Here is a 141,908-nt window from a genome sequence, read left to right as displayed (position 1 = left end):
GAAAGAGAGGCAGAGACACAGGCAGAGGGAGAAGCAGGCTCCATGCAGGGAGCTCGACGTAGGACTCCATCCTGGGTCTCCAGTATCACACCCCAGGCTGCAGGCGGCACTAAACCGCTGTGCCACCAGGGCTGCCCGAATTTTGAGTTTCTTGTCTGCTTTGGAGGCCCCAAAGCCTGGTGCTCTGCCTTCCTCACCTCCTGACTCCGAGCAATAGTCTAGAGCTACCCAGTTTCCATATCTCTCACTGTCCCCCAATATCTAGTCTCTCCCTTCTTCCTTTTAGTAGCAGCCACCAGCGAGCATCAGCTGAAGATGCGACTCTCCAACTAGAGACTTCATTTCCCAGACTCCCTTGCAGCTGGGCGTGGTCCTCTAAGCCCCAACCAATGGGATGTGAGAGGAAGTGATGTGTGTCCTGAGAAGGGAGAGGCTTGCCCTCCCGTTTCCCCGCCCCTTCCGGGAATCTCCCAGGAGGACCGGCAGAGTCTCCTTCCGCCGGGCGGGTGAGGACTGCAGCCTGGGGGTGCGCTGTTGGACGCTGGAGCCATTAGCCACGTGGGCCTATTTATGTTAACTAAAATCAAATAAGATTAAAAACTGGGTTCCTCACTCACTCTGGCCACCTTCACGTGCTCAGCCGACACACATGGCCTGGGGCTACACTGAGCAAGCTCTCGTCATCACCAGAAGCTCCGCTGGACAGCACTGTCCTGGAGGATGCGGAGCCACAAGACAGAAGGAACCTGGGTCCTTGGACCACTTTGAGGAGCAGAGCACCCTGCAGCCTCCCTTCCCCAACTGCCATCACCTTGTATTTTTACAAGAAATAAACCATCTTTGTTTGCCAATGCGGCCAAACAAATATCCTAATAAATACTTTATTTAAAAAATCATTTAGGGGCACTTGGGTGGCTCAGTGGGCTAAGCCTCCAACTCTTGATTTCAGCTCAGGTCATGATCTCAGGCTTGTGGCATTAAGTCCTGAGTTGGGCTCCACGCTCAGTTGAGAGTCTGCCTGAGATTCTCTCTCCCCCCTACCCCCACCCCACCGCTTGTGCTCTCCCTTTCTCTCTCAGACAAGTAAATAAATAAATCTGTTTTTTTAATTAATTTATTTATTTTAGAGAGTGGGAGAGAAACGGAGAGAGAGCACAAGCAAGGAAGAGGGGCAGAGGGAGAAGCAGATTCCCCACTGAGCAGGGAGTCTGACTTTGGGCAGATCCCAGGTCTGTGGGATCCTGACCCCAGCTAAAGGCAGACACTCAAACGACTGAGCCACCCAGGCACCCCTAAATAAATATTTTTTTTAATCATTTAAGTTACCAGAGACAGCTTCTATTGTTTGCAACTAATAATGTTGACTGTTAGAAAAACAAGTAAAACAAGAAAGGAAGAAAGGGGAGTTGCTGTTGTGGTCTGGGGGAGCAGGGAGGGCTTTCTTGGGGGAAATGCTATTTATGCCAAGTCCACTGCTACTCGCTCTGTCCACAGCAATGAAACTGGGGCTAGCTTTTTGGGTCATACAGTGCCCAGGCCAAAGTGGAGTACACAGTGTGAGAAAGAATGGCCCTCCCCCCAGATGGACCTAGACTTATTCAGCCACAGAAAATGGCAGATCCCAGTTCTGAGGCAGAAAATGTGTAAGATGAGCCATGTTATACCCGTTAGCAAGGACTCTCCAAAGACCATGAGGGTACTGTCAAAAGGACTCCGGAGCCACCTGAAGTGCCCCCCTTGGACAAAGATGGGACAAGTAAGGCATTAATAATAAACCTAACTGCAATGGGCTTGAAATGCATCAATATGTTTACATCTATAAGTTCATAATGATACTAAAAGCAAACAAACCCAGGAAAATAATAGGAAACTAACTTGTTCTTTTGAAGACTCATAAATAAAAGTACAAACCCAGACTTTATGCTCCTTTTCTTCTATCAACTATACTCGGTAACCAAATGGTAGGTGAAGAGAACTTTCTCTTTGCTAGCAAAGGAAGAAGGAATGATAGTTTTTGCAGCCCCCTGTGAATTTATGGATCTAGGTATTGAGTATCAGTGGTCCCTAATATCATAAAGAGACGACCAGACATCATGTGTCTCCTGTTGGACGAATATACTACCACAGAGTAGCCTTGCCAAAAAGAAAAGAAAAAAGAAAAAAAGCTAAAACAAAACAAACAAAAACCCTAAATCTGATCAAACCTCTAGATCCAACTTCCAATTTATAGGACATTTAGAGTCCAGAGGAGGTTTGCAATACACACTTAGAAAATTCAGAGTATGGGAAACTCTTCTGAACAACATTCTAGTTTCCTCAACAAATCAACTTCAGGGAAAAACTTAAAAACAGACGAGGCCCTTTTGTATTGAAAAAGACTTAATCAACTAACCACAATTGTGCAGACCTTATTTAGATCCTGACTCTGACAACCTAGATTTTTTTAAGCATGACATTAATGAGATATTTGGAAATTCAGATAATGACCAGATATTTGATGATCTTAAGGAGTTACTATTCTTCTAGGTGTGATAATGGTATTATCAGAGGAATGATGTGATGTGCGGGATTTCCTTCAATATAATCTGGAAAGGACAGAACTATGCGGGAAGGTGGATGGAAGGAAATGGCCATGCACTGATAATTGTTGGGGTTCCTTGTACTCTTCTCTTTCTGCTTGGATATGAAAATTCCTGTTTGACATCTTCGTAAAGACCCCTTTGGTATCTTTATCTGTTTGAGATTTTTCTAAAAATATAAATATTCTTCAATAATTCACCACACATACAATCCCAAGGCACAAACTAAGATGATGGGCCTAAGGAAGAATTTGGTTTCGGCTGCCTTCTCCACCCCACCCACATCCACCTCCCTTTCCACCAGCCCACCCACCGGTCCCAAGCCCACAATCCCAAGCAATTTTATCTCAGGGACCCCAATAACCTTCCCTGCCACTGGGTCCCTTTGCTGTAGTGTAAGTAACTGCTTCATTGAAATACAGTTCACACATCATCCAATTCACCCATTTAAAATGTACAGCTCAGTGGATTTTGGTGTAGTCACAGAACTGTGCGACCATCACCACAGTCAATGTCAGCACATTGCCACTGGGTCCTTATCATGCTCACCTTCCAAAAGTTCTTAATACCTTCAAATCCTACACAGGAAGAAGTGGAGTCTTGTCCTTTCTCTCCCAGGAGAGAAGGAGGCATCTGCCTTTCTGCCAGTTTTCCTGCAATGATACAAGTCCCACGTATCATTTATATTACACACGCACAGACACACACACACACACACACACACACACAGAGTGCCGCCTCGCTGGCCACCCCACCACAGAACGATGGTCCTCCACCCATCGAGGAACCACTCAGTACGAGCAGAGGGCTCGACAGGAACCAGTAGGTCATCCAGAGGTGAAGAAGCAGGAGATGGAGAAATCCTGGCTGGGCGGAGGAGACTAGAGTGGGCTCCTCGCCAGGAGGGGCTGCAGGTGCCCCTGCCCACAGGGCTGGAGGCTGCTCCCCTCTGCCCTCCTCCCAGGCAGGAATGTCCTGTGCCCTCAGCACCCCTTGCCTGTCCTCCCATCTCACTCCTGAGGCCTGCAAATCATGCAGGCCACTAAGCCTGGGCAGTCACACCTTTCAAAGCAGTCGTTTCCTTTATTTGAGGGCAAGAGACATTTCCACTGCGGGCAGGCCATCCAGGAGCCCTTTCTCCTTCCTGTCCTTCCTTCCCAAGGAATCAATCTTCTTAAACTTTATCCTCCCAGAGACCATCTGGATGAAAACCATTCAGGAAACTCGGCTGGGTACTAAGCCTAGAGCTCTCATCCATCTTGCCCTGTCAGAGCCCAGCATCCTGGCCTTAAAGAATCCCTACAGCTGGGGCCACCCTGGGCCTCCTGCACTGGGGGAGCCTTGGAGTCTTCTCCAGCCCTTGCCCTATTGCTAGACCCTTGGTCTCACTCTATGTCTTCCAATTATAATATTCAGAGAAAGGGTGTGGTAGAGTGGGAAAATTCCAAATGGACCCAGGGCTGTAAGCTTTCTCTGCTGTGTGACCTTGGCCAAGCGACCTGACCTCTCCAAGCCTCAGTGTCCTCACCAGTAATGGTAAAAATCAAATCAGATAATGTCCTTTAAATTTATCCTCCTCCTCATTAATTCTGCTTGAGCCTGCTTGCTATTCCTTGGATTTGCCAACCATCCTCCCACCCCACGGCCTTTTCACTTGTTGTTCCCTGTACTTGAAAGCTCTTTCTCTGGAGAGCCATATGCGTGGCCCACTGCCTATAGGTCTCAGCTCGCAATGTTGCCTTGCCAGAGAGGACTTCCTTGACCATACTATCTAAAAGGGACAGTCCTCCCACCCACCATCTCCCTCCTTCTCTATCCTTTATCCTGCTTTAATTTTCTTCAAAGCCTGTAATACTACTTAAGGCATTAGAGAGTGAAGTGTTTATTTTTTTAATTTAAATTCAATTTCCCAACATATAGTATAACACCCAGTGCTTATCACATCACGTGGCCTCCTTAATGCTCATCGCCCAGTTAAAGACCCCTTTCCCCACTAATTAAGGCATTAAAGAGTAAAGTGTTTATTTTATTTATTTATTTTTATTTTTTTTAGTAAAGTGTTTATTGACTACCTATCCTCCTCACGAGAATATAAGTTCAGTGAAGACAAAGACCATGTATGTCTTGTTCCCTCAACAAAACTTAACCAATGGAAGGATAAATGGTGGGTTGCATGAACACATTGCACAGGAGCAGGACCACCATAGGGACTCAGTAAATAGGAGTTATTGTTACTAATTTGGAGGCACTGAGAGTGGCCCACAGGGGGCTGGATTTCTCAGAATGGGTGGGGCTACAGAGAAGAACCCAGAGAACTCCCTGGCCTGAGGAGGATCTTGGGCTCCACCCACAGCCAGCCCTTTCCCCAGTGTCCTCAGGCGCTTGGTCCCGGGCAGGTAGGGGATTTGGAATGTCCTGAGGCAGGACACCTGTCACCCACACCTTGATGGGTGCCCAGAAATGGGGTCAATAGGAGGCTCTTCGTCCCCATAGGGAACCCAAGCATCAGAAGGGACTGGTCACCAGGACCGCATTTGTGATTGACGCCCCCCACCACCACCACTGGCCAGGTAGGGAATCAGGCCAGGCCCAGTTAGAGGAACCAGAGAACATGGTCATGAATCTATCACCCTGAGATCTGAGGCTGGGCTCAGAGTTCTAGAGGAAAGAGCAAATCTGTGCAGAAGGCCCAGGTCCATCACTTTAACTGTGTGATTTCAGGCAAATCACTTAACCTCTCTGAGCCTCAGTCTCCCCCATCTGTCAGGTAGAAATAATAATATCCATCTTAAGATGCTGATAGAAGGATTGTTAAGAATAATATTAGCTAACACTTACTTTGCTCCGTGCCAGCGGTGTCACATTATCTCCTTTGATCCTCAAAACGTCCCTAATGTTAGACATCTGTATTCCTACTTTACAGAGGAAGAAACTGAGGTTCAGAGAGGGTACTGGCCAGCCCCAAACCACACAGCTAGGATGAATCAGGGCAGAGCTGGATTCAAGTGTGCTGGTTGTAAAGCCCTGAGTTCACCACCACCCACAGAAGGCACTTGAGCACCTGGCCAGGCACAAACAAATTCCCAGTCAAGGTGAACTTTCTGCTTCCCTGAGCTTCAGGTCTGGGGGCAGATGAGCCCCACTACAGGGGCTGAAGGGACAGGGAGCCAGATGGCCCTTACGTGGCCAGGTTGAGGCTGCAGCAACAGCCCCCACCCTGGCCCCGCCAAGCACTAGCAGCCTGGGCTGGCTTCAAGCTTCCAGCAGGTTGCAAGGAGCTCCTTCCCCAACACCTCGTCCCCCCAGGAATCAGGCTGGGCTCACCCCCCCCCCCACAGAGGAAGTTCAGCTAGGTCAGGCCTGCCCCTTTCCCACAGCCCCAGAGTGACCCTCCTCAGCTTTGACCCTCACCTCGGGGCTGAGAATCTCCCAAGGTCCCCCGCCCAGGGCCTGCGGGCTTATGCTGCCATTGGTCTCGCGCCTTCTATAGGGGACAACCTAATTCACGCGTGACCCACACCAATAAATCAGGGAGGGGGAGGGGGTTGGGGACATTCATAAATCCATATCAAACAGTCCCCAAATTATGACAGATGACATGGCAGTCATAAAATTGCACAAGCAAAACTCACCAAGTCATTAATTTCATGGCCGTAGAAAATAAACAGACACATTTTTTCGCGGCCCTAATAAATTTTTAAAAACTCAAAGAATGGTCCATCTGCTTCGAATAATTTTTAATTTCCTATTCTGTCTCATTCCCATTAGCTATTCCACTGAGATATTTGCTAAATTCTTTCATTTACCTCCTCCCATCTGTATTCAATTACCCTATTCCCAAATAGAGTGAGTTTTTGTTTCTCCTAAGCGCGGGACAAAATACCCCCGCCTGTACCTTAAAGCAAATGTTATGTGTGTTTTATTATCTGTTAGACCGTATGAGTCATTCTAACTCGATTGCCTGTGTGGAAAGGTTTGGAGAGCAATCTGATTTTGATGTTTTTTGGCTTGGGTGGAAAACACCTGCCCGATTCTCAAAGCTAATCTATTAACGTGGTAAATGCTGTAGCAGATGTTCCTGAGTGAGCGAGGGGCCGCGCTGGGCTGTGACCAGGCCCCGAGTGTCGGGCACACAGTGGAAATGCTCCGAGATCAGAGGCCAGAAACGTCACTGGGGGCCCGAGCTGTCACAGAGTCACCCTTCCTGGCTGCCCCCGGGCTCTGGCCCTCTGGCCACTCCTCGTGGCCTCCCCGGGCCCTCAGCAGCCACTCAAGATAGGACATTTCAGGGTCAGCTGGCTCGCTCCCCTGCCCTCCTGTTTTTTACATAAGGGACACTGAGGTCCAGAGAAGAGATGTGCCTTGCACCAAACCACACAGAATCCTGAAAAAAGACAACATCCCTTTAGGCTGACCCTAATATTCCGCAGACCCTGCAAGTGAGCTGAGACTCATTTCGTGGAGCTGAGATACTGACGGGAGGAGGATTCTGGGAGCACACCTACACCTTCCCACCCTGTGCCTTCCACCCAGGAAAACAAGATCACTGTGGGCCTTTTTAGTCTAAAACTTTTCTATTCTATCTTTCCTCATCCTGCAGGAGTTGGGCCAGGCCTGCAGGAAGTGGGGTGAGGGGCCAAGAGCAAGGCTTTGGCCTTGGATGGGTTGGTCTCAACCCTGTGTGTACATGGGAACTGCAGAGCCCAGGAACATGGATTTCCAGGCCAAGCTGCAGATCTGGTGAGGAATCGGGGTCTCCAAAGATGCACATTGGAGGATCTATGTAGCTGCACTGTGGGTGCCCACACCCCATCACCCCTCATTCAATCCATGCGTGTCAGTGACTGCCTACTATGGGTATGGGCAACACTGCCTGAGAGCTTGCTCTGGCCTGGAATCATGTTCAGTAGACTCTCAAGACAGCCCACAGGTGCCAGGAACCTGACGCCTCCAAGAATATCCCTAAAGTGATGATGAATGGGAGTTGGTGTGCAAATATCCCAGTTCCATCCCCTCTTGAAGGCGACAATTCTGAGATGTGTTCTATACCTGTGGTTCTCAACCAGGTATGATCTTGCCCCTGGGGGACACTGGCAATGTCTGGAGATATCTTGTTGAATGGTTGCTACCTGCATCTAGTTGGTAGAGGCCAGGAGGCCGCTAAACATCCTACAATGCATGGGACAGCGCCACCCCCCCACCAACCTCCAACCAATAATTATCCAGCCCAAAATATAGGTAGTGTGGAGGTTGAGAAACCCTAGTCTATATCCTCTCCCAGAGCTTCCCAATGGAACTAAGCCTCAGATGCCCACATCAATAACCTGCTCACTTAGGCCCATTCTCCCGGCTTTTTTCCCCTCCTTGGCCCACTTCCCCCGCTGTCTATCAGCACTTCCCAGGACCACCTCTCACATAACCACTTTCACTCAAATCTTCATCTCAAGGTCTGCTTCTTGGGGACCCAACCTAAGATCATCCATTACTACAGTCATAGCAACAACCTTGGAAGATTCTCAAAGATCTGGGTTCCTATTTCAGCCATCTATACTCTTACCATATATATTCAGTTCCAGTGACACACTGATGTGGTCACCTAAGGATACACGTATGAGGGCACACCAGATCATCCTGGCCAGGAGGCCTTTTGGTCCTATTCCAGTGGACCAGCTGATTGGAGCTGTGTTAACCCTGAAAAGTGACATTAGACTTGAGTACCAATTCAATATAATCACCTACCAGAATCTCAGCTGACTTTTTTATAGAAATGGATGAGGGGCACCTGGGTGGCTCACTTGGTTAGGCGCCAGACTCTTGATTTCAGCTCAGGTCTGCACTCAGTGGGGAGTCTGCTTCGGATTTTCTCTCTCTCCCTCTCCCTTTTCCCCTCCCCAGCTTAAATAAATAAATCTTTTTTTTAAAAAAGTGGATGAACTGATTCTAAAATTCATATGGAATTACAAGTGACCAGAACTAGCCAAAACAATATTGAAAAAGGAAAGAGTAGAAAGATTCATACTTCCTGATTTCAAAACTTGCCACAAAGCAACAGTAATCAAGATGGTAGAGTATTGATGCAAAGATAGATACGTAAATGGATAAAGTAAGATTGAGAGCATATAAACACCCATATACTGTGGTCAACTAACTTTTTTTTCTTAATGTAGCCTGTATGCCCTGTGTGGAGTCCAATGCAGGGCTTGAACTCACAACTTTGAGTTCAAGACCTGAGTGAGATCAAGAGTTAGACAATTAACTGACTGAGCCACCCAAGCATCCCTCAACTGACTGTCAATAAGGGTGTCAAGACCATTCAATGGAGAATCTTCAACAGGACGGCTGGATGTCCACTTGCAAAAGAATGAAGTTGACTCCTTACCTCATGGCTATACAAATATTAACTCAAGATGCATCAAAGACCTTCGGCCATCAGAAAGGATGAATACCCACCATTTACTTCGACATGGATGGAACTGGAGGGTGTTATGCTGAGTGAAATAAGTCAATCGGAGAAAGACAATCATCTTATGGTTTCACTCATATGTGGAAGATAAGAACTAGTGAAATTGACTATAAGGAAAAGGAGAGAAAGTGAGTAGGGAAAAATTAGAGAGGGAGACAAACTATGAGAGACTCCTGACTCGGGGAGATAAACAAAGGGTTGCAGAAGGGGAGGCAGCTGGGAGGATGGGGTAACTTGGTGACAGGCATTAAGGAGGCACATGATGGGATGAGCACTGGGTGTTATATGTTGGCAAATTGAATTTTTTAAAGATTTTATTTATTTATTCATGAGAGACACACACAGAGAGAGGCAGAGACATAGGCAGAGGAGCTTGATGTGGGACTTGATCTCAGGATCCCAGCATCATGCCCTGAACCAAAGGCAGGCGCTCAACTGCTGAACCACCCAGGTGTCCCAGGCAAATTGAATTTAAATAACATATATTTTTAAAAGATGGATCAAGGCAGCCTGGGTGGCCCACCGGTTTAGCGCCTGCTTCAGCCCAGGGCGTGATCCTGGAGACCCAAGATCGAGTCCCACGTCGGGCTCCCTGCATGGAGCCTGCTTCTCCCTCTGCCTGTGTCTCTGCCTTTCTCTCTCTCTGTGTGTGTGTGTTTCTCATGAATAAATAAATAAAATCTTGGGATCCCTGGGTGGCGCAGCGGTTTGGCGCCTGCCTTTGGCCCAGGGCACGATCCTGGAGACCCGGGATCGAGTCCACGTCGGGCTCCCTGCATGGAGCCTGCTTCTCTCTCTGCCTGTGTCTCTGCCCCTCTCTCTCTCTCTCTGTGCGACTATCATAAATAAATTTTAAAAAATTAAAAAAAATAAAATCTTTAAAAAAATAAAAGATGGATCAAAGACTTAAATGTAAGGGCTAAAACTATAAAACTCTTAGGAGAAAACATAGGAGTAAATCTCCATGATCTTGCATTTGGGAAAGTATTTTTAGATATGACCCCAAAAGTTTGAATAATAAAAGAAACAATAGTTAAACTGGACTTCATCAAAATTGAAATATTTGTGCTTCTAAGGACACCATCAATAAAGTGAAAAGACAACCGAGGGAGTAGGAGAAAATATTTGCAAACCATGTATCTGACAAGGAATTTGTATTATCAGGTTATCTATGAATTTAGAACTACTATTTTCTCCTGGTGAATTTTAATCTTACATATTTTTTTTCTCGAAAGATTTTATTTATTTATTATTTGAGAGAGAGAGAGAGAGTTGAGGGGGAAGGGCAGGAGAGGGAGAAACCCAAGCCGACTCCACGCTGAGCTCAGAGCTTGGGGTGGGGCTCCAGCCCATACCCCCAGATCATGACCTGAGATCACAAGCTGAGCCAAAACCAAGAGGGACACCTGACTGACCGAACTACCCATGCACCCCCATACTGACCTTTTATTATCACCATACCTTCTATAGCCTTTTTGCCTTAAATCTATTTTGTCTGATAGTAATATAACTACACCAATTTTCTTTTGGTTAGTATTTTTCTCATCTTCTTTCACCATTCTACTTATAATTTTTTAAAAATCTGTCCTCATGTTTTAGATGTATCTCATGTAAGCAGCATTTGGCTATTCTTTTTAAAATCCAATCTCACAGTCTATGCATTTTAACTGAAGAGTTCAGTCTATTTATATTTATAAAGATTCCATACCATTCCAAGTATATTTGGCTTTATATCTGTGATCTTATTTGGTATTTGTGGTTGTGGGTTTGTGTTTTTTTTTTTTTTTAAGATTTTATTTATTTATTTGACAGAGAGAGAACGAGAGAGCACAAGCAGGGGGAGCGGCAGAGAAACCTGATGGTGGGGCTCAATCCCAGGACCCCCAGGATCTCGACCTGAGCCAAAGGCAGACACTTAACCAACTTGAGCCACCCAGGTGACCTTGGTTTGTTGGGGTTTTTATGATTTGTCCTGCTTCCTAAGGGCTTCTTTTCATCCTCTTTGTTGCATTGTTTTGAATTAAAGTTTTTTACTCCATTTTTCCCCCTAGCTACTAGTGTGGAAGAGAGGCATTCTACTTTATTTTCAATATTTTTTTTTTAAGTAATCTCTCCCCCTAGTGTGGGACTTGAACTTACAACCCAGAGATCAAGAGTCGCTATTCACCAACTGAGCCAGCCAGCTGCCCCACTACTTATTTCTTTATTGGTGACTTGGCATTTTGAAATGATTACCTAACTTAATATAGTCTAAAGTGAATCAGTATCTTACCCTTCTCCTGAACAATGCAAAGTACTTTAAAAGCTTTAATCCCATTTATTTAAGGTCCAGGCTTTTAGTTCCATCTCCTGTTTAACCCCACAGAATAGGCATTGTTTTTTGGACAATCGGTGTGTTTGTTTAGATTTACCCACATTTTTATTATTTTCTCAATTCAAATCGCTTCTTGTATATCAGACCTACTTCCTGAGACCATTTTTCTTCTCAAGTTTGTCCTTTGATGGAGGGGAGGGGGAGTCTGTTGTTTATAAATTCTCTCCGTTTTAGTATGGATGAAATGTCTTTATTTCTGCCCTTATTCCTGTGTTTCGCATTTTTACTGAGATGATTCATGTACCATAACACTTGCCCTTTGAAAGTGTACGATTCAGTGGTTTTAGTATACTTAGTTTTACGAATATCCCATGATCTAATTCCAGAACATTTCATCACCCAAAACAGAAACCCCATACCCATTAGCTGTCACCACCTTCCCCCCACCCCAATGTCTGGCAGCCATGTATCTGTCTTGTTCTATGGATTTGCTTATTCTGCATGTTTCATATCAGTGAAATCATAGAATTTGTGGCCTTTTGTGGCTGGCTTCTTTTGCTTAGCCCAGTGTCTCCACGGTTCATCCTGCTTGTCACCTGCATCAGAACTTCATTCCTTTTTATGGCACTCTTACTATATGGATATACTATATTTGTTTATCCATTTCTAAACTGGTGGACATTTGGATTATTTCCACTTTTCCACGATTATGAATAATACTGCTACAAAAATTCATGTACAAGCTTTCGTGTGGACATATATTTTCAATTCTCTTGAGTATATACCCAAGATCTATACTTATTTTTTTCCCTTTTTTTTTTTTGAGAGGGAGAGTATGCAGGCAGGGGGAGGGGCAGGAGAGGTAGAAACTTAAGCAGGCTCCATGTCCAGTGTGGAGCCTGACTTGGGGCTCAATCTCATGACCTGAGCCAAAATCAAGAGTCAGATGCTTAACCGACTGAGTCACCCAGGCGACCCTTAATTTCTTAAAAGAAATTTGGTTGGTTACCTGCCTGGGTGGCTCAGTTGGATAAAAATCTGCCTTCAGTTCAGGTCATGATCCTGAGGTCCTGGGATTGAGCCCCATATCAGGCTCCCTGCTCAGTGGGAAGCCTGCTTCTTCCTCTCCTTCTGCCGCTCCCCCTGCTTGTCCTCTCTCGCTCCCTCTCGGTCAAATAAATAAAATCTTTTTTAAAAAAGAGAGAAATTATTTCAGTCTTATCAGGAATTGACGTATATCATCTTTGCTTGGTATGATTTTTTTTAAGCCCTTTAAATCCACTCCTCTTAAAAAAAATAAAAATTAAAAAAAATCCACTCCTCTTCTATCTTTCATTGTTACTATTGATACTATTGTGACTAATCAGCCATTAGTTTAATTTCTTCTAATTATGGAACAACAAAAATTTTTCTTGATGGTACTTTAAAGATCTTCCCCTTGTCTTTGGCATTCCTCAATTCAACTATGATGTATCTGTGTATGGATTTATTTTTATTTATCCTGTTTGGGATTTATCAGAATTCTCGTATTTGAGGACTCATTTTTTTTAATGTTTTTACAAATATTTTTCTTATTTCAATGAAGCTGGTACAGACATGACCATTTAAAACCCATATCCCCAAAAGTACAAATAAGAGAGCAGTGTTCTGTTGAATACATTTCCGCATGAATAACTTCGTTAAATGCTAATAACTTCATTTAATGCTAATGAAAATTAGAACTTTTCTGCATCTTCTGACAAGACTTTTCTTTCACCTTAAAATGCTTTCTCTTCAGTGAAACCATCTTTGGAGTTAGTCATTATTCTCACCATCTGTGTCATCTTGACTCCAGCCTGATATTTTTCTTCTTCTGGTCCAGATCCTCAAATTTTAAAAGTAGCTTCAGAGAATCCCTGGGTGGCTCAGCAGTTTAGCGCCTGCCTTTGGCCCAGGGCGTGATTCTGCAGTCCCGGGATCAAGTCCCACATCAAGCTCCCTGCATGGAGCCTGCTTCTCCCTCTGCCTGCGTCTCTGCCTCTCTCTCTGTGTGTCTTTCATGAATAATAATAATAAAAAAAAAGTAGCTTCAAATTAAGGAAAAGTCATTTTTCCACAATTCAGTTCTCTGAAAAACTTCCATCTCCCACTGAAAGTCATAGTCCAGGAATGAAGCAACCATGTGCCAGAACTTCAAGGCCGATGGGAGACTCATTATGAACACTTGCATTGTCAATCTTATTTATCACAAGCCTGAAAATGCAATCCTGAAAAAGGTGGCCTCTCTGTGCACACATGTAATTTTTTAAAAGGAGAGGGAGGGGCATCTGGGTGGCTCAGTGTCTGAGCATCTGCCTTTGGTTCAGGTCATGATCCCAGGGTCCCGGGATTGAGTCCCACATCGGGCTCTCCACAGGGAAACTGCTTCTCCCTCTGCCTATATCTCTGCCTCTTTCTCCATGTCTCTCATGAATAAATAAATAAAGCATTTTGAAATAAAATAAAATAAAAATAAAAAGGAGAGGGCAATATGAAGGGGGCTGAGGTTTGTTCATCAAAAATCAGCAAACTGAAAACAAATGATAATGAATAATGGGCATGGGAATTCAAATCACCAGATGTTTAAAGACATGGGGCGCCAGTTTTCAATTCCATATTGAATACCACATTACAGAAGAACTGTTTTTTAAAAATAAAAAAGAATTGAGAGTAAAGGGGAGGAAAAGGAATATCTAAATCATTAAAAGATCCCATTTGTTCCTGATAAGCTTCAATCATATTTTCTCTCCATTCCCAGTTTTTTGACAGCATGATTGTCAGCAATTCTCTGACCTTCAAAGAGAAACCTGCATGAATTCTCTGGAACTCCCTGTCTTTGACAGTACAATTCTTCAAGTTTCTGGGGTTGTGTTGTCATTTTCACCTGGAAGTAAATCTCACTGCTATCCTGTCCAACGACTTTGAGTTCTTGTCCCGCAGGTCCTCTGTGGAAGGTTTTGCCTCCTGGTCAGACAAGGTGACAGTGGCTTCACGCAGGGTCTCCACATGGCAGCAGGCTCAGGTTGGCAGAACCTTCCAACCTTGGTGGTTTACAGATGCCTCTCCTCCCCACAGTGCACCACGTGGCTCAAGGGATTTTCATGCCGCCTCACTTCCCAAGGATTCATGGTTTTTTAATTATCATGGAAAATTCTCAGCTACTACCTCTTTGAACATTGGTTCACTCCCGTGATTCCTAGAATTGCTTTCCAAAAAAGCTGACCAGACATATCTTAGAGCTTTTCATTCTGTCTTCCATGTCTCTTAACCTCTTTTCCATATTTTCCATTTTTCTTTCTGTGCTGAATGACGCATAGTGTTTTCAGATCTGTCCTCCAGTGTGCTAATTCCCTCTCCAGCTGTGTCTATTCTCTTTAACTGATCCATTGAGTTTTTCATTTCAAATGTGATACACGTGAACTTCTAGAACCTCTGCTTTTCAAACCTATCTGGTCGTTTTTAGAATCCCTTGCTTCTTTCTTATGCCACAGAAGCCCAGAGTGTGGAAGCTGTGAGCTGGCCAGTGAGGTAAGTCATAGGGGGCACAGCAGCCACAGCAACCACTTTTTCCCCTGGTCTCACATTTCCAATTTGTTCCTGGCCTCTCAAAACTCCTTTATTTCCTTACAGGCTCTTTTATTAACTGAAAAGAATTTCAAAAACATATTTCCCAGCATCATTAGATGTTTCGTAGCTGACATATCTGCAAAAGCCTTTAATCCTCATATAGATTTTAAATCCTTTTGTTCCTTTTCCAACACCCATGTTTTCAGAAAATAAGCACCTACTATGTGCCAAGAACTGTGCTGGGGATTCAGGGCAGAACAAGACAGAGACTGTCCCGGCCCTCAGAGTTGCTTATGGTCTATAGAGAAGCCAAACACCTAATCAGACATCTGCACCCACTGTTAATCAACATGCTCTGATGGGGGAGGCATTAGGCAAGAGGACCATGCTGAGATACACAGGAGCCAGAAATACTCTAATAATCAAGTTGATTCTTTTTAGATAAATACTCAACATTTATTTAAGGGACTAGTAATACCTTACAAAGCAAAACTCAAGCTCTTTTCCTGCATTAGAAGGCACTAGGCAAGCTGCCTATTATTAAAGACACACGTTATGAGAACATGCATCTTTTGGGGAGAGGATCTAGCTCTACCCCAACTCCAACCTACTTAGAAAATCAATTACTCCAACCACATACATCTTGGAAGGACGGTCTGGTAAATTCTTCCATTTCCTTACATTTCTTTTCTTTTTTTTTTTTTTTTCCTAATTTATTTGACAGAGAGAGCACGAGTAGGGACAGAGGCAGAGGGAGAAGCAGACTCCCTGCTGAACCCCAATGTGGGGCTCCATCCCAGGACCCCGGAATCATGACCTGAGCTAAAGGCAGACATTTGACTGACTGAACCCCTCTCCTTACATTTCTACTGATGTGTCTGCTGCTTCCTTAGCCATCCCTTAGTTCTGGTGTGCGGAGTAACTACAGCTGTATTACGGCACTCCAAACAGTAGCTTAAAACAGCCATGTGTTGTGGGTTGAATTATGTCCCCAACAAAGATATGTTGAAGTCCTAACCCTCGGTACTTTAAAACGCAAAGTACTTTCTCTTACTTGAAAAAGAGAATCACTGCTCATGCAATTAGTTAGGGTGAGGTTGTGCTGAGGGCAGGTGGGCCTCTAATCAAATATGAATATGTTTCTGGTTTGTTACCTAGCTTGTGGTCATTTGTCATCTAGGTAGCCCTAGGAAACTCATACATGATCATTTTTTCTGCTTATGAATCTGAAGGTTGCCTGGACTCCCGGCAGTTCCCACTGTGGGTCTGTCATGTGTTGGTGGCCAGGGTTGCGGTCATCTCAAAGGCTCCTTACCCACATGTCTGGCATCTGGGCTGGGAAGTCTCAAACAGCTGGCGCTGGACGTGTTGAGCCCCCTCGGGCACTTCTCTCCCCTGGCAGCCTTGGGGTAGATGGGTCCAAGCACAGTGCACTCCCTTTTCTCCACCAGGCCTCTGATCTCCAGCAGAGGCTGACCAAAGGTCTGTCCAAGCTCCCGTCACCCTCCTCTCCAGTCCTGCCTCCACCTTCAGAGCAGCAACCAAGACCATCAGACCGGCATACTCATTTGCTGAGCCTCTGCTACAGTTCGGTACTGCACCGTCTGTCCCTGCCAGCCTCCTTACGGGGGAGGTGTTCTGGTCTACTCTGTCCTAGGGTGAAGAAGATAATGCTGGAGGAGCAAGGAACACACAAGTCTGTGCCTGGGCTGAGATTCGCTGTCATGTTTGTCTGAACCTTTGTCTCTAAAACCTAGATCCTTGTCTTCTCCCTTCCTCCTACACTCCCCCTACTCTCCCTCGCCCTCTCCACCTATCTTTGTGTCTCTAGGCTCCTTCTCTCTGTTGCTGTAACCCCCCACAAGGGTCTAGGACTATTTAGAAGCCAGATTATCTCCAAAATGGGTTTGACCTTCTCTTTAGTTGTTGGTACCAGAATCTGGCCACGGTTGTTAGGGAAACTCCACGAAGGAATGACCAGCGGCTACCTGCTGCCTCCTTCTCTCCACCCCACAAGGGACCTTTCCCAGGTCTCTAAGCTGAGACCCAGGGTGGGATGGATGGGGGAGGGAATGACCAAAAACTGGAATGAGAAGGGGGGGGAATTATTCCCAGCAATCACACTACGATAAGACACATATGGCAGAGGAGACAGGAACTAAACCCTTATCAATAGTCAAAATTCCTCCAAACCTGAAAGTTCCAGCCCAAAAGAATGCTGCCACTTGCCAGCCATGTGACCTTCATTATGTCCCTTGACCTCGCTGAGCTAATAACAATCCCTAATTTAAAAGACTGTTATGATTTACGGTTGATTTGCTTGGAATGCTTTGGGCTGCAAATAACACAAAAGTCAACCAAGATTTCCTTGAGCAATAAAGATACTTAATTCTTTCACACACTGAGATTCTAGAGGTAGGTGTTTTTAGGATTTGTGCAATAATTCAGAATGCCATTGAAAACGAGTTTCTATATTTCTGTTCCCCATCCCTACTACCTTGCTGTTTACATCTCATACTGTTTCCCCATGGTTCAAAGACAGCTGCTGCAGCTCCAGACATCATGTACCACATTTAAAAGGCAGGGCTGAGGGATCCCTGGGTGGCGCAGCGGTTTGGCGCCTGCCTTTGGCCCAGGGCACGATCCTGGAGACCCGGGATCGAATCCCACGTCGGGCTCCCGGTGCATGGAGCCTGCTTCTCCCTCTGCCTGTGTCTCTGCCTCTCTCTCTCTCTCTGTGACTATCATAAATAAATAAAAATTAAAAAAAAAAAAAAGGCAGGGCTGAAAAAAAACAAAATATAAAATAAAATAAAAGGCAAGGTGGGGGGGGAGGAGAGGCTATGAATAACAAACACCCCTTCAGGCACTGGACTCTATCGCAGATGACCTAAGGAGCCCATCTTGAGATCTCAACTCTGACCTGCAGCATGATCTCCTAATGTGAAACTCCTGCTCATCTCAAGATGCTTTTGCATCTTAAAAGTTCAGAGAATAAGGGAAAGGAGGGAAACTGAGTGGGGAAAAATTAGAGAAGAAGACAAACCATGAGAGACTCCTAACTCTGGGAAACAAAGGGTTGCGGAAGAGGAGGAGGGTGGGGGGTTGGGGTGACTGGGTGATGGGCACTGCTGGGGGCACTTGATGGGATGATCACCGGATGTTATACTCTATGTTGGCAAATGGAATTTAAATAAAATATTTTTTTAAAATCCAGAGAAAAGGTGATGCTCCAATGGTAGGGCTCCACGCACATGTGGAGAGAGGTAGGGGCGGGGGATGGCTTCTCGACATCTTGGCTTATATCGCAGACCTCAGGCTGGAAGGGACCAGAGAGAACAAACATACTGAGGATGAGGAAACTGAGGCTCGGGCTGGAGGAGTGATTTCCTCGTCATCGTGGCACAGCAGGGCCAGGGTCAGCACCCAGAATTCCTGGCTCTGAGCCCCTCTCAGCACTGGGGGGGGGAGGGGACCTCAGCAGGGAGGGCTTGGACCAGGAAATGCAGGGTGTCTTAGTTTGGCTCCCCAGAAGCTGAGCCAGAATCAGGTATCCCGGTTTCCTGGGAGAGGCTCTGAGAAGGGGGGTGGGAGGACCGCTGGGAAGGGCCAAAGTCCAGCTGCAGCCTGGCCCTGAACCGCATCACAGCCTCCCCTTGCAGCGTCAGGTGGCCCCTGACACACACACACACACACACACACACACACACACACACACACACATGTTGCTTGCCCAACATCTCTGTGCTTCAGCTTTCTCATCTGTAAGATGGAGATAAAAATTATACCTCACCCCCCACAGGGTTCATCTGTGGACTAAGCAAACATGAAGTTGTGAGAAGTAGCTGGCACGCAGTTAAGTGCTGTGTAAGAATCAGCAGTACACATCTAGGGGGATTCCCTAAGTAGCTCAGGGACCTGGGCTCCCTAAACATCTCCCAAAGCTTCATCTCTGTTTGATTTTTTCCCCCCCAAGGTGACTGTGCTCTCAGGGCAGCAAAGCTAACAGTGTTCTGAGCATCAGCCATGACGGGGACAGCTTTGCCTCAAGGGAGAGGATCCCCATCTGAGCCAACAGAAGCGGGTGGCAGAGACTGGGCCCCCGTGTGGCCCTCGGAAGAGGGACTGCTGGCCAGGATGCAGATGAAGTCCGTAGGAAGAGAGACAGAGAACTAAAGCCACACTTACTGGCTCCGCAGCCTGCGCAAATGGGCCTCCTTGCTGGGCCTCTGGGGAGGGCATTCAATCAGGGGTCCCTGCTCCCGGGCCAGCAGGACGGGGCCCAGCACAAAATGCAAGCGAAATGCGTTGGGTCTGAGGCAGCAGGGAGCAGTGGGGACCAGGGCCAGGGCACGCAACCCTTGGGGGCAGGAGCGCAGGAGCCCGCCACAACCCCAAAATGCACCTGCTGTTGTCACATCCTCCTCCTCTTCGAAAGAAATGGAAATCAGATCTGAATTCTTTGTGAAGTTTCCTGACTGGTTAGTGTTGGCTCCATCCAAACAAACGAAACACTGATAAAGGCAGACAAACGATGTGCCGGGGCCCCTTCCGGGGCCAGAGGTGAAGGAGCACGGAGAGGTACCCTCGGGCCCCAGGCAGCATTTCCCGGGGTCAGAGGAGGATGGGCTTCTGCTGAGCACAGGGCAGCACGGAGAGGCGGGGCCTAGGAATCTGTCCTTCCGGGGTTCAGAGCAGCAGTGAGGGTGGGCAGAGGCAGAGGGTGGCCTACTGCCTCAAGAAACACTCTGACCATCCCCCCCAGAGCCTCATGTTCTTCCTCGAAGAAACAGAGTGGGGGATCCAGCCTCGGCCTGAGGCAACGACCCTGGCCCACAGGCCCTGGGGACACCCTGGGGCCCTTGGGGCCTGTGTGCAGCTGGGACTGCTGATCCTGATCTTGGGTCTGCCCACGCCCTTGGCCACGTGAGCTCACCGAGCTGCTCCACACAGGTGTAGATGGCCCGCACCTGCCCCGGGCTCTGGCCTGGCCGAGAGCTTTGCTGTGGACACTGGGACATCGGCAGACCTGACCCAGCCGGAGGCTCTAAAACTGCCTGTGGGGTCGGCCTCTTGCACCTGTGCCGTCCACCTGACGACAGCACCCCCAGGCAGCCGATGGCCTCAGAACCCACAACCTGAAGCAGAAGCACGGCAGCTGACCTGCTGACCCAGGAGAGAAAAGCGGATGGTTTTCTTGGAAGCCACTGACACTTGGGACGTTTACACAGCACTCCCGCGGCAGAAACCTGACTATTATGCCCGGAAGACACGGGCCTCCCCAGCCCCAGCCCCAGGTCACTGCACAAACCCCCCCAGCCTGTCTGATCATCATCCACTGTCCCAGAGGCTACTGTGCCCCTGCCCCTGAGGCCAACATAGAGACTCCCCCTGAAGTGGGCAGCCCCCCAGGTTGTAGGCGGCAAGACCTTGGATGAGTCACTTCCCCTAAGAATCATCTGTGGGGTGTGGGTGATCGTGCCCACTTCACCAGGGACTGGGAGGTCTCGAGGAGATGCCACAGGTCTGGGGGGGGGTTTGGAGGGGGCAGGGCTGGTATTTGTACTCACCATTGGGAGGGGAGGGGCTGGGCCTGCCACATGGGACGGGGCACCTCCTGCGAGAAAGCTCACCCCTGAGGAAAATCAGGCCTCACTTTTGGAGGGTGTAATTTTGAGTACAGCGGGGAGTCGGACGCTCCAGGCTGAAAAATAAAAAAGCCAACAGGGTCATCTCAGTACCAACTCTAAACCCCTCCTGGGGGTACAGCCCATGCTATTTGGACACCTGTGTTAGGAATGCTTTTGAACTTTATTATTTTTTTAAAAAAGATTTTATTTATTTATTCATGATAGACATAGAGAGAGAGGCAGAGACACAGGCAGAGGGAAAAGCAGGCTCCATGCCAGCAGCCCAACGTGGGACTTGATCCCGGGACTCTAGGATGATGCCCTGGGCCAAGGGCAGGCGCTGAACTGCTGAGCCACCTGGGGATCCCCTGCTTTTGAGCTTTAAATAAAATAAGATACAGCTGATCATGGCTTAAATACAAAGGGTTCCGGGATCCCTGGGTGGCGCAGCGGTTTGGCGCCTGCCTTTGGCCCAGGGTGCGATCCTGGAGACCCAGGATCGAGTCCCACGTCGGGCTCCCGGTGCATGGAGCCTGCTTCTCCCTCTGCCTGTGTCTCTGCCTCTCTCTCTCTCTCTCTCTCTCTCTGACTATCATGAATTAAAAAAAAAAAAAAAAAAATTTATAAAAAAAAAAAATACAAAGGGTTCCATTTTCTCTTGTAACAAGGAGTCTGGAGGGAAACAGCAGCCAGATAACATCTTCAAGGACCAGCATCCCATCTTTCCCCTTACCCTCTTTACTGTTTGTTTTCTAATGCTTAACATTTTTGCCTCATGACCACAAAAGGGCTGCGGTGGTTCCAAGCATTTCATCTTTACACAACCCTGTTGTTCAAAGTAAGAAGCAGCTAAACAAGAAAAGGGAGGGAAAAGTCCTGAGAGGCATCCCTTCATCGTGGGCCAGAAATGCGCCGCAGGCCATGGTGAGAAAGTGGGTGTCTTCAAAAAAGGACTGTGCTGGTCTTGACAGTCTGGGACTAACCACAGCTCATCCCGAAAGTTGGGCACATCACCTGAGCAACGTCGGGCTCCCGGTGGCAAGGCTGAGGGAGGCAGACGCGCTCGAGCGGACCATCACCAGGACTCTCCACCGCGGACCTGCTAAGCTGCTCTGTGACACCAGCGGGTTTCACTTTGTTGCAAACAACAGAATCCACTTTATTGCAGATGCCCAGTTCTGGGCCCTTGCCAGCCACACACCCCCAGGGCCAGAGAACTGGGTGGGGCTGCAGTCGTGAAACCACGGCCACCACCTTGGCCCATCTCTGGGCAGGGCCTCCACCCAACCGCCCAGGGAGCACCTGCTGGCCAGGCCACCAGTCTCCTTCCCGCAGCCTGCTCGCCCTGCCCCCGCCCCCATGCAGCATGGCCGAGCGGCGGAAGCGGGGTCCCCTGCTTGCAAGGGCATCTGGGAGGTGTGCGCGTTTGTCCTCTTTCAGGGAAGATCCCCCTGTGAAGGCCAGCGTCCTGCTGCGGAGAGGTAAGAGCGCCCAGGGGCTTCACAGAAGGCCGCGTGCAGGCCTCACCATTCGAAGGCTCCTGAGGATCAGCCCAGGTGTCCCACAGAAGCCACGGTGCCCCAGGGGTCACCATGACAGCACCCCCAGTCAGAAACAGGTGACCCCATGAGAGCCACACCTGGGTCATCGGGGCAATGGCAGCTCTGTAGCCTCTCAGCACAGAGGAGGCAGGCGGCGGCTCTCCAGCCTCCCCGGCTCATCCGAGGAGCCCGGAGCCCCGGACTCACAGTCTACGTGTGTCCATCGGGCAGCCTGAAACACCCCCCAGAGCCTGTGGAGCCAGGCCAGTACCCCCCACCCCGAAAGCATAGGTTAGCAGGTGCCATCCTCCCTCCGGGGGGCTTGGCGAACCTCCCCCGCATGCGCCAGACTGCAGGCCGCGAGTTTCCGCAGGGAGAGGCCTACAGAAGGCAGGACCTGGATTTGGGGTCAAAGGTGCCTCAGGCAGCAGCATCTGGGGGGCCAGGCCCACTGCGGGAGGGGAGGGGACGGAGGGCCCAAAGGCAGGAAGAGGATCCCTAGGGGGGCAGGGTGACGCGTCAGCGGGCCCCAACCGACGCCACTTCTGTGCCTTAACCTCCCTGCTCCAGGCTCCCAGTCAGAGGAAACAGCCATCCCTCGGGCCAGATCGCACAGAGATCCAAGACGTACTCAGTCTGGCTGACGCGGTCCTGAGAGAGAAAAAAGTCTAACCCAAATGTTTAAAATCGTGAGGTTTCACATTACCAGCCAGATTTCAACTTTTCTTGAACAATCAGAGGCTCTGGGCACACTGCACCCATCTTCCCATCTGGCAGCACGGGTACAGCCCAGCGGCTGCCGTGCCTCCCGCAGGGCCGTGAGCTTTGGGGGGCCACAGTCCCCACTGCCTCCTCCCGCCTCCCGTCAGATACCCGGGCTGACTGTCACCACTTCCAGGCTCTAATCCCCTAGGCCTGACCTGACTGCGTGACCCTACTCCTCTGCCCCCACCCGCACAGTCCTGGGGGCCGCTGGGGGGGAAGCCCAGCCTGCATGCTGTTAGCCGGAGGGAGAAGCAGAAGTTGGGGTCCCGGGATGGAAATTCAGGGGCCTAGGGGGCTCAGTGGTTGAGCGTCTGCCTTCAGCCCAGGGCGTGATCCTGGGGTCCTGGGATCGAGTCCCACATCAGGCTCCCTGCATGGAGCCTGCTTCTCCCTCTGCCTGTGTCTCTGCCTCTCTCTCTCTCTCTGTCTCATGAATAAATAAATAAATACTTCAAAAAATAAAAAGAGAAAAGAAATTCAGAGGCCTCTTCTAGACCTGTTTTTCCTGGGTGGCTGTTTCCAGCGGCCTGGTTTGGCAACTTAGTGGTCAGGGGTCACACACTCCCCCTCCCAGGTGTGGACCTAGAGGCTCCAAGGGGTACCCACTCTGGTCCTGAGCCTGAGGGTTCCTCGGTGCCTAGTGGGGCATTTGACCTACATGTGACCAAAAGGTCAACTGAGAGCCCGAGGTAGAGACGTTCCCCCCCAGCCCCTCAGCCCCTCGTGCCCCTGGGGGCAGCTGCCCACGTCCACGCGGCTCTGAGCGGAGGTCCAGCTGCCCCCCGGCCACCACCACAGGGGCCCCTCGGAGGAAAAGCCAAACCCACTGTGGTTTCAGGCCCCTGGGAAAGGCGCCGTAGGGCTCCGAAGCGATGCTTTCTCCCTTCTCGTGGGCTGAGACCGCCGAGCTGCAGTGCAAGAGACAAGAAATGAGTAGCAACCGGAGGAGGGAGGTGGAAAAATTAAATTTTGCGTGATCAGCAAGGTTTCAAACAATCGCTCGCCAACTGAAGTGGGTGCCACGTCTATAAGTCATTCTGTTTTATAGACCATTAGGATCTCCAGAGAGAACCTGCATGGAGACCACTGCTTTTTGTTGAAATTAAAATGTCAGAGAAAAAGAAATAGAACAAAACAGGGAATCTGCAATTAATTACCAGGCCATAAAAATTCAATAATCAGGAGGCTGAGCGGCCGTGGGCCCAGAGGTATCAGAGCCAGCGTAACAAGAATGGAATACATTAATCTTTTCAAATTAGTTTTTTAATCTGACGAGGATATATGGTGACATGCTTCCCCTCCCTGCCCCCACCCCCCCCCCCCCCCACTCCAGGGCTCAGCGCCTGAAGCCAGGCTGGGGGAGGGAGGCCGGGGTGTGAGCTGGGGGCCTGCCCAAATCCGGACCCCCACACTGGGGGAGAAAGTGCTGGTCTGCAGCCCAAGCTGGGGGGGGGAGGGGGGGCGCTGCTGGAGGGAGCCCCCCCCCCCCCCCCCCCCCCCCCGAGCGGCCAGGAGAGCACTGCTTGGAGTCTGGTCCCTGCTGGGCCCTGGAGCACGGAGTCAGCAAGAGAGGGGGCGCCCCTGGGCTCGGGTGGCCTCCTGTGGGCCATGGGAATGCTCTCCCAGCCTCGCAGGTGCGCTGCATGCAGCGGGCGCTGCCCAGAAGGCACCTGCGGCTGCTGCGAGGGCGGCTCAGCAGCTCCAACACGCTATTCCGAGCAATTATTTAGCACCTGCTGTATGCTGGGCGCTGGGAGAGGCTCGCGGCCTCAGCCCTTACTCTGGGGAATGAGACTCAGAGGTCAGAGAAACGCAGACTGGGCCACCAGGTGAGAGGGAGGCCACCGGGGCACCGTGGGTCTGACTCAGGCCCCCCGACCCCGCCCCGGGCTCCCAGGGACCCCACCGGCCCGGGCCTCCCCCAGCAGCCTCCGCTCCCGCAGGGCTCCTCCGCTCCGCGCCGCGGCCTCAGCCTCCGCCTCCCCGAACCTCCACCAACCGGCCTCCGCCGTGGCCTCCGGATGCAGCTTCCCGGGGACCCCGGGACCCCAGGCCGGTACAGAGGGCGCTCCGTCCGCGCTCCCCCGCACAACAGCCCCGCAAGCGGACCTCACCTCCCCTTCCATCACTTTCCTCCCCCAAATGTCTCTACTCCAACAGCTGCCATTTACTGAGCACCTACTGTGTGCCCAGCGGTGGGGTCTGGCGGCTCCTACTTTACACAAAGGAAACTGAGGCTGAGAATGATGGCCCCAGCAGCTCCCACCCATGTCTGCCCGGCACCCGGGGCAGGGTTCTAGGCACCTCGTCCCGAGCCCCATCCCCAAGACCTCCCAAGCCCCACCTCGGGTTTTGTCCCCAAACCACGTCCTTCACTCCTTCAACCGGACGGCCTTTGCTCCCGTCCCCCTAGAAGCCCCCCCTACTTCTCCGAGCCCCCGTCACTTCCATCACGGGCTGGCCCGGGAAGGCCGACCGCGGGGGCGGGCGGGGCAAGGCCCGACACCAGGGCCGGGCTGGCGCCGCTCCCCGGGCGGGTCCCGAGCGCGGCCACCGGATGGCGCCCGGGCTGCGCGAGCGCGGCCTGCGGGGAGGCTGTGCGGTCGCCAGGGGGCGCCCGAGACCGCAGCTCGGCGGCAGCGCCCGGACGGGGCGGGGCCTGGAGGGCAGGCGGGTCCCGGAGCGCGCCCGGGAGTCCCCGCCGGGTGGCCCGCGCGTCGCTGCCTCGCGGCCGCACCATGAGCCCGCCCGCGCCCCGGCTCTCCGTGCCGGCCGCGCTGGCCCTGGGCTCGGCCGCGCTGGGCGCCGCCTTCGCCGCCGGCCTCCTCCTGGGTGAGTAGGGCGGGGCCCGTGCCCCCCGCGGGGCCCCCGCAGGACCCCCGCAGGCGGGGCAGGTGCCGGAGCCGAGCCCCCCCCCCCGCGGCTCCAGGCCGGAGCTCGCGACCCAGGCGCTGACCCAGCCCCCCCCCCGCGGCAGGGAGGCGGGGCCACCCGTGGCGATCCCGGCGGGAGCGGCGCCTGCTGCCCCCCGAAGACAGCCCCCTGTGGCGGTACCTGCTGAGCCGCTCCATGCGGGAGCACCCGGCGCTGCGGAGCCTGCGGCTGGTCAGCGGGGCTGGGGCGGGTCGCACGCGGTCGGGTGACCTTGGCGGGGCCGCGGGGCCCGGGGCCGGGCGGGCTGGGCGTCCCCCGAGGTCCCGCCCCGAGGCCCCGCCCCCGGCGCGCACCTGGAGGGGTGGCGAGCCCGGGGAGGAGCCGGGTGGCGGGCGGCGCCGGCGCGACCCTGTCCCCGACCACCGCGACACAGCTGACCCTGGAGCAGCCGCAGGGAGACTCCATGATGACCTGTGAGCAGGCGCAGCTGCTGGCCAACCTGGCGCGCCTCATCAAGGCCAAGAAGGCGCTGGACCTGGGTAGGGCGCACGGCCGGACACCGGGCGGGGGCAGGTGGCCAGGGGGTCCCCGCCCCGGGCCTGAGCCCTCCGCGGCCCCGCCCCCGCCCCAGGCACGTTCACAGGCTACTCCGCCCTTGCGCTGGCCTTGGCGCTGCCCCCGGCCGGGCGCGTGGTGACCTGCGAGGTGAACCCGGGGCCCCCGGAGCTGGGGCGGCCGCTGTGGAGGCAGGTGAGGCGCCCTCGGCCCCTGGCGCCCGGCCACCCCCGCCCCCGGGGAAGGGGCCCGCCGGGCTGACCCCGCCCCTTCCGCAGGCCGAGGAGGAGCACAAGATCGAGCTCCGGCTGAAGCCTGCCCTGGAGACCCTGGGTGAGCATCGCGGCGCGCGGGGCCTGGCACCTCTGCTCCCGTGGGGCCGCCGGGCGGGCGTGGGGCAGTGGCGGGCCTGCTCGGGGCCTGCTCGGGGCCTGCTCCGGGCCTGCGGGCCGGCGGGCCTGGGCGGCGGCTTCTGAGGCCGCGGCGGCGGACTCAGCCGCACCTGCGCCCCCGCCCCCCGCCCCCCGCCAGACGAGCTCCTGGCCGCGGGCGAGGCCGGCACCTTCGACGTGGCCGTGGTGGACGCCGACAAGGAGAACTGCGCCGCCTACTACGAGCGCTGCCTGCAGCTGCTGCGCTCCGGAGGCGTCCTCGCCGTGCTCAGCGTAAGGGCGGCCCCGCCCCGCCCGCGCCCCGCCCCGCGCCCCGCCCCGCGCCCCGCCCCGCGCCCCGCCCCGCGCCCCGCCCCAGGCTGCGGAGCCCCGCCCAGGGCACGCGCCGAGGCCGCTCCCCCGCACGCCGCACCCCCCACGCCGGGCTTCCCCGCCGGGGCCCGCGGTCTCAGCTCTCGCCCCGCCTCTCGCTTAGCCACCTGCTCCCTCGGCCTTGACACCCCCGCCCCGTGCTGCCCCGCCCCTCCGCAGGTCCTGTGGCGCGGGGAGGTGTTACAGCCTCAACCGCGGGACGTCCAAGCCCGGTGTGTGCAAAACCTGAACGAGCGCATCCTGCGGGACGCCAGGGTCCACATCAGCCTCCTGCCTCTGGGCGACGGCCTCACCTTAGCCTTCAAGATCTAGAGAGTGGCCTCAACGGGACCCGGGAACCCCAGACCTCAACTGAGTTTTAAATTCGACAATAAAGTGGGGGCCTGGGACACGAACTTCTGAGCCTCCTTATGTGGCGCTAGAGTGCGGTAGGGAGGGAAGGCCCAACACTGGCAGCCTCTCCAGCGGAAGGGGGCCTGAAGTCACAGACGTCATCCCCTCCCTGGCACAGTCCTGAGGGCCACCTGGCACCAGGTCTATGGCCTGAGTAGGAGCCTCCAGCTGAGCGGCCACATACAGGGCCCCAGCTCCTCAGGTTTGCCTCCACTCGGTGGGAGCTGGGTGCTGGGCGGAGCCCGCCACCCCCTTGGTCTCCTTCCTGCTTTGCTTCCCAGGAGGGGCAAGGAAGCTCCTGTTTGGTACAGCTGGGACTGGCTGGGGGACCGTATCTGAGGTCTGAAAACAGGAAACAGGCCTTGCGGCAAACCAGGCTTGTCACTGAGCGTAGGCACAGGTCATGCCAGTTCTGTTTGCCCGTGTTTCACAGAACTGTCAGCTCAACCTCACCTCTGCACTGGAAGCTCTCTCTGCTCAGTGGACAACACTTCTGAGAACCAGGCCACTTGACTTAGACCTGAGGAGCTCAAGGTTGGAGCCTACTATTCCATCCTCCCCCTGAAGTCCTGGAGGAAGGTGAGGGACTGGGAGGGATCACTGACCAGAAAAGTGTGAAGCAGACAGCCCTTTGGGAAGGAGGCCATCAGTATGGTAGTTCTTAAAAAGTTCCCACAGAAAGGTGAATATAAAGTTAGGCTCTCCCACACCAACACATAGGAGCAGAGGAGGAGCAGGAGCCAGGTGCTTCACATCTCTTAGACCTCCCTAATCCCAATCCCACAGGAAGATCTTATCTCCACGCCACAGATAAAGACCAAGTGCAAATATTCCGTGTTCTTTCCACTAACTGCCTCAGGCAGAAACGGCATCAGCCCAGAATACAATTAGGTTTGGTTCTATAGGAGACTATCAGAAACAAGGAAACAGGAGCCACGGGGGCCCACAGTTGGCAACTTCCATGGTCCTACACCTCCTGGGAGGTACCTTGCATTTCATGCAACCCTCAGGGACCTGGTGTGTGAACCAACCCTCTCTCCTGCACATTCAAACAGATTAGGATGCACCTGGGTAAATCCATCCAGTTTACTCTTAAATATGCCTTTGACAAACTGGTAACTCATGTCCCATCCCAGTCCGGAGTACTGGACCAGGTAAACTCCAGCCACAGTTGGGGGAAGGCCACCTGTTGGCTCTGGGGCAGCAGGTCATCCAGGGGGCTTCAGGAGTCACCAGGCCTCTGACCAGTTCCTCCCCACCAAGCAGTTTCAGAGTTGTCCGCCAGTCTATTTCACACCTCTCGTGTATGCCAGAAGCAGATGTGCTTTCACACCTGTTTGACCTAGCAATAGGTCCCCAGTGTGGAAAGCTTGCTTGGGCTTCTAACCTCTCATCAGATTCTTTGTGACCTGGAAATTTTCAGTATGTATCATTTTTTTGGGGTAGTGAGTCTCAAAGTACTACACTTTCCTGTTTCTCTCAGGCTTCGAACGATACCTCAGGCCTAAGAGTATAAATGTGTTGAACAAAATCTCTCCCTTTCCTAACCTCTGATCGTGTTTTTCAAACTATCTTCTCCCATCAAAAACATTTGCTCTCCTACTTTTCAAACTAGAATCATCTATCATTCAGCCCAAGTGCGGATGAAGGCCAGTCGCCACAAAGCCTGAAGGCACTGCTTCTGGTCACACACTTAGACCCAACCCTTTCAGTGTCTGCCTAATGATCTCTCACTGACACCTCACTCCACTTGCCTACACCTGGTCCCATCCCACCTATGGCCTAGTTCGCTTCCTTCAGCAATAGCTCACAGGGATATGGTGTGTGTAATACATCCTTCAGCACCATCCCTTCATATGCCTTTCTTCATCACTTCCTCTCCAACCCCTCCTGAGGGGGTCAACAACGGTCCAATGGAATTCTGGACAAACTTACAAACTGAAGATATAAAGGCATATATCCTCTTATTTTACTGTAGTCCAAAAAGCTCATGGAGTTACTTTAGGAACAGAGGACTTTATGGCACAGATTTAGGTAAAAAGCAAAATGCTCACCAGAAAAATAATGTACTAGCTAGATACAAGGGAGATTTGACCCTGGCAAATGTTTAAACTCTGCAAATACTTGGAGTCATTAATTATGTATACTTGTTTTTATTCATAATCTGTAATGTCTGGGGATACCAAAAGTAATTCTAATGATGGCCGAATTTAACAGAAATCTTTTAACCTCATCTTAAAACTTCCACTGATCCTTCTGGTTCAATGGCAATTTTCAATGTTAATAGGAACATAAAAACAAACATGCACACAATTGCACAGTTTTCATAAAGGTCTATTTCATTATTGGTGGGTAGCGCATTTAACAGTTAAATACATTTAAATAATGTATAGGTGACTGCACGACTGCAGTATTGGTAACTAGATAGATAACCAATTTAACTAGAAACCAGCTAACAAGTAACTGTCTAAATATTTAAAATACAGCTCTTGTTCAGATCATCCTTTGTTTTGATCACCTTCTTGGGGGAGGGAGGAGGGGAAGCCTGCTGGTCACACTGGAAATATATTAAGGCCAAATCTTCTGATAACCATTCCCAGAGGTTTCTTTCAGCTGGATTAAGCCTCCAACTCCAGGGCAAGCCCAAGTTTGTGGCCTCCAGCATTAATGCTCTTCCCATCTACCAGGGCAGACAGTGTAAGCTTGACACCTGTAAACAAAAGCAGGCAACCATGATTTGCTTGAAACACTTCAAGAGTCTATGGTCTTCAATTATCACCTCAGAGCCTGCCTGTCCCTTCTCAACCCATCAGATGACCTACTAGTGCCAGCCACCAGAGGGCACTTGGGAGTACCAGAGATACCAGAGAGAATTCAGGTGGCCTCATCCTAGGTTAAGGGATCAAGTAACAGAGCATTAAAAATGTTATTAATAAAGCTCAAAGTGCTCTAGAAAATACAGTAACATTCAATACACTATCCAGACTATCAGACCCTAATGGATGATCATAACTGGACCAGGATCTACAATAAAGAGACAAGTAGGATATAGATTGCATATAATGTATTGCTCAACTAATGGTAATCTCCTTAACTTGCAACAGTAGTACTGTCTTCCAATACCACTAAAAAAAGTCTTCCTCTCAGGATATGCATGTTAGGGCTAATGTCTGTATGTCTGCAAAAACATGTATTGAAATAATTAAAGGAAAGCAGAAAAAAGGGATATATGCAGAAACGAAGAGGGAAAACAAATGTGGTAGATGTTAATTAGCGAATGTTCATACCAATCTTTTGTTTAGGTTTCAAAAGGCCAAAATATAAGTCTGGGGGAAAATCCCTATTTGAAGGGGAGAAAAGTTGCAAGGGCTTTAGAACTTGCTATTTAGGGGCAGCCTGGGTGGCTCAGCGGTTTAACACCACCTTCAGCCCAAGGTGTGATCCTGGAGACTGGGGATGGAGTCCCACATCAGGCTCCCTGCAATGGAGCCTGCTTCTTCTCCCTCTGTGTCTCTGCCTCTCTCTCTCTCTCTCTCTCTCTCTCTCTCTGACTCTCATGAATGAATAAAATCTTAAAAAAAAAAAAAAAACAAGAACCTATGATGTTGGCATCACCTAAGAGCTTGTTAGAACTCTTCACCCAGATCTATGGGATCAATGTGCATTTTAATTTTAGCAAGAGTCCCCAGGTAATTCATGTATGCTGAAGTCTGATAAGTACTACTCTAAAAAATACAGCTAGGTTCAAAATACTACTTTAAAGTAAATAAGACTGGGATCCCTGGGTGGCGCAGCGGTTTGGCGCCTGCCTTTGGCCCAGGGCGCGATCCTGGAGACCCAGGATCGAATCCCACATCGGGCTCCCGGTGCATGGAGCCTGCTTCTCCCTCTGCCTGTGTCTCTGCCTCTCTCTCTCTCTCTGTGACTATCATAAATAAATAAAAATTTAAAAAAAATAAAAATAAAAAAATAAAGTAAATAAGACTATATAGAAACCAAACAATGAAAGCAATGTGTGAACCTTGATTACAGAAATAAACATTACTACAAGGAATTTCAGGTACAAGTGAGGAAAGAGACTACAGAATGAATAGTAAATAATATGGAGTCACTATTAACTGTCTTAGGTATTATGGATATGCAGGAGATCAGAACATTCTTAATCTGAGTAGATGCATGCTGAAGCATTTAGGGAAGTGTCAGGATAGTCACACCTTTCAAACAGCCCAGTAAAAGAAAAAAAAAGGAATAAAAAAAAATTGTGGCGAAAGGTAAGCGTGTTCTTTGAAAGGTTTACAAAGTAAGAAGAGAAGTGAAAAATAATTTTTAAAACCCCAGTCCCATTTATCAAGAATACTTACCAGGCCTCAGAGTCTGAGTGTAGCCCACTCCAATTAAACTAGAGTTGTTGACTTTTGCCTAAAATAAAATGCAAAAACAGCTGTAAAAAAAATCTTTTGACTGGAGAGAGAAAGCTCCTGCAGGTTTCCCTATCATCATGGAATTATGAAGTGTTCCATTTTTATTCATGTGAAATAAAATTTAACACTACCATTAAGCTAAACAAAAGCCAGGTGCCACTTAATTCCTATCCATTAAACTCCTGCAAGTCAAAAAAAAAAAAACAAGACAAAACAAAAAAAAAACTCCTGCAAGCCAAACTGTCAGAACACAATACAGTAGTATAGAAGTAAAAAGGTGACAAACAGCCTCTGGGATGGAAACACAATTTGGAAATTATTCGATGTCTTCACTCACTAGTGACCACTTTGTGCCCAACAAATTAAAAGAGCCTCGGACAATTGGATACAAGTTTCTCCCATTTTAGAACAGAAGTAAACCATGAAATTGTGGTGGGACACTAAGCAATACTTCAAGTATTGATGCTTGATTGGGGCACAGCAGCACCACTTAGGTGGGAAATGCTAGATGTTTTTCCCAAACTAATCCCCAGAAGTCACTCAATGGCACACAGATCCAAAGTTGCCTTCCCTTTTTAGACCATGAGAATACTACATTGCCTGGCATTAAATGTGCAATGCTGCCTTAGACATATATTTGAAGAGAAAGGCAATGTAGCTAGCAGAAAACGGTATACTGTATGAATCCTAAGGCTTTCACTGCTACAGTGTAATTAAGAGAAGGGAAAAATAAATGAATCATTGCCTTGCCAATGGGAAAAGCATTCTGGATGTTTCTCATGCTCTGATTACAACTGCTAACATAAAATAAGAATGGAGCTAAAGCTTCACCGCCCAAATTATCAAAACATGATTCTCAGGAGTGAAGATCACTTTATGTAACAGAAATAACTCATGGAAGGTTTAGCTTTCTTTCATTCCCAGTACATACAGTACAGGCAGTGCTTGACCTGTAAGCAACTGACACACAGGAACAGCTGCTGATCTGCCTGAAACTAGAGCCAGCACCTCTACACTCTCAGTACACTGCACTCCCTCCTACCCGCCGCCCCAAACTCACTATGACTAAAGAAAGAAATAGCAAAAAGCCTAAAGACAGGACTTGGGTGGCCATCCACCCCAATGAACCCAAGATAGGCAGGAGGTGGTCCTTTAGGTGCAGGACTTTTAATGCTAAGGCTGGAATAGTCCCAGGCAAAGCAGGATGAGCAGCTGGTCACCCTAGACAGGAGGGAAATCAAAAAGACATGCAACAAGCCCAGTCCTGGCTCTACCCCTTCTTTCCACTCTCTTTCCCTAGCAATGATCTAAATAAGTCCTTTTTCTTCCAAGCTTCGGTATCTCTACCTGCAAAATGACATTTGTACCATGGACCACGAACACCAAATCTAAAAGATGTTTTGTAAACCCTAAGGCAAAGGCAAAGTAACAATGTACTATTATTCCATGTAGAAAGACAAAGTAACAACTAAAATACTATTACTCCTGGCCTGGGGCCCAAAAACAGTGGCTTCCCTGGGCTTAGATAGGCTTGGAGCTCAGGGTTACTATCTACACTAATTGAGCAGTTTCTGAGGTTAAGCAAACTCCTACGACCTGGTATCAAACTTCTACATAAAATGCATGTATCATTACAAATTCTAATCCCAGTCTATGAGTAAACTAGAGGTCATATGAACCACAATTCAAATTTTCAACACAATTCAATATACCCAAAGATGAATTCCCACAACCAAAGACCCCAATCTAAGCCCACAGTAGTACTCACAGAAATGGAAGCAGTGGGATCCAACTGATATTTGGCTGCAATGCCAAAGCGAGTGCAGTTGGTACCTGATGTCCACGCAAGGTTTACTGAAGTGTCAAGATCTTCACATACTTTCTGATAAATTGATCCTCCAAATTCTGTCCCGTCATTGCTGTAAGATACTTTAAATTAGTGAATCTAGAATAGACAATGTAACATCTATGGCACTAGATTGATATTATAACATTATAGTTAAATAAAAGGCACTGCTCACACCCGTCTGTAGGACTCCACTGAAAACCAGAAAGTCTTAATCCCCAACCTATGCCCAAAAACAAGAGGTCAGGTAAATCGTGATCCATCCAACAGAATTACCACATAGCCACTACATTCATGTTGCAGAATACATAATACTGTAGTAAAATTATTAATATGTATTAAGATAGGAAGGAAAAGATTATAAACCAGTCTTTCTGATATGTATTTACACATACACACATATACAAAGATGAAACTCCCAAACATTAACAACAAAAGATTATATATATATATATCTAGGTGGTGGGATTATGAGAAATTTTGGTTTTCTTCTTTATACTGTTATTTACCAATCCTTTATTTTACAAAGGAAAAAAGTTCTTAAGTCCTTTTCATATATACATTTAATCTGGGTTAGGTAAAAACACCATACATTTTAGGCAATTCCACCAACTCGGCACTTTACATATCACAATTAATTTTTTTATTTATTTATGATAGTCACAGAGAGAGAGAGAGAGAGGCAGAGACACAGGCGGAGGGAGAAGCAGGCTCCATACACCGGGAGCCTGAGCAGGCTCCATGCACCGGGAGCCTGATATGGGATTCGATCCTGGGTCTCCAGGATTGCGCCCTGGGCCAAAGGCAGGCGCCAAACCGCTGCGCCACCCAGGGATCCCCTACATATCACAATTAAGTAAAATGAACACACTGGTAATTCGGCAACATCATAATGTTTTCTAAAAATCCGGAGCACATCAAGCCTCATATAAAATAAACATTTACTCTCTCAGCACCAAAAGTCAGACTAACATTTTTTACTGTACACTTTTAGGTGTGCCCAGAAATGCCCAAGGATGGTGATGTTTTGTGTTAAGAGAAATCCTTTAGATTGTACCTAGATTCGTAAGAGACAACAGGTGATATCAGAAACATCCCCAAGTGCTGCATCACAATATCCCACAGAAGAAATACTCACACATTAGTGTGCAGTTGGAAGTCCCCAGTCCTGTAGCCCACTGCAAAGTTATTTCTTGTCAGCTTTGATTTGGCACTATCAAAAGTCATCTGGTAGCCAGCAAGCCAGCCCTCATAACCAAAGACGGCTGAACCATGGATTGCAGGTCCGGCAAAATCAAAGTCAACATCACAACCAAGGTTTATACACTCCCTCTTGTAAGAAGACTTGATTTTACCACTTTTCTTTCTGGAAAAAGAACAAACTAACTTAAAATTGATGCCGGTGAGAAAGACTTACATACATAACCTCTGCACAAAGGGGCACATTTATGAACTGCAGTGTAACTGGGGAATAAAAGTAGTAGCAGGATAATACTAAGAGGTAAAGGAAATATAGCCCAATGACCTGAAAAACAAGGGTACTTGGAGTTACTGGGCTCCTACCACCATGAAAAGATTGCTTCTGTAAGACTATTAGAAACATGTTAATTACCCAAATTAGTGAGACAATGAAAAGAGGCAAATATTTGAAGGGAAGCCAACAATAGCAATCATAGTAGTCATCATACTCCAAAGGGAGAAACAGAAATTCACCACCACACAGGGCAGTTAAGAAACCTATCAAACATTAAATGTGCATGCATCTTTTCCCTAAAGAAAGAGGAGAGAAATGCTTTAAATTTAAAGCAGATAAAGGAGCACCTGGCTGGCTCAGTTAGTAGAGCATGCGACTCTTGATATCAGGGACTGGAGTTTGAGCCCCATATTGGGTGTAGAGATTACTTAAAAATGAAATTTAAAGCAAATAAAAACATCTGTCCATGCTTACCCCGTGTTTGGTGAAAAGGTGGTATCAAATGTCAGTTTCAAACCTTGACAGATCTATTTTGAAAGAAAAAGAATTTTTCAGCTATATCTCCTTTTTGAAATAAAAAATAAAATAATATAAAACCCATGTTCAAAACGTTACCTGGTCTTCAATTGCGATTTCTGTTCCCAGAGTGTTATCGGTGTTCCACTTTTCTGTGAAAGTCAGACCATACTCACACCATTTATATTTGGTCTCCAAGGTTCCAGTAACTTTACCAGTGTCTGTATTAGATGAACCAGACGTTGAGAATTCCTAATAAGACAATAAATGATTTCATGAACTTTCTTGTAAGCCTAGAAGAATCACTGCCAACAACAACAAAAAAAAAAAAAAAAACACTGATTCACAGTAATTTCACTAATCCTTTTTTCTAGTTTCCCAAATACCTCTAACTCTGCTACTGTATATACAAGAACAACAAATTAACCTGTCAGTTACTAACTGCTGCCTTACTGTACACTTACTTACATTTCCAACCAATGAATGACAAGTTAAACTGTATCTAATTCTCAGGTGAACAAACCTTACAGCTTTTAAGGAAACTTCTGCTAAGGTAATTTTATTTGGAATTCAAAAATTGGTGGTGGGAGGTGGAAGGGGGGGAAGGATGAATGTTTGGGCACTGTATCCAATCTGCCTGATAGTAAATGAAACACTATAAAGGTCATCAGTATGGTTAATCACAGACCCCATACCAAAATAAGCATTCATAATAACTGACAACACTATTAGGAAATGTTTCCTGAAATTTCTTAAAAGGGAAAGCACCCCACCATCGGAATTTATGCCATAATATTTAAAATCTTCGGTAACCCCAATATTCTGTTTTTCTTAGATAGAGTCCTCACCAGATTTTATTTAAAAAGAAAAAAAAAGTAGGGAAAGGGAATAGATTTAATCTACAACTGGTTTTTATTTTATTTTATTTTATTTTATGATAGTCACAGAGAGATAGAGAGAGAGGCAGAGACACAGGCAGAGGGAGAAGCAGGCTCCATGCACCGGGAGCCCGACGTGGGATGGAGCCCGACGTGGGATTCGATCCCAGGTCTCCAGGATCGCGCCCTGGGCCAAAGGCAGGCACCAAACCGCTGCGCCACCCAGGGATCCCTACAACTGGTTTTTATTATGCATAAAATATAAACTATATTAAGTACAACAGATAACATCAGTAAAAAAAATCTAACACAGATATCAATTTGAAGTGCATTATATAATCTTATGTTTGTAGCAAATACAACTAACTTGCAAATCCCTAACTGCACACCATGTGAAAAGGAAGGCACACTACGGAGGGCTTATTGAAATTTAAAATCTGCTACAGAACACCCAGAAATCTAATAATCTTTCAGAGCTCAGTAGACAGGCAAACTTCCAAGATAAAATAATAAAATACCCTCTGAGCATTCTGATTAACAGTTTGTCTTACATACTTTGGCCTATGAAAAGCCAAATCTAAAGACAGGTGATCCAAACTAATGAAGAAGAGAACTCAACCTGAAATTGTGATGCCTGCCAACAGGGAGAAAATATCAAAAACCACGTCAATATGAGAAAAGGCCAATCATCCTTCACTTAGAAAACAGAACATTCATATAACTATGGCTCTGCAGTGAGACAGATTCAATCTCCTGAAACAAAACACTTTGATAGGAATTTCAAGTCAAAGCTTGGCATTCAATGCCCATATTAAAAAACACTGGATTATGTTAGAAAAAAAAAAAAAAAAACGCTAGATATAAAATTAGAGGAGTCCTGGCATCCAGTTCTGGCAGCCATTTACTAAATGAATAACACTGAGGAAAGATGCTTAACTTTTCTGGGTCTGTTTCCTCAATTGTAATAACAAAATCTACCCCTGGAAGATTAAACTGGACTGGCACTGTAAAAACTTTGTACGTTTTCCTGTGCTCTATACAAAAGAAAAGCATTATTAAAACAATATATATGGAGCATGTTCTTCTAGCAGATATGTGGAATGGGGCCTGTATAGAAGTAGCTCTTTTTAATCCTGAGTGACAATGATTAATGACTCTTGAAGCATCACTCCCTGCCATCCGTCAGCATATAGATTATGAGCCAGTCTATATACACCCAAGGAATCCTCAAGACACAAAATCAAGATCACACAGTGGGGCCAGACTTGGGCCAATGACACCACTGGCCAATATCACATCCTTCACTCCATCACCAAATACTTAGGCTTCTACGTTCTGGAATGAACTGGACATCTTTGCAGTTTAGGTGAGAAAACAGAACTGACTCTTAATGGGACTTACTGTGGGCCAGATACATCCTACAAGATCCGTACCATGTTGATATACATTAAATAGAAACATATGGAATCCAGCTCATATACATCCTCCATGATCTCAAACTTTTTTTTTAATCTTCTTACTTTTTAAAGATTTTTATTTATTTATTCATGAGAGACAGAGAGAGAGGCAGAGACACAGGCAGAGGGGGAAGCAGGCTCCCTGTGGGGAGTCTGGCGCGGGACTTCATCTCAGGTCCCTGGGATCATGACCTGAGCCAAAGGCAGATGCTCAACCACGGAGCCACCCAGGTGCCCCATGATCTCAAACTTAATTCCATAAACCCTTCTTAACCCTGTCCACAAAAAGCCTTTTCTCTCCAACAAAGATTTTGATTAACCAATTTCATACCAGATATGTGCTCTATACAAACACTTTTCTGTGTTCCCTAGTTTAAAATTTTGTCTCCCCAACCAGCAAGCAATAAGCTTTCTAAACTTAAGGCCTGAGTGTTCCCTTTTTTGGGAAGGCCTTTGGGTCTCAACTAGTGCACACCAAGTGTTTATAAGAGACCTCAAGAGGTTAAGAATGGTAACACAAAAAACAAAGTCATTGCTCTGTACCTTGAGCAATTAAGTCATTCAACCACAGTGAATACAGGCTTCCTTCCAGACCAAAGAAGCCAAATGACAGATATGATCAATATAAAACCCCAGAAATCCAACTTCGGGTATTAAGAAACATTAATAATTTTAATAAGTATCAGTTACATGCATTGAGGAAGCTAACAATTACAGCATGAATTAATCAAAATAACCTGCAATATTCAATATTCACACACTATTCTCATACCCAAAACAGGATCAATACAAAAAAATTTTGAGGAAGGAAAAAAAAAATGCCACAAAATTAAATTTATCTTATCTTCTTCGAGAGTTAAGGCAGAATCAAGACATTCAAAAACTAAAATATTAACATCTTTAAAAATATTCAAATCAGGACTCTAAATTCACAAAATTCACACAGAACTCTTTCAGAGAAGGCTGCTAGATTATACCCTTTATAATAATTAGTAGACTCAAATTAAAGAGTTAGAGTTAAAAAAAAAAAAAAAAAAAGAGTTAGAGTTATTTTTATGCCCAGATTCATTATGCTTTTAACAGGCATAAAAAGGATTACAAAAAAATATAACAGGATCCCGGACTCCAAGTCTGTAATCTTACTAAGTAAACAGTCCCAAATAACCAGTCTTGTTCCTTGCGCATTTACGGTAATATGGCAAAAAAAAAAAAAAAAAAACACCTAAAAATCAAAATCATAATGAAAAGTCCTCGTAAATCAAATTTCATGCAAATCTCTTAAGACAAAATTAACTTCTGCCTCTTCTTCAAGGTAAAATGGGCAGACATCTTTCAGTGGTGGCTATTTTATGGGTTAAAAATTATATAAAGACTCATCAGGATTTATTAGATAGCTAACACTCACCACACCACTGCATGACTTTGTTTTCACATCCAGTTTCACCAGCCCAAAACCTTCAAGTAGAGAGCAAAAGATAACAAAATTATTCTTTCGTATAAAAGATGCATACCAATAGCTGACTACACATTAAAATAAAAAGACTTCATATATTCAGAGGGGCATAAAAATGTGGGTTGATACAACATATTTAAATACAAAAAATTTTAATTATTCTATGTAAACTAACATACACAGCACAGAACAACTCTACACAGCTCTGCCTATTTTGGAGTATGTGGCACAAAAAATTTGCCAGATCAGGAAATCAACTCACCTTACATCTCAGAATATTCAATAGTTTATTTTATCATAGACATTTAATTTTTTTAAGATTTTATGTATTTATTTTTTTTGCAGCTTTGTTTAAAAAAATTTTTATAATAAATTTATTTTTTATTGTTGTTCAATTTACCAACGTACAGAATAACACCCAGTGCTCATCCAGTCAAGTGCCCTCCTCAGTGCCCGTCACCCATTCACCCCCACCCACCCGCCCTCCTCCCCTTCCACCTCCCCTAGTTCATTTCCCAGAGTTAGAAGTCTTTATGTTGGGATCCCTGGGTGGCGCAACGGTTTGGCGCCTGCCTTTGGCCCAGGGCGCGATCCTGGAGACCCGGGATCGAATCCCACATCAGGCTCCCGGTGCATGGAGCCTGCTTCTTCCTCAGCCTGTGTCTCTGCCTCTCTCTCTCTCTCTCTCTCTCTCTCTGTGACTATCATAAATAAATAAATAAAAAATTAAAAAATTAAAAAAAAAAAAAAAAAAAGAAGTCTTTATGTTCTGTCTCCCTTTCTGATATTTCCCACACATTTCTTCTCCCTTCCCTTATATTTAAAAGCAACAGCAAGAGAGCACAGGCAGGAGGGGGATGGGCAGAGAGGGAGAAGGAGGCTCCTCCCCAAGCAGGGACCCCGTTGTGGGGTTCGATTCCAGGAACCTGGGATCATGACCTAAGCCCAGGGCAGACACTTAACTGACTGAGCCACCCAGGTGTCCCTTTAATAAAGGCTTTTAAAATAATTATCCCAAAAAGATTATCTTCCTTTGGGATTAATAGTCTAAATAACAAGAAAAATAAAGTAGAAGGGGTGGTATGCGGAATAAAATCTTTAAGAAGAAAACCCAAATTCATTTGGAAAAACTCATAACCCACTGGGAATCACCACAAAAGCAAAACAGTAATATAATTGCAGTCAACCAATTATATCTGAAGGAAATAAAAGCACAGTTTTTTTTCTTACAGGTAAAATCCTTAAGGTACAGTTTGAAAAACCTGGAGAGGAAACTGGAGTAGAGGGAAATGTGGATTATTCCTGTACTGTCTTAACAAAACCGTCATTTAAAATGTTATCTCATGAAAATAAATAAAATAAAATGTTATCTCATAAATGTAAACTAATACAGCACGATATTTACAATCTGGGGATCCCTGGGTAGCGCCTGCCTTCTGCCCAGGGCATGGTCCTGGAGGCCTGGGATCGAGTCCCACATGGGGCTCCCTGTGTGAAGCCTGCTTCTCCCTCTGCCTGTGTCTCTGTCTCTCTCTCTCTCTGCGTCTCTCATGAATAAATAAATAAAATCTTTAAAAATATATATATATATATTTACAACGTGAAAAAAAACTATTAATTTCCCTAAGCAGTCCAAACACATTTTCACTTCTGATCTGGAAAAAAAAAAAAAAATTCTTACCAAATCCTTTGTTGAAAATATCTCTGGCAGCTTTGCCAAGGTCAGCATAGGATGGAGGAACACACATTGCTAGTGGGAAGAAACATTCCAGGGTTAACGTTCCTGTTCTCCCACTTTCTAGTCCAGGAACTAGATTATGACCCACTACCACCTTTAAATTCAGGCAGTCCAACTTGCTGGAGGCGTTTTTGATACTACCAGGAGCTCCAGAAAAACTATACTTTAGTGATCTATGAGATTATCACCAATAAAGACACACTGCCAAAATGGACGACAACACCACCACCACCACCACCACCACCACCACCACCACCACCACCACCACCACCCCGTGGCTATACAAACCCGGGAGATTCCTTCCAAAGCCCAAGCAGCAGACTTTCTATTCCTAGGTTTAAACAGTACCGGCAGCCTCACCTCTTAGGACCCAACCAGTACAAAGGATCAGACACATATACACGTAAGTACATCTACACACACGGACAGATCTGCAGAATTCACTGGAATGGTCTGATGTAACCAGACGACATAAAACCCGAAACCTAAGACAAAGCCTTCTCCCACCTAAAAGAATCTCTTGGTATCCTCAAGGAGTTCTTCTTAAGCCAACATTCTGGGGCGGGAAGAGAAAGCTAAAGAACGCGTTGGTGATTTACAAGGTTGGGACTCCCGGGGGGGGGGGGGGGGCACGATCATGTAGGTTTCACTCAAGCGTCGACATCAACTCAATATCAGGTGGCACTTGAGGCATATTAATAGGACTCTCAAGACCTCCGCCAATGCTGCGCGGCCTCAGGGCAAGCAGCCTGGCCGGGTCATGCCGGCCCATTCATTCTACAGCGCACGTCCACGCCCACGGGAGCACATGGAATGACCTTGCGCTCTCACAAGGGGGTTACTACTTCCTCTAGAAAAGCGACCCAATCCTCCCAAAAGCCGACTCCCACACTGAAGAACTGTCTGCTTCTGGGTTCTCAAAGGCACGTCCGAGACACTAAAGGTGAACGCCGCCCGAGACCAAGTCCCCCGGCCTCGGCCCCCCACCCCATCCGGAATCCCGCCGCGCAGCCCCTCCGCCGCAGGGCCAGTTGCGGAGGGTGGGGTGGGGGTGGGGGTGGGGGTGGGCGTCACAGAGTAGAGCAGCTACTGCAAGGGGCGAACGTCCCCGCCCTTGGGAGAGATTCGGGGAAAGGAGTCGCGGTTTTCCGGTCCACCGGCTTGGACGCCCCCAGCCAACCCCGCCCCATCCCGTAGCGACCTCGGCTCTACTCACGCCGCGCGCAGCTCTGCCCGTAGGTCGCCATGGCGAGGCCACAGGAAGGGGTGATCTGCGGGAGGGACAAGAAGTGCGGTCAGCGCGGGTCAAGGGGCCAGAAGGCGGGGGGCGGGGGGTCCCCGACACAGAGGCGAGCAGCCGCCGGGCAGCGCGGCCATCTTGGGGAGCCAGGGCCGACCCCGAGTCGGGCTCAGGCGTCCTGTGGGCCGCCGGGGCCGAGGGGCCCCAGGGACGCGGGCGCGGCGTACCTGGTGGTCTCCGGAGAGGGGCCGCTACCGCCGCTCCGCTCGCAGCTCGGGCTGCGGGGCTCGCTCAGGGTCGGGCTGCAGCTACCCCGGCTGGAGGGCGAAGTGAAGGAGACACCGTTCCGCCCGCCGCAACCCTGTCCTCCCCCCCGCCAGGACCCCGCCGAGGCCCCCGCGGCTGTCCGCCGCGCCGGCCCCCGCAACGCCGCCCGCCGCCCACCCCGACCTGCTCCAGGACGCCCGCGAGGACCGGAGGCCGCCGTCTGCCCCCGGGGCGGGCTGCTCGTCGCCGTCGGCGGGGGCCGGAAAGGCAGAAACTGCCCGACTTCGGGTCAGGCAGCGACGAGGGCAGCCCCAGGGGCGAGGGGGCGGGGAACGGCGGCGGCGGCGCGGGAGGGACTGCGCGTGCGGGGGGTGGGGCGGAGGCCCCGCGCGCTCCTCGCGGGCGGGGTGGGGCGTCAGGCGCGTGCGCGCGCGGGCCCCGGCGCCGCTGGGCGCGGCTGCGCAGCACGGGGGTCACGTACGACTCTCCGGGGAGGGCCCCCCGCCCGCCGCGAGTCCGGGCTCTGCGGAGACGCTCCCGGCGCGCGGCGTCTGGAAGGAGTCCGCTGGGCGTTAGCTGGGTCTGCCCTGGGCAGGTGCAGCGTGCGCTTCTGCAGGACTCGCTCCAAGCCCCCGAGGGCAAACGGGGCACAAAGGCGCCACCTCCCGCCCCACGCTCGCTCGCCTCCCGCGTCCACCTCCCCGCGCGGTGTAACTGCCCGGCCGCGCCGGGCTCCGCGGGAGAGGCTCTCCGGAGCTGCCCCACCTCCCTGCAAACTTGAGGCTGCCCTGGGGTGCCCCGCCCCCTTCCCCTGCTTCACGCCTTAGGGTTCCTCTTCTGCAGCCGCCTCCCGGTTTAGGGGATCCGACTGCTTTGCACCCTCGCCCGACCGGAGCTGTCTTGAGGAGTAAGGCTGCTAGAAAAACTTAGGAATCTTGCTGAGCTGGCCTTAGAACGGTGCACTCGAGCTCCCTGACTGCACGAAGAGTGAGGACGCTAAGAGAATAAGAAAAAAAAAAAAAAAAAAAAAAAAACGAGCTAATGAGAGAAATAGGGTCAATGGAAGCTCTGGAATCAGTCACCAATCTGAGCATTTTATCCTTACTGTATCGCAGTTTCCTCGATAAAATGACAAGTTTAAATGAGACCAAGGGGTCTTTCGTGGCTTTTCAGACACACGCAATGAGCAAAGCTTCCCCGGGCCCCTAGGGGAAGCCACCTCTGCTCAAATGCTGCCCAGCTTCCACCTTCCTCCCAAACCCGACGGTATAGACTTCCACAAGGCAGACCCGGAGTAAAGGTGCATCCTGGTGCAAGCCCAGCCAGCAACCTTGCCGGGTCTTGGTTGGAACTACTGTAAGGGATCAGCAAAGGAAGTCGTTGCTCAGGGCCCAGAAAACCCTGATTAAAACTTCATTCAAACTCAGGCAGGTTGAGCTGAAATCAGCCCGGCTGCATTGCAACCTGTTTGCTCTGACCTTTTTGGTGCTTTTGTGAAGCTATTGGCAGAGACTGATGAGGTCTTGTCCCAAATGGAGCTGAACACAGCACCTTCCTGAAAAACCTAGTCACCTCCATTAACCTGCAGTCGGGCTTATTCACACTGTGAGCTCTCGGTAGCATTTTTTTTTTTAAGATTTTATTTATTTATTCAGGAGAGACACAGACAGAGGGAGAAGCAGGCTCCATGCAGGGAGCCTGATGCGGGACTCGATCCCGGGTCTCCAGGATCACGCCCTGGGCTGAAGGCGGCACTAAACCGCTGAGCCACTCAGGCGTCCCCTCTCAGTAGCATTTTTAACCCCCAGAGAATTTTGCTTTGCCACAGAACACAGCCTCTAGGAACACAAAGAACGTACACAATACCTAATAATCAGGAGAAGGATGATAGTAATTTATTTCAAAGTTGCATTCAGTAAATATATTTCAGTACTTTCATTCAAAGCCCTTTTGGGGCACCTGGTGTCGTCACTCAGTCAAGCGTGGGACTGTTGACTTCGGTTAAAGTCATGATCTCAGGGTCCTAAGATTGAGCCCTGCTTCGGACTTTGGATTCCAAGCTGGGCATGGACCCTGCTCAGGCTCATCCTTATGCTCTCTCCCCCTCTCTTTCTGTCTGCGCCTGCCCTGCTGGAGTGCACAAGCTCTCCCTCTCTAAAACAACAACACCAAAAAAAAAAAAAAAAAAAAAATCCAAGCCCTCTAAGGCCAAAGCAGCATTCATTAGCAGCAGCCACCCCTTATAGAACAACTACCTTGTATCACCCACAGGGGAAGCAAACTACACTTAGCTACACTTCCTGCTCTCAAGGCACTTATGGTCCAGTGTGTGTAGAGGTGTCAAGAACTATGAAGGCTCCAAGATTTTACCTTTCTTTTTTTTTTTAATTTTTATTTATTTATGATAGTCATAGAGAGAGAAAGAGAGAGAGAGGCAGAGACACAGGCGGAGGGAGAAGCAGGCTCCATGCACCGGGAGCCTGATGTGGGATTCGATCCCGGGTCTCCAGGATCACGCCCTGGGCCAAAGGCAGGCGCCACACCGCCGCGCCACCCAGGGATCCCTACCTTTCTTTCAAGTTAGTCTAACAGTTAGTCTGCCATAGTTTCATAGGTTCATAAATGCTAACAGAAGACATGAGACTTGGAGGTCAGAGACTAAGGACTATTATTTGTGGCATGGCAGGCAACATAAGGTTCTGTTTAAATTAGATCCCCTTGCCCTCTCTGTCCCCAGGGGTAGTGATACAGAATATCCTATGTAGAAGCGTGCACTCTATGTTTATGTGTATGAGACATACGTCTCAGGAAATAAAATCTGCCCTCTACCCTAGAGAGAGACACTACCTCTATCTCTCAAGATTGTTTGCTATGCAGACATCTTGAAAAAATAGTTTGGGATAAAAGCAGTTGCAAGACACGTAGAAACTCCATGGAAAACTGTCCCACAACAAAGGCTGGGGAATGCAGGAATTGCAAATACAGTGCTAAATGTGAGCAGAGAGGTTTGTGGGCACCATCAGACTGAGAAGACACTTGCCCTAAAGTCTGAAAGGAGAATTTATGAATAGGTCAAGGATTGGAAAAGCAAAATTCTAGAAAGAGACATGTGCACAGCCATACATGCTTCAAGTGACAAGAATCATTTGGAAACCACAGGTAGTTAAAGCTAGGAAAACCTGTAGGGAAAGTTGAGAGATTAGTCTAAAGATGTTGGGTGGAGTCAAATTCTGAAGGTCCTCAAAGCAGCAAGTGAAGAGGAATCTAGGATGTCTGGGAGCAACACTTCTGACCTGAGCAACTGGGAGGACAAAGGTTCCACTCAGTGTTGCAAGGGCTACAGGAAGAGGGACGTGTGTGAGGATGGAGGATGAGAAAGTCAGAGGAAAGAAGATGATTCCATTTCAGATAAGAATGAGCCAGGGGCCACATCTATTTTTTTTTAATTTTTTTATTTATGATAGGCACACAGTGAGAGAGAGAGAGGCAGAGACACAGGCAGAGGGAGAAGCAGGCTCCATGCACCAGGAGCCCGACGTGGGACTCGATCCCGGGTCTCCAGGATCACGCCCTGGGCCAAAGGCAGGCGCTAAACCGCTGCGCCACCCAGGGATCCCCCAGGGGCCACATCTAAATGGAGTTGTCCAATTGACAATTATGAAGCCTAGGAGAAAGGAGACACTGGCATGAAAATTTCAGTTTTAATTACTGACTATCCATGGGTGTGATTAAAGTCAGTAAGAGATGGGCTAGGAATAGAGACAGTAGAAACCTTAGGAGTTATTGGCATTCCAGGGTCAAGCGGACTGGCCAGGAGGCTAAAAAGAACATTCAGAAGAGAGTATTTTCCTGGAAGTGCAAAGGGGAGAGCAGTGAGTGGAATGTTTTAATATTTTAGAACAACATTTTATTATCTGAAAGTTTCTGTGAGTTAAAAATTGGCTTAGCTGGGTGATTCTTGCTCAGGGCCTCCCACTGAGATTGCATCAGTGTAGTAGCTGGGGCTACAGTCATCTGAAAGTTTGACTGTGCTATAGAATCTGCTTCCAAAATCGCTCCCCCTGTGGCTCTTGGCAAGAGGACTCAGTTTGTCACTATGTTATCTCTCCATAGGGTTGCTTGAGGGTCCTCATGACATGGCAGCTGGCTTCCCCTAGAGCAGGTGATGCAAGAGAGAGACACAAAGCCACGATTTCTTATATGATCCAGCCTTGGAAATCACACTGTCATTTCTGCTTTATTCTGTTAGAAGTAAGTTATTAAGACCAGTCCGTGCTCAAGGGGAAAGAAATTAAGTTCCCTGTTTTGAAAGGAGTGTCAAAGGATTTGTGGATATAACTTAAATTACCACAATCTGGTCATATTATTTACATTTCTCTTACATGGAAAATATATTAACTTCTCCCCACGCCCTCCCCTAAACCTCCAGCTTTTATAGCATCAGCAAGAGGCTTCTCAGGTATATTTCCTTAAGTACAGCAACTCCAGTACAGGTCCTCTTGATCTGAAGACCTATGAACTAAAGAGACAAGCTGTCTGCCCCTCAACACGTACATACATCCAACACACATGGGGTAGGACAGGCACAGGATAACTGCCTGGTCAAAAAAGGGGGAAATAGGACACACACAGGAGTCCATGCACTTTTGAAATCCAGCCAGGCAAATTTTGAAGGTTTCCTTGTTAGGATTCAGTCCTATTGCGCAGACCTAGTGCCACATGAGGTCAACATAGGGAGAGACGACCTGAGATTCACATTCCTTCTTTTCCTGCCCCAGGCTTTGTCCCACAATGTGAGGGATACACACCCATCCATGTGTCCACTCCATCCCCCTTCACATAGACACACACTCCTTGACCACTCCGTGGGCTTAGGGGTATGTCACTGGCAGTTCAATCCATGCTTAAAAGGACAGACTCTGGGAAAGAAATCCATGCAGGCCCCAGAAGCAAGTTCTGAAGTGTTTCAGTGGGGAAGACAGATCTTCTGTATCCAGAGTTTGGTTCAGTTATGGAGGGGGTGAGCATGTGGACTTGTTTATTTGTTTTGTTTTGTTTTTTGTTTTTGTCCTTGCAAACTCCTCACCCGATAGGAATAGGCACATTTTGAGAAGGGTTTGAGTAGGGCCCTCTAAGGTATGAGGCCCAGGGTGGGAGGACCCTCTTGCCCAGGTCTAAGGAGAGTTCTGGGGCTAAGAACTGGGAATCTTCATGTGATTCAAACAAACACATATAGAGATGAGAGAGAGATTAAACTATAGACTGTGGTTATGGTTAGTATGTGGGACACTGAGATGTAAGGTTTAGCAGTTGAGCATTCTGGGTGGTGACCAGCCATGGAAGGGTGGAGAGGAAGTCAAGTTCATTGGAGTTGAGAAGGTCAAAGATGATAGGTGAGGCTAGGAGGTTGGAGCTAACTGCCCTGCACGCACACATTCAATACTCAATGGTGGGATAGGCACAAGCTGCTGGCAGGGATACTGAAGTCACCAGGATGTTGTTCGGATAAGAGGTGGAAAGGAAAACTGGGAGTCAGGGCTAAAGTCCTCAGGGAACACAGGGGAGTAACCAGGAAGCTGGTCATAAAGGATAACAAGTAGAGGATGATAGAACTGATGACGGAAGTGATTTCATAGGAGGGTGATTTTATAGGAGGGTAGAGCAGTTAAAAAAGTAGCCACGCTTCCCACCCCCAGGTCCAGCCCTTGAGTGCAAGAAGGCGGGGGGAGGGGGGGCAGCGGACACGACACACCCCTGCTATGGCTCAGCAGTTGGGTGCCTGCCTACCTTTGGCTCAGGTCGTGATCCCAGAATGTGGGATCGAGTCCCACATCGGGCTCCCCATGAGGAGCCTGCTTCTCCCTCTGCCTGTGTCTCTGCCTCTCTGTGTCTCTCATGAATAAATAAATCTTTAAAAAAAAAAAAAATGAAGGCATGGGCAGAATGAGCAGGCCTCCCTCTGGGAAGAGGGAACACCTATGGGTAAAGGTCCTTTTTTTCTAAGGTGAGAAGCGTGAAAGAGCATTCAGCCATGAAGCTGAAGACTTAGGGTAGTTTATTTACAGGAAGAACAAGGTTCCAGAGGGCATCAAGGGAGAAGGTGGCAGGGAGAGCAGCAGTGAGAGGACAATATAGATAGAAGGAAGCACAGGTAGGACTGGGGTGAAAACTAAGGAGGGTGAAAGTGAATAGAGAGACTTAAAATATTTGGGGGAATTAAGACCCGTGGCTGGAGGTGAGGGCCATCCTAGGATTAACTGGGCTCAAAAGTCAAGCCGGTATGTGAAAAATGCCTGAAATTGTCCATAAAGGACAGTGTGCCTGGTTTTGTGCACAAGACTTTGGGCTATCATTCTCAGGTACACCGAAGCATGAAAACCATTGATCTAGGCTGCCTATCAAAGCCCAGCAGTGACTCCTAAGGGGGAAGGAGAAGCATTTGACAGCTCTCCAGAGTTCATGCAGCGTGGACTCTATTTTGATTTAGTATTTAATACAAAATGTGATGATTAAAAGAAGATGGTGGGATTACAGCTTAATAGAATACAGAGTAAGTGCAAGTTTCATGCAGTTCCTCCCAGTTGCTATTCTGGTGGAATGATTCTGGGTTGGTGCAGAGACTGGCATAAAAGGACTTTGCTATTTATCATGCAGTCAGCAACCTGCGCTCTTGCTCAGAGCTCCAATTAGAACACTGGCGAAACATGTTTTGGTTCCTTGGAAAAACTCACACCTTCCTTATGGACAAGCTTAGCCCAAAGTGACAGCGGAAATGAAGACAGAGAAATTTCAGTGCCCCGCCCCCCTTTCCCCATAGCATAAGGTCCCTGGCATAAGGAATAGGGACGACAGGGATCCCTGGGTGGCGCAGCGGTTTGGCGCCTGCCTTTGGCTCAGGGCGCGATCCTGGAGACCCGGGATCGAATCCCACGTCGGGCTCCCGGTGCATGGAGCCTGCTTCTCCCTCTGCCTGTGTCTCTGCCTCTCTCTCTGTGACTATCATAAATAAATAAATAAATAAATAAATAAATAAATAAATAAATAAAAAAGGAATAGGGACGACAGTTCTACAGTTCTACTCTGCCTTCCATCACAGTCATGTTTCTTACCTGCCACCTGTGCTAACTCAGGTCACAGGTGATTCCCAAATCAGTGTTTTCAGCCTCACTTCCCTTGCCTATGCTGCTCATCCCACCTAGAATGCTTTCCCAGCCCCACCGTTTTGAGTTAAACCCTCTGATTCCTTTTAAAGCCCAACTCCAATGTACTCCCACCACAGTGTTTTTCTGATTTATCAGCTTTTACTTTCTCTGAACTTCTATGGCACTTATTGCCTTATGGCATTTATTACATGGTTTCCCAATATTTTATTATGAAAATTTCCAAACATACAGAAAAGTTGAAAGAATTGCATAATGGATGCCATACATCTACTGTCTAGATTCTACAGTTTACATTTTGTTATGTTTGTTTTCCTCTCATATCTATCCATCAATCCATTCATCAATCCATCTTACCATTTTGATGGATGCATTTCAAAGTTGGATGCGGACATCAGTACACTTAACCTATAAATACTTTGGTATGCATATCATTAACTAGAGTTTAATACTTATGTTTTTTTAAAAAGATTTTATTTATTTATTCATGAGAGACACAGAAGGAGACAGAGAGAGGCAGAGACACAGGCGGAGGGAGAAGCAGGCTCCATGCAGGAAGCCTGATGTGGGACTCGATCCCGGGACTCCAGGATCACACCTTGAGCTGAAGGCAGCCGCTCAGTCACTGAGCTACCCAGGCATCCCAATATTTATGGGTTTGTTTTTTTTTTTAAGATTTATTTATTTGAGAGAGAGAGAGAGAATGAGTGGAGGAGTGGCAGACGGAGAGGGAAAGAGAAAATTTCAAGTGGAATCCCTACTGAGTGTGGAGCCCAACTCAGGGCTGAGTCTCATGATCCTGAGATCATGACCTGAGCTAAAGCCAAGAGTCAGATGCTTAACCAATGAAGCCACCCAGGTACCCCTATCTATGGGGTTCTTTTAAAGTAAAATTTACTTATATATCATGGGTGGTATTTTTTTTAAGATTTTATCTGTTTATTTGACAGAGACAGAGAGCACAAGAGCACAAGCAGGAAGAGTGGCAGGCAGAGGAAGAGAGAGAAGCAAGGAGCCCAGTGTTGGGCTCAATCCCAGGATGCTGAGATCATGACCTGAGCCGAAGGCAGGTGCTGAGCTGACTGAGCCACCCAGGGGCCGGCCCTACATCTCATGTTTTTGTTTTTTTTTTTTTAATACTCTGCCTTCTGCCTTCTCTGTGAACCTCTTTAATGGTGAGAACCATTTCTGACTCAACTCTATCCGTACCCACCCAATATCTAAGAATGATGACACTAATAATGATAAACACAATCAAAATAATCATGGTTAACACGTATCAGTCACTTTCTTTGTGCCAGGCACTGTTCTTTTTTTTTTTTTTTTAATTTTTTTTTATTTTATTATTTATGATAGCCACACACAGAGAGAGAGAGAGAGAGACAGGCAGAGACACGGGCAGAGAGAGAAGCAGGCTCCATGCACCGGGAGCCCGACGTGGGATTCGATCCAGGGTCTCCAGGATCGTGCCCTGGGCCAAAGACAGGCGCTAAACCGCTGCGCCACCCAGGGATCCTGCCAGGCACTGTTCTAAACACTTCATAGGCTTTTTAAAATTCTTATAACAACCCCACAAAACACATAGTATAATGAGATCTGCCATAGATAAGAAACACGAACCTATAGAGGTTAGGTAACTGGCCCAGGATGCAAAGCTAGTTCTTTCGGTGGGTAGAGACAAAATTTAAAGCCAGCTCTGTCTGAGCCCAGGACATACATTCTTAACCACAATTCACATTGCCTCCTCACTGTCAAAGCCTTCCCCATTGGGGGAGATTAATTATATTTATGAAACATTCAAAGGCTCCACTGCTTTGGACCACCCTTGTCATGGTGCATTAACAGAGATAGTTGGCTTTAAAAATTTCCCCTGGTAAATTTATAGTAGAGGCATGAACCAATGAAGGGAGAGGAAAGCTAGCTTCTCCATAGACCGGTCACTGGGTCACTGCTGAGAATGTCTCATGACTCAGATCCCACGGCTGCCTGCATCTACTGTGTGGCTGCCCTGTATCTCTTGGCCTGGTGTGGGAGGCAGTGGAAGGAGGGTGAGGAAGAGTTCTGAGGAAAGTCACAAGGACAGCTTGGCTGCCAGCCGCCTGGACCCTCAGTACAGAGGGAAGCTGATGAGGAAGCCAGGGGCACAATAGGCCATTATCTCTGGCTGTAGGAGGTTGGTCAGTTTGCTACTGGGTGACCCCACCATCCCTCCCACCAGTTTGAGTTCTCCTAGACCTTTGGTTGGAAATAAAGCAATTATATTTCAAGTGATTCATGGGCTATGTCTAGAGACTGGGGGAAATCCTGAGGCTCATTATGGCTGTAAGTAACCAGGGCTTAATTTTAAGGACCACACTCTTGCTCCAATCCCCACTACACACCCACTGCCAGGTAACACAACCAAGTGCATGACTCCCCTCTTCTGAACCCTTCCATAAAGCTATCAATGCCACCAGGTTAAATAGTCTAAAGCCCTCCACAATATGGCCTAACCTAACTTTCTAAGCAAGCACAGTCTTAGAGTTTTTTTAGCCACTATTTACACAGTGTATTAATAGAATTTACACATGTAGAAAAAGCTCTGTGATCAAGCAGATTTGGGAACTGTTGGATGAGTTAACCCATTTTTAAAGTGGAACTTCTCAGAGCCTTGAGTTAATATGCATGATGAGTCTCTGAAAGGAGAATGCAATATGTTCCCAGTTTAGTTTTTTCAAGAAGGATCTCAAGAGCCTGGTGTTTCATAGAAAATGTGCTGTCTCAAATGTCACTCTCAACAGAGCTATCCCCAAATTTAACCAATTCTTCTAAGCTTCTCATGGCAGCCATGAAAATGCACTGTTCAGATCAGCTGCGTGCAGAGCACAGCAGACCACTGCTCCAGCTGCTGCCTTTCTGGATCCAGTGAAACCCTGGAGGTTATTCCTAGCTTGTTTTTTTTTTTAAGATTTTATTTATTTATTCATGAGACACACAGAGAGAGAGAGAGGCAGAGACACAGGCAGAGGGAAAGGGAGAAGCAGGCTCCATGCAGAGAGCCTGATGTGGGACTCGATTCCGGGTCTCCAGGATCAGGCCCTGGGCTGGGCTGAAGGTGGCGCTAAACCGCCGAGCCACCCGGGCTGCTCTTATTCCTAGCTTGTAACCAAGCATAATGATGAACAGGGATCCTCATGCACGTCCATCCCTGTCCAACATTGAGTCTCCTCTAATAGGTGACTTTGGCTTAAAGATGGGTTTTTTTTTGGCCTGACTGAAATGTTCTTAGAACTGTGTTGCTATCTTACCCAATCTTCTTTCCTGTGTAGAAATCTGAAGCTTCTCCTCCTTTGTCTGTCACAGGCATATCCCTCAGTAAATCTCTTGCACATTTAATTCTACCTCAGCATCTGCTGCTCAGAAGATGTAAACAAGCATACCTATCTCAAGTGTATTTCCAAAGCCTTCCCAGATTCAGCTCCTCCTTGGAACCTCATATCACTTTTATGGCGCCTGCCTTTATGGTCTGCACTGAGGCCTCCTAATACAGTAGGGCAGCTCCTGGAAGACACTCTTGGAGACTGACCCAGGTTTGAATCCCAACTCTGCACTTACTAGCAGTATAACCTTGAGGAAATGCTTCAAAAGCCGCATATGGGGGGTGATACCACTATTTTACAAGGTCTGATTAAGTGAAACATGATATTTAAAGCACTAAACATATATCAGGTGCTCAAAAACAGAACAATGACCATTCACACTCAATTGTGGTTTTTCTACTTTCCTTTATCAGATTATAAGGACCTGAGGGTGGACAGTGTGATTTTCATCTTTAACTCCTCTGAAGGGCCTGAGATATAGGTGTTATTCATAGTGGATCAACAAATTGCTTTTAAATGAAGTGAAAAAAATGCGGAAGGAGAGGAGTATCTCAGAGAAGAGGGGTAGAAGGGCCAATCAGGAGAGTCAGTTAATAGTACAGGAACGTAAATACTCAAAATATATAATACGTGTGTAAAATAGAAAATGTTTATACATATGCTTATATGTTATGTTTATATATGCATATATATACATCTATAAGTTATGTATGTTTTATATATATGTTCTAATATGTATTTATATTTAAATATATAAGTATAATATAAATATATAAGAACCATGATTTCAGAAATAACTGCTTAGAAGAGGGCCAGGAAGACTAAAGATGTGCTCCTTTGCAAAGGTTGCATTCTAAGCCCTGTAAACACAACCTGGAAGGGGAATTTCAGCAGTACAATTCTCATACCTAAACTCAGTGCAACTAGGAAAAAATGGCAGCAATTGCAAAGGAAGGAAATTGCAAAGATGGATGAGAAACAACGTGTCAATGAAGAGACACAGAATATACAGAACCAGGGGTTTCCATCCAAGTGTGGAGTACTGTCTTCTTGTTTAGTTCAGGATATCAAGCCACCTTGATTTTAGCCTAGCGTGGAAGGGGAAACCACAGCAGTGGTGGCGCCCAGAATAATCTACTCTGGGTCTTTGCAGGAGGAAGCTACTGGATTTTCTAGAGTGCATGTCTATCTGCCCAACTATGGCTCCATCCCTGGGAGCTCAGGAAAAGACATCACCAGTCTCAGGAGCCCAACATTGCTCTCTGATGGGACGGAAGGCCTTCATACTCATCTCAGCTTTTCCCAAAGCTCATTAATTCCTTGAAACCCCAACTCCAGGAAATTTTTAGTAAAGTACAAAAATCATAGCTGAAAAAAAAAGCCTAAGGCCCTGTTAGTAAAGCACAGCCTAGCATTGATGGCCTCTTTCCTTTCCCAATAGATGTGTGTTCATGTGTAGATTCCCTCCCCAGGTAACATACCCTTCTGTTCTAACAGGATGACGTTCCATGACTGGCCTATATTTTCTTCATTTAAAATCCTGTATGCCACAGGAAAGCTCTATGAATATATGTGTATAGAAGTTGGGGTTTTTTTTTTTTTTTTGCTTGTTTGTTTGTTTTAAAGTATTTATTGATTCATGAGAGACACAGAGAGAGAGAGGCAGAGACATAGACAGAGGGAGAGGCAGGCTCCTCGCAGGAAGCCATATGTGGGACTTGATCCCCAGACCCGGGATCATGACCTGAGCCAAAGGCAGAAGCTCAACCACTTGAGCCACCCAGGTACCCTGTTGGGTTTGTTTTTGTTTTTTTGTTTTTTTTGGGTTTTTTTGAGGAGGAGGAGGAGGAGGGGGAAATTGGGAGGGGTTGCCTGTTAAAAGTCAAGGCTTCTGCTACAGCTCCCCTACAAGTAGAAAGTCACCAAGCTCACAAGGTTTACATCTAGAGGCCAAGGTGTACCCAGGGACATCTCCTTCATCTTCTCCAAAACACCATCAATTTTCTGTGTTTCCAGCAATCTTCTGGGACAAGCTACAAAGACACACCATTTGAATGAATCATTCTGCTCTCAGTCTGTAATGCCAAGACTTCAAATATAGTTAATTCAAATTAACTAGGTCCCGCTGACAAGAGTTGGCTTGACTGAATCATAAAGCATATTAAAAGGAATTCAGTTGTAATGCCTTCAGGAATCTAGTGGAACTATGCTAATAAATTGCTCCTCAGTAAGGATCTTAAGGGAAATCTGTTTTAATGAACAGATGAGAATATTTTCTAATTCAGTCCATCAATTGTTTATGTGGAAAGGGCTACTTGTCAAGTGTTTGATGGTTACCTGAAATGTTTGCTCTTGTTAGCTCTTGTTTATGTCCCAGTATTTAAGTTGAACAAATCTGTTGATAAATGGTGTAACATAAAGGATCCAGTTTGTTATTCCTTCAAAATTATTATTTTTTTTTAATTTTTAATTTTTTATTTTTTTTTTAAATTTTTTATTTATTTATGATAGTCAGAGAGAGAGAGAGGCAGAGACACAGGCGGAGGGAGAAGCAGGCTCCATGCACCGGGAGCCTGATGTGGGATTCGATCCCGAGTCTCCAGGATCGCGCCCTGGGCCAAAGGCAGGCGCCAAACTGCTGCGCCACCCAGGGATCCCTTTTTTAATTTTTTTTAATTTTTATTTATTTATGATAGCACAGAGACAGAGGCAGAGACACAGGCAGAGGGAGAAGCAGGCTCCATGCACCGGGAGCCCGATGTGGGATTCGATCCCGGGTCTCCAGGATCACGCCCTGGGCCAAAGTCAGGCGCCAAACCGCTGTGCCACCCAGAGATCCCTATTCCTTCAAAATTAATAAAGTCCTAATTAATGTCACAATGGCTCTGTTAGCATGAAATCAAGCTACTGGATTCATCACTCAGAAGGAACACTCTGTTTTTGCATGGGCTATTCTTCTAGCCCTGGGGACATCCCTAACTTTTTAGATTTTTTTCACACATGTTCCTTCCTCTCACACGTCTTTTTTTTTTTTTTTTTTTTTAGGATTTTATTTATTTATTCATGAGAGAGAGAGAGAGAGGCAGAGACATAGGCAGAGGGAGAAGCAGGCTCCCCGCAGGGAGCCCGACGTGGGACTCGGTCCCAGGACCCCGAGATCACGCCCTGAGCAGAAGGCAGAGGTTCAACTGCTGAGCCACCCAGGCGCCCCCTCACACTTCCTTCTATAAATGTTTACTAAGCAACTAGTGTGTGTCAGACACTGCATTAAAACGAAAGTTTTAATGAGTCAGAGACTCGTTTTTAATGATGAGTCTCTGACTCATTAACAACGAACTATCTCACGGTCTAGAAAGGGAGACAACCATGAACAAGGACTGTAACGTGCTGTAGGCACAAGGATCGCTATATGAACAGAGAACCGTGGATTATGAAGGAGTCAGTTCACCCTGAGAGCATCAGGAAGGCCCCAGAGTTAAACAGATTCTTAAAAATGGAGGACATGTTTATGTGGCCAGCTAGGAGGGAATGGGCAGCACATAAGGAAAGATGCCTAGGCATGATAGAGCATGGTGTGTTCAACAAACTGCAAATAATATGGCAGGAATGGTACAACAGATGGGATGTCAGGGGAGGAAATAGTCAGAAGAGGGGTTACTTAATTAACAAGGGCAGGCTGGAGAGGTCAGTGGAGGCCAGATCAAGGGGAGCAAGGGCTGGCTGTTCTCCATGTTGGACCCACATCACATCAGGAGTATATTTAGAATGATGACGACAAACTAGGAGGCAACAATGAAGCGAGAGGGCAAATCTGGTCCCTATACTCCATCTTGGCCATGCACAGGTAAAAGTCTAAATTTGTGATTTCTTAACAGAAAAATTTTGAAAGCATATGTGTTGGTCCATCTAATTCCAGGCAAAGCCAAATGAGAATGCATCGGTGAGTCACCAATGAGATTGCATTTAAGATATATAGCCTCAGAGCCAAGACCAGCCTTGTGAAAACAGACTTCAGGACAATATGGAACTGGATATTGGCCAAGAAGGCTGGAAAAACACACTCTGACCTCCTAAAGAAAGCCAGGCCTTTCAAACTATAGAAGACCAGTGGGAAGGGGTGTTAGAAATAAAATGCACGGCGTATCAGTTATCTATTGCAACCTAACAAATGCACTAAAGCTTAGTGTTTTAAGATAATTTATGTCTATGAATCTGCACATTGATTGGACAGTTCTCCTGATCTCTATTGGGCTTACTCATGCAGCTGTCTCAGCTGGTAGGTCAGCTAGAGGCTGGGCTCACCCGGGATCGTTTGGTAAGCTGGGCCTCTCTCTATCTTACATGATCTTTCATTTTAGGTTCCTTTATGGCACAGCCATTTCAGGCCAGCATCCCAAGAGGGTGAAAGTGGTAGCCTCATGAGTCACATATCAGCACGTCCACCACATTTTATTAGTCACAAAGACAGTTACTGTAAAGGGGTGGGGAAATAGACTTTGTCTCTTGAGACAGGGAACGGTAAAGTCATACTACAGAGTGTGAGTCTACCACAGAGGGCTCGATCCCTATTGCAAAAACACCTGTATTGTGTGTGTGGAGGGGGAGTCCCAAAGTACGGAAAAGCATAGAGACTGGGAAGCTGAGTGGCTAAAATTCAACCAAAGCCCTCAATGAGTACAATTTAGAGGGCCACCTAGCAGAAAAGGCTTATCAGGGCAAACATAAAGGCTAGCAAGAGAGTCCTATATCAAAAGAGGGTATACTACTCATCCTCACACACTGACCATCTGACAGGACTTTTAGGGAGGTTTGGTTCAGATATGGTAATTCACCTATTATACTCCAATAATATCTTTTTTATTTATCTGGGACTATTACCTCACTGTCTTCTTCAAGCACCTTGTGAAGTGAGAACATAACTCTTGGGGATCCCTGGGTGGCTCAGCGGTTTAGCGCCTGCCTTTGGCCCGGGGCATGATCCTGGAGTCCCGGGATCCAGTCCCATGTTGGGCTCCCAGCAAGGAGCCTGCTTCTCCCTCCTCCTGTGTCTCTGCCTCTCTCTCTCTGTCTATCATAAATACATAAATAAATAAATCTTTTAAAAAAAAAAAGAACAGAACTCTTCTTTTAGAGATAAGACTGGAAGTCTCCTCCAGTCTTCTAGGTGGGCACAAGGGTCAGGCTTCTCATAATTCCCTCTCAGTTTCTGTCCTTGTCCCTGATGCCCACTGAGATCTCCCTCCCCGGCTCCCTCCTGTGTGGGTGGTTAAGTCATTCCCTGGGGGTGTGATAGCCTCAGTTCTTAATTCACCAGCATCAGAGGCTCTATATAAAGAGGACCTACGTCCTGTATGCCAGTTTGTGGGCAGAGGAATTGCCCAGATAAGGACAGCATAATGGGGCTTTGGGAAGGTGACATTCAAAATCAGCCCTTGGAAAAAAAAAAGGAAAAAAAAGAAAACAAAACAAAACAAAACAAAATCAGCCCTTGGGACGCCTGGATGGCTCAGCGGTTGAGCGGCTGCCTTCAGTTCAGGGCGTGATCCCAGAATCTGGGATTGAGTCCCTGTGAGGAGTCCGCTTCTCTCTCTGCCTGTCTCTCTCTCTCTCTCTCTCTCTCTCTCTGGGTGTGTGTCTCATGAATAAATAAAATCTTAAAAAAAAAAAAAACAAAAAACAAAATCAGCCCTCTTCTCCACTACTGGGTATTTACGCAAAGAAAACAAAAATACTAATTCAAAAAGACATACATTTCTATGTTTACTGCAGCATTATTTACAATAGCCAAGCTATAGAAGCAGTTCAAATGTCCATCAATAGAGGAACAAAGATGTGGTGTGTGTATGTAATGGAATATCAATCAGCCATAAAAAAGGATGCAATCTTACCATTTGTGACAACATAGCTGATCCTACAGAGTATTATCTAAGTGAAGACAAAGAAAAACAAATATGATTTCAGTTATGTGTGCAATCTAAAAAAAAAATAAACCAAAAGAATAAAAAAAAAAAAAAACAGAAACAGACCCATAAATACAAAAAACAAAGTGAGGGGAGCACCTGGGTGGCTCAGCCAGTTAAGCGTTTGCCTTCAGCTCAGGTCCTTATTTCCGGGTCCTGGGATTGGCCTGCTTCTCCCCTGCTTCTCATTCTGTCCCTCTGTCCCTTCCCCTGCTCATGCTCTCTCTGTGAAATAAAGTTTTCAAACAAACCAACAAAAAAGAAAATAAACTAATGGCTGGTTACCAGAGGGTAATGGGTGGAGGGATGGGAGAAATGGGTGAGGAGAGTGGGAGGTAGAGGCTTCCAGTTTCGAAATGAGTAAGTCACAGAGATGAAAGGCATCTTTCAGAGTAGGGAATATAGTTAGTGACATTGTAATAGAGATGTGTGGTGAGTACAGCATAACATGGAGAGTTGTGGAATCACTATGTTGTACACCTGAAAATTATGTAACATTATGAAATTTGTGTCAACTCTACTTCAACAAAACAAACAACACCCCCCTCCCAAAATAACAGCCGTCCTCAATCTGCAGGCTCAGCACAATGAGTTCCACTATTAAATAGTTTTGGTAAGGTAATAGTCAAAAGGTGGATATCACTTTTCAGCTTCAAAATACTTTCACACCATGAACTCAACAGATCCTTATAATGTGATGAAGATGATGCTATCTTCTACTTATGATGTTCCAGGTACTATTTTATATCCTTTGCAGGTACTAACTCGTTAATCCTCATAATAACTCTATAAATTTAAGTACTATTAGCAACTCAAAACTGAGAGACAAAGAGGCTATGTAACTTGCCAAGTTTATGGAGCTAGTAAGGAGAGGAGTCAGGATTTAAGTCTAGGCACCTGGCTTCAGAGTCCATGCCCTTAAACCATTATACTATATCTCTTTCCAGCTATTTCCATCCCATCACATCAAATAGGGAAACTGAGGCAGCAATTTGGTGACTTGCCCAAGCTTAGGCACAGTACCACTACATCACGTGTAGGAGGCAGAGGCCAGGCTTTCCCCCTGTAAGCCAAGCCCTATTACAGTGTGACAGCTGAACTTATCAACTATTTCTATTTTAAATGGTTTTCCTAACAGGCAGGATTATATGGAGAGGTGGAGCCCAGAGTGTGAGGCCAAAGGCAGTACCAACTCTGAGTATCCCAACACATGCTAACCTACAGCTAGGGAAATGAAAACACAATGCATTTTAGACATGCCATTTTCCTTGAGAAAACAATGGCTACCTTTAAGTTTTGAAGCAAAGGGAGGATGAAGCTATGAAGGGGAGCTGCTTAGTAAAAGGACCCTAGAAGCTAATCCCCGGGAAAAGGAGCTTGACAAAAGGGAGGGCAGAGGAAGGTCCTAGTGTACCTAGTGCCAATGTATGAAGGCACCAGGCAGTGTGCAGGGAGAGAGAACACAAATGAATTACGTTGCTCCCAAATGCCATTTATCCCCACTCAACTAGTAACCAAGAAAGGGCAAACTTCCTCTAGCCTGCTGCCTAGATTAGAAGCCCGATCTGTTGCTTTCCTTTTGGAGCCCTCCATGAGAATGCCACCACCAATTCTCATGACCTATCAAATGGGCTGAGGTCTCCCTTTACCTCTGCCAAGCCTTGGTCCACCCTAAGGCTTAATCCAAGAGTCCCCTTGGGTGCTACAATTCAGGTACCTGACCCACACAGGAATTCCTGGGTCAGAGCAGCAGGACTGTGCCAAAGGCTAGACTCTTCCCACTCGGAGCTGGAGCCTAACCTCCCCACTTTAGGAAGGTGGGGTTCTACTCTCTAGCTCTGGCCTACGAGAACTATTTCAAGGCTAGGTCTCTCTCATCTCAGGGCCCTTGTCATCATTTCAGATGTCTTTTCCCTAAGTGTCCTCAGTGGTCACTTAGAATTCAGAATACTGTCAATTGCTTTGTGACTTAGTGTGTTAACTGCTCCTGAATATGACGGAATGGGGTCAGCAGAGAAACCGGTTCTGGCCACCAGAGAAACAAGAATTCAAGACGGAATGGGGGAAGGATAAAACAGTCGCTATTCACTGATGGACAAGATTGTTTATGACTATGTGCAAAACCCTAAGAAGCCTACAAAAGAACTTCTAGAACTAATACAGTACATGAGTTTGGCAGTGTCACAGGATAAAAGGCCAATGTCCAACAGTCAATTGTATTTCTTTTTTTTAAATAATATTTTTTAATTTTTATTTATTTATTTATGATAGTCGCACAGAGAGAGAGAGAGAGGCAGAAACACAGGCAGAGGGAGAAGCAGGCTCCATGCACCGGGAGCCTGATGTGGGATTCGATCCCGGGTCTCCAGGATCACGCCCTGGGCCAAAGGCAGGCGCTAAACCGCTACGCCACCCAGGGATCCCTTAAATAATTTTTTAAAAGATTTTATTTATTTATTCATGAGAGACACACACAGAGAGAGGGAGAGACATAGGCAGAGAGAGAAGCTGGCTCCCTACAGGGAGCCCGATGTGGGACTCAATCCCTGGACCTGGGATCATGCCCCGAGCTGAAGGGAGAGGCTCAACCACTGAGCCACCCAGGTGTCCCAGTCAATTGTATTTCTGTACACTTGTAATGTACGACTGGAAGCCAAAATTAAAAGATGGAATTAGGGAATAAAAAAGCTAAGTGTGATGCTTATGGTAGCTATTTGTAGAGCTTCAGTGGACACAATACTTTTACAACTGCCCAAGAGGAGGGAGGAAGAATGTAGGAACACCTGCATTCTCCCTCCACCCCATTCTGAAATGCCCTTAGGGGAGGGTGCCTCAGACTGCTGAGAGGCTCTTCAGGGGATTCTTATCACCTCCAGAAAGAGAAACAATCTGCCTGGAAGCATCAGCATCTAACATCTGCATCTGCATCTAACCTGGGAACCTGCTAGAAATGCGGGAAGGTGGGAGGGAAAGCAGGTGATTCTGATGCACACACTATGTTCAAAACAGCAACGTCCCTCCTTCATTCTGTGCCTGAGACCAAAGGCATCCAGGCTGCTGAGGTTTATAGCACCCTCTGCTGGTGCCCATCGGCAAAGGCCGATCTCTGAACCAAAAACAGGCTCTCATAACAACTAATTTGCCAACCTGAGTTTTTTATTCAAATGAAGAAATGTTAAGAAAAATCATGTTTCGGGGTAGCCCTGGTGGCACAGTGGTTTAGCGCCGCCTGCAGCCCGGGGTGTGATCCTGGAGACCCGGGATCGAGTCCCACATCGGGCTTCCTGCATGGAGCCTGCTTCTGCCTCTGCCTGTGTCTCTGCCTCTCTCTCGCTCTCTCTGAATAAATAAATCTTAAATGTGTGGGAAATATCAGAAAGGGAGACAGAACATAAAGACTCCTAACTCTGGGAAATGAACTAGGAGTGGTGGAAGGGGAGGAGGGGGCGGGTGAGGATGAATGGGTGACGGACACTGAGGGGGGCACTTGACGGGATGAGCACTGGGTGTTATTCTGTATGTTGGTAAATTGAACACCAATAAAAAATTAATTTATAAAAAAAATAAAAAAATAAATCTTAAAAAAAATCCTGTTTCCTATTACATCCACTGATGTCTCATTCTACCACAGAATTTCTGAGATCCTGGTGCATTTTCTTTTGGTTCTGCTTATGGCTTTTATCCTTCCTTCTTCCAGATTTCTAATAAAGGACCCAGAAGAGTTTGACAAAATTTTCAGAGACAACGGTCTCCAGGCCAGGCAAGTAGGAGGTGGGTGGATCAGGCCTTCTCTGCCTCAGCCTAAGGGCAGTGTCACTCTGGCCACAAGGGAGATGAGTCACTCTCCTAACAAACCCAGAATCTTTCAATGGCTTCCTGTAACTTGAAGCAAAATCTATCTAGTCTTCACCAGGACCTTTGAAGCTTGCATGGTTGGAGCTCTGGCTACTTCTAAGTTTACTTCTAATTATTTCCCTTGCTCACTCTTAAGCTAAATTGGCCTCTTGTTTGGAGAACATGCCAAGTCTATTTTAGAGGTCAGTGCACTTCCTTTTCCCTCAACCTCTAAATATCCACATGGTTCCTCCATTTCATTCAGGCCTCTGCTCAAATGTCACCTCTGCAGGCCTCTCAGTGCTATGAGATAACAAGTGCTCTCTATCACTTTATCCTTTTATCTGTTTTCTACTGGGGATGTGTGTGTATCCATTTTTGGCTCCCAAGAGTCAATTCCCACTGAGCAAAGATCACAGGGGGGCTGTGGGGGGGGCACACATTAATCAAAGTGTTTTAAACTTCATGTAGCAATTAAGACTAAACACTATTGAAAAGAACAGGAAAACTCAATAAGAGAGTATTGGGAGGATTTTGGCTTGAGTTAAGAGATGTAAAGCCTTCAAGGAAACAAGGAGGTGGGGTGCTATTCCGGATTGAGTGTTTTTAGAAAGTTGGGGCAATTCGGTATCTTACTCATATTGATAGGGGGTGGGTATCTGGTTATTTTTGTGTTGCGTGTCTGTCCAGGCCTGTTTGAGCGAAGATGGTCCATCACAGTACAGTCATGCAGAACCCTCATCTGATGTGATATTCTATAACATTGTTTATCTTCAATAAGGGAACACCACTGCCAGTTACTAGGTGACAACTGTCAGGGATGCTTCTTTCTTTCTCATATTAGTTTATTGTCCAGAAAGTAGGCTTCCTGAGGGCAAGGACTTTGTTTCATTTACCACTGACATATCAGGGCTTAAACAGTACCTGGCATACAGTAGATGCTCAATAAATGCTTGGGAAATATTCATTCAAAACATCTTTCATACTTCAGGTCCTACCCATCTACAATGGAGCCCTATATCTAGGACAGGGTAAATTCAGATCCTTGGTGTGTCTCATAGGTCATGGCAGAGCAAATGGTAGCTGCTGGTGGGCAGGCAGGTATTAACATTTACCCTTTACAGAACTTTTTTTTTTTTTAAAGATTTTATTTATTCATGAAAGACAGAGAGAGAGAGAGAGAGAGAGAGAGAGAGATAGGCAAAGGGAGAAGCAGGTTTCCTTGTGAGGAGCCCGATGCAGGACTCAATCCCAGGACCCCAGCATCACGATCTGAGCCAAAGGCAGACGTTCAGCCACTGAGCTTCCCAGGTGCCCCCTCCTTTATACAACTTTAAAAATGGAAAGCAACTAAGTCCTCCAGACTCTCCCTTAGACTAGACAGGACTTAGCTTCCCTTTGGGTGCTTAGGAAGACAACTACCAAAAAACCCCCACTACTCTGCAATGGCAAGAGATGGACAGGGTAAAGACTATGCTATAAATAAAATGGGAGACAGACTTCTCAATCTGTTAAATCGTCTTCCTTTTCCCATTCAATATTTTATAGTCATATGGGCTTTTAACAAAATATATGACACAGTCTGCAATGCAATTAGTCCTCCTGAAAGATGCACATCCCAATACAGCTGTCACCTTCCCTTACTATATTACTATTTAAAAATATTTCTGCAGCTTACTTATGTAGAAAGGGAATTAAGATATTATTTTTGAACCTATCACATTGGAAAAAATGATAAAGTTCAGTAGTAGATTATTTTGGCAATGGTGTGGATTAACTGGCAAACTCATAAATTGCTAGTGGAAGAATAAATTGGTAAAACTTCTATTAAGGTCAATCTGACAATATCTAACAAAAATTAAAATGCACAAATGCTTGGACCCAACAACTTCACTTTTAGCAATTTATTCTACCGATGAACTTGCACACTCGCAAGTAATATTTATTGTAGCATTGTTTGAATAGTAAACAACCTAAATGTCTCTCTTTCAGGGAATGAGTAATAAATTATGACATCTATACAATGGAGTATCATGTTGCCATTAACAAGAATGAAGCAGGGGGATGCTCAGCAGTTTAGCGCCTGCCTGCGGCCCACGGCGTGACCCTGGAGACCCGGGATCGAGTCCCACGTCAGGCTCCCTGCATGGAGCCTGCTTCTCCCTCTGCCTATGTCTATGCCTTTCTCTCTCTCTCTCTCATGAATAAATAAAATCTTAAAAAAACCAAAAAACTAAGAATGAAGCAAACTGCATTCTTTATGTACTTATATGGAAAGAATACTAATATGTCATGTGGGAAAGAGAAAAGAAGCTCTTGACATCAGTTAGAACTTGGATGTTGCCAAAAGCTGGCCTGGCACCCAGTTAGTCCTTATTATTTTCCTTTTGAACATAAAAAATTTCATATGATGAGACCTGTGACAGTGATAGATCAAGATAAAAACAAGGCTATCAATAATCATGTATGAACATAGATAAAAACATGAACATTACTGGAACTATAAAAATGACCAAATATCCCTCTATCCTAATATGAGTAAATTTTTAATTTTTTTTGCCAATTATGACATTAGCCTTGATTTATCCTCCTGCCTTAAGATTAAGATACCCAATCACAGAATGGCCTCAGCATCCAATCCAGAGCAAATCCACACTTCCTTAAAACTTTTTTCCCAAACCATCTAATCCAAACCCAAATCCTAGAAATCCTTTCCCAACACCCTCCAGCTGAGATGCCCTATAATTCACCATGGTGTGCATTCTCCCTCATTGTAATGAGCAATAAACCTAACTTATTCAACTTAGGTGAGTCCTTGGAGAAGGCATTGGCATATGTTAAGTGAAATAAATAGGGTGCAAAATCATGTGTATATGTGCATATATGTGTACATGGTATAATTTAATATAAAAATAAATAGAAAAAATATATTTGAATATGCATGGAACGTCTCTGGGAAAACATACTAGTTAAAAATAATTGCCTCTTGGAAGAAGTAAAGGCTGAGGCACAGAGTGGGAAGAAAAGTTTTCAGTATATATAGTTTGTTGCCATGTGCATTAATTACTCACAATTAATAACTTTTTAAAAAGATTAAGAATCATGGGTGTCTGGGTGGCTCAGATGGTTGAGCATCGACTCTTGGTTTTGGCTCAGGTCATAGGCTCAGGGTCATGGGCCCATATTGGGCTCTGGGCTCAGCAGGGAGTCTGCTTCTCTCCCTTGGTCCCTCTCCCCCTACCCCGCCCCCTCACTTGCACACACTCTCTTCAAAATAAATAAATCTTAAAAAAAAAAAAAAAGCAAGATAATGAGATCACAGGGATCACCCCTGTGATCGATAGTGAAGAAAAATTAGAATCTTGTCTGGACAGTTAGGCTTATCAATTTTCTAGAGGGAGTGATTTCCACCATGTTGTAGTTCCTCAAATCAAATCACTACTGCTAATTGCTCTCCAGCTAGACCTCCCAAATCAGTCTCTGTGGAAAAACAGGATCAAATTTCAGGTACTTTTACATCTTATTGATGAAGGTTGCTGATTTGTCTGTATTAAAAAACCATTAGGTACACGTGTCTTCTTTAGAGTGGGATCCAAGACTCTTAAGTCTGGAATATGAACAGTTCATGGTGGTTTTATACTTCTGGCTCTCATAGGAAGTATGCTGAGAACATACAGGATTTAAATATCACACTACTTCTAGCAGAGGCCTTACCGCTATCAAGTAGTCTTCTTCAAAGTTACAGCTGATGGTGGTAACTGAGCTTTTCTGAGGCATTCTCTTGCCCCAGCATTCCTCAAGTCTCCACCAGAGCTGGCTCCCACTCCACATTATGCCTGGCTGCCCCGCATTTGGATGGGTGGGTGAGCTACTTGACCATAAAAAAGACAACTTTGAAAAAAAAAAAAAAGACAACTTTGGGGATCCCTGGGTGGCTCAGCGGTTTAGCGCCTGCCTTCGGCCCAGGGCGTGGTCCTGGAGTCCTGGGATTGAGTCCCACGTTGGGCTCCCTGCATGGAGCCTGCTTCTCCCTCTGCCTGTGTCTCTGCCTCCCTCTCTCTCTGTGTGTCTCTCATGAATGAATAAATAAAATCTTAAAAAAAAAAAAAAAAAAAAAAAAGAAAAAGAAAGAAAATCCTATCTAGGATCATCTTTGTTAAAAAAAAAAAAAAAAGACAATTTTGGACACAGGGTATATTATATCCTACAGTCATATTACACAAGCCAGTAGCACTTGGCAGTTCATTTTTGGGGTGTATTAATCTTCCTTGGCTGGTAGAGAGGCTTCCTACAAACTGTGCCCAGGTCTGGTTCCTTGACCTACTATCTTGGGGTCTGTAGTCTTTCTTTCATCTCCAGTTTGACCTTTTGTGTAGTTTTCCATCATCCTACCTTTTTTTTTTTTGACTTACACTTGTGCCCTTTACTAACTCCTGTTTATAAAACTACTTACACCTGTCTCAACTATTTAGACCTTGTCAACAGGCATTCCAGTGCTTCTATTAAAAACACATACCCTGTTGGGGTGCCTAGTGGTTCAATCAGCTAAGCGTCTGACTCTTGATTTCAGCTCAGGTCATGATCTCCGGGTTGTGAATCAAGCCCTGTGTTGGGCTCTACATTGAGTGGGGAAATCTGCTTGAGATTCTCTCTCTCTCTGCTCCTCCCCCTACCCTCATGCTCTCTAAAATAACAAATCTTTAAAACTATTTTTTTTTTAAACACATACCCTGTCAACAGTTCCCTAATACATACACAAATCCAATTTTTTGCATGACAATTGGAGTCTTCTAAACCTTTCATCATGTCCTTAAGAATTCTTCCTTCAGAGAGGGCTCAGTTCAAGTTTTACACACTAAATTCTGCTTGGACCCTCAGTCCCCACTGAGTCTTCCTCTCCCAAGCTACCATTAAATGAAGACAGAAAATTATCTATTGACTCAGCTGTTTCCAAACATTTCCTTCCCCTATCCTCAGCTCTTTTTTCAAAGGGAAAGCCTACAAGGAAAACTAAATATGTACAGCACCAGCTCTGTGTGAAAATGGTACAAACTCCTCAACTCCCTTTCCTCTATCCCTGAAGATGTTCAACCAGGCAGCTTTAAAACTATGGGTTTATTCTACCAATGAATGTTGGCTACCTTTTCATGTCAAATTCCCAGGTAGATTACTAATTTCCTGGAGGCATAGGCCCTGTTTTATTGACCTCAATTCAACTAATAGTTCAGCATTATATAACTGCTACTAAGCCAGCAAGGGTATAGTATTTCATATCTGGTCTTTAATACAACCTATGTGATAGGCATTTTTTTCTCCCCTTTTTACACATAAATTTAAGTGATGCTGGAGGTAAAGGCCTAATTTAATCAGTGGCAGAGATGCAACCCATACCCAGGCCCTCCCAGTCTAAATCCAGTGCATTTTCTATTCCACCAAGTAGCCTCTAGGTCTATCCTGGATTATTCTTTCCCAGAATTCCCAAGGGAAACTAGCTGGGGCCACCACCAGAGAGGCTACAATTACTAATGGTCATGAAAATAAGTTCAGTCACAATTAAGTTCATAAGGTCCCATGACAATGCTTAGTGTTTCAATTACTCCATGGTTCTGGGCTATGGAGCTAACCTACTCCTAAGAGCTATTTTCCTTTCTTTCCCCGTTCATCATTATTTCCAAAGCTGACCTGCCAGGATGGTGGCATCTTCCTATATAATCTACAATTAAATCAAAACCAAACAAACAAAAACTTTAATGTGTCCAGGAATAATTAGCTTTTTGCTTCTTTTCCCTCCCCCTCAACTTAATCCACTATTCTTCTAGTGGTCTCACGAAGATTTCTTTTCTAATGTACACAATAGAAAGGAGAAAGGGCAAATGGCTTATCTAATAGACAACTAAAAACTTGTAAATGCCAGGAACTAGATACTATATTAAGATTTAAAGTTGCTGGGCCCAATCATTGGCAAAAATAAAAATTTACCGTAGGGGATCTCTGGGTGGCTCAGCAGTTTGGCACCTGCCTTCAGCCCAGGGCGTGATCCTGGAATCTCACGTCAGGCTCGCTGCATGAAGCCTGCTTCTCCCTCTGCCTGTGTCTCTGCCTCTCTCTCCCTCTGTGTCTCTCATGAATAAATAAAATCTTTAAAAACAAAAATTTACCATATAAAAAATAGACAAGCTGCATTAGTAATGCAAAGACTTTCAAATAAGAGACTGCAATTCAACTTTCAAATGTTTTATTTTTAGTGTTTTTAAACATTTTAATACAACAAAGATATAAAATAATATATTAGTTAAATCTGGATTTAATTTAGAATCAATATATTTACTTATATACAACACTGTGCTTCAAGATATGGCTACCACAGAACATTCACATCTTCAAGTAACACTAGTTTCTCTGTGGACAGAGTTACATTTAGGTAGAGTTCTTAAAACAAAACATGCCCACTTTAGTCCAAGCTAATTTTGCCTCCCCCACTAAGTACCAGTTCTTCTTTTGTTCCATATCAGAAATACTTCAATTGTCCTAACAATCCATAGATTCTCCAGATAAAAAATTATTAAAATTAAGCATTTTTAAGATGACATTATTAACATGGCTTGGCTGCCATTCAGACAACCCAGTAGTTCATACTGAAACATTTGAAATAATAAAATGATCATAGTATTCCATCTCTCTCCCCTTCCTTATGCTTAACATGGAATACTGAATAAAAAGTCTTTGGCTAATTTAGGGTAGAACACATTCTAAAAACACCTTTACTGGTAGCTGAATTATGGTTTATAGGTTTCATAGGTATTTTTACTGAACTTGATGTAAAGTAATAAGCCACGTTTTACTTGAAATTGGTAGCATTTACTGGATGTGAGAGGTGAGAGGGAAGACCAAAACTTACTTTCACAGTAATTTCAGTCATTCAGAGCCACTCAAACACAAAGAGGGAAAAACCCTCAACCTCTCTCTTTTCTCACTGGTCACCTGAAGCAGTCTGACTTGATGTTACTAACAAGTCTCTAGAGAGGTATGGGGATAATTCAGGCTACACTTTTTACAAATGCAAACCATCTTTAACTGCCAAATGAAGATGGCATTAAAACTGACATGCTTTGTTGGCTTTGAAACTATCTAAAATAAACCAATACTGTTTAAGAAAGCTATTGGACTATTATAAAAGAATATTCTTGTCTCAAATGCCTGAATACCTGAAAGAACTGACACAGGACTATTACTGTAATTACTCTTAGTAAGGGATAACTTAAGTCTACAAAGACTACCAAAAAATTAAATTTATTAGATCATAGAACTTAAAACAAGAATATGGTTAACATTCTCAAGCATTTTGGAATAAGAATCTTTAAAAAAGTTTACTAAAAAACTCATGATGCATTGCCTTTTGCTGAATACACTCAAAGTAGGTTACTGTTATGAATGTGACTTTGAATATATAAATAACACTTTTCCAACAGACTGTTTCATTTTGGCTATAAGAGGATTTGGCTTCTCTGTTCTGTTTACAAATTATAAGATTTTTGGAATTCTAAGTAACAACACTTACGCAGGTACAGAGTAAGAAAACATACCACTTGCAGTGTCAGAGTTACACAACCAGAAGGTCTCTCAGTCAACAGATTTTTTTCTCATGAACAATCCACATTTCTTTAGCTGATTGGTTCTAAGGGTATTCTCATTGCTCTCTGATTAAAAACAAACAAACAACAACAAACAACAAACTACTAAATAGACCCAGCATAAGGAAGTTGTATTTTTACCCTAGCAATTCTGGCCATAGAGAACTATGGAGAGGATAGCCATTTGAGAATTCTGCAGCACAGCCAAGTAATTTCTCCCAAATTATTCAGTGATAACAGCACACTTGCCTTCTTCAAAACCTCCTACTCCTTGTGAACTTCAATTACCCTTCACTAACAATGTCCTGGATAGATGAAAGAAAGAAAGAGAAAGAGAAAGAGAAAGAGAAAGAGAAAGAGAAAGAGAAAGAAAGAAAGAAAAGAAAGAAAAGAAAGAAAGAAAAGAAAGAAAGAAAGAAAGAAAAAGAAAGGAAAAGAGAAAAGGAAAAGAAAAGAAAAGAAAAGAAAAGAAAAGAAAAAAGAAAATAATAAAAAGACTGTATTGCCCCCAGGAGTAGAGAGAAATGAATCAAGGACTTTCAATATAACCTCCAGTTTGTATCCCCAAACCAAAAGCCTTCTTGGTTCCTTCTATACTGAGGTCTCAGTATTTAAGGATACAAGCCTCTCATAAGCCTGCAGCTGTAGAGAGAGTCAAAAAATACATAGATCTAAGGCATGGAGCTTTTCCACCTGGCCACATTCACACCAAAATGTGAATATAAATACCACTCTTCCAATGGTTTACACTTTGACAAGAAAAAAAAATACAAAGAGAAAATCTGGAAATTTCTGGACAAAACAAAAAACAACTAAAATATAGGTTTCACATTAAAAAAAAATGGAAAATAATTTTGTGTCAAAGTTTTCCAAGAAAGAGACTTGGAGATGATGAATTTATGTAAACACTGCCTTGTATTAGTTATAACAATAAAATGTAAATTTACCTTACCTTTACCTCAAATATGATAAATGCAAAGCTGAAAACTTATTTTATAATCTTCATTGCAGTCTACTGTTAGGCACTCTCAATTAGCTCTGCAAAGTTAGGTGCAATTTTTTTTTCTATTTTGTTCTAGAATAGAATCCATATGAAGGAAAGAACACTGATGTTAGGAAATTTACCATTAAGTTACTATCTGACATTCTTGAATTAATGTTGCCACAGATTTTTTTCAAACATTTTTCCAAAAGCCAACATTCGTCCCTCCCTAGCTAAATACAGTCTTACTTGTCCCTTAGAAAGAATGGCAGTTACACATTTTTTTATCTCAAGGGTCAAAGTACTCTAGGTAGCACAGGAAACATCCCTCATGTTTATGCAGTTTCCTTAGATGAAACGTTGACATTTTTGTCCCTTACATATATTAGAATCAACAATTTAAGATATTATAAGATTCTAAAGTATTAGATTTAAATGCATAATAAAACTAGAATTGCCTTGTACCATTTCTCAAGTGAGAAATAAAAAATAATGTTAAGAGTAGACTCAAAAACAAAAAAAAGAGTAGACTCAAATTGGGGTCATTCAGCACTGGTTGAAACTTGTTTGCATAATATTCTTTTCCTGTCCAATCCATTCAGGATCCTCTGTAACTTATACAGGGGTGGGAATATGACTCAAAGTGCAAAAATAAAATATTTCACCCACATTAGAGTGGGCTTCTAAGTGGCCTAATTTTAGACCTCAATATGCCAGCACTTTTTCTAACTCCTTGTTTTAAAATGGAATGTAAAAACTATACAATTAATATGCCAAGTAGCTAAGCTCAACCAGTTGGGGCTCAAAATCCAATTCCATAACCGTTCTACTGTCATAACTATTAACCAAAATCATTAAAAAGTAAAGTGACAAATGTTTTCACAATGGTCAAATTACTTAAGGTACTAAATTTCTAGTGTTGTAAACAGCAACTATGTTATATCACTTTCTGACTGCCAAATTAAGACCAAACAGAAAGAATGTATGTACACAATTGTATTTAAAAATGAAAAATAACAAAACCTTTTCATATCCAAATATATCTGACACTGTTCACTTCTGATGGCCAAGAATGACAAATTTCAAAAACCAAAAAGTTGTATTATGCCTGCAACCTGTTATAAAGTTCTTTTCGAACACAGAAAAAATATTCTTTGCATGCATACCTCCCTATTCACGGACATTAGAACTTTATCTAACATTTAGTAAAACACTCCACTATTTTGCTCATTAAGTAACATCACTTAAAGGCATAAAATTGGGCTGTCATATGTCTAGCTAACAACTATAGCACAAAGTTGTTCCAGGTACCTACCTGACTAAAATTAAGCCAATTTTATTATTATGGATGCAGCCATTTCTCCCTCATAAACACTTACTGATGGTCACACTAAACCCTCAGAACAAAATAAGAACTGCATCTTCTGTTGCACCTTTGGAGAAAAATGCCAGTACTATATTTGTACTTTGTCACTTCATGTACGGCCTCTTCCATTCTCTTCTTCTTTCAGGCATCCTGGTTATGTTCAGTATACTTTTCTTAAAGATGGTTCAGAAGGCAAAAATTATTTGTTAGTAATACAGATCACTTTCTACAGTTGCATTTTTAAAAAGATTAGTTCAAAGAACAAGTACTGCTCATTTGATGGAGGTTTTTCTTTGAAGATAATGAGGAGCTTAAAAAAATTATTTCTTGACTAGAGTCCTAATGAAGTTAAACAAAACAAAACAAAAACACTTTCAACCAGCAAATTGCTTAAGTTCAATACAAGTACTCAACAGGCGAGGGTAGCAGCCTGACTTCAATCACAACATTAAATCTGCCAAAAGAGAAGAGTCAGAAACATCTACTTAAGCTTCCTATTCAAACGAATATGTAAGGACTCTTGACTGCTCTTTCTTGATTTCTAAAATCACAGCCTTGCTCAAAACATGAAACTTCACTTTGTCAACATATAAGCCAAAAAGCAAGGCAACCAGGAACAGCTTAGGGGGAGAAAGCAAAGTTATTCACTTTCAACTACTGTATATTTAATCATGAACCCATTACAAAGATTGACTTTATCCAATTAATCTTTTCATTATTGCTGGTTTTGAAAATGGCCAACAATATTCATTAGGTACTGTACCATTAACATTGCATTCAAAAAAAGAAAACATGGGAAACCAAATTCTTGCTCTCCTACTCTGCTGATATGCTCTAGTATTGGCTAGAGTATGGTAGTACAAAAAGAGTCTTGTCGTGATATAAAAGGCAATAAACACATCAATGGAATAATGTTCGTGGGCAGCCAAAATGAAGAAGATTCCAAAGAGGTTGAGAACCCAGGACAAAGTATGCAAGAAATTCCAGCTTCTTGGCGTATCTGGGAAAAGGACAGAAAGATCGTTTTAAAACCACATTCTTTCCAATGCTTCTAAGTCACATGTTTCTTAGGTCAGTCTGTCACTCTCATTCTTCATAGAACTTGACACCCTTCCAACAGCCTCCTCTGCAGCCAGTCATCTAATATGTATGGAAGCACTAAAGAAATACTTACATTCAGTGACAAAGAAATTCAGCATAGTTAGGACGACTGTGTGGCCACTGAACATGTAATCTCCACAAGTGTGAACACCAGTTAGGGTCATCCCAAAGCCACTCCAAATGGCAAAGGCCCGGTGCAGTTTCTCCCATACACTGCCATATATCTATAAAGAAGGCTACAAATTAGTGTTTCAAGTGCTTGGAGAGGTAGGGGCTCCCAAACATCCACTCACATTGAAATTCCAATGCTGAATGACTTAGAAATAAGATCTAAACAAAAGCAACCAGACTCCCGGTTTAATTAATTCCAGATATTAAATAAAGGATGGTCAGATATATTCTGGTAATTAAATGTAATCAGTAGAATACAAATTTCTCTACTAAGGATTCATTTACAGTGAAAAAAGTCACTATTACACAAAATATTTTCAAGTTTTTAATCCAATAATACAGGAGTATTTGCTGGCAGTTCTTGCCAATAGAAATAAGCTATAATAGAGACAATGGCTACCATTCAATCTCTATTCTTCCCTTCTTCACTGGTAACAGAATGTCAGATTTATTTGAAATAACAAACTCAACCAAAACACTGCCTCCCTAGCTTAATTGCAGCTTGGTATGGTTTTGTGACTAAGTTCTATATAATAAGACATAAGTGGAAGTGTAAAAGATTTCTGGGAAGGTGACTTATAAAGCAAAGGGACAACAACCAGATGAAGTCTCTTTTGCCTTTCCTTCTGAAAGCCTACAACTCAGACATGATAGTTGAAGCTCCAGTAGCCATCCTGGACCACTAACTGGCCTTGAGGATGCAAGACAAGTGTTAGGACAGGAGAGGAGAAAGAGAGAAGCATCATGGGTTTTTGATAAGTACATATAGTTACACATGACCTAGTTTCAGATTTCTCTTATGAGACAGAACAAACCATTGTTTATTAAAACCATGCCATCTTGAATTTCCTATTATTACCAGTCAGACCTAATCCCCACTCCTGTACATAAGTGTAAGAAAGTAATCTATTTTGAGGAAGAGTTTAAGAATTTGAGTAATAGTCACTCTTTTAAAAAGCATGGGGCATTTAATTTTTAAATGGCATTTAACATACAATAACAGTACAAAAAATCGTAACATGTTATATGCATTTACTATGTGTAAGACATGCTGCTAAGTGCTTATGTGTTACTCTATTTAATTTCTAAAATGATCCTATGAAGTGATTTAATTATGCAGCTGAGGAAACTGGCTTAGAGTGGTCAAACAGCTAATAAGTAACTTAAGCAGGATGCAAATCCAGGAAATCCAATTCCAAAGTCCTGTGTCTTTTTTTTTTTTTTTTAATTTATCCATTCATGACAGACACTGAAAGAGAGAGGCAGAAAGACACAGGCAGAGGGAGAAGCAGGCTCCATGCAGGAAGCCCCATGTGGGACTCCATCCTAGAACTCCAGGAATACACCCTGAGCCAAAGGCAGATGCCCAAACGCTGAGCCACCCACCCAGGCATCCCCCAAAGTTCTGTCTTACAGGGCCTTTCTACTTGCTAGATGGGGTACTGCCCAATTCATAAAGTAATTTAATAATGTCAATTAGATCTTCAAAAAAAAAAAAAAACTCACAAAGAAAAAAAAACAAAGTCCTATGTTTTAAAGATTCTACTATGGCTAATTAACAACAGACATACCTTATTAGGTATCATGATTTCATTAGAAATCTCACCTGCTAATTATATACACCGAGCTTTCCCTTTCTGCCTCAGTGAAGGGCAGGACAGGAAGATGAATTTATTATTGGAGAAAAGGAAAGATAAGTTACTAAAATACACACAGTTTGTTCTTCTAAGACCTCTAATGAGAATAGGGATGGAGATGGTACTCTTGTGAAAGTAAAAAATCAGGCAGTGAAGAACAGAGACTGCTAGGAAAATATTCTCAGCCAAGGGCAGTGATGCCAGTCAAAAGAAAGCAATCATCGTTCAGTTACTCAAGTCTTTCTATCCCTTCCAATTTTAAATGTCCCAAATATTCTGTATCTTCTTTACTTAAGGTGGGCATTCTACATTTTAAAAACAGGTAGGTTCTTGGTTCTGTCCCTAAACCTCCTACTTCTGAGAATGACATTTCAAGCAATTATTTTATTTCAATGAAAATGCCCTATGGAGTTTACTATAAGGGATGTGATCGCTAGTTACTATCACCTTAACTTTCTATTTTTAACTGCTACAAATAATACAGGTCAATAAGTAGGTTATATTATAATGTAAAGCAATTAACAGTATTCAGGGCAGATTTGAATAGAAATGGCCATATATAACTAACTGATAATGAAAAACAGTCCTTAGAGACAGAAAAGGAGCTATCCATACTGTAGAGGAATGGTATCTAATTTATTTTTGTAGCACACATTACAGCCCTATGTACATATATCATTCTCTTAGTGGCTGACCCACAATTAAATCCCTCAGCTATGCGAAATTCTCTTTTCAGTGGAGTAAGCTTCTATTTTTCTTCTTTAAAAGAAATCTCTTCTAATCGATTACCATACTATTTTGGGGGAATTATTCTACCCCTATTTCATAGCTCGTACAGAAATAAATTCAAAAGAGTAAAGATTTAAATATATAACGTAAGACTGGTAGGGGCACCTGGGTGGCTCAGTCAGTTAAGCATCTGCCTTTGGCTCAGGTCATGATCTCAGGGTTCTAATATTGAGCCCCATATTGGGCTTCCTGCCCAGCGGGGGTCTCTTTCTCCTTTACTCTCCCTCCCTGCTCATACAAATAAATAACATAACAGTGTAAAAGTCTCATATCATCATCTTTCATTAATCAGAATGGCAATGACTCTAGAAATTGATAAGGAGTGCTGGCAAGGGGTTGGGGAAACTGACACACATACAGTGTTGGTCACAGTGAAAAATTTGTTTTTTTCTACTGGATGTTTGTACAAAATGTATTTAATGTGTATATTCTTTGATTTCATAATCCTACTTCCAGAATTTATGTTAAGTAGACGATTAAATAAATGAAAACGCATAAATACACACGAACATTCATGATGGTACGTTTTATAAATAGTAAGATTTGGAAACAACATAAATGTACATCATTTGGAAACTGGTAAATCATACAATGGAACACTGCAGCTATTAAAAAGATGAGGTACAGCCATATGTATTTCTTCAGAATTAAGTAAACAACATACTATTGAATAAAATATAAACTAAAAAACAATGTCTACAATGTAATCTTATCTTTTATTTAAAAAGTATCTACTAGGGCGGCCGGGTGGCTCAGTGGTTTAGCGCCGCCTTCAGCCCAGGGCCTGATCCTGGAGAGCCGAGATCGAGTCCCACATCGGGTTCCAGTCCGTCAGGCTCCCTGCATGGAGCCTGCTTCTCCCTCTGCCTGTGGGTGTGTGTCTCTCTCTGTGTCTCTCATTAATAAATAAATAAATAAGTCTTTAAAAAGAAAGTACTATATAAATTTATATGAATGTGTAAGCATGCTTAAAAATAGTCTATGTGGCTATATACTCAACTATTAACAGGATTATTTATGAGATGGTTGAAAGAAGAGGGGATTATATGAGCTTTTACTTTTCAATTTATATATTTTTAGAAATATAAAATACTGCCTTTACAATAAACAATCCTAAGCGTTATATTAATCCTTCTCTCTTGCTTACTGGTCAGTTTCCTAATACCTGGAGAAAGTTTTGTCACCCTTTAGCTCAGGGCTGTATTTTTAGTTCTTGATCCCTTGGCTGCTTAATTTTCCCTTGTTGGCATTTCAACTATTTTTATTACAACAGAACTGACAATTTTGTTTAACACTTATACAAACAATATTAAAATAACAACAAAGGTGCTAACATATATTTGAATATTTGGCAACACATAACTAAAGCACAGAGGCTTTAGAAAAGTAAAAAAATAAATTCTTTTGTCCAAATTTAATGAGTCACAAAGGCCAATTCTGTATATAAAGTACAGGTGATTTTCAAGTTTCTAAAAGTGTTTGTTTTTTTGTTCCCATCTGCATAACTTCTCCCCTCTCAATATAATCAGAAGAGAAGATATTGTCTATAACATACCAAAATAAGCTACAAAGTTTAAAACAAAAACAATAAATTAGCCATTATTTAGTATATCCTAGAAAACAGCAAGTTTAGAATAGTGGGTACTTTATTTTAAATGGAATATGGTCGAACGGAAAACTTTTTAAAAAGGAGCGGTAAGGATATTGAAGGGACCACAGTCATATTATATTGATGTGGAGAACAATGGCAAAAGAAAAAAATTAAATTTTTTTACAACTTACAGCCCATTGACAAGTCCCTGAGACAGGCAGAGTGACCTTCCTCTAGGAACTCAGCTGCCTCGACATTAATACTTTGCTAAGGGCCAATGGCAATTTTAGCTTAACATTATCCTAATCTCCAAGATCCTGTAACTCTCCTTTAACATATACAAATTCCTTTGGAAACTTTATCTCTATTCCCCAAGATACATGTTAGCAGTCATCTTCCAAGATAATGGCTCCCTGATATATATCTGAAGGGTCTCATGACTAAGGTTTAACAAGACAGTAATAAATGACCTTTTCCTGACAATAGCTAGCCCGCTCAAGGTCCTGGAAACCTTGCTTCCAAAATTCTCTAAAGAATTATACTAGTCCCTAACCCCCTCTCAACTTGAAGGTATATAATCAATCAGTCACCCATGACAACTCCAGTATAGCACTTTCTGCCCATGAGACTTGTCCCTATGCTTTAATAAAACCACCTTTTTGCACTGAAGATGTCTCAAGAATTCTTTCATGACTGCTTGCTCCAAATTCCAACATTTCCACATCAATATGAGGAACTAAAGATGCTCAGGATGGTGAGAAAGGGAAAAATGGTAATTCAAAGAAACTTGTTTTCTACAGCTCCACAGCACAGAACCAGTATCAATGGACAGATGTTAATAGGAAGGTAGATTCTGGCTTAAGATTTCTACCAAATTATTTCTAGAGGTTTATTACAGATAATGAAAAATACTGAAAAGCACGTTTTAAACATTTTATTTATTTATCTATTCATCCATCCATCCATCCTTTAGAAAGAGAGGCAGAGGGAGAGGGACAGGGAGAGAGACAACCTTAAGCAGGCTCCATGCTCAGTGCATGAGGCTGACGCAGGGGCTTCAGTCTCACAGCCCTGAGATCATGATTTGAGCTGAAATCAAGAGTCGGACACTTAACCAACTGAACCACCTAGGCACCCCTGAAAGACATTTTACCATTAAAAGTAGAGTCTTAGCCCTACTATATATATATGGTGCCATCAACCCCCCAAGAATAAGAATGAATGATAAAGAAGGTAGCGGGCTACCTTTCCAGTACACTGCAGGTGCTGTCCTGGCACGGAGAGGGAGGTCACAAACATGGTAAAGCAGCGAAGCAAGAATACAGTGCCCATCAGACTACAGAGCCTTCGAAGAAGTATTGACCTGTGAACAGAGCGACCAAAAAGAAAGAAAGATCAGAAGAAAGCAAACCCCAAAACTCCAAGCATCAAGTGTTTACTTAAAAGGAGAGCAGGTAGGAAAACCATTAGAACTAGGCTCTTTGAAGAAGACACAAATCTTAGAGAAATCTTAGATCTGAAGCATCCCTGTCCAACAGAACTTTGCAATGCTGGAAATATCTTGTAACTGCACTGTCCAATAAGGTATCCACATGTGGCTCTTGAGCACTTGAAATGTGACTGATACATCCAAGTAACTGAATTTTAACTTATTTCATTTTCATTAATTTAAATAGACATATGTGGTTAGGATCTGCCATGTTAAACACTACTGACCTAAGGGCATCATTTCATTGATAAGAAAACACAGCTAAGAGAAAATAAAGGAATTATGCAAGAAAGAAGTAAGACTAGTACCTAGTCTGCCTCTCAGCTTAATATTAGTGCTATTATTTATATATTGCTCATAAATTATTTACTTTATGAGAGGTAAAACTAAACATGATTCTAGGGAATTTTTTGCTCATTAATAATTTTGTAAACTGGTTACTGATAGTAGCTATCTTAAACATTCTCCAATCTCTCTTAAACTATAAAAATACTAAGTTTTTTTAGATACAAGTTTTATATTAAGTATACCTAGCAAAATTTTTTTAGCAAAAATTTTGAACTGCATTGTGATATCACTTGTACTGTCATATTATTTTTAAAACTTCCAAACCAAAACAGACTATAATATTCTTAAACACCGGGACTATGTTTTACCCATTTTCAAAATGCTCTTCTATCCCTCAAAAAAGTATTAAAACACAGGTTAAAAGATCTTAAATTTTAGTGTGTACATCTGGAATGGAGCCTAGGAATCTACATTTTAACAAGAAACCAGGTGATTCTAATGAAAGCAGTATAAAGGCCACACCTAAAGAAGCCTTTCTTTGACTAATCAAATGCCAAAACTCGCATTTAACTGGCCACTGCTATGCTTTGCTAAATCTACCAAAGTTTCCTCTATGGTAAATTCATTCTCGAAGAGTAGATAAATTCAAATTCATGGCATCTTGTGAGCCAAAGTTAAACCAGGAAGCAACAGTGATATTATACGTTTTTAAACCACCTCTAGTTTTAAGTAATCCAGAGTTTAAAATATTTCTGGAAAATGGGAAAGAATGAAGCATTATACAGCCTAAAAGTTTGACAATAGCAATCATCAACCTTTCTTTTCACCTTCAAAACAATGGAATACCTGCTGCTTAGGACCTAAAGCCCCTCACTGGTTTACTTGAAAGCATTCCCTGTTGAGGAGAAAGGATAAAAAATTCAAGAAAGTGTACCTATTCCTCATCAGTGTCCGCAGACAATGGATAGCAGATCCACAAACTTTATAGTTCTTGAAATTTTTTCATTATGTCTTTTTACTTAAATAATTTCCCCTCATTAGCACAGGAAGGAAGCCTCCCTTTACTACTTATTAATAAAAAAAAAAAAAAAAACTCTTTCCTTTATATTTCTTAATGAAAGTGCCGAAGAAGCACTTTCCCCACACAGCAATTTCCTGTATCATCTTAAACCACACTAACTAGATGTACATGGTGTGCAAATAATCCCTTTTCTACTGGACCTCCTCCAAGCAGAGAATTTCTTCCACCCAAATACTGTCCTTGACCAAAGACTGTCCTTGGAGGAGTTTCTATCCTTTAACAGAAAGTGACATTTCCAATTTGTTTCCAAAGAAAGTTACGGCTAGACTGTCAGCTGTTGGCTCATGGCTGAACATCACCATCTCTAATCTTTGCCTGCAGAATACTGCTAAATACGCAGGTATTACTTCACAGGGACTTTCTTGTTGATCAAACCCAAAACATTTTTCATAAAGAAGAAAGAAGGAAATTAACAAGGAAACTACAAAAGGGGGAAACAAGGTTTGATGAACTTTATCCAAGACAGTCAAAATATTTTGTCTTTTAATGGAGTAACTGAGGTACCTGTGTTTGTGAAGAAGAAGAACCAGGAGCCAAATATAGCACAAAATCATGCCACATACTTCTGTCATGGCAAAGGCCCATGGAATTCTAGGAACACTGGAACAGAAAAAAATTACATTTCGGACTGACAAGAAGCGTATTATGTAAATGACACTCTTTGCAGTAAGATACTCTTCTAAATTGCCTTCTATAACTTTTATCTCTTTTAGGAGATGATATTTAAAGAAACTGGGGGGAAAGATTGTTTCATAAAGTATTCCATTTACCAAAACCTCTTTGCTGTCTGTGATTCCCAAATAATGATTCTCTGTGAAGAAGTTAATAACCCTTTTCTTCCTCCCTGTAGTATGGTATCCTGGATACAGAACTGCCCACAAACATCAACATCAATGGGAAAAGTTTCACTCTTGCTAATTGAAGAATCAGGGCTTGAACTTGACTCCTCTTTTCTTTTTTTCTTATAATAAATTTAGTTTTGTTTTAGAGGTAGTAAATAAGAGTTTTTGTTTTGATTTATTCCTTCATTACTTTCTGCCCTCCTTTGTTTTATAACCATTTTCTTCTCTCTTTTTCCATTGATTCCTCTTTCTTCACCAAATCTTTCTTCACAGCTCCTGTGGTTATTCACTAGTAAAATACATGTCACATTTCTTAATTAAAAAAAAAAAAAAGAGGGGGGGCATCTGGCAGGCTCAGTTGGTTGAGCATGTGACTCTTGATCTCAGGGTTGTAAGTTTGAGCCCCACGTTGCATGTAGAGATTACTTAAAAATAAAATCTTAAAAACTAAATACATACATAAAAAGAGAAGGAGAAGGAGAAAAAGAAGACAGAGGATGGAACAGGGTAAAGGTGCCAAGGAGTACAAACAGGTCATCTTCAGGTGGTAGGATTATTGTCTTATTTTTATTCTTTGTACATTTCCACTTAAAATTCTTATACGATGTGTAATTTTATAACTAAGGAAAGTTATTTATTAAAAAGAAAACATAAAACCTGAAAGAAAGATATTAACAGTCTACTCCAAACCTTACTAAGAGTAAGTGAAGAGAGCTAATCATTTTTAGTCAGGAACTTCTCTTTTACACCTCAGGAAAAAAGACACCTCTTCTGTATTTTTAATCTACTGTTGCCTTTTATATCTGGTATAACTGGGGGGAAGGGTTATTTCACATGTCAGAAATTTTCAGATAAAAGAGATTCCTGAAGCACCTGGGTGGCTCAGTCGGCTGAGCATCTGACTCTTCGTTTCAGCTCAGGTCAAGGTCTTGGGGTCTTGAGATTGGGTCTCAAGTTAGGCTCTATGCTAAGGGTGGAGCCTCCTTGAGATTCATCCTTTGCATGTTCCCATATAAATACATCTTTAAAAGAAAGATTCCTTTAAATGACTTTTAGCCATATAAACTTTAAAAATTAACATTAAGGGACACGTGGGTAGCTTGAGCATCTGCCTTTGGCTCACGGCGTGATCCGGGTCTGGGGATCGAGTCCCACATCAGGCTCCCTTGTGAGGAACCTGCTTCTCCCTCTGCCTCTCTCTGTGTCTCTCATGAATAAATAAACAATTTAAATAAATAAATAAATAAATTAATTAATTAATTTTAAAAAAAGAACATTAAAATAGATGTATATGAATATATATATGTATGTCCATATATGTGTGTGTGTGTGTGTGTGTGTGTATATATATATATATATATATAAATGTATGCAAAACATTTTCCCAACGTTTAGTATGGAAATAAGTTTTCTGACCCACTCCTTACCTAATTATTGCTCCCCAGAGGCAATCACTTTCACTCATGTGTTTTATTTGGGCAGCTCCCTACCCCCCACTTCATTTTTTCTCCCCTATTCTCAATATTGTTTCACCATTAAAAAATAATAATTTTGGCTTTCACTTAACATAAGTTTACATATATCCTTTGTAGCTGAGTCAGGAGAAAACAATGATCAAATCTCTTTCTTGTAGTAGAAATTCTTATATTCTCTACAGCAAAAAATATATATATATATTTTTTAAGTTCGCTGTTTCTTGTGTGTGCCTATCACCATTCATCTTCAAACTAGTCTACCAATTTCAATTTTTCCTTTTAAGGTAAATTTCTCCTAGAGTTCTTTTTTTCCCAATTTTGTATGGCTGCATTTTCTAGTTTTCCTGTATGGCTTTTTGAAATAAAACTTGACCTTCGTCTTGGAAATTCCTTTCTGTATTAGATTCTTTGTTTCTTGAACCCATGTTCTCTTTTTCTGTTTACCCCTTAAGTTTTGTTTTTTTAAGATTTTTTTTATCTACTTGGGGAGGGGGGAGCATACACAGGTGGGGGGAGGGGCAGAGGAAGAGGGGGAAGCAGACACCTCACTGATCAGGGAGCCCAATGCTGGGCTTGATCCCTGGACCCTGAGATCAAAACCTGAGCTGAAGGCCACCTAGGCACCCCTACTCATTAGTTTTGATGATGTGTATCCTCCATTTTCTGAGAAAGACAGGATGAAGAATAAACTTGGTTGTTTTGTTTGTTTTTTAAGTCAAGGGGAAGGGCAGAGAGAGAACCTTAAGCAGGCTCCACACCCAGCTCCAAGACCCACACTGTGCTCCATCTCACAACTCTGAGATCATGACCAAGCAAAAACTAAAAGTTGGGATGCTCAACTGACTGAGCCACCCAGGCACCCTTAAACTTGTTTTTAATGTTAGTTTTAAGGGGCACCTGGGTGGCTCAGTCAGTTAAGTGTTTGCCTTTGGCTCAAGTCATGATCCCAGGGTCCTGGGCTTGCTGCTCAGCAGGGAGTCTGCTTCTCCTTCTCCCTCTGCCTCTCTCCATGCTAATGCTCTCTCTCTCAAAATAAATAAATAATGTTAGTTTTATTGAGATTTAATTAACAACCAGAAAAATTCACCCATTAACTATACAGTTCAATGAGTTTGTTTTTTTTTAATTTTTATTTATTTATGATAGTCACAGAGAGAGAGAGAGGCAGAGACACAGGCAGAGGGAGAAGGCAGGCTCCATGCACCGGGAACCTGATGTGGGATTCGATCCCGGGTCTCCAGGATCGCGCCCTGGGCCAAAGGCCAGCGCCAAACCGCTGCGCCACCCAGGGATCCCCAGTTCAATGAGTTTTGACAAACATTCAGTCATGGAACAACTACCACAATAAAGATACAGAATATTTTCATCACTCCAAAGAAGTTCCCCTGTGTCCTTCTATAGTCAATCCCCTTTCATTTCTAGTCTTAGGGCAACCACTCAACTGATTTCTGTCGTATATTGGTTTGCCTTTCCCAGAATGGCATACAAATGGAATCTACGTACCTTTTGTATCTATTTTCACTTGACATAATATATTTCAGATTCAGCCATGTTATTCCATGTATACTTTTTATAGATTTATTAAAGATTTTATTCATGAGAGACACAGAGAGAGAGAGAGACAGAGGCAGAGGCAGAGACACAGGCAGAGGCAGGCTCCATGCAAGGAGCTCGATGCGGGACTCGATCCCAGGACTCCAGGATCACGCCCTGGGCTGAAGGCAGGCACTAAACCCGCTGAGCCACCCAGGGATCCCCAATCCATGTATAATTCTTAATCCGTTAACTGGTTGGTAGATTTTTGGATATTTGATGGATATCTGGATATATCCAGTTTTGGGTGGTTTTGAATAAAGACCATTACAAGTCTTTGCATGGATTATGTTTTTATTCCTCTTAGGTAAACACTTAGGAATGAAACTATTGTGCCCTATGTTAAGAATATGTTTAACTTTTTAAGAAACTGTTAAACTGTTTTCAAAGCAGTTCTATCATTTTGCATCTCTACCAGCAATGTATGAGAGTATCAGGTGCTCTGGATCCTTGTCAGGTGTTATCAGTTTTTTTCATTTTAACAATTCTAGTGGCTGTGGAGTCGGGAAGTAAATATTTTGAGACTTGCAAACTTAAACATTTCCTTGGTAAGTTTAGCCTTATAACTAATTGGTAGCTTGCCTGGACAGAGAATTCTAGGTTAGACCTTGCTTTCTCTCGGAAAGTTAAAGGTATTGCTCTTGTCTTCTAGTTTCCACTGTTGTAAAGAAGAAATTTGATGCTATTTGGATTTCTAATGTTTGTATGTTTCTTGTTCTGTCACTTAAGAAGCTTTTAGGATCTTCACTCTAAATTAGTGTTCTGAAATTCTCCATTTCTTGTACTGGGTGCTTAGTGGGCCCTTTCAATCTGGAAAGTCATATCCTTTGAATTTGGGAAATTTCTTTGTATTATATCCTAAATATTATCTTCCTTTTTTCTCTACATATTCTTTCTAGAACCCATATTTGTTCACTGTTGGGCCAACTGGACTGATTTTACTTTTTCTCTTTTTTTTTAAAGATTTTTTTTTTAAAGTAATCTCTATATCAAGTGTGGGGCTTGAACCCACAACCTCTGAGATCAAGAGTTGCATGTTCCACTGAATAAGCCAGCCAGGAGCCCCTCTCCTCTACTTTTTCATCTGTTCTATATACTGGGCAATTTTGTCAAATCTATGTTCTAATTATTCTGTTGGATTTTAAATTTCTACTTTCATTTTTTATTTTCCAAATTTCTTTCTCTGAATTTTCCTTTTTTTATAGCCTTTTTCCTTTTTTTAAGACTGTTCCTGTCTTATAAAATGCAACATCTCTTAACTGTCAGAATATGGTTTTTTTTTTTTTGGAAGTGTTCTTCTGCTTTCTATTTTGTGTTTCCTACTTTGCTTTTTTTCTGTTTGCATTGGTTTGTTTTCCTTAAATGTCTGGTCATTCTTGACTGACCATTCATATTTGGCAGTCAAGTACTAAAGAATAATAATTTGATGCTGTGTGCATAGACTGAGCTTGTCACATTGTGGGTTTCACTGTAGAGTGATGGAGCAGAATAGACCAGAAGTCTGATTGATGAGATAGGAATATCTCCCCTATCATGGTATCTCTAGTCCTTTCACTTGTGCAGGTTTTCCAAGGAGAGGACTCTTCCCCTGCTTAGAGAACTGGCACTGGGTGGGAGTGCATATAGGAAGTCTGGCTACTTAAGGGAGCTAGAAATCTCAGTGATCAGTATGTAAGTTTACATTGAAAATATACTGAAAACAGGCATCTTTTTTCTCATCTGGGCATGGTGTCCCAGAGTCCAGAGTCCCTCACATTTAACTAGTCTTAAGAATCTACCACCTATCTTCTGTTGGAATAAAGAAGGGCTGGGGTGCCTGGGTGGCTCAGTCAGTTAAGCGCCTGCCTTCAACTCAGTTCATGATCCTGGAGTCCTGGGATCAGCCTACTTCTCCCTCTGCTCCTCACTCAGCTCGTGCTCTTTTACTCCTCTCTCAAATAAATAAAATCTTAAAAAAAAAAAAAAATAGAGAAGGTCTAAGTTTCTTAAATTGCTTTTCAATCAATTCTCCCATATTTATCTGTACCTGGTCATGAAAGATGCTTGGTGCCACCTGTTTTGGGAGTTTTTCTAGAACTCTGCAATATAAATAAACTCACCTCTTGGACATTGCTGGTCACCATCCCTAATCTTACAATAGGCACTTACAGCTCTCTACTTTCCAAATTTTCATTATCACTGTTCTTAATTAATGGCATTATAGGGTTCTCCTTCATCTCCTTTTACTGTTGTTTTAGTGAAGTGTTGTGAGGAAATTTTTATTCAAGATCTCATTTATTTTGATGCAAAGTTTTCTAAAATGCATTATACATGTATATGCCTCTTTTTTCTGGATAAAAATTTAATTTTCTTTGGTAATTCAATCATGATTGTGAACACAGATTATTACACTGAACATGGTAATGACTTCAGGGACTACTGAGAAATGAAGGTTAAGCTCCAGACTAGTTTTTCCGTTATTTATGTTTGCTTTTTGAAGTGCTTCTGGTTCTTCTCTTGTCACTGTTTTAAGTGGGCCTGCCTACAGACACATCCCTATCTCCTTCTAATTTTCTAATCATGATGTGCTAAAGGTCTTGGAAGTGTGTGACAATAGCTTCAGAAGCAGACTCTGAAACAAAGATCAGTGTGAAAGGGAGTAGGAATGTTCCCAAGAGAAAACCTTAGTATACTGAGGAAATGAGATCAGGAAGGCAAAGGAAGCAAGGCAAGGGTGAGATATTAAAGTCTAGTGGAGAAGCTATGTTAAAGGTTAACTACGGCTCAATCCTGTGTGGAATTTGGGAGAGAGTGTAGGTCTGACCTAAAAGTTGTCCCAATTAGTGTGAAGAGAAATAAAATCTTTGTCTCAACTCATCAGTCAATGGTTAAGGGCTGTTGCTGGAGGGATGTAAACTCCTAAGCACTTTTGCCTCTATCTGCAAGCAGGCAAAATGTGTTCAACAGCCCGGATGCAGCTCTCCAACAGACACATCTGCTGGATTTTGGGAGTATCCGTGTGCAAGAAAATGAAAAAGAGATCTGGGAGTGTATAGAGAGAACACTGACAGTACCTGCTACTATCCTCCTATGAATAAAGCTTAAATGCTTAAGAGCATGAAGATTTGTAGTGGGCAGCACTGTAGAGAGACAAAATTTGGCTTCAAATCCCCATCGCAAGCTGAAAATCACATATAGGTCTATATAAAACTTTGTACACAAATGTTCATAAGCAGCATTATTTGTAGTAGCCAAAAAGTGGATACAGGGGGTCCCTGGGTGGCTCAGCGGTTTAGTGCCTGGCTTCAGCCCAGGGCCTGATCCTGGAGTCCGGGATCAAGTCCCACATCAGGCTCCCTGCATGGAGCCTGCTTCTCCCTCTGCCTGTGTCTCTGCCTCTCTCTCTCTCTCTCTGTGTCTCTCATGAATAAATAAATCTTAAAAAAAAAAAAAGTGGATACAACTAACCATTCATCAACTCATGAAGAGATAAACAAAGTATAGTATTATCATACAATGGAATATTGTTCTGTAATAAGGATGAATGAACTACTGATACATACTACTATATGGATGAATCTTGAAAACATGCTAAATGAAAGAAGTCAATCACAAAAAAAAGGCCACATATTGTACGATTCCAAAATGTCCAGAATAGACAAATTCAGAGACAGATGTAGATTAGTGGTTGCCAGGGAACGGAGGGAGGAGGGAATGGAATGGGACTGATAATGGATAGGAATTTCTTTTTGGGGTGATGAAAAGGTTCTGGAATTAGTGGTGATGGCTGCACAACTCTTTACACTAAAAACTACTGAATTGGACACTTTACAAATAAGATCCTCATTTCTCTTCCAGGCCAGTTTTCCTCCTTTCTCCCACTACGCCACAGTTCTAGTCATCTATAGAACCTGAGCATCTATTTTCTCATTTCTTCAAGATTTCAGCTTCTGGTTCACTATCACTCTCTCCAAAACTTCTATTTTAACTTGAATTCTTCTCACTCACTTCTTTTTCCTTCCCCTCCTGTGACTTTGTCTTTTATTCTACTTCAGTGACCAATGCCCAAGACTATAACCTGGATCTTATCCGAAGATTGTCTTTCATAATCTCAATTATATCTCAACGAATCCTATACTAACCAATGCCTTTTCTCTTTTAAGTCTTCTAGTACTCCAACACTGATAATTTTGAGCCCTAATACCCACTGATCTTATAACATTTTCACTGTCCTTCACCTATCTCATATCCTCACGTTCCTTCTTAGCCACCTGAGTCCATGGTCAGTCATTATAATCACTCCCTTGCCTGTTTTTCCTTCATTATACTGCCTAGCAAAACTTCAATCTTGCTTAAATTCAATCATCTACCTACTCCATACTTGTATGTGTGCGGTTGAGTGAGGAAGGAAAAACCCACAATGCCAATATGATTACTAACTTCAAGGAGGCTGTCAGTGCTGCTACTGTATCATACAAGGCTATTCACTCTTATAGAGGACTATTTTATACCTCATTCTTCTTCCTCAAATCATCATCCTTCTCTCCATTTTCTAACTCTGTTCACAGAGAATATAAAAACAATCAGGAGAGCATTTCCTCATGCTCCACCACCACCATCTAGCAAACTTCTACTTCCGCTTCTATATTTTTTTATCTTTCTCCTTGCCATGGATAAACAGTCATGAACAGCCCATTGCCTAAAATCAGCCTCTCTCACCCACTAGATCCCATCTCTTTTCACTTATTCAAGGACATGAAAACCATATCCTCTCTCTCCTCTAGTACTATTTCCCTCCCCCTCAAATTGGGTTCATTCTTATCATCAATAGAAAAAACATACTATATAACATAGCCCATCCAAAACTAAAACCCTGGTGACTCGACATCCTTTCCTCCTCTTCCCAAGCTACAGCTCCATTTCTCTGCTACCTTTACAGAAAAACTTGTAAGACTTGATTATTTCCAACTTCTCTTTTCCCACTCTTGTTTTCTCTCATCAGTTCTTTGCCCACTTTTTAAAACTTTTCTGGGGGTATGAAAAGTTGAAAGAATACTTTATGCCCTTCATCTAAATGCATCAACTATTTAGAGATTCCTCAGCAAGCAGGGAGTCCGACATGGGGCTTGATCCCAGGACCTCAAGATCATGACCTGAGCTGAAGGCCGACGCTCAACCAATTGAGCCACCCAGGTGCCCCTACGTTAATTTTTTAAGATTAAAATTTATTTATTTGAGAGAGAGAAAGAAAGTGAGCATGAACAGGGGAGGGAGAAGGAGAAGTAGACTCCCCCACTGAGTAGAGAGCCTGATGCGGGGCTTTATCCCAGGATCCTGAGGCCATAACTTGAGCTGAAGGCAGATGCTTAACCAACTCAGCCACCCAGGTACCTTTCCATATTTGTTTATTTCACTCTTTATATACATACTTACACACACAATTTTAGAAGAGACAGGCCCCACCCCCTGCAAAAAAGGTAGAGAAACTATGACACTTCTCTCCTAAACACTCCAACGTGTATCTCCTAAGAACAAGGATATCCTGAAGCACCTAGGTGGCTCAGTGGTTGGGTGTCCGCCTTTGCCTCAGGTCATGATCCCAGGGTACTGGGGTCAAGTCCTGCATCAGGGTCCCCGCAGGGAGCCTGCTCCTCCCTCTGCCAATGTCTCTGTCTCTCTCATAAATAAATAAATAAATAAATAAATAAACAAACAAACAAACAAACAAACAAACTTGAATAATAAAAAAAAGAACAAGGATATCCTCTTCATAACCCAATACACTATTACACCTAGGATACTATAACACTGATTAAGTGTTACACATCATTTAAGACACAGTCCATATTCAAATTTTCCTAACCATCCCCAAAATGGCTTTCATTTTTTCTTGATATAGAATCCAATGCTCTTGGTTACAGTTCTTCAATATCCCTCTGTCTGGCTTTTGTTTGCTATTACATGGACATTTTTGGAAAGTCCAAAGATTTGTCGGATAATTTCCTCATGATTAGATTTAGGTTATATTTTTGTGGAGCAAGATTATTAGGTAATGTGAACATCACATCCAATGCACATGTCAGTTTGTCACACTGTAATGCTAACATTTGATCATTTGGCTAAAATGATGCATGTCAGATCATCAATTAAGAATACTTAATTATTCTCCCTGTAATTAATTAATATGTGAGATATTTTCAGATTATGTGAATATCCTTGACCTTTTACCTAATGCTTTTAGCACCCACTGATAACTTGCTTGAATCAATTACTATGTTGGATGTTCCAAATTAGGCCAGCTATGTTTATTCGTATTATTATTGAGGAATTTCCCCTCTTACCCCGCCATTTTTTATCACTATGGATTAACAGATTCTTATTCAATATATTAGAATCCATTACCATCATTATGCTTTTTGATGTTCTAATTGTCCCAGTTTGACCAGTGCAGGCCCCTTCAAACCAACTCATATGCTCTTTTGACATGCTTTCATTGGGTTTGTGCACTCCCCTGCTTTATGAAATAAGAGTTGTTTCACTCATTTTATACTTTCCTTGCCCCACACTTAAAACCAGTTCATATGGCCACAATAGCCAAACTGTGGAAGGAGCCTCGGTGTCCATCGAAAGATGAATGGATAAAGAAGATGTGGTTTATGTATACAATGGAATATTACTCAGCAATTAGAAACAACAAATACCCACCATTTGCTTCAACGTGGATGGAACTGGAGGGTATTATGCTGAGTGAAATAAGTCAATCGGAGAAGGACAAACAGTGTATGTTCTCATTCATTTGGGGAATATAAATAATAGTGAAAGGGAATATAAAGGAAGGGAAAAGAAATGTTGGGAAATATCAGGAAGGGAGACAGAACATAAAGACCCCTAACTCTGGGAAACGAACTAGGGGTGGTGGAAGGGGAGGAGGGCGGGTGTTGGAGGGGAATGGGTGACGGGCACTGAGGCGGACACTTGACGGGATGAGCACTGGGTGTTTTTCTGTATGTTGGTAAATTGAACACCAATAAAAATTAATTAAAAAATAAAAAAACCAGTTCATATAAGTTCTGAGAAATCTTCCTTACTCTTCATGATTAAATAGTACTCTGCTATATAGATGTACTATATTCAACCAGTTTTCCATGGATAAGCATTTAGATTATTTCCAATATTTATAGTCACTACAAATAATGTCACAATGAATAATTTTATACATAAGTTATTTCATATTTGTGGATATATATCTAGGTAAATTCCACTAAGTCTCATATTATCTTTTGAACATATTACAATTAGCTTTTCTCTTATTAACTCTTGTGAAGGTCACATGTTGCTAAATCCAGTGGTCAATTATTCGCATTTTACTTGATCCCTCAGCAGCACTTGACACAGCTAATTATTAATTATTTCTACCCTCTTATAATACTTTTTTTTTTTTTTTTTTTTTGGCTTGCAGGATACTACTTTCTTTCTCCTTACTTCTGGACTTACACGATCATGTTCTTGGGCTCCACCTTCAATCTTTTTCCCTTTCAAAACTCACTCTCTAGAAGACCTTATTTCACATCATGGCTTTACCTATTCTGGCAACTTCCAAATTTCAGCTTACATCTTTCTGAACTCCAACTTATCTTTCCATTTCTTTTGTGACATTTGATTTAGTTAAAAGGTATCTCAAATTTGACATGTCCAAAACCAAACCCTTATTTTCCTCTCCAAGTCAGCTCCTTCCACAGTCTTCCCATCTCTATAAAGGGCAACTCCATCTTTCCAGGTGCTCAGGTAAAAAACCTTAGACTAATCCTTGACTTTTCTTTTTCTTACACCTTATATGCAAATCTATCAGCAAGTCTTGTTGTCTGTGCTTTCTGAATATATGCATAGAACTTGACTCTTTCACATCATCTCTCCCACTACTCTTCATATAATTCACCTTATTTCTGTCTAGATGACTTCAATAATTCAATCCCTTCTTTCCCCACACCACATCCACACCCAGGCTATTCTCAACACAACTAGAGTTACCTTTTAAAATGAAGTTAGATCACTTTACCCTTCTCCTAAATGCTTTGCAAAGGCTTCCCTTTTCGTTCAGAATGAAAGCTAAAGTCCATACAATGGTCTACAAGTCACTATACTATCTGAATTCCTGTCTCCTCTCAGACCTCATCTCCAACTGGTCTCCCCATCTCTCACTTACTGTTTCTTGAACATGGTAAGTATACTACCAATTCAGGATTTTTTCCACCTTACTGTTTCCTCTGCCTAGAATATTTTTTCCTCAGATATCCACATGCTTTCTTCCTTACTTCCTTAAGTTCTTCTGTTTATAGTTGGGGAGGAGATAAAGGGATCTAATAGTTTCTTAAACATTAGTTTTCACTTGATTCTTCTTATTTTAGCACCATCCTTTCACCTGCAGTATCCAGAGCTTTGAGAAATCTGCAACATAGACTGGGCTCAGTTTTCCTAACTGCTGTTTTAGAATTAAGTTATTTTAGGTCTGTTAGTTGCCACTCATTCATCTACTTTTAAACTTCCAGAAATGTAAGGCTGCTTTCTCCTCTCTTATCTGCTCCATCCTGGAGGATAGGCTTACAACTTAAACAAACAGAAATCTCTTTACCATACTTTTTTTTTTTAATTTTTATTTATTTATGATAGTCACAGAGAGATAGAGAGAGAGGCAGAGACACAGGCAGAGGGAGAAGCAGGCTCCATGCACCGGGAGCCCGACGTGGGATTCGATCCCGGGTCTCCAGGATCGCGCCCTGGGCCAAAGGCAGGCGCCAAACCGCTACGCCACCCAGGGATCCCTCTTTACCATACTTTTTGTCAGGGTTTGAGGAACAAAATGTTTTATATATATATATATATATATATATATATATATATATATATATATATATATAATTCTGCCATCTTAACACACATACTTTAATTCATTTCATTTTAAAAAACATATACAAAAAATAAAATAAACATATACAATAAGACACTTTCAGAAGTGTAAAATATTTTATAAAAACAAAACTCTACAAACTTTAAAAGCTTTAAAAATTACCAAAATAAAAACTAAGAGTTTTGAATTTCATTCTATTCTTATTTTTCATATGCATATACTATATTCTTTTTAATGTATTCTGCATTTCATAACAACATGAAGATACTATCAATAATTCAGTGTGTACTATTTTTGATAATTCCAATTGATTTGGTGATATAGGAGCCCTCCCCACATTTTTGGAAAAGCTGAACCCCGTTCATCATTAAAAAAGGTAACCAGGGATCCCTGGGTGGCGCAGCGGTTTGGCACCTGCCTTTGGCTCAGGGCATGATCCTGGAGACCCAGGATCAAATCCCACGTCAGGCTCCCGGTGCATGGAGCTTGCTTCTCCCTCTGACTGTGTCTCTGCCTCTCTCTCTCTCTCTCTCTGTGACTATCATAAATAATAAATAAAAATTTTAAAAAAAAGGTAACCAAATTCCGTTTATTATAGACAACATTCCAGGAAAACCTTTTATAACCTGAAATGCTCATGGAGCTATAATACAGCTATAAAAAAATAAACTAAGCAGTAGCCTTTCCCACTCATCTAGGCTTAAGGTTTAAATTACAAATTTTAAATTTGTTAAATTACAAAAAGGCAACTTCAAAGCATACCTTCATATATTACCAGATAAAGTAAACGGAAAGTATGTGTAAACCAAAATAATAAACAATATAATTGTCATAAATACATTATCATTGTTGCTGTTATAGCAAGTTTCTACAAACTTGGCAGGCAACTAGAAACAAAACTTACCTGTCTAAGAAGATATCTGGGAGTGGTGGGTAGGTCTGCATATCAGGCACTCTCTCATGGACTATTACCATAATGAAAGATGTAAACCCAAATACTATAAAAACATATATACAACTCAATATGGTCTTCCAGTACTCTGGGTCCAATCTTCGAATAGAATGTTTGTTTTTACCATTCATGTACTGGTATTGATCAGAATTCAAATCAGTGATGGGTCCATCACAGTCATGTGAAGGCTCCCCATTACAGAGCCACTCTGTGCTCTGAAGAGCACTGATGAAAGGTGCCATGGAACCCATGGGACTGTCACTGTTGTATCCCATCTCTTCTAAAACATCAATATGTATTTTCTGCAATTTTCGGACTGAGAGCATTAACCTTTTAATGTCCCCTAAGATTTTGATTTCCAGAGGAGGAGACCGGAGATCATATTCAGTCAAAGTTAGTAATGTGATTCCATCAAGTCGGTGCTTATTACATAAAACGTCCACATATTCAAAAAAGCCTTCATCCTTCAGCCAAACAGCTACATGCTTGGTAGTCCAGCGACGAATGCAGAGGTGATTAGGAACAGCCATTTCCTCCTCCACTGCCTGTCCAGGGAAAACAAAACAAAAACTTCAGTGTGTCCTAAGAACTCCTTTAAGACCAAATATATGTAAACATATCAGAAAAAATAATTTATCTACATTGATCTATTGGCTTCTAGAAGAAAGTAAAAAGAACAAAAATTACTCAATGATGATTGGTTTTCAGTAATTAATATTCTAATAATTTTATGCATATAACCCCAACAGCAGAAGGAAGGCTAATGACTAAACATTTTTATAGAAAATTACTCTGTAAACGGCTTTTCCATACCACAGCAACCACAAATTAGAGAAAGCCTAGTGTTGAGGGGATCCCTGGGTGGCTCAGTGGTTTAGCGCCTGCCTTCAACCCAAGGTGTGATCCTGGAGTCTCAGGATCGAGTCCCACGTCGGGCTCCCTGTATGGAGCCTGCTTCTCCCTCTGCCTGTGTCTCTGCCTTTCTCTCTCTGTCTCTCTCAGGAATAAATAAATAAAATCTTAAAAAAACAAGAAAAAGAAAAAGCCTAGTATTGAGAATAATTGAGAAAAATCCCATTTTAATGTTTTCATAAAATGAGATATTACAGATATGCGATACAAATTTCAGAAATCTTCATGTTTGATGGAAAAATTATCTCCCACTCCTCCAAAATGAGAAAACAAAAACAAAAACAAAAAATGTCACAAAAGCAGATAGATAACTAGTTTTAGGAAACCCCTTAAATATATTTCTATCCACTAAACAAATGATTTCTACAACACAAAGCCTGTAAACTAGATATACATATCTATAAATATCTTAATAGCTCAGTTCTTTCTATACTTTGAATATACCATTATAGAACTGAATAATCAATTTCTTCTTAAACTACCACTGAGAATTCAGTGGTAAAATTTTCAAAAGAAAACTGTCATTTCGACATATATTCGTCCTATATTTGAGGACCCAAACTTTGTATTGTGATTATAAAAGGCCAATAATGTACTGTTTCAAAAAAGTACTAATAATTTTTACTACTTTGATCCACATAGTTCTGTTTATGTTTCTTTTTCCATTTTAAAAGTTTTAGCAACTTGGGCCTCTATCAAGTTTATGAGATACACAGGAGACAAAGGCCTACATTAAAAAACAACAACAACAACAAAAAAACCTATTTCCCTAAAGTAGTTTTCTCAATTACTAAAGCATGTAGGTTTTCTGACATTTTCCAGATTTCTAAAGATATTTCCTTCTGAGATGATTTTTTAAATACACAGTAGGCAAACTTTAAAGCATAAAAACAACAACAATAAAGAATGATACAAGAAATACCCATGTGCTCACTACCCAGCTTGAAAAAAATATAAAATAATTCCAATACAGATGTACTATTTCCTAATCTGGTTATTAGTCATACAGGTATGTTCACTTTGTAAAAATTAAAGAAACTATATACTTACAATCTACACTTTTCTCTAAATAAGTTAAACTATATTTTAAAAGTTTGCTTTAAAAAGCCAAAAACAAAACATCAATACAAGTGAATACCACTCTCTGATATCATCCCCACCTCCTCTTCCCAGATGAAATAATTCTTGATTTTTAGTGTTTATCATTTCCTTTAACATGCATATTTGGCTATGAAAAATCTTCTATGCTTACTTATGCTGAGAAAAGTAAAAAAACCCAAAACAAAACAAAACAAAAAACGGCTACTCTTCTACATTCTTCCCATATCCACATAAACTCTTTCCATGAAGATTCATAATCACTTGAAAAACGCAGATACTTAACTACATGAGTACCACTTACACCATCAGAAATATTCAGCCAGCAAGAAACACTGACTAAATATTTCTTAATTACTAAAGAGCAATCCTAGTTCTTGGAAGCCCTAAATCATATTTTGTTTCCAAACAGAGTTTTCGTATTATCAATCCACAACAGCTTTTCAGTCTTAGGAAATTAATAACACATCCAACTATAAGGATCTGTATGTTTTAAAAGGCTAATTCTTATATGCTGTAGAACTACAAAAAGCTTTTATTCAGCTCTTTTTAGCTACATTGCCATCCCCAAGGCCATGGAATTACACATTTTATGCAGTTTAACATTGAATTTTATACACACTAATGCATATCATTTTACATATATACTAAATTCCATTAAAATATGATTTTGCTATGTTTTAGTTCATACATATATACTCAGATGTTTCATCTCACTCACTACATACATGTGTTTTCCCCAATTACTTTATCTGTAATGAATACATTACTTTATCTTTGAATATCCAATAAGCACATGCTACAAACTCTGAAGCAGTTACAATGTGTAAATTTGGGAAGCTCATCTCACACAAAAGGCCAGATTTCTTCTGCTGCCTTTCTCTGTTCTCAAATAGCTTACCACCAACGGATTCCAAGTCACTCCCATCCTTGTAGCATTATCCTTCAGTATGTCTCATACACTGCTGAAAATGATCTTCTCTTTCGTGCCTCGCTGCCACTGCTGTCTTATATCACCAGTTCTCTATATCCTCAATCAGGCTAACAAATAGGCTTTGAAGCTGGTGTTTTAGCTGCTAGAAAATATGAGTTACACAAGGAAGCCTTCTGGAAGTCTTTGAGGCTGCTGTGGCAATGCCCTAAGAACATGACACACTCAACTGATGTGCTTCATCAGGTCAGGACATGTCCTTTAATTGTATGCTACTGCATATAGTTAGAGACTATATTTAGCTAACCCTGTGAAAACCTGCACTAAAGAGGTATATTAAAAAGATGATAAAAGGCTTTAGGGTCAATTTAATATTTATGTTGTGCCATAGAAACTACATGAAACAGGAGACTTTGAACAAACCTATGACAGCTGTAAGTTTCACACAAATCCAAAAAATGAATAGGTTAGTAGTTAAATTTTTAAGAATACTTTCAGCTTTCAGTTTTTGTTGCTGTTAATGTTTTTTGAGGAGGGGACGGGCAGAAGGAGAGCAAAGAGAATTTCAAGCTAGCTCCACATCCTGTGTAGAGCCCAATGAAGGACCCTATCTCATGACCCAAGCAAAAGATGAAGAGCCAGAGCTTAATGGACTGAGCCACCCAGGTGCCCCAGAACATTTTCAGCTTTAATCAATAATTATTATGAATCAATTATCAGTTAAAGGGACTCTTTCTGTTCAAGATATAAGAGGGACAAAATTACCCTTCAACCTCAAATAACTAAATAATAAACAAAATATATGGTGGGAGAAACACCAGCTTCAAGACATTCGGCACTGGGGGGATCCCTGGGTGGCTCAGTGGTTTTAGCACCTGCCTTTGGCCCAGGGCGCGATCCTGGAGTCCCGGGATCAAGTCCCACGTCAGGCTCCTGGCATGGAGCCTGCTTCTCCCTCCTCCTGTGTCTCTGCCTCTCTTTCTCTCTCTCTCTATCATAAATAAATCTTAAAAAAAAAAAAAAAAAAAAAAGACATTCGGCACTGGACAAAAAAGATTGCTGAGAGATGGGAAACAAAGTGAACTCTATTGTCCCAGCTTACTGCCTTGAGAGTTTCCAAGTCATGCGTGGCACAAGACACAAAATGGGTGAGGCCTGGCAGACGTGCTGAGTTGAGAAGATGGAGCTGAGAGTCTGGGGAGATCCAGGTGGCTAGTGTTCATGAAATAGAATACTGGAGAGGAGAAAGATGCACAGAACTAGTTATGGACTGAATGTTTGTGTCTCCTTAAAATTCGAATGTTGAAATTCTAGGCTACAATTAGGAGGTGATCAAGCCATGAGGGCAGAACTCCCATAAATGGGGGTTTAGTTCCCTTATAAGAGATATCCTAGGGAGTTTTATCACCCTTCCACCATCTAAAGACATAGCTAGAATATGACTACGAAGAAGGAGGCAGGTCCTCACCAGACACCAAATCTACTGGGCTTTGATCTTGGACACTACAGCCTCCAGAACTGTGAGAAATAAGCGTATTTTGTTTAAGCCACTCAGTCTACAGTATTTTTGTTATAATAAGCCAAAAAGACTAAGACAGAACCCAAGAGATCTGCAGACTCTCCCTTGAATATGCAGCTGAATACTGATCACATATACATGAGGAAACAAAACAGGACAGAAAAAAAGAACCACCCAGTATATATACAAGACCAATAAAAGTGTCCACCCCAAAGACTGAAAAAAAAAATCTTACAATTCATGGGGCATTGGGGTAAAGTGCACAGGAAAATCTTGCTACAGTAGTGGGGGCAAAATTAATCCTAAAGCAGCAGTCATTCAACTTGGGGTAATTTGCTAAGGGAAGGGACCTGTAAATAGGAATTACCATACATTATTTTCTACTGCTATGTAGCAAATTACCTTAAACTTAGTGGCCATCCACATTTCTTGTACGTGGCCTCTTCTTATTCTGAGAACCAGCAGCTTCTCCTATATTGAATTCCCCTTGTGCCTGGAATCTCTCCAGGAAAAACGTATTCCTTCTTAAGGGCTGGCCTGATTAAGTCAGGTCCACCAAGAATAATCTGTTTCTTAGTCAACTGTGTTATATAACATAATCTAATTACAGCACTGATAGCCCATCAGTTTACAGGTCCCGTTCATTATTATACAACAGTCATTGGAGGTCATTTTAAAATTCTGTCTATCATACTACCCTAAATCAAGACAAAGTAGTAGTGGCATAAAGATAAACAAATGGAACAGAATGGGGAATTTGGAAACAGACTTACATAAAAAGATAACTAATTTCCTACAAATGTACAAAGACAATTTAATGAAGGGTAGTCTTCATCAAATAGTATTGGAAAAAATGGATATCCATATGCAAGAAAAATCAATCCATATCTCTCACCACATATAAAAAGTAACCCTAAATGGATCTACAAACCAAATCTAAAAACCTAACATTAGAAAACATCTAGAAGAAAACGTAAGAGAAAATCTTTCTGATCTTAGGTTAGGTCAAGATTTCTTAGCTATGATACTATAAAAGAATAAGTTGATAAATTGTACTTCATTTGTCTAGGCAGGAGACTGAAGGTCTTTTACGGTTTTTAGTCTGCAAATTTCTGCACTGTTTGAATCTTTTATAGCAATGTACTTCTATAATACAAAAAGAAAATACATAAAAGCAATATATATTCATTGAAGAACTTTTTTTTAAATTTCTTTAAGATTTCATTTATTTTTTCATGAGAGACACAAAGAGAGGCAATGACACAGGCAGAGGGAGAACCAGGCTCCCCACAGGGAGCCCAATGTGGGACTCGATCCCCGAACTGGGATCACGCTCTGAGCTAAAGGCAGACACTCAACCGCTGAGCCACCCAGGCATCCCCATTGAAGAACATTTAAAATGTAACTTTAGGGCAGCCCCAGTGGCTTAGTGGTTTAGCGCCGCCTTCAGCCCAGGGCATGATCCTGGAGACGCCAGATTGAGTCCCACGTCAGGCTCCCTGCATGGAGCCTGCTTCTTCCTCTGCTTGTTTCTCTCTCTGTCTCTAATAAATAAATAAATAAATAGATAGATAAATAAATAAAAAATAAAATAAAATGTAACTTTAAAATTACCTTTGAGAAGTATTATTTATGATTTGTTATAGATCTCTTTCACACAGAATTTCCTATAAAGAGAAATCATACCACAAATAATTCTGCTTCATTCTACTTAGCATTATTATAAGAATTCTATCTAATGTTATTAAATTATCTTTTGAAAAGGACATTTCATTCTATGGCTATACAATAGTTTGTCCATCTCTCCATTGTTGGCAATTGTTCACAATTTTATTACTATTACAAACAGGACAGCTGAGTCTTACATTAAATTTCTAGGAGTGGAATAACTGTTATCAAAAAATCTGAAGTGTTTAAAAGAAATCTAAGCATTCACATACTAATGTCATTAAAGCTTGATTCACATTAAAAAGCACTGCGTGCAAAGCTTGTACTTATCTAAAATGTAATTAGTATGTATAAAGGAAACATTTCAATTTGAGATAAAACTTTAAGGTTTATTCTGAAATCATGAGCTATTAAGAAATTAATTATCAAAGTGTTTTATCATCAAGGCACGGAGAGAATAAATAGTCCACTCCTGCAGAATCTCACTATCAATAAGCATTAGTCAAACAGTTCCAAGTCCTAGATGACAGATAAACAAAAGGAGCTGACTGTTCTGTACAGAGTGGAACAAAAGCTATCTTATGGGAGGACTCTGGTTAGAAATTTTTAAAACCTATAAAAAAAAAAAGTAATTTTCAGCCCAACTCTTTTATTTACTAGCATGTTTATTTCTTTTCTCTCTGAATTTAGTTCGTACTAATTAGAAATTTCACCAGCCTGAGAGCAAAGGAGCTTAGTGCATTTCCTATAATGACCTTATCGCCATACTTAATAAAATGAGGGACGCCTGGATAGCTCAGTGGTTGGGCGCTTGCCTTTGGCTTAGGTTGTGATCCTGGGATCCAGGATTGAGTCTCGTATCGGGCTCCCGGCATGGAGCCTGCTCCACTCTCTGTCTATGTCTCTGCCTCTCTCTCTGTGTCTCTCATGAATGAATGAATAAATCTTAAAAAAAAAAAAAAAGAAAAGAAAAAAGCTCATCATAAGAACTTTAAATCTGGTATTTCTTAACAGTAGTGTAGCTATTCTTTAATATGCCTTTAATGCATTCCATTAGAGTGACCCAAGTCTCTTCGCAAAAATATAAATAAACCAGGTATGTTCTACTATATTAAAATTGCAAATACGTATGTTAGTTCTGACAAACTGAGTACAACCAGTCCAAAATAGCAAAAGGAGATAATGAATATCAATAAACTTCTTCCCCGACTCCTCCTTGTTGAAGCTATTTGTTGTGCTCCACCCTACCTCTGTATCACCAGCTGCAGGACAATCTGGCCACCACTGAGAACAACTTAACTAAAAGGAACATTACCTTCTGTGAATCACCAGTGACTCAATATCCGTGACAAATATGATGAATTTGGCGCTCAGTATCTTTTCCAATTTCCTTCTCGTTGTTTTCTGCTACTACAGAGGTTGAAAAGCTAAAAATTATTCCCCAGGATCCCTTGCAACTAGTGTTCTAAACGTGAGTAGAAGCTCTGACATTAGATACAGAAGGCAGAAAGTAGGAACCATTTTCCTTAAAGTTTTGGCTATTTACAAGACAGACCGTGTAAATATTGGTTTTGTGTGTGTGTGCACATAATTCTCCAGTTTTCATTAACTATTGCGTGTAAGGAAGCAGCTTTAGTTGTGAAGCAGCAATACTGGCTTTCCAACACCTGCATCAGATATGATGCTATGTTCTTTGTTTTGTGTGTGTTTGCTACGTACATTCACATGGATGCGCAACCATCACCACCATCCGCTTCCAGAACTTTTTCATCATCCTAAATGAAAATTTTGTATCCATTAAATAACCCATTATCTCCTCTTTCCTCACCCTGCAACAACCACAAGCCTACTTTCTGTCTCTATAAATCTGATTATACTAGGTACCTCATATAAGTGGAATCATACATATTTGTCTTTTTGTCTGTTTTTCCTTAGCATAATGTCTTTGAGATTCCCATGTTGTAGCATGTGACAGAATTTCCTTCCTTTTTGAGGTTGAATGGTATTTCATTGTGTGCATAGATCACATGTTGTTTATCCATGCATTCTTCAATAGACATGGGTTGCTTTCAACTTTTGGCTACTGCAAATAATGGTTCTATAAACATGAGAGTACAAATACCTGCTCAAGTCCTGTTTTGCTTCTTTTAGGTATATACCCAGAAGTACAACTGCTGGGTCATTTGGTAATTCTGCTTACTTTTTTCAGAAATCACCATACCATTTTTCAAAGAATCTGTATCATTTTACATTTCTACCAGCAATGTACAAGTATTCCAATTTTCTATATTCTCACACCAACACTTGCTATTTTGTTTCTTTTTTAACAACAGTCATCCTAATGGATATAAAGTGATATCTCATTATGGTTTTTATTTGATTTCCATAATGATTAGTGATGTTGAACATCTTTTTATGTGCTTACTAAACATCTGTAATCTTCTTTAGAGAAATGTCTATCCAAGTCCTTTGCCCATTTTTGAATTGAGTTGTCTGTTTTTGTTGTTGGTGAAGTGGTATGTTCTTAAAACTAACAGTTCCAAGCTGGCCTCCTAATTCTAATACCTTTGCTGATTATGGCAAAGGTAGCACTTTTGGCACACCATTTCAAATCTTATTATAGAAGTCATTCCTAGAAACCCAGCCCAGAGCCTAGGAGTTTCTATCTCTTGCAACTGAACCCTAACTGAATATACCAGTATGGGCCCTCAGTCTTCCAAGTTATCATCCTTCAAAGCAGGTGAAGTACCCAAGGTTTCAACCTCTCTCATAAGTTCCACATTTTAGTTCAATTCTAGGTAAGGCAAATAAATTCATGCTATTTCCTTCAATGTCCTGGGAAACTAATTAAGCAGGATATGGTTTCATCTGCTCTTTTCATTATATGCATATAATCTTGCATTATCTTTGGAATGAATGTCATGTTTTATTTCAGTAAGCTGTATGATTTATCTTTCAATCAAGCATTGTGCCAGTGGAAAAAACTAAACAATAAAATGTCCTGTTAATAATATAAACACAACAAAGGCTCTCATCTGGCCATTTCATCTATTAAGTAGATTCAACTCTATCAAGAATAAGAAAGTAGACAAGTGTCCCATGGCTTCCGCCAGCCTCAGGTCTCCCAGGAGCATGGGGAAAATGAAGGGGGTGTGGGCCCAGTCGCACCAGACTACCCATGGTGGGGTGGGAGCATGGAATAAAGTAGACAAATAGCACACTACAAATTAAAGAAAGGGGAGATACAGCTCATGCTCTCTGTCACTAGCAGGGAGCCTGCTTCTCTCTCTCTCTCTCTCTCTCTCTCTCTCTCTCCCTTTACCCCTTCCCCTGCTCATACTTTCTCTCTTTAATAAATAAAATTTTTAATAAATAAATGTGTAAAAAATGAAGTAGCAATCAAAATAATAACCTAATGCCCCAATGCCCTTTAAACAGGATTATTAGAAACAAAACAAAAACCTCTCCCTTTACACTAGTTATTTCATTAAGAGTATACTCTTGGGGTGCCTGGCTGGCTCAGTCAGTGGAGGATGTGACTCTTGATCTTGGAGTTGTGAATTTGAGCCCCATGTTTGGTGTAGAGGTTGCTTAAAAATAAGATCTTAATTCTTCAGGCCTTCAGACAGTTTTACATCAACAAATTCAGAATGTCTAAATGCCAAGGGATAACCCCTGGTTACTAATTTGATAAATTCATAAGGAATCAGGATCTGGTAACCAGCCTCAAAGATTCAAAACTTGATCTTGTCATTACCCCAGAGTTGATCAAACCAAGGGAGACTAACAGCAATCTAGAAGGTACTGATAGATAAACTAGAATGCTACTTCAGTGTCTAGAAGGAATACTAAAGAATCTTGTTCCAGGCAGACTCTTTCAAAACTTTGAAGTCTTAGGAAGCTGATTGATTGAGTGATATTTATTTTTATTCATGAGACACACACACACACACACACACACACACACACACAGAGCGCTAATTTAATTAAGCTAATTTAATAATCAGAATGTTACTTATAGAATAAGCAATCAAGCAAAGAAAAGCAGATGATTTTAAGCAAAATTTAATCCAGATTCTTTTGAGACTTAATGTAAAATGTCTGTGCCTCAAAGAGTATCTGTCTAGAAAAAGTTGTTCCTATCTCCCAGTTTCTCTATCTCCTGCACAAAGAGGGATATAAAAAAAGCCTTTGACTCCTCCTTTGCCTATGCTCCAAGGAATTTATATATACAATGCTTTTCAACTTGGCTACATATTAGAATAACATGAAGTTTAAAAACATGCCTGTTTCACTGCCCATGCCCACCCCAAGACAACTGGATCACGATCCCTGCCTGGATAGAAGTTTGACATCTGCATTTTTAAAAAGCCTCTCAAGTGATTCTGAAGCATGGTGTTAGACCATCCAGTCTAATTCTGCTTGTTCTTCTATTTCTGGTTTGGCTAACATTTAATCTATTTTCTTTCTTTTTTTTTTTTTACATTTAATCTTTCAAGTCCTTTCATAGACATCTTATTTCATCTATTATGTGTTGATTTTGTGTTGAATAGCTGTCTCTCTTATATTATAATCTACATGATACACCTGAATGAAACAGTGAAACATATACATAAAACAGTAAAGTATCACATTTTAGGGATGACTGCTCACAATATTAAGAAAAATTGCAGTTATTTCACATTAAAAATATTTCTTTAGAGTCTGTTATAATACTGAAAACTAATACCCAGAAAACAGAGAATTTTTATTTTTTAAAAGACTTATTTATTTGAGAGAGAGAAAGAGAGAAAAAGAACAAGTGGAAGAGGGGCAGAGGGAGAGAATCTTTAAGCAAACTCCCAGCTGAGCAGGGAGCCCATGAGATCATGACCTGAATGGAAATTAAGAATCAGATGCTTGGGATCCCTGGGTGGCGCAGCGGTTTGGCGCCTGCCTTTGGCCCAGGGCGCGATCCTGGAGACCCGGGATCGAATCCCACATCGGGCTCCCGGTGCATGGAGCCTGCTTCTTCCTCCGCCTGTGTCTGTGCCTCTCTCTCTCTCTGTGACTATCATAAATAAATAAAAATTTAAAAAAAAAATAAAATCTTAAAAAAAAAAAAAAAAGAATCAGATGCTTAACCACTGAACCACCCAGACACCCTGAGAATTTTTACTATTTTAAGTAACCGATCAAATTTATCCACAATTTATGTTTCTGATAACTAGAATAAAGAAATAAGTCTTCAAAATATATTAAGAATGGTAAAAAAAAAAAATCTATAATAAACATTTTTAAATCTAAACTCTGGCAGGATTTAAGAGCTTTATTTTTAACCCATCCTTTAACTTTAAGGAAAAACAGTATGATATGGTGAAGAGCAGTGAATTGGTTGTCAAAATTCTTGGAGCTTAGTTTCAATAATATTAACTCCTTAGATGACTTAAAACAGTCTAAACTTTTTTGCATCTAGATACCTTATCTGTAAAATGAGGTAGGAAAGAGTGAGCTAATAGAAGGAAACTAACATTTATAAACATCTATTATATGTCAGACACCATCCAGGGTGATTTCACTTAATAATAATAACAATAATAATAATAGCAATAATAATTCCTGCTTGATCTTTGCCTAGTTGCTTTAGGGACTCTGCCTGGCAGAACCTGTTTCATCTTTTATTAAGATTTTATTTTTAAGTAATCTTTATTTTTTTTTTTTTTTTAAACTTTTTTTTTTTTTTTTAATTTTTTTATTTTATTTTATTATTTATGATAGTCACAGAGAGAGAGAGAGAGGCAGAGACATAGGCAGAGGGAGAAGCAGGCTCCATGCACCGGGAGCCCGATGTGGGATTCGATCCCGGGTCTCCAGGATCGCGCCCTGGGCCCAAGGCAGGCGCCAAACCGCTGCGCCACCCAGGGATCCCTTAAGTAATCTTTATATCCCAACTCACACACTCTAAATTCTGAACTGTGTTCAGTGCATTTTCAGGAAGTAACAAGAGGCAATAGCTAGATTAGCTAACATCTTAAGACATTTAGGCAGTGCCAGGAAGTGTTCTAAGTGTTTTACTTGTATGCTCAAATTCTCACAACCATATAAAGTAGGTATTAGTATCTTCCTCATTTTACAGATGAGATAACTGAGACAGATGGATTAAATAACTTAACAAGATAAATGTGTACTAGTAATTAGTACAGACAAGTTTTCAACCCAGGCAATCTCATTTCAAAGTCCATGTTCTTACTACACCAAACCATCTCATGTAAGCTGAAGGCTCTTGTAATTCTATAGGGATTGAATCTCATAAATACTAAACATTTTCTAGTTTTCAGCAGAGGAATTTATCAAAGATCTTCAGTTACATTACATAAAGATTACATAAATGAGACTGCCTAATGATGAAAGCTTTTGCATCACAAATTTTACACTACTGTTCAGTCTCAAACATTTACTGTCTGCTATATACAGATGTCAGGTAATAAGGCCCTGGGGATATAGACAGTATTAAAATGCCCTCATGTTGTGTTTGTTCACCTATTAAATATTTATTGTGCACATACCATGTGCAGGGTATTGCACTAGGCAAGTGGCACTTACCTAGATGAATCTGAAACAGATCCTGCCCTCGCTGATTTTAATCTAAAAGGGATATTAAAGAAAGTCATTTGTTTCAAAAGGTGAAACGAATTACTACAGCTGTAGTTCTTTAGATACACTAGCTCATTTAATTCATAAAACAATACAAACAAAATAGTTTACTTATGAAACATGTTTTAAAAATTAGAAAAGTTAAAGGAGTTGGAAAAGAGAAGTTATTTCCAGTTAGTGAGCTCAGAAGAGTTCTTGGAAGTGACATCTGAGCTGAGCCTTTAAGGAGAGCTGAAACTGTGGATAGAGATGGAGAAATAAAAGTACACTAGTAAAGGAAAACTGCATGAGTGAAGGTACAAAGCCAGAAAACAATGGAGAACCATTAGTGTCAATAGGGCATAAGGGAGTATTGAGATATTAAGCTGAAAATATAAATTGGGGCTAGATCATGAAAATCTTTAATTGTCAAGTTCAGGACATTCTACAGACAATGTGGAGCCACTAGAGATTTTTGAACAAGATGACATCATGAGTGTGCTTTAAAGAGAGTAACTGTCAGAAAAATGTAAAACACACTGTGAAGATTGAAGCTAGCATAAAACTATTTAACAGAATGAAGGAAGGAAACGGCTTCTAAAAAACAGTTAAGAGATGAAGGAAATACTACAGCAGATGAAAAAATGGCAGTGATTGCACTCTTTCTGACAAATACATTTTTAAAAACAGTATATGTGGACTTCTGTTTGTGGAAATATGGAGTAGAAATACTTTTTCCTATTACTCCCTGGATGAACCACATACCTGAGAAAGGCTTCATATCTAGAACATATAAAAAATTGCCAAAATTCAAGAGTAAAAAAAAAAAAAAAAAAAAAAAAAATCCAGTGAAAAAATGGGCAAAAGACATGAATGATTTGTCATCAAAGAGGATAGATGGGGATCCCTGGATGGTTCAGTGGTTTGGTGCCTGCCTTCGGCCCAGGGCGTGGTCCTGGAGTCCCGGGATCTAGTCCCACATTGGGCCCCCTGTGTGGAGCTGCTTCTCTCTCTGCCTGTGTCTCTGCCTCTCTGTGTCTCTCATGAATAAATAAATAAAATCTTAAGAAAAAAAAAAAAAAGAGGATAGATGAATGGCAGAGAAGCACATGAAAAGATGTTCACCATCACTAGCTGCTAGGGAAATGCAAATTAAGACCACTGATACTGATAAACACCTGTTGAACAGCTAAAATAAATTGTGCCAATATGGAATGTTGTCAAGGATGCAGAGAAACTAGACCTCTCCCATACTGCTCGGGAAAAGTAAAGTTGTACAGCCATGCTGGATGATAGTTTGGCAATTTCTTTAAAGACAGAGCATACATCTATCATACAACTTAGCAACTGTACTCCTGGTCATTTATCCCAAAGAAATGAAAGCTAAGGTTCACACAAAAACCCGTATATAAATGTCTCTAGCTTCATTACTTTTTACTTTTCATTACCTTTTTTTTTTTTTTAAGATTCTATTTATTTATTTGAGAGAGAGGAGAGAGAGATGAGCAGCAGGAGGGGCAGAGGGAGAAGCAGACTCTCCGCTGAGCAGGGAGCCTAATGTGGGTCTCGATCCCAGGACCCAGAGATCATGACCTGAGCCAAAGGCAGATGCTTAACCAACTGAGCCACCCAGGCCTCCCCTTAGCTTCATTACTTGTCATAGCCAAAACGTGCATAAAAATAAAATATCTCAAAACATGTGAACAGTTAAACTGTGGTACATCCATACCATGGAATACTACTCGGCAATAAAAATTAATAAACTATGGATATACACACAGTTGACGGGTCTCAAGGGCATTGTGCTAAGTGAAAAAAGTCAATTTCAAATGGTCACATACAATATGACTCCCTTTATAATATCCTCAAAATAATAAAATTATGCAGGTATAAAACAGATTAGAGGTTGCCAGAAGTTAGAAAGAGTGTATCAGGGGTGTGGAGGTTGCCCCAAGGGAGATCTTTATTGTGATGGAATAATTCTATGTGTTTTAAACATGTTTTTAAGCAAAAAAAAAATCTCTAAATCCAATGTGGGGCTTGAACTCACAGCCCTGAGATCAAGAGTCACATGCTCTTCCAACTGAGCTAGCCAGGTGCCCCTCTGTATTTGGATTGGTGCAATGTTTAAATAAACCTACTCTTGGGGATCCCTGGGTGGCGCAGCGGTTTGGCGCCTGCCTTTGGCCCAGGGCGCGATCCTGGAGACCCGGGATCGAATCCCACGTCAGGCTCCTGGTGCATGGAGCCTGCTTCTCCCTCTGCCTGTGTCTCTGCCTCTCTCTCTATCTCTCTGTGACTATCATAAATAAATAAAAATTAAAAAAAAAATTAAAAAAAAAAATTTAAACCTACTCTTAATAAAATGATACACAGAGCAGCCCGGGTGGCTCAGCGGTTTAGCGCCGCCTTCAGCCCAGGTCGTGATCCTGGAGACCCGGGATCAAGTCCCGTGCCAGGCTCCCTGCATGGAGCCTGCTTCTCCCTCTGCCTGTGTCTCTGCCTGCCTCTCTCTCTCTCTCTCTCTCTCTCTGTCTCTCATGAATAAATAAATAAAATATAAAAATAAAATAAAATAAAATAAAATAAAATAAAATAAAATAAAATAAAATGATACACAACTATATATGCAGTTTTGAACCAATTCCTGGTCTCGATACTGTACTGTAACTATGTAAGATATAACTAGTGAGGCAACCTGAGTGAAAGGTAAATGGGATCTCTCTGTACAATCTATACAACTTCTTGTGAATCTAATTATTTCAAAATTAAAGTTTATAAAATCTTTAAAGGAGCAAAATGTCCTAAAAAATAGCATATGTAGCCCATGTATACATCTTTAAGTAAAACATCAAACTATTATTATTATTATTTTTTAAATTTTTCTTTATTTATGATAGTCACACACACAGAGAGAGAGAGAGGCAGAGACATAGGCAGAGGGAGAAGCAGGCTCCATGCACCGGAAGCCCGATGTGGGATTCGATCCCGGGTCTCCAGGATCGCGCCCTGGGCCAAAGGCAGGCGCCAAACCGCTGCGCCACCCAGGGATCCCAACATCAAACTATTAATAGCTACTACTCCAGTGAACTCTTTCACTCTCTACCTTAAATATTTCTAAAATTTCTAAATTTTATACAATAAGTATGAAATACTTGATATTCAAAGGGAAAAGATTCTTTTAAGAAAATGAAAACAGTATTTCTTCAATATTTCTTTCTTTTTTTCCTTTTTTTAAGATTTACTTATTTATTCATGATAGACACAGAGAGAGACAGAGACACAGGCAGAGACACACAGGCAGAGGGAGAAGCAGGCTCCACAGTGAGAGCCCGATGCGGGACTTGATCCCAGGACTCCAGGATCGCGCTCTGGGCCAAAGGCAGGCGCCCAACCGCTGAGCCACCCAGGGATCCCCCTGAAAACAATATTTCTTACTACTTAAAGCACATCACACAAATGTGAATAGAAGATTAAGAAAATCAACTAAATTCAACTATTAACCCTGTATGCATATACACAATAAATAAAAGATAAGAAATAGTGAGGCAACTAACAAGACCGAGAAGTCCAAAAGAACATCTGATTATAGATCCAGCCCTATCATCCATTAACAGTGCGACCTAACCTTTATACTGTAAGAGACCAAAAGATTACGAACAGAAACTAATCAGAAATATTAAATAGATAATGTTTTGTAAATCAGGATGACAGAATTCTTAAAATGGTAGGATTGGGAGTGACCTGAAAGCTGTAACAGAATTCCTCAATTGACAGCAAAAGAAACAAAAGCTTGGGAGAGAAATAAATTTCAGACAGTTATTCTGCAACAGAATTTGATATTAAACCCAGAAAGCGGGATCCCTGGGTGGCGCAGCGGTTTGGCGCCTGTCTTTGGCCCAGGGCGCGATCCTGGAGACCCTGGATCGAATCCCACGCCGGGCTCCCGGTGCATGGAGCCTGCTTTTCCCTCTGCCTGTGTCTCTGCCTCTCTCTCTCTCTCTCTCTCTGTGTGTGTGACTATCATAAATAAATAAAAATTAAAAAAAATAAAAATAAAAATAAAAATAAACCCAGAAAGCATTAGCAGTTAAGAATGCTGGCTCTGGAATCAAACTGCGTAGATTCAAATTGTGGACTCAGCACTCACAGCTATGTGACCTTGCATTAGTTACTTAACCTTCCTGGGCCTCATTATTTTTATCTGCAAAATGAAGAGAACACTAGTTCTTACTCCACAGGCTTATTGTCTATAGAGATTACATGGAATAATACATGTAATGCATTTGTAATAATGCTTGTCAATTACAAACTGCTCAGTAAATGTAAGCTACTATTGCTATCATCATCAACTCCTCTGCTAGTGTTGCCCTAGGCCTCAAATTAAATCATTAGGATAGTCATCTATCAACTAATAGTTAAACCCACTCTTAACTCTTCAAATCTTTGGGTTAATATGAATTATGAGTATTTGAAAACAACTGTAAAATCTTATAAAGGTTTTGCTCAAGTGGAATTACCTTTCAGGAAAACAACAATGTAATCAAATAACATAAACCAAAAAACAAAATAACAAGTGATTCCAATTAATCAGAGTAGAATTCAAGTCAAAAGGAGTTCCTCATTAAAAGACTCCTTTAAGGGAACCCTGGGTGGCGCAGCGGTTTGGCGCCTGCCTTTGGCCCAGGGCGTGATCCTGGAGACCCGGGATCGAATCCCACGTCGGGCTCCCGGTGCATGGAGCCTGCTTCTCCCTCTGCCTCTCTCTCTATCTCTCTCGCTGTGTGACTATCATAAAAAAAAAAAAAAAAAAGACTCCTTTAATATCAAGCTTAACTAAATAAAAATATTTCAAAAGGAACATACCAACATTAAAAAAAATACATTACAGGTTGATACAATTGATGATTGTTGATTCTACAAGTAGTTCTAGGGGTGCCTGGCTGGTTCGGTCAGTGGAGCATGTAACTCTTGATCTTAGGGTTGGAGGCTTGAGCCCCATATTGGGTGTAGAGATTACTTAAAAATAAAATCTTAAAAAAAAAAAAAAAAGGACTCTACTTTAACAATCTGGGAAGAAATTGGGGAAATTAGAATTCTAAAGTGACAGGTACTAATAACAAACTATCTTGCTGGTTTTAATTATGCAAACACATAAGAGACCAAAATGGTTTCTAATTTATCATTACGCAATCTTTAGAATACAAAAGATATATCAACAGGGGCACCTAGGTGGCTCAGTCAGTTAAGCATCCAACTCTTGGTTTTGGCTCCTATTGTGACCGCAGGGTTGTGGGATCAAGCCCCTCACAGGCTCAGTGCTCAGTAGGGAGTCAGCTTGAGAAACTCTCCCTCTCTTTTTGCCCCTCTCCCCGTGTGCATGTGCACCTGCTTTCTCTAAAATAAACAAAAAAGTCTTAAAAAAAAAAAAACACCTAAAAAACTCACAAAGGATATATCACTAAAATGAAAACTTTACTTTCATACATTTCATAGAAGCAGTGTCTACGTTCATATAGTGACAGTGATTTAAATATGCTGGATTTTTCTGGCAGTTTCACTTGATTGTGTATACTCTAAAATACAAGTATAGCCAGAAGCAATTGTCTTCTTTAAAAACCATACATTAAAATGTCTCTTAAGGAATTTAGAACAAGTGATGAAACTTGATTCATTTGTGCTATTTTTTAAAGTTATTACTGATTTGGTATGCTGTTAAAATTTTTATTTATTTATTAAAGATTTTTATTTATTTATTTATTTATTTATTTGAGAGAGAGAGAGAGAGAGAGAGGGAAAAGAGCACAAGTAGGAAAAGGGGCAGAGGGACAAGCAGACTCCTCGCTGTGAGCATGCAGCCCAATGCAGAGCCCTATTCCAGAACCCTGAAATCATGACCTGAGCTAAAGTCAGTAGCCCAACCGACTGAGCCACCCAGGCACCCCTACAGAAAAATTTTTAAAAATTATAATTTCCAAGTGATGTATAAAATTTAAAATATGGGACACCTGGGTGGCTCAGCAATTGAGCATCTGCCTTAGGCTCAGGGTGTGATCCCACAGTCTGGGGTTCGAGTCCCACATCAGGCTCCCTGCATAGATTCTCTCTCTGATCTTTTTTAAAAAAAGATTTATATATTTATTCATGAGAGACGCACAGAGAGAGAGGCAGAGACACAGGCAGAGGGAGAAGCAGGCTCCATACAGGGAGCATGACATGGGACTCGATCCTGGGTCTCCAGGGCCACACCCTGGGGTGAACGGCGGCGCTGAACTGCTGAGCCACCGGGCTGCCCCTAAATAAATCTTTAAAAAGAAAAAAAAAAACCCTAAAATATAATATGCATATCCCAAGAGGAAAAAAAGAGGGAATATTTTTTTTTATTATTATATAAAGTTAATGTTAATAAATTCCCCTTAAGGCAATCATACATTATAGTTGAGCTCACACTAAAATAAGCTTAAGTCTAATTTCACCTAATAAAGCTTACTTATCATGCACACAATAGAGACAAATTATACCCGTTTGTAGATCCATAAACCAGGGCATAAAATTTAATTTTCATCAAAGTAAAAAGCCTAAACTATAATGCAGAAGGACAAAGTTTACTTTGGGCTTTTAGCTCTGTAGTCTGTAGTATTCAAGACTACGCAGCTGTTTTTCCTAATCTCATTTTTAAAAAAATTTTTAAAAAGATCTTATTTATTTATTCATAGAGACACACAGAGAGAGAGAGAGGCAGAGGCACAGGGAGAAGTAGGCTCCATGCAGGGATCCTGACATGGTACTTGGTCCAGGGTCCCCAGGATCAAACCCCGGGCTGCAGGCGGCGCTAAACCGCTGTGCCACCGGGGCTGCCCTCATTTTTATTTTTTTTAATCCTAAATTAAAATCTTTCCAAGGAGCAAACACAAAACTATGCTATTATTTTCTCTTTATGTTTATCAAAAACTATTTTACTTTTCTTAATAATTAGAGCATTGTTTCCAAGAAACAATGAAACCTTCTGTAAAATCTATGAAATCTATAATTACAGTTACAAAGACCCTAAACCAATTTCTACCATCTATTTTTGAAACTCCAATAATGATTCTCCACTGTTTAGTTATGTTCTACTTCTAAACAGTAAGAGTTTGGGGCAGCACATTTGAAGAAAGGCTGTACTTCAGTTCTTAGATATTTTTTGCTGCTCCAAATTTGCCTTTAAGACTTCCACTAGCAGGTTGCACCTAATTCTATACCACATTCAGAACCATCTGAGCTCCATGAGTAAGAATCTAATAGATAACACTGTCCACTTAAAACTCAGTTATAGTAAAAGCTTTTCCTTTTTTTTTTTTTTTTTTTAATTTTTTATTTATTTATGATAGTCACAGAGAGAGAGAGAGAGAGGCAGAGACACAGGCGGAGGGAGAAGCAGGCTCCATGCACCGGGAGCCTGATGTGGGATTCGATCCCGGGTCTCCAGGATCGCGCCCTGGGCCAAAGGCACGCGCCAAACCGCTGCGCCACCCAGGGATCCCAAAGCTTTTCCTTTTGATGAAAATGGTGAAATGATGAAAATTTAGCAGTAAGTTTGATGAAGGATTCTTGTTCTGGCTCCATGCCAATAATAATAATAATAATAAAAAATAGGGTGCCAGCAAAGAAGCATATAAAATTAATAAAGCATATAAAATTAATTCTTATTCTAACCACTAAAATGGTATTGAGAAAGGTTAGTGATTTGACATACTTATTAGTAAAATCTTTTTATTTTTAAATATGCTACACCTCCAAATCAAATCAACATAATGGAAAATGAGAAACTGGCTCAAGATTTCAAAATACATCACATTACTGTAAAAATATGCTGGACCTGGACCCCAAATTTAATCTACGATTTTGGCAATTTTTGACTTTCATGACAATATTTATGAAACGGACATTGATTTAATTTAGTCTGAAAGTTCCAAACTAAAACCAATTTGAAAGCATTTTCAATAACTCAGTGATACAGTTTAACTTACAAGAAGACCTAAAATTAGAATTCATGGTTCTCATCTTCTCCTAGAATCTCTTACCTGTCAGGAGAACAAAGGGTCAAGATAATACATTACTGCCTCTCTTGAGGATCGAGTCCCACATGGGGCTCCCTGCATGGAGCCTGCTTCTCCTTCTGCCTCTCTCTCTCTCTCATGAATAAATAAATAAATAAAGTTTTTTTTTAAAAAAAAAACTATACCCACAATAAAAGTTTCAGACAAATATATATATAGGTCACTGACTTCACAACACTCTTTTGAGGTACATATGTCAAAAAACTATTCTGTGGTGAAACACTGTGATGAAACTATTGTAACCAAGTTTTCCTACTTTCTAATATCCTAAGCAAGAGCCAAGATAGATTCATGTTTTATACTCTGTATTGAAGTGATTTTACTAATGGGAGGACCCAATGTGTAGTGATATAAAAAACATTTCAATATGAAGGCATGAAATCTAGAGTTAGCTAGAAGGTCAGGCTTAAGATCCAGTGACGATGGTGTTGTGCCTATGGGGGAGGAATATTCACACAAGTCTGTCACAAATCCATATCCAATACTCATATGACAAATTACCAACCAGTGACAAGAGGCAGCACGAAAACACCGAATTGTTCTCCAAACGTACCTGGTCAGTGCTAATTTTTTGATAACTTCTCAAAGCTTTGATGATTTCTCAAAGCTAAGAAGACAGTAAGATCTAAAAAGAATCACTGTCATGATTAATGGCCATGTTAGATTCACACTATTAACACCATATATTACATTAGGCCTGGATGTAAGAATTTTCAATGAATATCTAATTAAGATGGTATTTTTTTTTTTTTTTTTTTTTTAAGATTTTATTTGAGGGAAGCCTGGGTGGCTCAGCAGTTTAGCACCACCTTCAGTCCGGGGGTGTGATCCTGGAGACCCAGGATCGAGTCCCAAGTCAGGCTCCATGCACAGAGCCTGCTTCTCTTTCTGCCTGTGTCTCTGCCTCTCTCTCTCTCTCTCTCTCTCTCACGCTGTTTCTCATGAATAAATAAAATCTTAAAAAAATAATAAAGATTTTATTTGATAGAGTGAGAAAGAAAAAGAGAGAGAGAAAAAACAAGCAGGGGGAAGGGGGAGAAGGAGAGGGAGAAGCCAATTCCTTGCTGAGCAGGGAGCCTGAGGCGGGATTCAATCCTGGGACCTGGGATCATGACCTCAGCCGAAGGCAGATGTTTAACGACTGAACCACCCAGGTGCCCAATATGGCCATTCTTATAAGATAAAATAACAATACTACTCATTAGAACATCTGTGATACAATTTCTCAGAAACAATGTTAAAATCTCAATTCTCAGAAAAGCCATGAAAATGTCTCTAAATCAGTTATGGCAAAGTTTTGAAAAAGCAGTGAGGATTTAGTGCTTAACAAAATAAGAATGTTTACAAATAGTTGTGCAATGTGAATTAGACTGTTTAGAGAATGGAGAGAGTACTACTGAAATCAAAACTGATTTATCTAAGTATATCTACATGTGCTGCCATTGTGGTCATGCTGGCATTTCTTCTCAGGGAAACTGCTCGCTCTACCATAAGACTGATTTTCTTTACAACTAAGTGACTGTGAGAACTGTCAAAGGGAAACAAAACTAACTATTAGGCATGCTAAAACATTAACTGTACAACTCCTTTTAATGGTTTATCTAATTTCATAGTAATATTATGATGTAACCTGAACAGCGAGTTCTATTTCAGTTCAATTCCATAAATTTTTAAAGGCTGAGACTTCTATTCAGAGCTAAGTATGAAGACAAGGTCTTTAGAGAATCTCAATCTGGTGCCGGTAAACAGAAACGGAAACAATAGTAATACTATGTAACTTCCAACTAAAGATCATTTGTATTAAGTTAAAGAAAGCAGAGTTAATCTTCTGACAACAGTTAAAGCAAAGAGAACTCATCTCTCTTTTGAAGAAATAATTACTAGTCCACCGAGCATCTGAAGATATGAGAGTCTATACACATTAACTAATTTACACAATTTTGCAGTCAGTACATTTTCACTGCTTAAAGATTAAACAGTAGGTATCTGTTTAGAGAAGAAACACTCGATTAAAAGTTTGTTTTGAGGGCATCTGGGTGGCTCAGTGGTTGAGCGTCTGCCTTTGGCTCAGGGCATGATCCCAGGATCCTGGGATCCAGTCCCACATCAGGCTCCCTCCCTGCCTGCTTCTCCTGCCTGTGTCTCTGCCTCTCTGTGTGTCTCTCATGAATAAATAAATAAAATCTTTAAAAAAATAAAAGCTTGTTTTGAAATAGCCAACAAATTTGCAAAACATACAATCAAACAAAAAATTGTAAAAGTAATCTTAACAAACATAGCTAAAGACTGCGTGAAGTCATGTTATTTAACAATGATACAAAAGGAAATCAACTTATTTTTACTAAAGTGAACTTAAGTATTCCAATCATCATTTTTCTGGCACAATTATTGTTCCGGCACTATGTCTTCTATAAAAAGCATCTGTGTACCCATCTATCCCAGGTCTGTTTACTGCCAACTATAAGCATTCCCTATTCTTATTTTTCTACATCACTCTACTAAAAATATTATTCACACAATATATGCAAAATTGCATTCATATTGGTCCTGCAAACTCGTCCAAAGCACCCCTCCAATTCACAAGAGACTTCAGTCCTGGAGTTATGGGTGAGAAAAAGAGGTGGTACACCTAGCCTGTGGTGATTTCACATATACAGCAGACCCTTGAGCAACGGGGTTTGAATTGTACAGGTCCACTTATATGCAGATTTTTTTCAGTCCTTACTGTATTTACAGTGCCGTCCTGTCAATTTATTTTCTCTTCCATATGATTTTTCTTGACATTTTATTTGCTTTCGCTCACTTTATTATGAGAATGCAACATATGATACACTGTTAACACACAAAAATGCGTTAATCAACGGTTTATGTTATCGGTAAGGCTCTTGGTCAACAGGCTGTTAGCTAAGTTTCTGGAGAGTCAACAGTTACAGGGGATTAGGACTGCACGCTTCCAACCCCCTGTTGCTCAAGAGTCAACCATAGTGGTATGAACCCAGACACCTGCCCTGAACCACGTTTTTAACCTGCAGTAAATATGTGTCAAGTTGTCAAAGCGGCGGCACCAGTCCATACCCCAGTACCTGTAAAACCTAAGAGCCCGAGGTCTTGTTTTAATGTTTCACATTTAAAGATAACGTGTTCATCTTTTGTTAAAGATCTAAATTTGCCTGGTATTTCCAGGAAACCTGGGGAGGGAGGTGGTGGTGGAAAAAATACAAAGAGAAAAACCCACGCTCTGTGGCTGTGAGAAAACTAAACCACGTCTTGATGGTCAGAATCAGTCCTTTCACTCTTTCCCGAACATCCCTTCCTTTTTACTACTCCCCCCCGCCCCCCCCCCCACGCCCCGCCAGGCGTTTCAGCAAATCAGTGCTCGACACCAACCCCAGGTTCTTAAAAGGATCCACCGTCCACAAAGGAGAGGACCCCATAATCCGAGCCTATTCCCCTCGTGATCTCTGGTGGTGGTTTCGCAGACACCTGTGAAAACGCCAAAGCCCGACGTTAGATTCCCCAAGGGCTCCTTTTTCTTTTTTCTGACCCGATTTCTCTTTTTCTGGCCCTATTTTTTAGGTCGGACGCCCCCAATCACACCCAAGTCCTCCTCGGCTTGGCACCCCCCACCCCACCCCCACCCCTGGGTCGGCCAGCCACCGCGAGAGCCGGCCGCGGTCCGGGCTGCTCCGCCCCCTCCCCCCCAAATCCCCGAGCATCCCTTCCTCCCGCCCCGCATTCCCGCGGGGCCCCGGGGTCGGCCTCGCCCCCTCCTCGGCTCCCCCGACCCTCCGAGCCCTCGCCCCTTCGGAGCCACCTGTCCCTCCGCCCTCGCCCCCCTCAGGCCCTCGGCCCCACAGCCCCCGCTTCCCGCAGGCTCCGTTCTGGGGCCGACCCTCCAGGCGGCCTCAGCCGTCCCCGCCCGCCGCAGCCCGGCTCCGCCGCTGCCTCCCGACACATCCCCGGCGGCGGGCGCCTCCCCAACTCCCCCTCGCCTCGGGCGCGGCTTCCGCTCACCTCCGCGGTCCCAGCCGGGCTCCCCCGACCCACCTCCGAGTCGGCGTCCGAGCCGCCGTCGGAGTCCCGGGCCCTCCGGGCCTCGCCGGAGTGCAGCGCCTGGAGCGGCGGAGGCGGAGCCCGGGGAGGCGAGCCGGAGTGCAGGCGGGGGCGGTGGCGGCTGCGCGCGGGCATCGCCTCGGCCGGTCTCCGCCGCGCCCGCGGCCGCCCGAAGCCGAACCGGAACTGCTTCGGGAGGCGGGGCCGCGCGGCCGAGGGGCGGAGCCCTACGGGGCGGGGCGGGGCCCAAACCGGAAGGGTCGCCGCATTCGAGACCCGCGAGCCGAGGAAAGCCGCAGCGAGGCGGCGCGAGAGCGCATGCGCCGGGCCCACCGCCCAAGAGCGAGCGCACCGGGGGCGGGTGCAGGCGGAGGAGGCCCGCAGGACTGCGTAGGGAGTCGGGGGCGGGAGGAGGTGCCCGGTTCCTTTGGAGGGAGCCAGCCTCTCTGCAAGAGCCAGCATCCAACGATCATTGTTACATTCCTTGTTCCTCCACCGTCCGACGGTGCTTCCTTCAAATCCTGTATGAGCATCTATCTCACTTAATCCTTGTGCCACATCTGCAGGGTATTCTAACACAGGAGGGCCGAGACACCTGCCAGACGTACCGCAGTTAACACGTCCCAGACTCCGTATTCGTACTTAGGAACCTGTGCTCTTTTCTCACTCCCACTATTGGAAAGTCCCCAACCAGCCCTAGAATTGGCATAAACCAAATCCAAAACCACCTGCGACCTGGGCTCCAAGCCTTCCTTGACCTGCTTCCCCATCAAGTGCAGAGCAGGCTTCATTGGCTCTGATGGGGGTGGAGACAGGTCCCAGGATAGACAGGAGGCCATACATTCCCCACGGGATCCCCTGGTGTATCCTTTACCCTCAAGCTGGACTCCAGACCAGGAGCAGCTGGGAGCCTTCCCTTTGCAGCTCGTACACCTTGCATCCCATCAGGGCCTTTGCAAAATCACCTGAGAGTAGGCAAGTCATCTTCCCTCCTGTGCGGATAACTGGCTCTGACAGGTCAGATAAAGACCTTTCTCGGTGTCTGTTGTGGGGACAAAAGGCCTTAGAAGCAGAGCAATCTCCCTACCCCCCCCCCCAAAAAAAAATGTTTCTCTCGACAGTTTTCTGGCTTTTCAGAAAGTCTAGGGCAACATTCACTTCCCTTCTCCCCACTTCGATAGACAATGGCCCATTTCAGCCTTCTTTTTTGAGAAATCAGCTGTTTTCATTATTGAACCACTATTCAAGCAGTCCCCCACAAACTCCGTGGGCACCCTTGAGATGAGGTCTTCCTTGCCTCCTCTCTATATTTCTCTAACGTTACAATGCAGGAAACTCCTCCGCCCCAGCCACAGAATCCAGAGGCACGGCTCCCACCCAGTTTGTGGCTCATCCAGAGCTGCAGAGCTTTTTATCATTCATTGTTGGAATCATCCACCCCCTCTCCACCCTGGATCTCCATTGTAGCTCAGTCCTAAGAACTCAATAGCCTAGGGACGTCTGAATGGCTCAATGGTTGAACATCTCCCTTTGCCTCAGGGTGTGATCCTGGAGACCTGGGATTGAGTCCCATGTCGGGCTCCCTGCATGGAGCCTGCTTCTCCCTCTCCCTCTACCTCTGTCTCTGCCTATCTCTCTCTGTCTCTCTCTCTCTCTGTCTCTCATGAATAAATAAATAACATATTAAAAAAAAAAAAAACTAAATAGCCTAACTAGGGCCCTAAGCCTATTAGTTGAACAAACGTTTCTTAGGCATCCATCATGTTAGACCCAGAACATCCTTTGTTTCACTTAATCCTCATAATTCTTTGAGGTCAGTGTAATTATCCTTACTTTACAAATGAAGAAACTGAGGTAGAAAGGTAAAGCAACTTGCAGAGATATGACCAATTCTGTGTCGTCACGGAGTTTGGGGTTGGGTGGTGACTTGGGGAGAAAAATGTCCTATTCTTTCTGGAGGCCTCTGTGACCTGCTGAGTCACTTGCTTCTACCCCACCTGTCCCTGCCAATCTCCGGGAAGGAGAAATGACACTGGAGACGCAGAGAGGAGTGACCCGCAGAATCGGAGGAGTGGGTGGGCTGGCCCATGGCTGAAGCCTCAGTCCCAGAGCTGAGGGGAGATGCCGAAGCCACGCCTTGCCCCAGCGTTCTGGAACTGGAGGAGCTCCTGAGGGCAGGGAAGGTTTCTTGCAGCCACGTGGACGAAGTTTGGCCCAATCTTTACATAGGAGATGCGTGAGTGGTAGCTGGTCAAAGGGGTGTGGGGAAGGGGACAAGGAGAGACAGTTCTTGGGTTCTTTCCAGAGATGGGAACAGGGTGGGACTGGGAGAAATAGTTGTGCTCTGCACATCCCAGGGCCAGGGACTTCCTGCAGGATCCCTGGTGTGCTGGGGACAGTGCAGTGATCAGGTGTGATCACCAGGAGGCAGGGCTTTTGCCAGCCTGGATGGGTGGTGCACCCAGAGGATCGTGGCGTCTTGGGCTTTATCCAGGACAAAGGGCGAGTCTGGGATATGGTACTCTCAGGTATGACATGGGATGGACAGGGAGCTCCCCTCCCTGGTCCCAGCCTCCCTCCTCTGGGCACAGAGTGGGTGAGAAAGGTGAATCAGGGAAGGTGTCACCATTAAACATTCGCAAACTAGAAGCAGGTATGTGGTCGTGGCCAGTAGAGGCCAGATGTGGGTGGGAAGGCATGAGGCAGGAAAGGAGGGGCAGCTGGATTCCAGGGCTGAAGCAATTCTTTCCTTCCTGTCTTGGCCAAGGCAGGAGCAGATAGCCTCAGGAAGCAAAGAGGGTCTAAAGATAACTCCCTTTACCACCAACTCTTCTACAGGAAAGCTCTGAGGGTGGGGCCTACTGGGTTCCTGTGGCTCCCTGTGGACCTTTATGGCTCTGTCCCTCTGAAGCAGAGGACCAGACAAAAACCTCCTTCCTGGACCCCACGGTTCAGCCAGCACACAGCCCTATTCCTCCCCTTCCTAGGGCCACGGCAAATAACCGCTTTGAGCTATGGAAGCTGGGCATTACCCACGTGCTGAACGCAGCCCATGGGGGACTCTACTGTCAGGGCGGCCCTGACTTCTACGGCAGCAGCGTGAGCTACCTGGGGGTACCAGCCCACGACCTCCCCAATTTCGACATCAGTGCCTACTTCTCCTCAGCAGCCGACTTCATCCACCGTGCCCTCAGCACACCTGGGGGTAGGACTTGGGTCTGAACCCATATCCCCTCCTTCTCACTCATGGGGGGCAATGCCCAGTTTCCCCTCAAATACCAGTGCCCTCCCATCTCTAGTTTTTAAAAAGCCTTCCGGTTTTAAAAAATTCAGTGCTTCAGCAGCGATTTATCCAACCTTGTTGCTTCACAGACAGGAAAGTGGAGGCCTAGACTACAAGGTCATGTCATGAGTTAGGAGCAGTCCTGGGACTGGAAGAAGCCAAGCCTCCCAAACAGCAAAAACAGTTCTTTCTCTCCATGATTCAGCCTTGAGAAATTACCATTTAGTAACTAGATATCTGGTTCCCCCACAAAGCATTTTCGAATGGAAAACAAAACCAAAAAACTTCTACTACTAAGGGTATAACGAAGCAGCCTGGCGGAGCTAGAGTCCCTGCTTTGCGTTCATCATGGGTGAGAGCCGTGCCCCTTGTGTCCTGACCCTGGGTTAGCCAGTGTCCCTCTCTGGACTTTAGTTTCTCACCTACGTGACAGGAAAGATAAGACTATGCGTCCCAGCACTTTTTAACATTCAGAGTGCTTTGACATTCATTTGTTCATCATCCATTCATTTACCAGCTGTTTATTACCTTTTCGGTGCCAGGCGCTGGGCTAGATACTGAATCCACACTCAGACAAAGCAGGGTCCCTGCTTTCATGGAGCTTGCCACTATATGTTTTGTGGAAAGACAGTCAAAATTATGAGTACTCTTCATATGAATGGGTAAATTTCAAAAGATAGAGGAGAACGGGAGCAGGACAAGGTTGCTCAATCCAGAGGACCTGGCAAATGAGGGGCCTACCCTCTAACAACAGTATTCACTAGGCCATATGCAAAAAAGATTAGCTGCTCTGTGATTCAAGTGATACCATGAGTGGTCAGGAAAGACTGTACAAGGAAACCATGTCTTAGCTGAAACCTGAAAGATGAGTAATAGACATTAGTCAGACCAAGAGCAGGAGACTTTTTATAGGTAGTTGCAATAGCATGTGCTAAGGCTGGAGGCCAGAGACCAGGAAAGCTTTAAGGAACTGAAAGTGACCCAGGGTTCCTTGGGCTAAAGGTCAGGGTGAGGCAGCCTGAGATGAAGCTGTAGGGTCAGCAGGGGCCAGCCCATGGAGGGTCTTGTAAGCCACATTGAGGAGTTTGCACCCTATCTTAAGAGTAGGTTAAAGAGGTGTTGGTATACCCATTTGACAGATCAGGAAACTGAGACCGGTAAAGGCTGAACAGCTTGCCCAGGATTCAGAGTTATACCCAAGGCAGAGTAGGGAAAGGCACTTGAGTCCCTACCTCCACCCCTGGGTACCAACAGGTGGGAAAGGGTCTTTCACCGGGATGTCTTCCTCAGCCAAGGTCCTGGTGCACTGTGTGGTAGGGGTGAGCCGGTCTGCCACACTGGTCCTGGCCTATCTCATGCTGCACCAGCAGCTGTCCCTGCGCCAGGCAGTGATCACCGTGAGGCAACACCGATGGGTCTTCCCCAACCGAGGCTTCCTCCACCAGCTCTGCCAGCTGGACCAGCAGCTGCGGGGTGCAGGCCGGAGCTGAGGGGCCAGGTGAGGGCTGGGCAGGGCATGGGGAGGGGAAGGCCAGTGAGGGCTGGCAGGGGATGTGGAACGGGACTAGTCTGGAGGTGGGTTGTCAGGGTTTTGTGTGGCCAGGAGTGAGGATTGAAAAGGGGGCCTGGCTCCCTCCTCAAGCTGCTGGGCTCACTCGCCAACTCAAGGCCTCATCAGGGCCTGGTTGAGGCAACCTTCCAGAAGGACCCCCTCTCCCGGGCCCATCCGTATTCTTCAGCCCCCCCGCAAAGGATGGAAAGGCCAGGGAGTTAAAGGGTAGAAAGCAGAAAATGGAAGAGGTGAGACCTTCTTACCTGGTCGTGACACGGCCCTGCCCTGCTTCCTTGGCCAGAAGCCTGTGCGGGCTCACCTGAACCCTGCCAAGCAGTAGCACAGTCAGTCCTGACACCTGTGGGCTGTCTGACCTTCCCAGGCCTCTGCACACCCTCCCCTCAGGTCCAGACCCCCAACTGCAGCTCTGCAGGGAAAGTGTGGCTTGAGCTGTCACTCTCAGCTTGGTTGTTTTCAGGTCAGCCCTGCCTCACCCTTCTCACGATGGGGAAGGAGATTGGGAGGGCTCCTGCTACCAGCCACAGCCTCCTCACGGGAGCTCGGCCCTGTCATCACGCCATTCCATTCTCTGCCTTGGACCCTGCCCCCCACTCCCTACCCCTCCCCCGCCTCCCCCCCGCCGCCCCCTCTCTGGGTCGGTCCCATCTCAGAGATGCGCAGAAGGCGCACCTCCCTAACCTCGCCCCGCCCCCCTCTGGTCTGGAGATCCCTGGAGGACATAGAGGTCTTCCCGAAGTCAATCCAGCTCCTTTCTGCTCCCATGTACCTCTGCCCTGCTGCTCTGTGAGCATTTGCCCCTTAAGGAACAAATCCTTAATACCTCCCCCCGAGGCCTCCCCATTCCTGCTGGAGGCCCCAGTGTCCCCAGCTGCCTACTAGGAGGAGTTGGGCTCCCCCAGCAAAAACCCTGCTTCTCGGGCTTCCAGACCACAAATGGCCACCAAGTGCTGCTTCAGTTTCTTTGGCAACAGCCCTGTGTTTTCCTCCAGCTCAGCTGGGAGGAGACAGGGTGTTGCTTCCTGTGGTCAAGTGGCTGTGCAGGTACCAGCATCGTGAGGGAGCTGCAGTGTCCACTGCTCTTCTACCGCGCCCAGGCTGGGTCTCTTCCTGCCTGTCTCCACCAGCCTGCCTTCCTCACATTCACCTCCCCCTTGAGGACCATTAGCCGGGGGATGTGGGGTGTGGGGGTGTGGGGGGGTAAGCCCAGAGCTGCTTTCCATGGCCCCTAGCCCACCTCCGGCTCCCACCCATGCTCCTCCTTCCCACACCTATCCTCAGAGACTAGGGGGTGTGCCCACCACCCACCGGCTCCCAGGGTCTGAAAGCCAGAGGTGGGTGACTGGCCTAGGCTCACTGGAGAGTTGGGAAAGTGGCAGCTGTCTCCCGCCAGGAGCCTCCCAGGGTGTGGATTAAATTCCCCCCTGCCCAGCCCCCACCAAAAGCTGGTTTTGTCCCTGAATCCCTGGCCAGGCCACCAAGGGGGAGCACTTTAGTAACTCGGACCCCTTCCTGATGCTCTCTGGAGGGTGAGCGCCTTGGGGATGGGGATTAGGGCAAGAAGGAGAGCTGGGCTTAGAGTTCAGGGGTGAATGCACTGGAAGAAAATCAGGGTTATAGCTGGGTTGGGGATTAGGCCGAGGGCTGGGCTGGGTGGAAAACTTGTGGGGAGCTCTTCCGGTATGGGGAGCCGAGAGGGAGACAGGAGTGGCATGGTCCCGTCCTGCTCTCTCTAAACAGGTTTTAGGAACCAAGTAGAACAGCAGATCTCTGATGATGCCCAGTTGCCCCACTTCCTTGGCGTGGAGCGCTTAAATAGCCTGACCTCCGGCCTCAGCATCTTTCTCATCAGGCAGCTGGCTTGGGAGAAATCGGTCGGGCTTACAGCATTGCACAATTCCTGGAGGTGCCATCCACCAAGCAGCCTATGCGACCGGAGCCCCCAGGAGTTATGCAGTGTGCCGCCCATGTGGCCATACACAGCAGCCCTGGGGACTCTGAAGGATGAGAGGGCCATGGGCAGAGGCCAATTCTTTCCATGAGCCCTGGGCCCCAAACCTGCCTTACCTCTCAGCACCCATACCCAATTGACCTTCCCCAGAGGGTTCAAGGCAGAGGCAGGTTCAGGTGGCAGTTCTTGCCCCTGCCCTGACAAGTCCCAGCTGACCTGGGCCTCAGTTTGCCAGCCCGTAACAGGGAGCTCATCTCTCCCCCAGAGCTGGTCCTTCCTCCCTGCCACGGCACTGGCCCTGCTGGTGCTGCTGGAAGCTCTGGCCCCGGTGGACACCAAGAGGATGGTAAGAACCCAGTGTGCGGTTCGCTCTAGAGCCTGCTACTCCGTCTGCTTCCTCCTGCTGCCTTCACTCCCTGCCGGCTACTGTCTTCGGTTCCCACAGGTGGGAACGGGTTGCCTTCTCAGCCAGTCCCTAAAGCCCCTCAGCCAGGGACTCCGAGGACCCCGAGGTGTGAGGATGGGAGGAGCACAGGAGAGGATTCTAAGTGTCCATGATAGACCTTGGCCACAGCTGCCTCCACCCAGGGCTCTCCCCAGGGCTCAGGGAGCCCCAGCAGGGGCTGAGCCCTGGCTCCCAGGAGCTCAGTCTTCAGACCCCGTGTAGGTATGGCTGCAGGTGTGCATATGCCTGTGTGTGTCAGTCCTCTGGGAGTGTGAGTGGGGAAGAGCACCGAAGTACATGAGTGCATGAGGAGGGTCTCTGGAGAGCAAGAGGGGTTCTTAACAGCCCCAAGTCCAAGGTCCCTAACTGACCACAGCGGTCTTGGGAGGTGCCTAAAAGAGGTCTTGCTGGCCTCAAGGGACAGGGATGTCTGGGCTAGGAATGCCTTCTGGGGGAGGGAGGAGCCTGGCAGAGGGCCAGTGGCTTCTGGACACGCAGCTCTGACTGGAGCCAGGGCAGGTCTAAAGGCCTGCTCTGAACCGTACCTATACCTTTGTCAGCGTACCCACACTGTCCTCAGCCTGAGTCTTCTAGATCTGAATCCTAGTCCTATAATTCTCAGCTCTCAACTAAGCTCCCCTGGACCTGGGCGCCGATGTTGGCATTGCTGCCAGTTTGTGTGTGGCTTTGGCTAGTCTCTTCTCTGTCCTCCTCCATGGATGATCCTTCCAGCTCTAGCCTCCAGCCCATGCTTTGCACCACTCTTGAAGGCCAAGGGAGCTTTTAAAATGGCTTATGGGATCCTCCTCCTCCCTGCCCCACAATCAACATATGCACAGACCACAAGCAGACCCCTGCGGGCTGCCTCCCCTCCCAGCAAGGCCAGGTGCCTGGCTGGGCTTGGCACTGACCATGCCAGGGACCAGTGGGTGAGTTGGGAGTGTCAGGGGGAGGCCAGAAGAGGGGAGCAGCACATCATGTTTTATAATTAAACTCAAATCAAAAAATAGAAACAGCATCAAGTGTGCAGAGACCGGGAGCTGGAAGCCGGCAGTACAAAGTGCCTGTCAGAGAAGACCACAGCCTGGGCCATATACCCCCACAGGTGGGTGCATGCCCCTGTTTCGGGGGGTGGGGGTGGGGGTGGCCACAGAGCATGCTGGGTCATGAGGGCCAGGGCGCCTGGGCCTCTGTGTGGTGTGGAGGGATTGGGTTAGATTGGATGACAGACTGGGTTAGAGACAGTCGAGTCAGAAAGATGTGGTCTTGAATCCTGGGTCCCAGGCTTATTGGCTGTGTGACCCTGAACATATTGTTTAATCCCTCTGGGCCTCAGTTTCCTCATCTGTGAAATGGGGATGATAATATATTATCTGCTTCATTAAGGGTACTGTGAGGATCCAGGGAGAAAATGTAGGCATTTGGCTCTGTCTGGTACATAGTACATCCTTAGTAAGTGGAGAATATAATAATTATTATTGCTGGACAGAGAAAGAACCCTCAAGAAACAGAGAGATAGCGACTAAGCGTCACTGTCCTGTGGGGCGGTTTCCCTCCACAGGATATGGCTGAGGCTTGGAAGGATATGAGTAACAGTAATAGTAATGGTAATAATAGTAAGATGTGCCATTTTGGGGGCATCTACCCTAAGACAGACCCTGTGGAACGTGCCTTATGTTTAGTTTCTCATGAAATTCTCACAGCAGCGCCATGAAGAAAGTGGCTCAGAGGAGTCCACACAAATACCAGCCCCGAGAACTCTGCCCAGGCCCATCCTCCAAGGCCTGCATGCTGAGGGCGGCGGAGCCCCACCGGCAGCTCGTCAGGGGCTGCCCACCTGCCCCCGCCCCGAGTTCCCCAGGCCCCTCACTCGTCCTGTCCCGAGATCTCTGGCCTCAAAGGTCCTGTGGCCACTGTCCCTTCAGGGCTGCTGGGGAGGAGGAGGGGGAAGCAGAGAGACTGGGTAGGAGGGAATGCCAGGGGGAACCTCTGGAGCTTCAGCTCAGGAGAGGACAGCAGCTGCCCCCTTGCCCAGAGAAGCCCGGGCCCTGGCCTGAGGCCGCAGGCCTGCGGGCAATGTGTGGAGGGTCGTGGAGGAGCCTGAGCTCCTGGGAGAGGCTGCGGAGAGCCACGTGGAGAGGACGAGGGACGCAGGACAAGTGCCCAAACTTGTAAACAGCAGCAGCGCGACAGCAGAACCGCTGCGGCCTACAGAAGCAGCTGTTGGGCTTCGGGGAGACGTAGGAAGGCAGCAGCATGAGGGCCAGAGCGACTGAGGAGCCAGGCCCTGCCCAACAAATGTCAGGCCCACGCTTCACTCTGGTGGCCCAGGAGATGCGGGGGGAGGAGTCAGGCCGCCGAAACCAGGGTGCATCCGGAGCTTGAAGGAGGCGGCCTTGGGCAGGGGGCTGCTCCCCCACAAGGGCTAGAGCAGACAGGTGTGGGGGTACCTCCGCGAACATCAGGTGTGAGGCTCTAGGTGGGACCAGACAAGCAGTGCCCCTAAGTCCAAGGAAAACGCCCTGTTCTCCAGACGTGGACCTGAGGCCCCTCCGAGGTTGAAACTGTGGCCTAGCAGCCCTGCCCCCTGCCCCCAGGGCGGTTTCCTCCTCTTCCCGGGAGCTGGTTGGGACCAGCTCTGTCCCAGCCAGACCCTGGCTCCCCAGCCCCGGCACAGCTGGGCTGCAATGTGCCCACGGGCCACAGGGTGGCGGCCGTACCCCACGCCAAGCTCAGAGGCCGGGTGGGCCCGCCTGGCTTCCCGGGGCTCCATTTCCACCACCTGCGCTCACTCAGCTCCAGCTTTTGGCTCTAGACCAGCGTGGCTGTTGGACAAGCCTGGGGCTTTCCTCACCCCGACACACTACGCTGCTCCCTACCCTGTAGTTTTTTTTTTTTTTTTTAAGATTTTATTTATTTATTCATAGAGATGCAGAGAGAGAGAGAGAGAGAGAGAGAGGCAGAGACACAGGCAGAGGGAGAAGCAGGCTCCATGCAGGAAGCCTGACGTGGGACTCGATCCTGGGTCTCCAGATCACGCCCTGGGCTGCAGGCGGCGCTAAACCGCTGTGCCACCGGGGCTGCCCCCTACCCTGTAGTTACCACAAATCCAGCCACTGCTCTCATTCTCAGGTCAGACCCCCCCCCCCACCCCCCCACCCACCAGGAGCAAAGACTTGCTGGAAGCCACAGAATGAGTTAGGGCCACGCTGTCCGCCCTGCCTCCCTCCCTCTGAAGTTCTCTTTCCACCACTTCAAGTAGCCTCCCGTGTCCACGGGGAGTTCCAGGGCCAAGAGTCTTTCATCCCAAAGAGATGCCAAGCCGAGATGGCCTGGGGGTTTGGAAGGACTGCCCTTGAGTCCACAGTGGCCAGGGTGGCTCTCACACCCCACCCCCACCAGCTCCAAGGAGAAGACCTGGAATTCTAGCCACTTCACAGCGTTTGTGTTCTGGGCGGAACCTGGCCAGGGCAGGTTCCGCTCATGTGCTGAGTCCTGTCCCAGTACCCACTCCCCCATTCCCAGCCCCAGGTCATGCCCTAGGTAGGTGGCAGGCCACTCAGCCTGCCTTGACAGGTCACAGTGGGGGATGAAGGGGAAAGCCGGGCCTTCACTTCCACCCTGCCCGCCGGCTGCCCACTGGGTGAGCTTGGCCAAGCCGGTGGCCTCCTGGGTGCCCATTTCTCTTCCTGGTCCTGCCGCTGCGTACCAAAGAGAAAAGATGTTTTTTCCAGTTTGTACCTTCCCTAGTTACTGGTTGAGGGGGCCAGGGACAATGAGCCAAGAGAGGAACTCCTTCCCAGCCCAGCACCAGACGCAGGTTCTGGTGCCACTGACATCCCAGCTCTGCAGGGTCCCGAATACTCTCAGACAGCTGTCTCCTGACACAACCCACCCCACCTGGGTGAGGTCTGACCTGCAGCACTGGCCTGAATCATGGGGGTAAGGAGGCAAATCCCAGGGCCTAGAGGTAGATGTGTGTTAGCAATCCCAGGCTCCCCTGTAGAGACAAGATGGACCAGTGACCACTCTCTGGAGTCCCCAGAGGTGGTAACTGGAAGGCTTAGAGGGAGAACTGAAGGAGCACAGCTGGATTGAAAGCCCAGCCTTGCTCCCTATGAGCCATTCAGCTTTGGGCATCACTTAAAACATCTGTCTTGACCTTTAGCTTCTTCCTCTCTGAAATAGGGACCTGCCCCGAGGGAGGCCTCAGGCCCTTAAGAGGCATCAGCTTACTTCATATGGAGATGCTAACAAATGCCATTTCATGGTTCCGGGCCCCTCATTCCTGAGATGGGCTCTGGGCATCAAGCATCTGAAACTGGGAGGACATAGGGACCTGGGGACCAGCCCTGGAAGTAGCAGGGGAGGGAGCTTGAGATGAACTGCCAGGTCGCGGGGGCCTTCCTAAGTGCACTCTGAGGGCCACAGCCATCTGAGGTCCCCATCCCTACAAAGTCTCAAGCACCAGTGACAAGAGGGGGGCTATGTGCTGACTAGTTGCTACAGACAGAGTACTCCAAGGGCCCCTTGGCCAAAGCTCCCAACATCGGGGCCCTTGGAAAGGGCAGGGGAGAACTTCCCAGCTCCACAGCAGTGACAAAGGATTGATTCCCCTGTTCCCCCGGGAAAAGGATCTAGGCCTCAGCGCCAGCTGAGCTGGTTAATAACCTCATCCAAAATAGCTGCGGCCTTTCCTGTAGCATCCCACTGGCACGTGGGCGCTGCACCATGCCTGGGCCTCCCCAGCAGCTGGACCCACCCGCGGGGATCCTGCCCCCAACCACCACAGTGTCCACTCTGTTTCAGGATGGACTCGCTGCAGAAGCAGGACCTCCGGAGGCCCAAGATCCATGGGGCAGCCCGGGTTCCCCAGTACCAGCCGCCCACGCTGGCCTACCTCCAGCGCTTGCTGTGGGTCCGTCGGGCTCCCATGCTGAGCCACGTCAATGAAGTCTGGCCCAACCTCTTCCTAGGAGATGCGTAAGTACCACCGACATTGAGAGGTGGAGGGAACAGAAGGGGAGCTTCTCCCAGAGTCCTCTAGGGGCTGTCCACCATCTCTTTCCACACATTCCTATCCTTGTATATTATGATTAGTTTTAACTGTGGAAAGAGAACACACATGAGACAAGCAGACACAGCACATATGAGCAGTTTCACCATCCAGGTCAAGAGACAGGACATTACTTATGCCCCAGAAGTAACTGGATCCTTCTCAACATAACCCCTTTCCCTGTAGAGAACTACTAAGTGTTGAAATAATCATCTCCTTGCTTTTCTTTATAATTTTAACATCTGTGTACCTAACAATGTAGTTAGTTTTGCCTGTCTTTTGAAGTTACATGAATGCAATCATATTGTGTGCATTTTGTGTCTAAATCATTTAGTCAATATTGTGCTCAATAATTTGCTCAGATTCATCCATGTTCTATGCAGCTGCAGCTCACTCATTTTTCACTGCTGTATACTATTCATTTGTATAAATATACCATAGTTTATCCATTCCATTGATTATGGACATCTGAGTTGTTTTCACTTTTTGGCTATGATGAACAGTGATCCTAGGAATTAGTCCATGGAACAGCCACACAAGTTTCTCTAGGGTGTGCAATTATTTAAAAAGTAGAATTGTGAGTCTTTTTCCCAAAAGTTTTCCTCAAATTTGAAACATATGGATCAATTTTATGTGAATTTTAGAAATTTTCCTTAATATTTAGAAAATAGGGTCCAATATCTTGTTAACAGTATGGCAAATTTGCTATCCCCCATCAGATAACCAGTAATAAAATCCTTGTTGATTTTTTAAAAATGCATACAAACATAAATGTCTTTTCACATTTTTTTAAACAAAAACGATACCTTCTAGTCCCATTTCATAATCTACTTTATGTAGAAAGCTTTTTTTTTTTAAAGTTTTTAAAATGGAACATCTTTTGAAAAAATTTGTAAACCGTGTTCGGTATTGTATCCTGCATTTTTCATAGGTTCTCAATACAGCACAGACACCTTTCCTTGTTTACCTGCAACAGCAAACGTTTTAGGGGTTGCATAGTATTTCATTTAGCTATACCATACTCAGTCTCCTATTATAAGATATTTAGTGATTTTTTTTCCCAATTTCTTCCCAATTTCCTTCAATTCTATCTTGAATATCATTAGATCTGGTTTATAAATGTCTGTGGGCACATTTTGAATTTTTTTTTAAGTTCCTAGAAGGAGACTTGCTGAGGCAAAGTATGTATGTGTTTTGCATATTTTTAAGACTTTTGATGCATGTGGTCTGAGTGAAAAGGAGTCTTGAACTCCAACTAGAGGAGCCTCTTCTCTGAGGCCTATTCATTCTTGCCAGTCTCACGCTTGGAGGGGAGTGGCAAAGGAGGGAAAGCCATAAGTTCCAGGCCAGCCAGAGGTGACCCCATGAGACCTGCCCTACCTCTCAGCTCCCCGTGCCTTTCCTCCAGGTACATAGCCCGGGACAAGAGCAAGCTGACCCAGCTGGGCATCACCCATGTTGTGAATGTGGCTGCAGGCAAGTTTCAAGTGGACACAGGTGCCAAGTTTTACCGTGGAATGCCCTTGGAGTACTATGGCATTGAGGCTGATGACAACCCCTTCTTTGACCTCAGTGTCTACTTTCTACCCATTGCTCGATACATCCGAACTGCCCTCAGTGTTCCCCAAGGTGAGCTGCTGGGGAAGGCACTGGGGCGGGGACGTGGGATCTGGGACACCTTTTCCAGTAGCACTGGTGGGTCGGGTGTCCAGAGCTACGATCCTCTTCAACAACCTTCCCACCCCATGGAGCAAATAGCGACTACCATTTAGTGAGCGTCCCCTTCAAAGGACCAGCAATCACAGACGTAGCTAAGGTCCGGTGTGGTGGTCTGTGTAACCATATCCCTCAGTAAGTGGTGTGGGGCAGAAGGTAAGGACCTTCTAAGATGAGGCCTTGGCAGAGGGCTGCAGGGACAGGGGAAGGTGCAGGACTGGGGGGAAAGGAGGCAGGTGAATGCCCCCTATGCTGTGCCACAAGCCCAGGGGACTCCAGAAATACTGTACTCCTCCCACCCTGGCAGAGTCGCAGAGGATGCCAGAGGAAGCATCTTGAACCCAGAGAAAGGAATCCCAACTGTTAACCTTAGCTGGGCCACTAATTTGCTGGGTGGCCTTGAGCCAGTCCCTTTGTCTCTCTGGGTCTCAGCTGCCCCATCTGACCATGAGAACAGTGTCAGTATTCCAGGGTGCTGTGACAGGTGGGCTGAAGGATGGCCAGGAGGAGCCCCAATTCCCAGTGGGGTGGTCAGGGCGAGGGCAGGTAGCTGACACTAGACTGGGTCTTCCCACAGGCCGTGTGCTGGTACACTGTGCTATGGGGGTGAGCCGCTCCGCTACAGTTGTCCTGGCTTTCCTCATGATCTGCGAGAACATGACACTGGTGGAGGCCATCCAGACAGTGCAGGCCCACCGTGATATTTGCCCCAACTCGGGCTTCCTCCGGCAGCTCCAGGTTCTGGACAACCGACTGGGGCGGGAGACGGGGCGGCTCTGACTTGGTGAGGAGCCGGGAGCCCTGACCCCCTCTGGCCTGCATGGCCCAACCCAACCAGCCCGGCCCTGGGGACAGCAGCCTCTGCTGTTTCCAGTGACCTTGAGGTATAAATAGCAGGTGGGGGCTTAGCTGAGGCAGAAGCAGGGAGAACTGAGTGGTGACCTTTAGCAGGTGGATTTCCCTGACCCAATCCAGAGATTCTTTATACAAAAGAGAGTTCAGTCTGTCTCTATAATAAAAGGTTCATCATGATGAAGACAGGAGATCTTCTGGTGGTTTGTGGAGTGGTGTCTTACTCCCATGATAGTCGTGAGGGGCCAGAAGGCTTGCCAGCTCTGAGTCAGCATGACGACAGCCTGCAGAAAGAGTCCGAGTCCATGTCAAGTCTCTGTGAGGACACAGGGCAAGTGAGGATCAATTAGCGGTATCGGTCTCTGGTACAAAAGGGAGGAGAGAGGGGACAAGTGCTGAGAATCAGCTGGCCTTCTCCTCGCCTTGTCCTCCCTCATACCATCACCCAAGAGCTAGGTCATCTGAATCAAGACCGATGTTCAATGCATCAGCATCCTCTCCATGCCCACCCTAGCAAAAAGCGATCGTCAAAACTTGCTGTGCAAGTAGCATCTCTTGAATCTTTTCATTTATGCTGTTCTTCCAGAAGGACTGACTAAAACGAGAGGCGGCTGGAAAACACAAGCATTAACCAAGAGGATAGGGATCTGGGGAGGAGACAGCCCAGAAATCCCAGGCAAAGGATGGTTATATGATGGAATGAAACATTTCGTTCTGAATTTCTTCGTATATGTGCCCGAAGAAAGCAATTGCAAAAAGCCCCCTAGATCCCTCACCTGGAACAAAGTATTATGAGAAGTAAATGGGCTGCCCGTGGGGGCACCTGGGTGCTGAGCGTCTGCCTTCGGCTCAGGTCATGATCCCAGGGTCCTGGGATGGAGCCCTGCATTGGGCTCCCTGGTCAGTGGGGAGTCTGCTTCTTCCTTTCCCTCTGTCCCTCCCCCTGACTGTGCTTGCTCTCTCTCTCTGTGTCAAATGGACAGATAAAATCTTAAAAAAAAAAAAACAACCCACATATATACATACATGCAGAAACAGGCTGGCCTTCCTTCAGCTTCTCAGCTGCTCCTATGTAGTGCTTACCTCTTCCAGCCCTTTACACCTCAACGTTTCTCAGGGTTCTGGCCACTGCCTCTTCTCCCCTGCAGAGTCCCCACCCTGCCGGGGGGGGGCGTCCCCTTGCCCCCGGAGCCTCAGTTCACATCTCTGGGCTGATGACTCCTAGAACCCCGTGGCGGCCAGTTCCCTCCCCTGTGCTTTGACCCTCTGTAATCCCACTGCCCACCTCTATCTGACTCCTGCACTTGAATTTCCAACTCAGCTGCACTTTTCATCAGTCCTGCCGCACCGCACCGGCTGAGTTCTCCCTACTTCTTCATTTTAGTGAAGAGCTCTGACAGCCACTGTGGCTCACGTCAGTGACAGCTGTCACCTTGGGCTTCCACTTCTCAATTAGTCCCTTGATTTGCTCACTTAGCTTCATCTTTGTTGTGAGTACCCAACTTCGAGGCACCCTCACTTCTCCCCTGGATCCTGGATCATCAAGAGCAGCCCACTGTTGGTCTCTGGGCTCCCAGCCTTGCCCATCCAGTCTCCACATGCACATCTTACTAAAATGGAAATCCAATCATGTCACTCTCTGCTTACAACCCCCTAAGGACAAACACCTTGAGAAAGTATAAAGATGCTTCATTATCTGAAAATCTGCTTGTATCTCTAGCCTTATCTCTTGTAATTCTGTTCCCACACACGCTGTGTAATTAAGAAATGCTAAATGCTCTTGCAGTTTCCAGAATGCACCACATTCTCTTACCTCTGGTACTTTGCACATGCTTCTGATTGTACCAACTGAATGCGCTGCCCTCACTCATTTTTACCAGAGTCTCTCTCTCTCTCTCTGTCTCTGTGTCTCTGAAATCTCAGTTTAGCTGTTACTTCTGGGAAGCCCTCCTGGACCCTCCAAACCTGAGAGAGGTGTTCCTCCTCAGGCTACCAAAATGTCCATCTACCAAAATGTCCATCTACCTGACAGAGTGATGTCACCTATCACTCTGAATCATAATTTGCTGGTGCCTCATCATTCTCTTTCAACTGGCTGTCTCTGATCAGGCCTCCCATGGTTTCAAGGTCCCCATGGCTCCCACACTCTAGCTATGATCGTGCCCTCAGGTGGAGCTCTGTGGTTGTACGGACCACAGCTACAGGTTGGCACCACTGCCACTAGGCCTTCTCTACAGAGGACTCCGGGGGAGTGCATCCCAGCTGGCCCTGGGAGTGGCCTGCCTCTGGAGGGTGCTTCCTCTTTCCCTAGCTCCACCTGCATGCTCACCATGTGGGCACCCTGACACCCTCTTCCCAGCACATCTCATTCTTCTTTGGCCACCTTTGATGCTTCCTCCTCACTCCCCACCAACGCTCTCTGGGGCCAGCTCTGCCTTCTGGGCAGAGGGGTCCTTGCCCTTCTCTGCCATCTGGTCTATTTTCAGAGGGCAAGTGCTTTTCCTTTGCATGAATCAAAAAAAGGAACCCCCATTGGAGCAAATCAGCCTTTCAGGCTTAATCACTCCTGGGCTTGGTTGAGGAAAAGATGTCTCTTCCTCACAAGCAGATGTAGCTCCAATCGGGGTGCCCATCTGAGTGAGCTGAGCACAGGGTGTGTTTTAGCCTCATTCTTCCTCCTGGAATTCATAAACTACACAAACATATGCCTTCTTATCTAATATGTCGGGATTAACATCCCAGTTTTATAATTGAACAACTCAAGGTTCAGAGAAGATAAAACGAGGCTGGAATGTCACCTCAGGGATGTAGGATCTCTGGACTCTGGCCTCAAAAGGCAGGTGCTCCCTAGCCAGCTCCCTGGTCTCCTCCCTCCAGCACTTGGTCCTAATCCCAGCTGGTTGCTGGCTACCTACAGTGTTCTCTGTGCCTCTTCCAAAGGGTAAACATATGTCCTAGCTGGAGGATTGCAGAAGGGCTCCTGCTGCGGTGCCTAACCAGGCAGGGCCCCTCTCTCATCTGGGGATGGAAAACTGTTCTCAATTCATCCTCAGGTTAGTGGCACCTTTTCCCAGTGTAGACAAAGCTAGTCCCTGCTAAGCAGACCAGCCTGCCCACCCCCAATTCCAATGGATACCCCCTCTGCCTGACAACTCAGCCCTTGTTGCTATTTCTTGCTCATGCATCGTCAGCAGGACCCAAAATAGTGGTTCCAGAAGTCAATCTCTAAATCAACATCCAGGCCTATGTGTGTGGGCAGCCTGTCTCCACTAGCTGGGCTACAGTGCCAGAATCTAGGACAGAGCCACACCCTGGGGCTTGAGTTTCAGTAGGTCACCTTCTCGGAGCTCTGAGGTTCGGGCTCAGAATCTGGGGCTGTAGGGAGAAGAGAGAGGGAAGCCCTGAGAAGGCACAGGGTAGGAAGGCTTTGGCCAAAGGTCCCCCAGAGCATCTGAGGAAACCGAGGTTGACCTTGAGACTGGCATCCCCATCAGGAAGACTTCCTGCCTGCATGCTTGCCCTGGGAAGTCTGTGATGATGTGTCTGCTCCCCTTCTTCTCTAGAGTGGTCTCACGAAAGAAGTGGGGATGGTGTTAAGAGCATGACTTTGGAGCCAGACTACCTGGATTCAAATCTTACCTCTGCCCTTTACCTGAGGTGTGTGACCTCGGTTAATCTCCCTACAACTCAGTTTCCTCATCTGTAACATGAGAGTAATGGTAGCCCAACATAGAGGATTTTTTTTTTCAACATAGAGGATTGATGTAATGATTACATGGGCAATAGAAAAGGGGCTTTGTGCAACATGTGGAATGCTCCCCAAAATGAGGACTGTGATTATTATCACAGGACATAGTACGTGGGCCCCTGACATTGTCTGCTGCACAGAGCCCCATCTTGGACTAAAAGGTGGCTGTGCTCTGAGTGTTGAACAAATGATTAAAAATTAGCTGACCTAGGGATCCCTGGGTGGCGCAGCGGTTTGGCGCCTGCCTTTGGCCCAGGGCGCGATCCTGGAGACCCGGGATCGAATCCCACGTCAGGCTCCCGGTGCATGGAGCCTGCTTCTCCCTCCGCCTGTATCTCTGCCTCTCTCTCTCTCTCTGTGACTATCATAAATAAATAAATAATTTAAAAAAAATTAAAAAAAAAATTAGCTGACCTAAATGCAACATAGCATTTTGGATTAGATTCTGGAACAGAAGAAGGATGTTAAGTAGAAAAACTGGCGCAATCTGAAAAAAGTTTGTGGGTTAGTCAATAATGTGACACTAATTTTAATTTCTTTGATAAATAAACCATGGTTATGTAAGAGACTAATGTTAGAGGAAGCAGGGTGGTGGGTATACAAGAAATGTCTCTATTATCTTTATAACTCTGTAAATGTAAAATTATTTCAAAATAAAGGGTTAAAAAAACTTGCTGACAATTAAGGGCTGCTTTGTATATGCCAAGGGCTATGCTAAGTGCTTTAGATACATCATTTCCCCCCTAGTTTTATTTCTTTAGAAAAAAACACAAATCAAACATAGCAAAATGTTATGAGTTGTGGGAATATAGGTGCTTATTATGCCTATTTTTTAATATTCTTTTTCTTAAAAAAGATGTATTTATTTCTTTTAGAGAGAGTGTGCATGAGAACAGGGCAGAGGGGTAGAGAGAGAGGGAGAGAAAGAATTTCAAGTGGACTCCCTGCTGAGCAAGAGCCTGACACAGGACTCTATCTTTCGACTCTGAGATCATGACCTGAGCAGAAACCAAGAGTTGGACACTCAAATGCCTGAGCCTCCCAGGTGCCCCTTCTTAAAATGTTTCCTAATTTTAAAAAATGTATATTTATTTATTTGAGACAGCACAAGCAAGGGGTGTGCAGGGTTAGGAGGGGCAGAGGGAGAAGCAGACTCCCCGCTGAGCAGGGAGCCTGATGCAGGGGTTGATCCCAGGATCCTGGGATCGGGACCTGAGCCAAAGGCAGACAGTCAACCGACTGAGTCACCAAGGTGCTCCTAACATATTTCCTAATTAAAAAAATCGAAAATAGGGGCACCTGGTTGGCTCAGCCAGTTAAGCATCTGCCTTTGGCTCAGGTCCTGATCTCAGGGGCCTGGGATAAAGCCACATGTTGAGTTTCCTGCTTGGTGGGGTGTCTGCTTCTCCCTCTCCCTCTGCGCTTCTACCTCCCGCTGCTTGTGCTCTTGCTCTCTCTCTCTCAAGTAAGTAAGTAAGTGGGATCCCTGGGTGGCGCAGCGGGTTGGTGCCTGCCTTTGGCCCAGGGCGCGATCCTGGAGACCTGGGATCGAGTCCCACATCGGGCTCCCGGTGCATGGAGCCTGCTTCTCCCTCTGCCTGTGTCTCTGCCTCTCTCTCTGTGTGACTATCATAAATAAATAAAAATTTTAAAAAAAAGTAAGTAAATAAAAAAATAAAATCTTTATTTTTTAAATTTTTTTTAATTTTTATTTATTTTATGATAGTCACAGAGAGAGAGAGAGAGAGAGAGAGGCAGAGACACAGGCAGAGGGAGAAGCAGGCTCCATGCACCGGGAGCCCGATGTGGGACTCGATCCCGGGTCTCCAGGATCGCGCCCTGGGCCAAAGGCAGGCACCAACCCGCTGCGCCACCCAGGGATCCCCTAAATAAAATCTTTAAAAAAATAAATTAAAAATCAAAACTAATTTGATTACCATTTAAAATTAGAAATGTCCTATTCTATATATTTAGGTTTTGAAACCTGTATCAAATGGATTTAAGGAAGTATTCTGAATGTAAATCATACCATTTTTATTGGCTTCAGGCCTAAAACACAGCAAATTCACACATTATCCTTTTAAAAATTTCAAGAGGCTTTATTATGGATAGTTTTGTTTTACGAAAAGAAAAAGGTAATGATGACCCAGTTTATAGTGTATAGTGTTTAGATGAAATAACTGTGATCAAAGAGGCCCTAAGCCACTATTAAGTCAAACTATAGATTATTTCATCCCATCCTCACAACCGTATGGGATAGGTTCCTAACATCACCCCGACTTTAGAGATGAGAACACAGCTGTAGAGAGGTTAGGCCAAAGAGTCCCTAAACCCTAACTGAGAGCTTATTATGTACCAGTGAACTAGTCAAGGTAGGCTAATGGCTCTGACAAGCAACCCTAGGTTGGTGGGGGCATGGAGGGTAGAAGGAGCAAGCATGAAGGATGGAGAGGTCAGAAGTATTATGTCCCCTATGGTTACATGGGCAGAACTCAGTCACATGGCCACACGCAACTACGAGGGAGGCTGGGAAATGTAGTCCACCAGAGTGCCCAAGAAACCGAGGATACTGCAGATCCTGGTGATCACGAATACAGCAGTTATTCGTGAGACATATGTCATTGTTTAAGTCTCATAGCCCATAAGAGGTCGATGCTATTGCATTATTCTCATCTTACAGTTGTGAAAACTGAGGCTGAAAGGGTTTAAGTAAGCTTTCTCAAGGTGGCTTAGCCAGCAGTGGTACAATCATAATACACTTCCTGAACCTTCTTCATTCTGGGTTGGCCTCGGTGACTTGCTTGGCAATAGAATTTGGAGCAGACATGGTATTCTATGACTTCTGAAGCTGGGTCTGAAGATGCCTTATAACTTTTCCCTGGGTCTCTGGGAACACTCTGGGAGCCCTGAGCCCCCATACAAGAAGCCACACAGCCCTAAGACCACCATGCTAGAGAGGCTGTGTGTAGACAAACTGATCAATTCAGTCTCAGCTGAATTGAGCCTTCCAGCTTCTTTCCAAGGTGCTACTTAAATGAATCCATGTTGGACTCTCCAGACCAACATGTCTGGTAGCTAATACCCCTACCATGGAGTGACCTCCATCAATGCCACATGGAACAGAAGAATAGTCCATCTGAGCCTGCCTGAATTAAGGATCCATAAAATCCTGTGCTAGAAGAAAATGTCTCTTGTTTTAAGTCACTGCATTTTGGGGTAGTCCATTATGTATGAATACAAACCCAGCACAGCAGCAGGTTCAGCTCTGACCAAAAGCCCTGGCTTTTCAATACCCGATTCGCCTCTGGAGGAATGGAGGAATGAGGGAAGGACAGAGCAGCCACATCCATCCACTCCACTGCTGACAGAGCACAAGAAGATGGGCTCCCACATTTCAGAGGAATACGGAGGGCAACAGGGCCCTGGCTTCTCTCTGCTCAGAGCCCCCACTCAAGAT

At 44.3% G+C, this 141,908-nt stretch overlaps 6 protein-coding genes across 24 annotated transcripts in view; 3 read left to right on the top strand and 3 right to left on the bottom strand.

Moving 5' to 3' along the window:
• LOC112924686 (uncharacterized) overlaps positions 1-26,985 on the bottom strand; it is a 27,457-nt gene extending 472 nt beyond the window's left edge. Inside the window, exons 1-9 of one of the 11 annotated variants that reach the window (XR_012001123.1) lie at positions 26,869-26,985; positions 23,705-23,785; positions 22,211-22,763; positions 21,586-22,111; positions 20,512-20,645; positions 19,878-20,104; positions 19,347-19,615; positions 17,510-17,682; positions 12,884-16,594 (exon numbers count right to left, since the gene is read on the bottom strand). Coding sequence is in view for 2 of the 11 variants with exons in the window: in XM_072756313.1 (XP_072612414.1) it covers positions 3,060-3,232; positions 8,137-8,270; positions 16,257-16,594; positions 17,510-17,682; positions 19,347-19,455; positions 20,512-20,514 (930 nt within the window). In the remaining 9 variants the exon portion in view is untranslated. Of the gene's footprint in view, positions 1-2,912; positions 3,233-5,417; positions 5,495-8,136; positions 8,271-12,883; positions 17,683-19,346; positions 20,646-21,585; positions 24,764-25,931; positions 26,057-26,868 lie in introns of those variants that run through there. The other 10 variants (XR_012001124.1, XM_072756314.1, XR_012001122.1 and 7 more) reach the window with 10 other exon arrangements.
• COMTD1 (catechol-O-methyltransferase domain containing 1) lies at positions 24,763-27,465 on the top strand. 2 transcript variants are annotated; one of them, XM_072756316.1, is made up of 7 exons: positions 24,763-25,709; positions 25,855-25,982; positions 26,185-26,290; positions 26,383-26,501; positions 26,585-26,639; positions 26,838-26,971; positions 27,230-27,465. In XM_072756316.1, exons 1-7 carry the CDS (start codon positions 25,616-25,618, stop codon positions 27,380-27,382), a joined length of 789 nt encoding a protein of 262 aa, XP_072612417.1. In that variant the 5' UTR covers positions 24,763-25,615; the 3' UTR covers positions 27,383-27,465. The 2 variants fall into 2 exon arrangements, with proteins under 2 accessions (XP_072612417.1, XP_072612418.1); XM_072756317.1 differs by lacking the exon at positions 26,383-26,501.
• A 2,314-nt stretch (positions 27,466-29,779) lies between these two features.
• On the bottom strand, positions 29,780-42,879 carry VDAC2 (voltage dependent anion channel 2). Its single transcript, XM_072756315.1, has 10 exons — positions 42,714-42,879; positions 42,463-42,517; positions 41,190-41,258; positions 39,461-39,510; positions 35,820-35,972; positions 35,679-35,731; positions 34,869-35,096; positions 33,653-33,803; positions 31,825-31,882; positions 29,780-30,173 (listed from the first exon to the last, which is right to left on the bottom strand). Exons 2-10 carry the CDS (start codon positions 42,491-42,493, stop codon positions 30,082-30,084), a joined length of 885 nt encoding a protein of 294 aa, XP_072612416.1. The 5' UTR covers positions 42,494-42,517; positions 42,714-42,879; the 3' UTR covers positions 29,780-30,081.
• A 26,405-nt stretch (positions 42,880-69,284) lies between these two features.
• Positions 69,285-120,022, bottom strand: SAMD8 (sterile alpha motif domain containing 8). Of its 6 annotated transcripts, none has more exons than XM_072756301.1 (7): positions 119,670-119,738; positions 119,165-119,260; positions 94,891-95,483; positions 81,697-81,792; positions 79,580-79,697; positions 74,220-74,370; positions 69,285-74,045 (listed from the first exon to the last, which is right to left on the bottom strand). In XM_072756301.1, exons 3-7 carry the CDS (start codon positions 95,466-95,468, stop codon positions 73,741-73,743), a joined length of 1,248 nt encoding a protein of 415 aa, XP_072612402.1. In that variant the 5' UTR covers positions 95,469-95,483; positions 119,165-119,260; positions 119,670-119,738; the 3' UTR covers positions 69,285-73,740. The 6 variants fall into 6 exon arrangements, with proteins under 6 accessions (XP_072612402.1, XP_072612403.1, XP_072612399.1 ...); XM_072756302.1 differs by lacking the exons at positions 119,165-119,260; positions 119,670-119,738 and adding exons at positions 101,013-101,065; positions 101,882-102,042; XM_072756298.1 differs by lacking the exons at positions 119,165-119,260; positions 119,670-119,738 and adding an exon at positions 119,792-120,022.
• Positions 120,023-121,889: 1,867 nt separating this feature from the next.
• On the top strand, positions 121,890-134,887 carry DUSP13B (dual specificity phosphatase 13B). Of its 3 annotated transcripts, none has more exons than XM_072756295.1 (8): positions 121,890-122,066; positions 122,818-123,035; positions 124,404-124,611; positions 126,900-127,079; positions 128,090-128,184; positions 131,889-132,062; positions 133,544-133,764; positions 134,429-134,887. In XM_072756295.1, exons 3-8 carry the CDS (start codon positions 124,525-124,527, stop codon positions 134,629-134,631), a joined length of 960 nt encoding a protein of 319 aa, XP_072612396.1. In that variant the 5' UTR covers positions 121,890-122,066; positions 122,818-123,035; positions 124,404-124,524; the 3' UTR covers positions 134,632-134,887. The 3 variants fall into 3 exon arrangements, with proteins under 3 accessions (XP_072612396.1, XP_072612398.1, XP_072612397.1); XM_072756297.1 differs by having other exon boundaries at positions 121,978-122,066; positions 126,900-126,980; XM_072756296.1 differs by lacking the exon at positions 121,890-122,066 and having other exon boundaries at positions 122,897-123,035; positions 124,431-124,611.
• DUSP13A (dual specificity phosphatase 13A) lies at positions 121,918-123,052 on the top strand. The gene is made up of 2 exons (XM_072757281.1): positions 121,918-122,066; positions 122,818-123,052. Exons 1-2 carry the CDS (start codon positions 121,918-121,920, stop codon positions 123,050-123,052), a joined length of 384 nt encoding a protein of 127 aa, XP_072613382.1.
• Positions 134,888-141,908: the final 7,021 nt, after the last annotated feature.

The sequence above is a fragment of the Vulpes vulpes genome, chromosome 4 (assembly GCF_048418805.1).
Source record: "Vulpes vulpes isolate BD-2025 chromosome 4, VulVul3, whole genome shotgun sequence".
NCBI lineage: Eukaryota > Metazoa > Chordata > Mammalia > Carnivora > Canidae > Vulpes > Vulpes vulpes.
Note: the sequence above shows the minus strand (reverse complement) of the source record. Positions and strands in the feature narration are given on the sequence as shown.

Bases quoted from the DNA above. Each gene is read 5' to 3' on its own strand.
- COMTD1 (XM_072756316.1), top strand. From the start codon at position 25,616: ATGAGCCCGCCCGCGCCCCGGCTCTCCGTGCCGGCCGCGCTGGCCCTG. The intron at 25,710-25,854 runs GTGAGTAGGGCG...CCCCCGCGGCAG, and splicing joins CGCCGCCGGCCTCCTCCTGG to GGAGGCGGGGCCACCCGTGG. The intron at 26,502-26,584 runs GTGAGGCGCCCT...CCCCTTCCGCAG, and splicing joins GGCGGCCGCTGTGGAGGCAG to GCCGAGGAGGAGCACAAGAT.
- VDAC2 (XM_072756315.1), bottom strand. From the start codon at position 42,493: ATGGCGACCTACGGGCAGAGCTGCGCGCGGC. The intron at 35,097-35,678 runs GTAAGCATGGAC...TTCTTTTTCCAG, and splicing joins ACCTTTTCACCAAACACGGG to AAAGAAAAGTGGTAAAATCA. The intron at 33,804-34,868 runs GTGAGTATTTCT...AGTATCTTACAG, and splicing joins TTCCAACTGCACACTAATGT to CAATGACGGGACAGAATTTG.
- SAMD8 (XM_072756298.1), bottom strand. From the start codon at position 119,965: ATGCCCGCGCGCAGCCGCCACCGCCCCCGCCTGCACTCCGGCTCGCCT. The intron at 81,793-94,890 runs GTAAGTTTTGTT...TTTCTGTTCCAG, and splicing joins CCAGATATCTTCTTAGACAG to TGTTCCTAGAATTCCATGGG. The intron at 74,371-79,579 runs GTAGCCCGCTAC...CCTTCTTTATAG, and splicing joins ACCTGCAGTGTACTGGAAAG to ATATATGGCAGTGTATGGGA.
- DUSP13A (XM_072757281.1), top strand. From the start codon at position 121,918: ATGGCTGAAGCCTCAGTCCCAGAGCTGAGGGGAGATGCCGAAGCCACG. The intron at 122,067-122,817 runs GTGAGTGGTAGC...TCCCCTTCCTAG, and splicing joins AATCTTTACATAGGAGATGC to GGCCACGGCAAATAACCGCT.
- DUSP13B (XM_072756295.1), top strand. From the start codon at position 124,525: ATGGGTCTTCCCCAACCGAGGCTTCCTCCACCAGCTCTGCCAGCTGGA. The intron at 128,185-131,888 runs GTGGGTGCATGC...ACTCTGTTTCAG, and splicing joins TGGGCCATATACCCCCACAG to GATGGACTCGCTGCAGAAGC. The intron at 132,063-133,543 runs GTAAGTACCACC...CCTTTCCTCCAG, and splicing joins AACCTCTTCCTAGGAGATGC to GTACATAGCCCGGGACAAGA.